This window comes from Hydractinia symbiolongicarpus, chromosome 8, assembly GCF_029227915.1.
Source record: "Hydractinia symbiolongicarpus strain clone_291-10 chromosome 8, HSymV2.1, whole genome shotgun sequence".
Taxonomy (NCBI): Eukaryota; Metazoa; Cnidaria; class Hydrozoa; order Anthoathecata; family Hydractiniidae; genus Hydractinia; species Hydractinia symbiolongicarpus.
The window spans coordinates 3,803,651-3,914,620 of record NC_079882.1 but is presented as its reverse complement, the minus strand read 5'-3'; the positions used below and the strand labels follow the sequence as shown (position 1 = coordinate 3,914,620).

Below are 110,970 nucleotides of genomic sequence, written 5' to 3'. Positions count from 1 at the left end.
ACACTACCATAGATCATTCCACAAAAAATATACAAGACCTTCACACAAGTTATGCCAAGCACAAATAAGAGATGCCATCATCGAGTCGCTGCTTCAGTATATCAAGGATTCAGTGGTTAGAGAGAAGTTATTGACACGGACAAAGTCATAAACTTTTATATAACACACGATAAAGAGCATTTAAAAAAGTCTGACAAAAGAATTGTGATAGAAATTGTTTTTAAAAAAATGGAAGACTCTATTGGTTATTGGGCACCAAAATTTGGAAAATCTTTTTTCTACAACAAAAATATTAAGAAGGGAGAAATTATTGACGTGTTATTCAAGAAAATGGAGAAAATGAAAGAAAATTGTAAACCACCATCGTTAGAGAAACAAATCAGAAAAATTGGTGACGCCGTTAGAGATGAAATTTTGTCGATGCTGCTTTCATTCGAACAATGGCCACCCGATGAGGACAACCTCATCACAACGAAAACTGTTATACCGCCATTTGCTAACATACATCTTATCTAGTTCGGAGAGTTTATCGCGGATAGGAAAAAGAAAGAAATGATAATAATTTCCATATGTCAAGATATCATTAATAACGTAACTAATGGACGGCATCGTTGTACAAAACATGTGTTGTTATCCTTACGTACTAAACGTAAAAGGGATTCCAAAGATATGATAAAATGGCTTAATCGTTTTGGCCACGAAATATCGTACCCAGAAGTCAACCACGTAGAAACGTCTCTGGCTAATATTGCAGTTGCGATGCAAACACTTGCATCGTATTGTCCAACATCACTTCAGCCATCACAATTTGTAACATTTGTTTGAGATAATAATGACATAATACCCGAGTCACTGTCAGGTATTTCTATGCATGTTACAAACGGCATAATAATCCAGCTTCAAACAGGAACCAATCATGTGAGCGAGTCTAAGCGTATTCCAAGAATAGATTACAGAGAAAGAAAAAGATCTTTCAAGCCTTTGCCAACTATCATGCCACGTTACACAGATACAAAAAGAGCCAAGCCGCTTTATCTGAGAAATATAAACCTTGATACAAGAACAAAAATCGACGGAGATCTTAGTATGTCAAAAGCTTATGACTTCCTTTGGGTATTACTACGGCAAAGTTGCAACTCCATACCCAATTGGACTTAACATTGATGTAAATTATGAAGAAAGTTCTGCTTCTTCTGACGAAGGATCCGATTCTTTCTAAATAAAATTAATTTTAGCCATGTAATTATTTCTTGTCTGTAGGTATAGTAGTGCTTTAGGTTTTTGTACGGCGTAACATTGTTAAGACATGTGACGTCATTTACTAAGCTTTATAGGGTGTTTGTTCGTTTTGTGTAGCGAATTACCACTCACTGTTTTTTTAACTTTTGCTTTCCGATACAAAATCTATCGTTTTATGTACATGAAAAATAAAATTGATGATTTTCATTTATTTTCCTATTGTGTGACGTCATCATTATAAATTAAAGTCTCAATAGGCCACAATAATTATAATTTTTAATGCGGTAACTTTTTTCCTAAAGTCCTAAAGTTTTCCAGTAAATCGATGCTCTCAGCTACCTGACTAAAAGTAGTGTAAAAAGTTTGTAAAATTTTTTTATTATTTGAATGATATTTGTCGAATGAAATAAACTTATTGTGTCCGGTAAGGATTTTTTTGTTTATTTTTATCTATAGTTTGATTTTATGTAGGTTAGAAATCGTCCTAAAGTATTGCATAGTTTTCCATTCATTTATGCTCTCACTTACCTGACTAATACATCTAATCGTGGAGGCAAGCAAAAATGGAAAAGGTGGGAAAATTAAAAGTTAAAACTGTTCAATATATTCCACACGGAGGAAAGTTTTTTTTTCTTTTTTACCTTCATTCTAATAGCGGTGACAAAATTTAGTCCAAATTTATCTGCAAAGTGAAAACTGCTGTTTTTACGAAAAATGAGACAATCTACAAAAAAAAAAAAGATTGCTGAACAAAAAAAAAACTTCAAGACATACGATTTCGTACGTAGCGAATATTTGAAATAATAATTATTCTCGATCAATACAACCGTGGTGGATAGGAATAAAGATGACGACAGAAAAAAAAAAAATATGCATTTTTTTGAATGATTACATATAATTACAAATAATTTCATAACGACGTTATTAGAAAGAAAATACCGGGAACCTTTTTGAATTTAATTTATGCTGAACATAATGGTGCAAATACGAGAAGTTTGCGACCACATGTTCGGAAAAAGAAGCCATTTTAAAACGTACAGTGAAAAAAAATGGTGTGTGTTTATTTCATTATATTTTCTTTTTGGAAAATTAACATCTCACGAAAATAACACCATCAAATAAGTCTTTCATCAAGCATTTAGAAACAAAAAAAAATAAATAAAAATAAAAATAAAAAGTATTGATAAATTATAAGGGTTTTTCTGAGACTACTCATCAAGTGAGTTTTTTCCTTTACAGTAACCTTAATTCAGTTTCTTGCCTCATTTGTATTTCTAAATGTAATTCTAAATGGAATTGATAAAAGTTTTATCGTTAATTCAGATAACGAATTTAACCATTAATATAAATATATATTGATTATTCAGCTCTTTATATTGAAGTTCTAAAGTTGCATTGCTTGGATACAACAGAGCGTAGCTATCACAACATATTCTAAATTTTTTCTTTTTTTCCAACATCTTCACAATATTTTGAAATGTTAATTTTTTTGTGGAAAACATTAGATCTTGTGGTATGATGGTAAATATGTTGATAAAGATCTTAATCTCTGTAAGTTCTTTGTAATATTATAAACAAATGTTTATGGGGCTGTCCGAAAGGAAAAGGAATATATTAAGAATATACGATATCACATTTTTGTAACTATTTTTTCACTTTAACATTTATTTCATTTCTATGTTCTGTAAAGTATTTACTAATAATTTTTTATTGCTTTTTTTCATTTTGTAATTATTTTTAAGTGCTATGTCCGTTTCTCAGATATTTTTTTGTTCCCTCTGTAATTGTTATAAAGGTGGAAACCCCCTCAGAAAATTCTAAATTTCCAAAAAAAATATTTTAGCCTGGCCTGCTGGTCGATAAAGCCCGTGGAGAAATCCACTTAGGCAAATGGACAATGGAAAAATAGGTTGTCTTAGATGTTTTGCTGACGTCAGCAGTGCAGATCCAAAAAAATTGTGAAACTTAGTTTATTCTTTGATTGTAATGTGTAGAGGTTACTGATCAAAATAATGTATTGGATCATATGTTATTGACGAACGCCTAAGGAGATATAAGGGGTTTCAAAATTTTGCTGACATCAGCAAAGACCTGCCAAAACACACAAAAAAATTTATTTAAAATTTTGATACCTGTTGCCTCCATCGTATAGATCTTGAAATGCTGCCAATTGATGGACTTTGTCCATTTTCGCGTAACAAGTCGTTCGATCCGAAGCAATATGTTCGAAAATTTAATTTGCGTTTTACTCAGAACTGCATTTCTACGTTCCTGGCCACGATAACAAAAAAACTTCACTTTGGTTCGGTATGGAATTTTATGGGATTGTTTAGGTAATGAAGTAGCTACCGTAATATGACTATATATAGAGAGAAAGTATATGAATATAGTAGTAGCACATATACTTTCCATTTGAGGGCGGTTTTTAGTTAAAAAATTGTAAATTCAAAATCCGCCATACTACCTTATGCAACTTTGGACTATTCTTCTTCGTCATATCACAATAAAGACGTGTTACTAATGATCTCAAGGTTGTTAGGACTTTCCGTCATCTAAAGGTGGATATTTTTGAAGGTGTGTCTACCCTTAGCGTTTCACCTATGTTTTAAGGAATTTGCTAAAACAAGGGTCTGTTCAGCAATAGAAGGTTTATATTTCACTTTTTTATTATTTAGACACAGATAAGAGGGATCCCTTTAAACATTATTACCTTTGAAAACAAGTTTCTGAATTTATATACGTGTATTTATTTTAATCTCGTTTTAGTTTTACCTCTTCACAAACGTGCAATGCAATCTGGGTAAGTGCATTTCACCCTTGCAAAGGATTGTCTTTTCTAAAATTATTTGGTGAGTGCATCACAGTACACAACAGCAAGCTAAAAACTAGTTCAAATTATTATCGATTGGATGAATATAGTCAAATTATGACTTTTGCCGTATGACGCCAACCAAATAACTAAAAAACGTGCGCGAATTTAACACTGTTAGCTCTGGAGGAGGGCATAAATTCCTAGTTGCCTTATACTTTGCGGGGGTATTGTATTTTTCGAACGGAGATAATCTTTTTTAATTTCAAAAAGTGTTGGCATGCCTGTATGAGTGTTGTAACATGTTGTACATGTTTTATATTATTTATTACATGTATGTTTTTTACCAAGTGGTTACTAAGGTGTTTTTAAGGAAATATATGATTTCTAGAGATAAAATACAGACCATATTTAAAGGAAATATCAATGTAACGGAATGACGCTATTTCTTATCCAAATGCCTTCATTATATTGTTCTGTTCAATATGTATATCTACTAACAATTAAAGCCTTGTGATGCTTAAAAAGTTTAAATTTATCACAAAATTAGAAAATGGCACATTTAAGGCATGTATGACGTCATTTTTAAGTTAATGACGCCACCAAATTAATTTACCCGGAGGATAATTGCATTAAGACTTTCTACAAGTATGTTAAGTTTTATCACGTAAGTAGTAGTTTCGGATTTATGGCCTGAGAGCACTTTTATGGATTTATGGCCTGAGAACACTCCACCCCCTCACCCTCTGTTCTAGAGAGACAAAAAGTCCGGTATTAATAAGGTTAAAGGGGTTACGGACTCGCTGTTGGTTTTCGAATTTAGTGACTTACATGAATGTCGAGCTAATGGCGGTAGAAAAGTTTATGATCACTGAGGACAAAAACAACAACTGAAATCATTTTTAATATCATACAAGGCATCCAAATTTAACTGAAAATGACCGGCATTCGTCCGACTTTCGTGTAAGCCACAAAAGTCAAAAATCAACAGGCCGTTTTGTAGCTCCTTTAGCTATGTTCCCCAAAGGTTACGTATGTGAATTAATCGAAAATTAAGGCTGGAATATCTTCCAGGCAGATGATACGAAATTTCGAGGACGAAAATAATCCAAAGGGAAAAATCTAATACAAAAATTTCTGGAGATTTTTTGTTGGGTGTGTTTTTCGAAGCTAAACAGCGATACAGGCGTTCAAATATTTAAAGATTTATAATGCTTGACTCGCGGATCGATGAAAAGTGTGTACTTTTTCGATCTGTAAGGCACATAACTACTAAGACCTTACGTGTAATTGTTGCTGGGTAAGTAATGGTGATTTCTTCGGAGGGTACATCGTCGAATCGAAAATATCTTCACCTTGTTTGACGCCTCAAAATTATTTTGCAATGAGTTTTTTCGCGATAACAAAATACTCGTATGCGCACACCTAGCTTTAGGCGCCTAGATTGGATAAAAACGCATCCTTTTAACATTTGATGGCCAGCTACAAATCTCTGCAAGGGAAATTATTTGAATTGGCAAAAAAATGCAAACGATCCATAGATACGTCTTCATTAGATTCGCAAGTATGTCAACTATTTTGTAATTGTGAAATAATTATGTTAACATTTTTTAGGTCCTGTCTTTGCCGTCTCCCGATCCAATAATGGATCCTTATACCCTGCCGAAGACATTGATTTTGGACTTATGATGACTATTAATATTGACCCCGAAGGGAAGGTTAATGTTGACATTGAGTCAAGCATCCATTCTGATAGAGTTGGTAAGAAAATCTGCCATAGTTCGTTCGTTTGTTCGTTCGTTCGTTCGTTCGTTCGTTCGTTATTAATTAATTTTTTACTTAGATATATTTATTTCTGACGTGAAGAAAACTTGTTTAATTTCATGCGCGAACGCGGACACCAGTCATTCTAATAAATGGACATATCATAAAGATATTAAGAATGGAATGAGAAACCTGGTATACTTTAAATCTGACGATTTTAACGAAAATGTAGAATCAAGAAACAGGACATGGAATTATGAAATAAAAGCTAAGGTATGTTTTACTTTTTTGATTAGAAACAAAATATATTTTTACATTACTCCAACTTGAACTGGAAAATCAATTGGATAGGTCAAAGCTCTTAAACTTTAAAATACTAAAAAACATATATCAAAACCAAGCGAGCCTTAGTTTTGACAAGCTGATCTGTAGCTTACAAACAAAACACCACAATGTTTGAGTTATAAAAGTAGCTTCCTTGTCAACAGATTGACAATTTTTACCGCTTAATGATTTTCCCTTCCTTCAATTCAATTTAGTAGCTCAAAAATTTCAATTTTTAGGTATGAAATTTCAGATTAAGGATAAAATTTATGAAAAAGAGCAATCTTTAGGTTTGTAGACAAATTGCTAAAATTGGTTTGTTTATGATTTTTCAAGGCTAGAAAACAAGATGAAAATTTAAAATAAAATAAAAATATTTATTTTAAAATTAACCCTTTTAACTATGGGCATCTTTTACCTTTTTTACCCTTGAATTTTTATTATAAAGTAGATATTTTACGATGTCAAGGAATAGATGCAGTAGAAAACGTTAAAAGCAGATTCCCCCATATATTCTATATTATAATGCCCGTATACGCCTGTCCGTCCGTCCGTCCGTCTGTTTGTCACGCAAAATGGTAGCTTAGCTGCGATGGGCGAACCCGTGGATTTTTCCACGGGCTAACGACTAGTTTTTAAAAAAGAACATAAAAAAGAACAATATTCTTCCTAACTTGTTTAAAACCGATTCCAATAATCTAAAGGTGCTAGTTTTTAAAATCTTTCCCTCAAACCAATCTTCCATCGGGTTAATCTTAGGGGGCTCTTCATCTAAGAACATACCATTCTTTTAACTTTAATTTAGATGGCAGATAATCCTGGTTTAAAGAACAGCGAAAACGGGACCTTGTTATTTACTGTAGATGTTGGCGAAAAATATTTATTTGTTCACGAAGAAATTCTTATTAAGGAAGAATCAGATATGGATGCTGCCGACCTTGATATTTATTTTGAACGAGAAAGTAGCACACCGATGGCTTTTATATTACCAGGGTAATGTGAAACACTTCATACTATTAATAAAACGGCTTCTTGACTTATTTTAGGAGTGGAGACGCAATACATGACAGCTCTTTCACTAGTTTTTTACTAATACCTGCGGTGTAAACTTTATAGACAAAAATTTTACGATAATCCATTTTTTAAAAGCCACATGGATTAGGGACTGAAATAAAATGGTTCAATACATAAATGCAATGAGGAAGAGGCAACAAGTTTAATTTGATAAAAATCTGAAGTTAATATGCGAATATATAAGCGAAGAGGGTCATGCTAATCTCAGAAAAAATGATCACTTACTAAAACAATTCTCATCGTAACAACATAATGACGAATAATTTAAAAATGGCGGCTTGGTGTAAACCACTAACGAGATAGAAAGGAGAGAATGAAATCGATAAAAACCTTTTGTCAGCCTTTACAAAAAAACAGAGATTTAACGCAGTATTAACGTCAAACTTTATGAAATATATTTATACTAGTCGGTGACCCGTGGATAAATCCACGGTTTTGCCCGTCTTTTATTTACCACATTTCGTGGGTCTCAGTACTGCGGTTACCATTTTGTGTGACAGACAGACGCACACGGGTATTTTAACATAGACTAGTCAACAAAGTGGACAGAAATATATCGCATTTGGTATTGATGCGCATTTTAAAAATTTCGTGTTTCCGTTACGGGACAGGGCTTTCGCGGACACACAGACAGACAGACGACGGCTATTATTAAAGAGACTAGTCGTTAACTCGTGGAAAAATCCACGGGGTCGCCCGTCGCGTTCGCTCGTTCTTTGAATTTAACCGTCGCAACAAAGTGGATAAAAATATATCACATTTGATATTCGTGCACATTTTAAAAATTTCGTGTTTCCATTACGGGACGCCGCTTTCGCAGACACACAGACAGACAGACGACAGCTATTATTAAAGAGATTTTAAATAAAGATGCCTTTTGATATAGGAAGTTATGTTACATAAAAATATAACTTACTGGATGTGGAAAAAAAAGGATTTTAAGTAGCCTTTATTTCTCTTGCAAACAAACAGGCCTACCGCGTGGTTAACCTACTGCCTACCATTCTGTTTTTTTAAAAGGAGAAATTCACCCAAAATTTCGTGGTAACACGTACTAAAGAGCGTGTGGACATTCTTTGGAAAAAAGAGCTCATTTTTAATATTGTAATATATATAATTGCAAAAAATATATATTTTAGAATAACTCAGACAATCAGGGCGAAGATACGAAATAATGGAAATAACTCAATCACGAATATGAAATTAACAGCTTTTCCACCATCCTATGTAATACCTGTGATCAATAATGGGGTAATAGGTGGGATTATAAGTGATAAATTTTGCAATATTATCATATCAAGCAACAATATCGTGGTGAAGGTAAGTATCAACAATACGTTATATATTCTTCGTCCAATTCTTATAAAAATTTAATGGCCGTGCATTTTATTGAGGTTCTGTAAGAAACAGGACATATGGTAATCACACGTTGTTGCAAAAGTTAGTAATTTGACTGTAATTACCCATTGCACAGAATTCTAGAAAGTCCGAAAGCAACCCTGAAATTTTAAGCCCCTGTTGCAGATCCTATAGAGGACGTGGCGCGGCGGCAACAATATTGACGCAGTATAGTTAGTAACAAAATATCTTTAACAGTTTTAACGATATATAACGTACACAGCAAAGCTTGTCGAACAGTATGTATAAGACGTGTTTACTTTCCTGACACTTGTTTGCGATCTTTAAACTGCCGATAAAAAAGACTTCTTGGTTGTTGAAAAATTTAACGATCGTAGTTATGTGTAAATATAAAACCCTTTAAAAAACTTCTTCTTTCGCTTGTTAAAAACGATCTCTCAACTTGCTTTTAATAATAGGTGACAAATTACGTAATATATATTTTTTATTGGTTTTTCTCATAAAATCTCTTCAAAATTTCTTCCTGTTTCTCTTTACAACTCTTTTAAGCTACAGGGACACGGCAACAATTTCCATGCGATTGCAACAAAACAAATATCCTTAATCTGCAACGTTTTTCGCTCAAAAAGCATGATAAAAAATTTCAAATTAATTTGAATTTTTTTGTTGTTGCTGCAACAAAATTTTCTTGTTGCAAATAAGGATCAGGAAAAATCACTCGTGTCCCCGCACTTTGAGGAGAATTTTTGCAACATTTTTTATTTTAACCAATCAAATTCGTTTAAAAATCCGCTCTGCAACTCTCCCCTGCTCGTTTTACGTCATTTTCCTTTGTTTTCTCCACTGCTTACGCATTCATCCTATTGTTGTACACCACTTGTGAAACTTCAAATTGTTAATAATTAATTATCTCCAACAACGTATAGCAGCACACCAATTCTTTCAGTAGCTATGAACCAAGATTAAAGTTACAAATCTGCACAATATCTTATGTTTTAAAACCACATTAGCGTTTTTTTCGGGTTACAAAACATAGCATCTAGTAAATTGTTTCGTTAAATTTAGATACCATATGTTGATGCAGCTATACGCACCATGTCAGTGGGTCTTGATTTTAAATTGCGCGAAGATGACGAATTCGTCGCTACACATCTCATAAATGAGCCGGTACCATTCATGGTATTTACTGAAATAAAATACTGCTCGTACGACAATTGTACTGATAGTTTATCGCTTATGAAAGTTAGAAAAGATTCCCATCCATTTTTGTTCAAAAGAAGGCCCCAACTCGGTAATAAAGTCATCCATATTAGACCTATTTCAAATATTGTCAAATGTTCATATGCTAAAATATTAACAGTCATTTCCACTTTACGATTTTCGCTAGATATCTCCGAGTAGCATACGTCTCTACGATTTTTAGTTTTCTTGATTTCTGCGCGATCTTTAACAAACGAAATATTATCCAAAAGTTATAGCTCTCTTAGGTAAACAAACATTTTTTAATATGGAAGACAAGAAAATTTATCTGGTAAACAACGTACGCAATGAGATGAGCTTATGATGTCACCATCACAAGCACTTATGTTTTTTGTTGAAAGGCCAGAAAATTGATATTAAATTTTTCTTAGGATTTTCGCACATTCTCCCTGTCTAACAATGTTGTACAGCTAGAAATGCGATAAACTTGCGTTCTTTTAAACAAAAACGTTAAAATTGAGAAGAAAAGTTTTTTCTGTTTAAATTGTTTTACGGCACCTTATTTTTCTCAATTTTTTTGATATAGAAGTTTCTCATGCGAATATCGAACATGGGTATAAACAATGAAATTTTTAGACAAATAGGAAAACCATATTTACGCCATTATGATTCTTTAAATGATTGAAAAGTGCCCTGTAACTTAGTGCAAAATATAAAAAAAGCTAATGAAAAGTATTTAAATAAGGTTGCAAGGTTACACTTTCTAGCATTTATTTATAATGATTGACTAAAGAGCTGATCCAAAAAAGCTGTGACGTACGTGCGTACGTACAGACACTAATTCATAAGTCACTTCGCTATTGCGTATGACAAAATACACTAAGGATACACAGGAAGCAGTTATTGACACTTTGTCACTTATTTGAGAATTGCAGCTTTAGATTTTGTGTCATATTTTAAACAGTTCATATTAGACCCAACAGAAATAAATAAATAAATAAATAATCTCAGCTATACATTAAAATAAATTTATATTCCAATATTCCAGGATTTAAAAGATTTCGATTGAAAGACGTTAAAAATGGCGTGTGCGGAAGATATCATGCTGATGACGAGAAACTACGGTTTCTGAGTGGAAATTGCTTTAACGTTTTTCGAAGAGATTGGGAGTCATCTGTTAAAGAGGTGGCTAGCGGGAAATACTTGAGAATCAATAAAGAAGAAGTAAAGATGGCGGACTTAAAACATAACGTTGTTTTCAAGTGTTCGAAGATCATGGAACTATCATCGTTTAACTACAAGGTATCGCAGCAGGTTATGAATAGTGTTGGCACAGCTTCCTCTGGAATCGAATACCGTGGCAATGATACGTCTCTTTGCCAGAACAAAACGGATATACAATACAAACTGCTGCCAGGTAAAACATATGACACCCAATACTCTCTTGCTAAATAAACGTTAGTTTGGCAAATTGCTTTTATTGATTCAACAAGTTTTTTTCTTTAGTGTGAAAAAAATCTTTGACGATTTGAACAGTTACACAAACTATTTTCAATTTTTTAGTTTGGGATAACATAGAAGAGTTGCAGTTGCGTAGTGTTTTATCATTCACTTTTGATTCTTATCAATACATTGTGGTGTGCAACCCAACTGGTGATTTGTAAGTTTTAGCAAGGATAAGATCATCTTGTTTATGTGCATGGCTGTTTCTGTTAAACTCATCTAATCACTGATTCATTTTTTAAAACAGCGACTACGATTGAAAATTCAAAGCTTTACAAACATGTTATGGCGCTATAGTATTTTTTATGAAAACATAGCTTACAAAAGTGGTCATAAAAATAGTAGTGTATAGGAATAAGACAAGATCATCAGGATCCTAGGACCTGTTATCATTTATATCTGACTACGAAGCAAACATTTTCGTTAGACCTGTTTATAGACTCAACACCAGCGTGAGAACAAAATTAATCTTTTTAGAGGGGCTTCAAAACAAGCTGATTTTTGATTTAAGTGAGGATAGAAATAAAGAAAATTGAGCCTATGGCGGGAAAAAAGTTTGTAAGCAATGGGGCATCTTAAACCTTGAATATAATATTGAAACACACATATAACAAAAAACAATAGAAAAGTACCTCATCCAATATCGATGCTTTTAAATTAAGTTTACTGGTAGAGGAACTTTAAGGTTTTTTTGGACTAGCTAGTTATTTTCTTTTAAATTCTGCAGAAACATACTTATTATTGCATATAAAGCTAGTCGAAGCAACAGCAATGAAGTTAAAATCTTTTCAGAGGTATTAAATATTTGCCCTACGCTATTTAGTGCATTATTTTTACCAAAAACAGCCTTTCGACGTGTGTCTTGCTTTCTTATCAAAATGAACGTTCTGTTGTGCATTTATTTTGCAGGGTTTTTTTTATTTTACCGCCAAAAAAATGCTGAAAGATGTATCTATTTTTCGAAAATACAATTAAAAAAAAATTATAAAAAAAGTTACCGTTTATTTACAGGCTATCTATATTCTTGCAATAACATGGATATATTTACTTGTACATTGGCCTTCTAATTTGTTTGGCTATTACACAAGGTTATTTGGAATTTGCGAGGATGGAGAGTAAAGGTGGATTTCCATGGAGCAGATTTTTGCGCATAAGCGCAAAATGTGACGGATATATTTGGGACGGCGATTTTGTCGCTTGAGTTCATATGTCAATTTATTTTTAAATGCTGCAAGGTTGATGCAATCATTTTATTTTTAAGTGATCTGATTGGCTATCGTTTAGAGCTTTATTTTATCGCTGGATCACAAAATTATTTGCGCATGCACAAATAAATTGACCGGGCGATTTATTTGTGCAGCGCATAATGGTGCTCTATAGAAATCCTCCTTAACTTCTATGACCTAGATCATCCTTTAGAAGATATTAAATTTGTAAAATTACATGCCACATGTTATGAGTCGGACAGTATTATAAATTTAAAAGACGTGAAAAATTATAGACTTGAATTTGTATGCGGGATTTACGGAAGTTGAGTAAAATTTTAGTAATTTTAAGAAAAAAATAACCCAGAAAATAACCCAGGTTAAGATTACCATATTTATGGTTTTTGATAAAAAAAACAAAAAGCTGTTTTTTATCAAAGTATTTCTTTTCTAAAAATTTTATCAAGAAACAATATATAAATTACAGCCTATAAGTGAGGTTTTACTGGTTCTTTATTTTTTATTCAGGGGAAACAAGTTCAACTGCTTTTACACAAGTGTTGTTGAAGGAGCGGTGAAATCGTGGACAGGTAATATTCTTATTTCTTGTTTCCAACAGCTTAACTCATTGAATATCACTTCTATCGTTTCCGTCTCTATATTAATAACACTCGTTGTCTTTTTGTAACGTCGTGCTAACCGCGCACGATATACGATTCACAACTACTGGGAAGACAAGACTTGTTTTTCTCCCGCTAATTTGAAATAAATGACCGATCAGATATTAAAGCTCTTTTGATTCCGTTGTTGATTTTCTTAACGTTTCTTCAAAAGACTTAACAGCCTGAAATTTGGCAAAATAGGAACAAAGCAGCTTATTCGTTTTGTAAGGAGTTTTGTTATAATTATTTACTTTATGTCTTGCTTCTTTTCAAAACTACTTTTCGACCTTTTTTTCTGTTTGTTTATATTCCTTATTACATTTGTTTTGTTAGCCTAGCCTACATGTTAAGATAAATATATTGTTACGTTTTTCAGCCACATAAATCTTAAACAAACCAATTTTGCTACAAATATAGATTTTTGATGGAGCATATAGCTATCTAGAGATTTTTATCTATTCCAATTTATATTTTGTTATATTTATTAGTGTGATTTTTACTCAATTACAACCAGGGTTGTGACTATCTAGCTAAATCTCCTATTAAAAAGTGAAAGTAGTCAAATACAGTTTTCTGTCACAAAACTTTCAAATAATCTTTCTATGCTAAATGCAGTTTCTGAGAATTCCTAAGTAATTGTTTTAGCTGGGCGGGTAATGACAGGATATTTACTGTCCGCACATCATCCTAGTGTCATCCTGGTGTCACTTTAAAGTTCTACGTGGACTTATTTTGCAAAATTAAAATATACCGACCGACTGTGTTTATTTCAGCTTGTAGGAAAGTTATTTTTTAAAAAAATTATTACGCCCAAAGCACTGTATTGCTTCATTCGATTTACAACACCTGGGTGTGCGGCACAGTTTACGGCTCTTATGAAGCGCTCAACCTGGTGTTTAACTCCGGGTTACATATTTCCTTACACTGGGGTTTCAAAGACCTGTCTCCCGGTTAGTCTATTTTAGAATGTTCGCTGTCTGTCTGTAAGTCAAAGATGCAAGTAGCTACAGGTTAATGTCTATATATTTTTCCATGGAGTTACAAGTAGTATTTAATAAATCACCTATCAAGTTAACTAAATTAAAAAATAATTATCCTCGTTGGAAAATTTTTATTTTTATTCCATATATTCTAGTCAATTTTGTACATGGTATAAGTCTCTTTGCTTTTATTAAATGATTTTTATGTCTAAGGATCACAAAACGCGTAGATACTATGAAAATTATCTTATGACAACGGTACATTTTCTAATATTTTAGCATTGAGTTCTTATATCACAAACGTACTGTTCATTGATACAGCCAAAAATATGTTATATGGAAAAGGCAACAGAGGAAGAAATTACTTTCAACTAAATTTACCCGACCTCACCCGAGTGTTTAACGTGCAAGAAAGTAATTATCTGGCTGCACATGGTAGTCCCACCGCAGTACCCGCCTATCGTTTGGATCAGGGTGGCTTGACACACGCCGTCCACAGCACTCCCTTTACCAACGTTGGAGGTATAAAGAAAGTTTGTTAACTTATCACGTGAAGAATTAAAATTCAAAATTTAAAAAATAGATCACAGTAACCCCTTTGTAACTCCCAGGTTACATGTAATAAATGCTTATATAGCAAATACAACATTTTACATCTTGACATTAATGTCAGCGCTTTTAAAAGTTTAAATATTTTCAAATTAAAGTTAAGAAAAGTCACAATATAGCAGGGTTAAATTATGTATTCATAAATACATGATATAAAGGATGCGAATTTTTTGTTGACAAAATTTATTATTTTTTAATTTAGTTTCAATGGGCGGTGTCCATTACTCTGATGGAGCTGGAGGGTGGAAAAAAGTCTTCGTTTTCGGAGATTAAAACTTCAGAAAGTATTATCAAGTTCAAATACAGCTGCAGTGAAAAAAGTAAAATGAACCTGGATATAAAACAAGAACAATTTATCATTTTTTTTCCATATTATTTTGCACGTGTAAATTGACAATATCAATTTAAGTTTCTACACTACAAGAAGGATAGCTAAACCTTTTAACTAAATTCTAGACATGATTTTTTTCTTTAATAGCCTTTAAAAAGCTCAAATTGTCAGTTTAAAAATCGTTGAAGAATGTGCTAAGAAAATTTTTAGCTTACCCAAATTCAAACCTTTTAGCAAAAAACCTGAATGCTAAAATTACCTTTTTTGACAAACCTGCAATCCATGTAAACGCTTTTTGGCAATCCTGTCTTCCCCAATGACGCTTCTTTGTAGTACCTAAAAAGTGACCGCTTGACGATCAGCCATGATTCTGATATATTTGAATTTAGGTAGTGAAAAAACGATGCCTATTATCGACGTATACCAAAGTCATTGTTCAAAATACTCCTCTTTATCTAATCGAGGCCTATTTTATATTTGTCACAGCATTTACGGTAAACGTATCTTTAATTAATTGCTATTCTGACATGGTTACTCAGCCAATAGTTACGTGGCTATTAACGAACAGACGAACAGAAAATCAAATATATTTGCTACGTATGCACCAGTATATTATGCACTTGTTTGTTAAAAGAAAAAAGGAAAGTGTTTACGCTTTTGTTTTCACGGTTTGCATGAAGCATATTGACCCGGTGTTTTCTCAATCAATTGTGTTAACCAACTAAAATGCTAGATCCGCTGTGTTGGGCCAACTGCAATTATGTGTCTAGTCAATACGAACTGATCCAAAACGTTCGTTTTTACAAAAACATAGTTAGCGAAGTGAAATGCTGTTGTGTCGGACATTGTGTAATAAACCTCAAAGTTTGCCCACTATTTAAAACACGCCTAAAAACTATTCATAAAATTGCTTTCATAACCAGTTATAAAGCCTTGTTTGCCTTTTACGACCTTCGGCTTTTCTGTACATGCCATGTCTCGGCAAGTCTACGTGAAGTAAACTGGCTATTTCCCCTAATTGATAGTTTTTTAAGAAAAACAAGAATCAAAGGGGAAATCATTTAGGTACACTTGGCTATCTTCCTCGCCAGTTGTTAAACTTTCTGCTCCACAATTTAAAAATTATGTCCGTTTGTTGCATGCCTATTTGTTGCACATCTTTGCCGCACATAATTGAATGTGGTTCTCCATTACGCCCCGAGAGCTCTTCTTAGTATCTGATGTACGTGCGGGCACGACAGGACTAGCTGGCCAAGTATTATTATTATTAAAAAGAATTAAATCTCATTTTTAAGATTGTGTTTTCTAACTACACTTCATGTAGTAGCAAACAAAAATTCGTTCTCGATTGTATTCACAGAAAAAGGACCTACCGTGCAAGCCTACCAGAATTACTTATTTGATTATTTGACAGTTATCAAATAACATTATTTGATAACTTTTTTGTACCGTTGAAGTATTTAGAAAATAAAGATATTGGAAGAACTAACAATTCATAAAACGTCACGAAGTTCACAAAAAAGTTGAATTCTTTTTTTTTCTCAGTGCTTTCTTATCAACAAAGCAAAATTTGTGTGCAGGCTTATAGACAACTTTTCAAGCTCTTTTATATAAGGCCAACTTGTTTTTTCGGTTCTAACACTTGTTTCATTGCGAAAGCATTTTCTACAAGAAAATATGGCTACTGAAATGTTAATGACAAGATGATATCTGAAAGTTTGGTTTGGTTTTTGTTTCACTGCATGCTCTACTACTTTAGGAGCAGAAACTTTCGCGTTTTTCGCGTTTTTAGGTTTTTTCGCGAAAGTTTATTCCTCAAAATTTATTTTATTGAAAAAACGCAAAAGTTTTTCCTACGAAATTAAAGAATTTTTACAAAACGCGAAAGTTTTTTCAGTTCAAAAAAATTTTTTTTTAACTGCAAAAAACAGATTTTAAGACAATCAAAATTAGTTGAAGCATATAAAATCTCTATAATGATCCGAAGTTAGTTAGAAGCTCCTTGAAATACCGTGATATTTTATTACTCATGAATTTTCCTTTGGTAAATGCCCTACATTTTCGGTCACTGTTTTTATGGCAAAACGATTAAGGGGATTATCAGGCTCATGGAAGCCAGAAGCTTCTCGTTTTCTTTCGGTTCCCAATATTTTCGATAGTAATGGTAACCTCTGACAGCAGCAACAAATTTGTAGCTTACCATGTTAAAACACTTGTGAGATAAAACTGAAATGTTTATCTTTCTCCTTCTTGATTATTCGAAATATCATTTGAAAACGTGCACTTCTTTTGACTTTTGACAAAAATTCTTGCACAGCTCGTTTTGTCTTTGCCTTACACAAAGAGAATTTTTAACGCAAGACTTGCAGTAATGTCTTTTCTTCGAAAAATGCAAAAAAGAAAAAATTATTCCAGAAAACACCCAACAGGATAATAACAGTCACTTACTGGCAGTCTGTGTGACTGTTGAAGAGTTTGAGTTGCTGTGTGGGGGTAAAATTCAAAGAAACGATGGAGAAACTGGCGAAGACATTGACTCTGAATGGGAGGTGGAATAACATTTTGCTTTTGTAACTATTATTTTGTTCTAGTTTCAAAAAGGAAAAAAATTTTTTTTGTCAATCTCTTTAATAATAGCCGTATTTTGTCTGTCTGTCCAGGAAAACCGCGTCCTGTTACAGAAGCACGAAATGCGATATATAAAGGACGGGCGACCCTGTGGATTTTTCCACGGGTTAACGGCTAGTCTATATTATAATACCTGTATACGTCTGTCTGTCTGTCTGTCTGTCTGTCAAGCAAAATGGTAGTTTAGCTGCGCAATGCGGTATAAAAAAGACGGACGAACCCGGTGATTTTCCACGGGCTAACGACTAGTATATGACAACTAGCGAAAGTTCTTCACCTAAAAAACTTATTTTGGTTTCCGCGAAAGTTTATGTCCTAAGACCACAACAAGTTTTTGTAAAAAAATTAGAACTTTCCGCCTGCGAAACTTTCTGCTCCTAAAGTAATGTTTCCATAATTCGAATTTTTTGATTTGGTTTACATTGCACTGTTTTGTTTGTCAAGCATATGCCAATGGTGCACAAAGCATCTTGGAAATGTTGTCAAGTTTTTCTTACATTTAGTGCCTTGAGTTCGTTTTTAAGAGGTTTTTAGAGTTCGGTGAACAAAATATTTGATTCGCTAAACCAAGATTTCGTTATATAGAAAGGATTTGTAAGAGCTTTTAGGCTAAATCCAACGGGAATGTACTTTCATTTGTTATATCAAGTTTCACTGTAAGCAAGAATGACATAAAAATATTAATCGCCGGGGGTATATTTTATTAAAAATTGATAATATATTCGATGTTCGGATTACAAGAATTGTGTGTATGAGTTTTTCTAACTTTACAACACATCAAGTCAAATATCAGTGAAATATCAGTGAAAAAAACATAGGTGGTTTTCCTGCTGCGGCGAGAGAGCACGATCATAAGGAAGCAGATACACTTCTCGTTCTTCATTGTTATGATGTTGCTAAACAAAACCCCGATTGCAGAATGTGTAGTCTTTTCACCTAATACAGAAGCCTTTCTAATTTGATCCGCCATTACCCTTTTCTCTTACAGTGCAATAAATTTCGAAGCGGCCGTGGAGAAAACATACGTGATATTGAAATCTGTTAATGTTACGAGGCAATTGGACCAAAAAGAGCATGCGCGTTACTTGGTTTTTACACATTAACTGGCTGCGATCAGACTGTAGGTTCTCTAGAAAGTCAAAAGCATTTTGGTGGAAGCAATTGTGCGAAGCAAATGAAAGTATCCTTAAAGCAATGTCAGAATTTGGTGAGTTTGTATTAAATGAAGATCATTTTTATGTATGCAAGTTTTTATCTCATTATTTCTAGGGAAAGTGGTAAAAAAAATTAAAATGAGATTGATAGCATTCCAAAGTTACGAATCTGTTTCAAAATTACAGTATGATCTATATTATAATGCCCGTATATGTCTGTCCGTCCGTCTGTCACGCAAAATGGTAGTTTAGCTGCGACGGGCGAACCCGTGGATTTTTCCACGGGCTAACAACTAGTATTTATATATTGCCACCAGTTGCAGCTGCTTTGAAAATGAAAATCTTTCATAGCCAATTTATCACCTTACAATCAAGCTTACAACCGATTGGAAATTATGGTTGGGAATTAATTAAAGCAAGGATTGTGGCAATAACGACTGAAGAACTTTCTGCTCTTTTAGCATTTGGTGAGCTCAGTGTTTGCAATTGGAACACGCACTTTGATACTAATCGCTGTAAATCTCGCATATTAACGTCGATTTCACATTATTACTGCCACTGCAACAATGAAACCATTTTCCGTTGAGCCGCATAACTCGCCAGCCGTCGAATTGATTTTACAAATGTTTAATATAAAAGGCGCAGTTGGCTAAGACGTCATTAAGTGAACCCAGAGGTCGTGGGTTAGTATCCCTCTGAAGACAGTTTTTCTAAAAAAAAAAATTGCATAAAAAAGCTCAGTGATGACGTAGAAATCACCAATTTCGGACGTAGTTAGTTAGATAGTTATGAGTTGGAAAGCAATACTAACCTCGCAAGCGAGATAGTTATTACAATGTACAGAGATGTGTAAGTGCATGGAATTTCTTAATGATGATAGCGTAGTGAGAACAATAGAACTAATGATAGTGACACTGATGACGACATTACGTGTTAAAAAGTTTAAGAAAAATATTTACATTTATCAGTTATATTTTCAATATTTTTGAGTTTCGCTTATGATCTAGTATATATAAATTTCAGACCTAAATGTTAAGTGTACTGAAAGGTAGGAGTGGTTTAGACAAACACCGTTGTACATTTATTTAGTGTCTCATCTATAATGGTAAACATTTATTCAGTGATTCGTCTACATTCATTTAGTGTCTCGTCCACACTGGTGTACATTCATTTAGTGTCTCGTCCAGACCTGTGTACATTCATTTAGTGTCTCGTCCACACTGGTGTACATTCATTTAGTGTCTCGTCCAGACCAGTGTACATTCATTTAGTGTCTCGTCCACACTGGTGTACATTCATTTAGTGACTTGTCTACACTGGTGTACATTCATTTAGTGACTTGTCTACACTGGTGTACATTCATTTAGTGACTTGTCTACACTGGTGTACATTCATTTAGTGACTTGTCTACACTGGTGTACATTCATTTAGTGACTTGTCTACACTGGTGTACATTTATTTAGTGACTTGTCTACGCTGGTGTACATTCATTTAGTGACTTGTCTACACTGGTGTACATTCATTTAGTGAGTTGTCTACACTGGTGTACATTTATTTAGTGACTTGTCTACACTAGTGTACATTCATTTAGTGACTTGTCTACACTGGTGTACATTCATTTAGTGACTTGTCTACACTGGTGTACATTTACTTAGTGACTTGTCTACGCTGGTGTACATTTACTTAGTGACTTGTCTACGCTGGTGTACATTTACTTAGTGACTTGTCTACGCTGGTGTACATTCATTTAGTGACTTGTCTAGACTGGTGTACATTTATTTAGTGACTTGTTTACACTGGTTTTCATTCATTTAGTGACTTGTCTACACTGGTGTACATTTATTTAGTGACTTGTCTACGCTGGTGTACATTCATTTAGTGACTTGTCTACACTGGTGTACATTCATTTAGTGAGTTGTCTACACTGGTGTACATTATTTAGTGATTTCTCTACAGTCGTCTGCATTCATTTAGTGTCTCGTCAACACCGGTGTACATTCATTTAGTTTCTCATCTACACGGTGAAAATTCATTTAGTGACTCGTCTACAGTCGTCTACATTCATTTAGTGTCCCGTCAAGACCGGTGTACATTCATTTAGTTTCCGATCTACATGGTGAACTAAATACTCGTACTTTACTTCGCACCAAACTGAATAAAAACACAAGTAATGTAAAATATTTCTGATGCATTTTCTATTTACATAAACACATAATGATGAATTTCAGAACTCACAAGTTTTAAATGATTATGATTATTATATTTCAACTTTTAGATTGGATACATACAACACGGCCAGTATGTTTTTTAAATCAACTGTTACCAACTTTTTGACATGCATATTACACTAACCAACAATTATAAAAAACGAGGTTTAGATCAATATCAAGGCGTAAGACAAAGAATTGCTAGATTAAACAAATAAATTGATTACCTATCAGAGCACTTTCGAGAGGGAAAAAATAAGAGGGTAAAATATCCGAAATAAATCGGCTGTTTAAAACACAATAAATTCGTAAACGCTCTTTTTAAAATTGACAATCGCAGTAAATGTAAGTACAGTTATATGCGCTACTGCGCTTGCGATAACTTCAACTTGCAGAAAAATTCCCGTAATTTACGTATCAATTTTCATGAGATTTTTGCTATAATCGTGTTGCATTGATTTTAAAGAATCATAAAATTAAAAATGATGTTGAACTGACATTTTTTTATATAACTTTGCGAACAATCCGTCTGCACATTGGTTTGCAATAAAATTTTCTAGTTAAGCTTTTATTTTTCCCCATACGTTTACTTACAAAATTTAAGAGGACTGAAACGAGGAAACAACTGCCATCTTGGTATAGTTTATAAGTTAATTAGTTTGGTTTTATAATATCTTTACATTGATAAAGTTTGCACATTCCTGAACAGCACTGAAATTTCTAAGGACAAAAAAGTTGAAGTTTGCCGTTCCCAAAATTTAAAATTATAATTTATGCAGTATAATTAAATCTGAAATTCTTAACCTGATAATATCTTGCAATAACTTTGTTTAAAAAAAATTCAAAAAGAATGGATATAGAAATTTAATCTCTGTACTATAAATTCAACATCATTTTTCATCCAGACATCCTTTTATATCTAAACAATTTCAGAATGATATAAATGAGAAATACGAAACTTGAAATCGTGTTTTTAATTGAGCAGGCAAAACTATAGTTGACAGAGGCAAATAAGCTTAGTCACAAAAATCAAGAGTGTTTTGGTATCTGATTGATTACAAATGGATTGAAAGCACGACTTTCCCACATACACATGTGTCATATGTTATGCTGTGAACAACGATGCTACCTACGAAATCTACTAGCTTTATACGTTGCCAATTGAAATTCTCTTTTCAAATTATCAGCGTCTAACTTGCGAAAGTAATCTGAGTCATCGTCGTTAGTTAATTGTTCTTGTATTTCACGAACATCTTTCTCCATTCTTTTCCGTATTTCCGAACGCATTTTACCGAGTACCTAAATAAATCAGTTGTTGTAACCTACAGCACAGAAACATATTCTATCGTACTGAACAAAATCAACATACATACTTTCTGCGTGAGGAACACCGAAGTTTTTTTTTTAGACCAGATATTTTAGCAACGAATTATTGATAAGGTTGTGAATAAACTGATGGATGGTGTACCTGTTTTTGTGCTTTTTGTCTAACTTCCACATCATATCGCTCCTGTGCTATTGTTCCTGCCAGCATTGAGAATTGGTCGCGATAACTAGTTTCTCAAGTTAAAGAAAACTAAAACACATGACCGTTTCAGCGGATTCCTCTTTAAAGCAACAACAAACCTTACAGTATTAACTTTTGTAGAGGTTGTTTTGAACGAAGACCTCACATTCACAAAATTATTAGATTCTTTCATAACTAGAACACAAAATACAACCTATTGGACGAAATTACGAATGAAAAGGATACTAGTTTTCCATAGATTCAATTTCATTTTGCTGCTTTCTTGCATTTTTTTCTTTTTGTTCTTTCGCATATTCTCGCATCTCACGAATTCTTTGTTTTTGAATATCAAGTCCATCCTCGAACAATTTTTTAAAGATCTAAAGTATATATTTAAAGTTAAATCAGATATAAATCTTTGTGAGAAAAATAATCTTTGCAAGTAGAAATAGAAACAATTTCCACGAATTAAATTTTAAACGAGTGCTAAACTTTTGCGAACAACAAGGATGACAAAGTTCGATTACGTAAGTTAATGGACATTTCTCCCTCTTCTTAAAAAATTTATTAAAATATTTATTTGTTACCTAGAAAGCAAAGTAAAAGTACAAAGTAACCTTTTCTTCCTTGCCACGTTTTTTCAGCATTCTAGCTTTGTTTCTAATAACAAATTCGTCGTAATATTTCCGCGCACAAGCGCTGCGATGTCGTCGTTCAGCAAGTTTTCGTTTGACTTCTGTTTCCCCTTCTTTGTGTTCCTTGTATTCTCTCTAAATATCAGTTTAAAAATTTAAGTCTTAAAAATGATACCTACGATTGAACTTGTTTAAACCTGAACTAAATTAGGGTTATATAACCCTATGATAGACTTATTTGTTGTGGTAATTTTTCGCAACTTTGCCTACTTTAACAAGGCTTATTTTTAGCAAATTAGTCCAAAAAGTGGAATTTTGCCAAACTTCACTTTGCGAAAAGGGTGAAAATTCTTCAACAACAAATTTGCATAAAGAAATAAGAGGACAAACCAGGTTAAAATTGAAACCACCTGCAATGAACCTTTACAATTGTTGTAAATAACACAAACATTAGTTACCAGTCTTTTGTTATGTTCAAGTTCTTTTTTCATAATTTGCGTCAAAGCTACTTGCTTCCTTTGTGCTTCCTCTAGTCTTCTCTGAGTTTTTATCGATTTATGAGGTCTACCGATTTTACTTAACGTATCTACTTGTCTCATCTGTTTCTGCCACATCAGTTTAGCAGTATGTGGAGAAAGATATATGAATGGGAATTCCTCTTCCATCACTGGTAAGATTTCATCTTCCCCTAGGATCACTAAAAATAACCAATTTCTACCATTAATTTTTCACTAAAATTGATAGTCACCAATATTTACAACAATGAAAAGGATCACTTCAAACAAGAAAGACTAAGAGTACTTACTTGGTGTTTTATGGCGCCTCCTTCCAATAGGACTGGCTGAAGCACTTCTTTTTCTAGCTTTGATTTTATCGGTGCGACCACGCTGTTTTCCATAGATATTTATAAGTTTTGCATCACTGCTTACTTTTACTTTCTTTTTAGACGACTTCTTATTGTCCGGAGGTGGTCTAAGAATCTAAAGCCGATAATGAAACTAACTTTACGTAACAGACCAAACAAACGAACAAATACATAGTAAAATATAGTTAAATAATTTTTTAAAACCTTTTTGTTCTTTTCGTCAATTTTAACGTTTTTTTGTTTTTTGGTATTATCATGAAGGTTCAACAAAACGCCACGCTGTTTAGAGTATTTTCGCTGTAGTGACTCCACGCCAACATGATTTTCCTTTTGCTCCAAAGCAAAGGCTTTTCTTAGGTCTAGCAGGCGTTCATCTCTTTTCAAAAAAGGTTCTTCGAATCTTGCCGTGATGGATGCATCGGTACTTTTCAGATGTAGTTCATCACTGCTGGACGTGCTCTCATCTGTAAACGTGGTAAAAAATAAGATAAGTAATACCCTGTAACACTTTCCAATTTAGTGCAATCAAAATTCTTAAGGTAAAAGGTCTCCTTTGATCTTTTAGCACGTCAGTTCAAGGCGCACACAAAGTGCTCAATATTACGCAACATAACTCTTTTTTCCGTGCTGTTTGTTTCCAAAGTCAAAATCATTTTTTATGCAGAAAATGACGTAATTTTATGATTTCGACCAGTGAGTTTGCTTGGGTCACCGCCATTTTGTAATTGTTTACGCACTTTCATTTTCAGTGGTCGTTGTACTGAATGGGACGCACGACCGCGTTGCGCTACGTACATCGTGATCGCAATCGAAGTGGATTTGAAATCCGTTATGTACCGCTTATGTGTTGTCAACGTTTGAAACTGTATCCTCTTACAGCTCAAAAGTTATTAGAAAATAATTTTAATGCAGCTATCATGACATTATTACATATAGACAAAGTAATTAATAAATGATAAATCCCTATATGAAATCAATGTGAAAAAACCGAACATTTAAACTTGTGTAGTTAATACAACATCAACTAGTTATGGAAACATTTTCTGAAGAACGATAAATATTAACGGTTCAAGGTCACATAGTCTAATAGCAAGAAATTTAAGGTCTTCAAGGTCAAGCAGACAACATGTAAATAAATAAAAAAGTTTTTTTTGACATTGAATAAAAATTGATCAACTTCCATCACTCATGAAGTAATGAGGGTAGAGACGTAAGAATCTCTGATTCATCTTAGCAAGAATACTACACCAAGCTTTACACCTAGCTATCAATCAAAAAAGAAAAACTAATCTCACCTGATAAAGTAGTTTTTCGCAAAATACCTTGTCTTGAACGCAATTTCATTGCATTTTTCTTATTATTGTGATTACGCGTATGATTACTTCTATACGGAGAGGAATAATCTATAAAAAAAAAGGCGGGTCTAAGTTTACTTCATAAATTTGACTGTTAAATGAAAAATGCACGTTTCTCACCAACTTCTGTATCACTTGAGTAAAATTCTCGTTCAATTAAACGATCTTCGTTAACAAAGGAAACTTTGCTTTTCGTCTTCTCTTTTCTATCCGGTCTGGTTAGTTCCGACTCGTCAGGAGTGAAAGATTGTTTGTTAGTCTCTGATTCCAATTGAGGGGTTTTAAACTCATTTCTAAGTTTCTAAAACAAGAATGGGACTACATAACGAATTTTAGCAACAATATCACTACCTTTAGAATTTTAATAGTCTCAGCGAAGTTCAATTTTTGATGACATTTAATTCTGAAGCAATAATACAGAACGTGATTTCGGGGGAAAAAGGAACTTACTTGCAAACGAAGACTTAAATCTGATAGCTGCTTTGAGCGCGTTTCTGTTGGTGCATCTAAAATGATTTATCGTTACAATTTGATTGATGCAAAACGCAAAGCATTATTTGCAATTTGGAACGAAGCAGAATGGAACGTATCATGCCGCATTTTCATTGGCCATTCAGCTACACAGCTATCTTTCCTAGCTGTCTTTAGAAAAATTTAAAAGTCAATTTTTTTCCGGTTTTAGAAATTACAGTTCTACTTGTCATGGGGAAAATAAGGCAAAACACAAGATAAACGTTGAAATTAGTAAAAAATACAAACTTCTTGACGCAGATTGTTTGACTCCTTTCAAGTACTCGATATGCAAGGGAAGGGATGTCTCGTGTACATTTGATTGAATTTTCTTCCCATTCATTTTTGATTCATTATCTTTCCCATCAGTTTGAACAGACGAATCGACTAACTTTGGAATTTGAGTTTGAATAGCGGTTGATTGAAAACTATTTGTTGTGTCTGTAAGATGCTCTATATTTTTCTCACAACTCTTATCCTGTTTTACTTCAAGATGCCTGTTTAAGCTGGAAGAGCTAGAGGTGATCGAGTTTGTTTCTGAGTCAGGAGAATCTAAAATATATTTAATAAAATAGACATCGACTTGGTATTGTGTGGTTCGCAAACTAATTCACACCAAAGTTTTTGAAAGTTCAAATATTTATGAAATAGTATATTTCATCCATTGCACAAAACAAAAGAAGAATCAAGGTGGTCATAAATTTGCAATTTAAAATTTTAGGAAAAATATACTAGTTTTGGGTCATAGTTTGGGATAAAACACAAAAAACATATGAAAACTATTCCACGATTTAGGAGAGCTTGGTCACATTTTGGACGGAAATGAGCAGTCACTCTAGCACTATCAAGCCTTTCCTAACATATAATAGTTAATCTATTTTAAAACGTGACGATAAACAAAATTGGAAAGAAAAATGTCTTATGATAAACATTTTAAGGAGATTCTTAGAGAAATCAACATTTTTGGTCAAAAGTTTTGTTATTTAGGATATTTTAGAAGGCCACTTGAAAACCTCGCAACTAAAGATGTTACATTTCCATACCAGTAATGTGATGATGAAAATGATGATGCATATGCTTGTGAAGGCGTGTCTTTTTAGTTTGTTCTTTCATTTCAACAGCTAGTTTGTCGCGTGGACGCTGTCCAATTTCTTTGATTCCGCCAATTGAATCAACTGCAGAAGACGTTTGCGTTAAAATAGATGACCATGGTCCGGATGAATTTGAAGAAAAATTCTAAAAAAAAAAAAACAAGGAAAAATACACTGCGCAGTGATAAACTCAATTTGTCATAGCCCTGCCAATAAACAAAAAACAGTGAGTGCTGGACTTACCTCAGTTTTCTCCTTTTGCATTTTACTTCGATCTCTCTTCTTCTCCATATCGAAAATATTTCTAAAATACATGGTACGATCATTCACGCACTGTATTCTTAGACCAAACCACATCGGTTATTACATTTTTTTATCTTACTTTTAACTAATACATACTTAATACATACAGAAGAAAAAGGATTTTATAACTTGCGTTGACCTCTAAGATTTTGAAAGAAATCACTTCTATGTAATGTATTACGTATTGTAAGACCCTGTCAACATTAAGAAAAAAGTTATGCAGTAAAAAAAAATGCAGCGAAAGATCCCTACACATCTTTGTTATTGAGATCAAAACAATAAAGTTAATGCTTTTTTAATAACTTTATGTGTAACAACAAGATATAAGCTAGCTAGGTGGTTAGCTAGTTAACAGTCTTTATCCAATCAAAAGCTTCTTTTAACTAAAATTAGTTGTGTCTGTTGCTCGAATAACAAAAATTCTCCATTTTGACCAAAAGAGCTCGTATTAAGAATTTCTACATTTAACATCAGTAAAGTAAATCACGCAGTTGGTCCAGCTCTAAGCTGGCTAATTGATAATACATACATTTTCATTACATCTCTTTGTTCAATCATTTCAGCTTCTCTAATCAATTCATTCGTAGAATCGCTTCCATGTTTTGACCAAGAATGACTTGAGTAAATTGAGTTTTGACCATCCGAAATTAGTTTTTCTTGATAAAAGGCTTTTGAAGGAGAATACTGACATGCTTGATCAACAAATTTGGTTTCCTAGCAACAATTAAATTATGACAATTAAAATGAAATTGTAAATGCAACACAACTTTTTCTATTGGACGATATGTTTGCAGGTGACAGCTAAAAACAAATTACCACATTTGGCTTCAAATTGTTTGTATACGAATGACCAAACTCCTCAATAAAAACATCTGATAAAACATCATGGTCACTAGGAAGTACATTAGAATCATCTTTTGTTGTTTCTTCTTCTGGCACTGAAAGTTAAGAGTGATAAAATAAAGTGATTATTAATGGTATCATATATGGATCCACAATTTATAATTTATTCTATATACGGAATTGTCAGTGTTAAGGGGGACTGTATGTTTATACAAAAGGTATCAGTAAACGATTCATTAGATGTGTTTAAAATTATAGTACATACTTAACGTTCTTAGCAGCAATTACGACTCGTATAAAGGAAAGCTATCAATATTATTGCTACAAACACGTAACGGATATACAACAATCACAGTTACCTTTAACTATTAATGATGATGAATATTTCAATACAAACCTTTTTCTAAATGCTTGACATCTTTTTCTACTCTCTCGTCATCTTTATCTAATTCCTCCAAAACAAAATCAAGCAGTCCATCAAATATTTCCAACAAATTTTGAATCTGCATATGATCCTTTTTTACAATATATTGTGCACTAATGTGGGATAAATCAATTCCAAGCACATCAGTTGCTAATGAATCAATGACCACCTGCACATTGTGAATTTCTTCTTCAGGTGATTCAGGTGATGCAGTTAATCCTAATATGGAAAAATGATTCATCGTTTAAACAAAAAAGGTTCAACAATGAAAAATGGTAAAGGGCTGATGCTGTCTAAATTTTTTCCCACGTTTGGGGACACCCAATGTCGTCACTATAAGAGATACACAATCTTAATATCTTTAAACTGTTTTATAAATTTTATTTTTAAACATTTGAAAAAACCTGGCCCGTCACTGTTGTAAATTAACTTACCAAGAAACAAAATATTTGTGCAATAAGCCTTATTTCATATCCGTTCTTGGTCTGCAAAATACACATGCAAATACACAGAAAAACATAAAAACGAGATAAATTATGAGAAAATCTTTAGTTTGCAGCGAAGTAGTATACATATGGTTTGTTTACTTGTATTAATATTTTAAAGAGATTTCCAATTTCAGTTGTTTTACATGAAAATGGGTGTGAATAACAATAGTGTAAATGCCTATATTATCTACAAAATAGAAAAATCATGTCATACGAACATTACCTGGAAGTTTCTCACCCAGCATTGCTTCATAAATATTAACAAAGTAGTTGTGGTCACATTGATCAATGGTGTTTATCTGGGATCGACAACCAAATTTTGATAAAAGATCATTTGCAATTGACAGGGAGTCTAAAATTAGGAACAGAAAAGAAATATTAATTTATGTGCATATATAGCATAAGAAGTTAGAGCATAACAAGTAACAAACAAAGTTTCCTTTACCAGATTTTAACAGGTGTAATTGACCTGGCTTTGCATTCCACAATTGTGTGTTGTGTGTGATTGCACAATGTATATAGGTTGAGGTGCATATGGAGTACAAAAGAAGTATTTACCGTTTTGCTACATGTTACTATTGCATATGTGCCGCAATCGTAATGAGTGCGGCATTGTATTGTGGCCCAATTGGTTTTCAAACTTATTTTCTATTTGAGAGTTAAATAAAAACAGAAGTCACCTAATTCTATTGCCTAATTCATGACACTTCAGACTTGCTAGTTTTCTCAGAAAAGTCATAAGCAGTGATTAAAAGTAAAGAGTTCCCTAATTCAAAAAGGAACTAAAGACTGAGAGAGTACGTAGCTAACTTGCGCTGGCTTCTAACTATAACTTGTCTCCAACGTATATAATGTCTTTTTTAACAAAACATACAGACTCACCATTTTTATTATGATTTTGTAATATTCTGATTTTGCATAAAGAAACGTTACAGGGATAAAAAAATTTTGTTATTGATCCAATTGTAGAATCAAACACAACATTCATTATTTGAATGCTATTTTGAAAAATTAAGAAGATTACCCACTTTTTTTATCAAATTTCACTGCTAAATCTTTTTCTTGGGGGCACAACCTGTGTATGCTTAAATTAAGAAAAATTGTACATTTAAAGATCTTTATCGCTGGAATATTTAGCTGAAGCAAATTATGGTGTATATTAAAGTCAATTGTACATCAATCTAATGAAGCCTATACTTTATTATATATACGTTTAGCATCATTTGTTGAAAGGTGGGAAAATCGAATTTCTCTATCATTTGCACATGGAAAAATCCATTTCCTATTATCACCCACAGCTACCTTCTTTGGGTTAAATGAACTATGTAAAACTGAAATGCCAATACAAAATACAATACTGTTTTTAGCCTTTGTATTAATTCATTTTCTATCAGGTATATCAAAAATTGCATGTGTTAGCAATTGTTGAGTACTGACGTGAATTAGAAAGGCTAGTCTTACTATATATATACTATTACCTTTGTGAACTTGAAGAGGATCCAATGGCCTTTCCATGTTTTTTCAGAAGATTTTTAAGTGTGTCTATTTAAATTTTATATAAAATACTATGAGGAAAAAATATATGATTTGTAATGGATTAGCGTTAGGATAACGTTTAAAAACAAAATGTGGGTAGAGCTGTAAACACAATTAAAAATTGAAATAAAAATATACATTGTCATTTAAGTTTTTTGTATTTGACACAGTGCTTAGTGGCAATACATACATAACACAAGGAAAATTTTTACTGCATATTCGTTTAAAAGTGTTTTCTGCCATCGACTCACAGATCAGTGATACTGATCAATTATTATCTTATGCTAAAAATGACTCTTTAGTGAGATATGACAGTAGTAAATAGATCAAAAACAGAGAGACAACAACTTTTTAACAAACTACTAAGCAAACACTGCTGTTATGACATACTGTTGCTAATTACCATGACACAATTGTGTAAGTGGCTAATTTATCTACACAAAAAACATATATAATCATTAATTAAACCAAGATAAAATTAATCTTTGACGATCGTACACTGGGTGTAATGGATGAGCAGCAATTTTTTTTAAAAGTGAAAATGATCTTTCACAGCTGACGTCGCCATTGACGTTACACCATTTCCTACCTAAAATTGGCTAAATTTTGTGACTTGGTTTTAACCTGCAAAGTTACACTAAAAAAATTGATTTGTCTCAAGTAGATGCTGCAAGAATTTTACTTAGTCTTCCATCTTAATTAATAAATAAAGAAAGTATAAATAGTATATATAGATAGAAATAGAAATTTCAATAGTATATATTTCCTATCAACTTCCAGAAATATGGTTACACGCACTTTAGAAAGCGAATATGTATTATATAGAAAAATTGCAAAATGGTTTGAGACAAACGTAAACAGAAAGTAAACTTTTAGAAAAAAAGGAAATATTTTAATTATTCTAATTTCTATTAAGGTCCATACAGAAACTTATACAATTACTTTAATTACTGTGATATGGTTGGTTAATTCTGGTTCTCTAATTATCTCCTGAACTAATAAATAGCCAAAAATAATTTCTATCATTGCCTGTTGATGAAAGCTGTTTCTGCAGAAGCGTAGCTTAAAATAAACTCGCTTGCTATAACATATAATATTTATATTATTTATTGACAAGGCAACCACTGAAAATATGTCTGCATCCTGATGTTTATGAAAAAATGGGTTGGTTGGTTAGCCAACTAGATTTTCATTGGGATTTTCTAATCCGCAGAAGTAAATTTGTTTTCAGAACCATAAAACAAGTCAGTGGTACTTATAAATCCTTTTCTCAGGTCTCTCATGCCTAAGTTATAATATGCTAACCCTCAGGAAAGAGCCTAGGGGACAGGTTTTATGCCACTGAATTGATTAGCAAAGATAAACTGATAGGACCAATCTAATGGCTGTGCTTGTCCAGATGTAAAATGATTACAATAACATTTTAAAACAGTACAAGAATGAGTTTGGAAGTTATGCCAATTCTCATTGTATATATTGAACTTTTCTTCTTCTTTCTTTTCTGACCTTTCATCCTGTAATTTTATTCTGTAAATGGGTTGATCGGAGATTACTAGTAGCATATTTTTGATAGTGGCCCAATGATTAAACAAAAATATAGCTAAGCTAAGTTTTAATATTGTAAGTATCAGTAATATTGTAAGTATTAATATTGTAAGTATCAGTAGCTGCACACTATAGTTAGCCAGCAGTTTTTCTTGACTAACCATTTTCCTTTAGAATTTGTAACATTTTCAATGTGATTTTGTCATTTTGATTGCATTTTGAGAATAATAGGTATGCACACACTTTGTGTAGGTAAAAAAGCGGGACTCACACAGGGCGAAATGGCTATTAATGAAGATTAAAGATTTTTTTGGTAGAATAAGATCCAAGGGAAACTGGAATTAAATTGTAACTATGTTATTCTATTTCTTCTTAAAAGATATCACTAATTTTAAGCAAATCTTTCTTTTTTCGGATGGATTTCTTTAATTACTATGGTCTGTTGTTTATATTTCCTACCTACAGAATGCTTGCGCATGTGCAAACAACCCATAAATTTTGTAAACATTTGCAAGTTAACTATATACACCAGTATATATATGTGACAGCAAAGCATTAACATTTAATTTAATGGTTCAATCTGAACCATAGCTAGCTAGCTATTTAGTTATAGGGTGATTTATCTTCAAAATTGTAACTTACAGCAGACATTGCATATTTCTATTATAAAGGAAAACTTGAAATTTGAAAATGTTATTTTTGGATCACATCATCAAATTTTAAAATGGGAAACAAAAAATTTTAAGCAAAAAAGTTACAGACATTGGGATTTACTGACAAAAATTATACAAGATTGAAAATTTGGAATACCAAATGGTTAATAGAACAGCATTTTTTGCATGTAATCGAAAGTTTTCAAAATTTAAAAGAGTTTAGTTGACCTTTATATATTCAATTCATTTGTGTGGTCATTATATGTACTAATAAAGACAGTTGCACTTAGTGAATAAACTGAAAAATTTCCATGTTTCCATAAATCTTGATCCTGAATTCATATATTTTAGTCATTTTTGCTAAAAATGATCAGAAAATTTAAGATGCAATAGCGCGGCTGTAGCAGCAGAGAATGGATGATATTACAACCAGTAAGAAAACAAAACCCAATCTACACGTTACTCAAACTTCATGAAAAAATATTTTAGATTGCTAGCTGGGAATACACAACACAAACTGCAAGGGCTGAGGGCAGTCAGTGCAGCAGAAGCTTTATGCTTCAAACCATCGCGCCATTTTTACTGATGTTTTGATTTGTTGTGAAACGAGTACGACATAACGTCCAGGTCAACCTTGTCCCCAGGACTCTTCTACGCACACATGGTATTTTGACGGGACGGATTAGCCCTCTGGTCCACCGCACCGAGGCTGATGAAAGGCGAGCGAAAAATAAAAAAGGATATTGGCGAGATAATCGCAGAACCAAGAGGAAGGTTGATGTCTGAAGAAGTTTAGCTGTTTTTTTCAGAATTTTTACACTTACTCCCCAAAAATAAACCATTATAAAAATTTATTAAGAAGTCAGTTGCATCATATCATGAATGTTTGTATGAAGTTTTTATGCTTAAAACAGTGGTTTTAGTATCAATTATACCCGATTGTTATTTTTACAAGGTCACTACGACCGCTTTCCCTTGACGTATTTTATTCTGCAAGAGCGCTAGGTAATTTTTAAACCCTGTGTGTACCTGGCTTATGTGTGCGCATAAGTAGCGACTTTGCAGTTTAACGGTAACAATTTGATTTTTCTGGCCATGTTTAAAAATGACAAAAGAAGTATTTCTGTTTTGTTACTTTTGCCCCTGATTGAAAATGGTACATTTTGAGAAATCTGTTTTACCGAGTGAGATACAACGAGGGTCCTCATATGTTATTCCTGTGTCTACGGTTATGTCGTATCCATAGAGAGATTGGTTCAGAGTACCACTAAGCCATTTGCATCTCCAATAATTCACGAAAGAGAATATGGATGAATGACACTTTTTTACTATTTTTTTGCTTGCTAACCAAAACTTGTTATTACAAGGAAGCGACAGTATACGAGCACTAGCCACTTTTTACCGCAGTGTTTTAAGCTGATCAAGGCTTATTAATTTAATGTTAAGATGAGTCATGTATGTGTTAAAGATAGGCCATGTTATAAGTTTAGTCAGGCTAACAGGTCATCTAAAATCCCTGCTCTACACAAAAATAGGTTTAGTACAATAAAAATACAAAACAAATTAAACAAACTTGCATTACCTGTAAAATTGTTCTCAATTTTTGGGCTATCCGGACAATTCAAATGTCAAATACCATGCGATGAATAGCACATAAAACAAAAAAAAATCTGAGTATGAAATCCTGTTTTTTACAGCTTTTTACAGCTTTTTTGAGCTTTTACGAGTTGCTCGCTATAGAAAGGTTTGACTGCAGTTTGGTACGTCTATTGATTTTACAACTAAGTATATTCTTCGACCAAATATTTACGAAGTTGTAATCGCGAATGTTGAAAAAAACCATTGTTGAAAAAATTTATTTTTGCATTTTTAACTACACCAGGCCAGGCGTGGCAATATGTTAACAATGTACGTAAACTATTTATTTGCAATCTGGCAAAATAAGGATTACACAAAATTTTGAAACAAAATGGCAATTGCTAATGCTGAAAAAAAAAATGTTCACCGATTTAAAAAATGACTTGCAGTGTATATTTCAATAATCGAGCACGAGACATCCAATCATATAAAGCTGGTTATAAAAAATCGTAAGTAAGCTAGATGCGATCTACCATTCTCGTCCCCCGAGCTCTGTGACTTTAAAACCTGGTTTATCTTAAAAGCTCTGGAGTCGAGAACAGCCATCACCTGCAGGATAAAACTACATGAATATGCAAAGAGTTTAAAGGATTTTATGAATATAAAAGAGATTTAGTAATAATTTTAATGTACTGTTTGACTCTTTCTGAACGTGTTCTCCAGGGTTTTTTGACTGCTTTTGGTGTATTTGAGAACAATGTGCGGTGCGCATTTAGGAAAACTCAAATAAAAAAAATAATGATATTCGTGCAGCAGAGCATGAATGTTATATTATCACATAAATGTCATGAAACTTCTTTCTCAATATGTCCGAATTTGCATTTATTTCTTCCATTCAAGTGGATAGTTTTGCATAACACATGATTTTACTGTCTTGAGTGAAACTGATATCTTTTCGTGCTTGTACGAAATTTCAGACTAACAAAAAATTTGTAGAATTTGAGAACCTTATACATTTTTCTGTAAAAACTTAGGGATTTAATTTCATAACAATAACAGCATTATTTGCAAGTGTCTGACTCTAATACGCAGACTGTAAAGTTACATCGTTTTGTTACGTCAGTCAAAGGATTAGCCAATGAACAATCAATCTAGTTTTGTAAGAAATAACCACCGTAATTTCTACAGAATTAGTTTCACTGGAATTTTCCTCTCAGGAGTGTGATCAGAATCCCCATGTTTATTTACCTATTATGCAAGATATTTCTGTTTATCCATAAGCCATGATTCAACACAAAAAAGGTTAACTTACTCACACATATTAGTAAGAAAAACAAAGATCTCTTATCTTCGTGCGTGTGACCAGACTATTGTCTGTGCGATTGTAACGTTACTCGGTGACATTATGCCAATGTCACTGAGTTATTATAAAAAGTTTAAACAAAAAAACATATATAAAGCAAATAAAAACCACAAATGCATTTATATATTTCAAATAATATTAAGTTTTAATTTCTAAACAGAATACTATTTGACATTGAAAGTTTTCTGTTGATTAAAATAGAAAACACAGTAAGCAGACATTGTCTGGGTTGCGGTGAGTAATTTTTATAGCGTAATTACTTTTTAAAAACGGCTTGATGGTAAAGCTGAACACGTTTTGAAATAACAATACTGAATTAGGAGGTTCATAGTGTTTGGACGTGCTTAATATTTTCCACTTAAAAGATTTTTTAAGTGGTTCTTAGACTGTGAACAAAACTTATTTATAACCACGTACTTCGTATGCAAATATTGAACGGCACGTTTTATTCTGTCTGACTGACTGAATCTCTGTCTGTCTATTTGTGTGCCAAAAATGGTAGCTTTTAGTAGCGTAAGTTTCTTAAAAACGATTTTTTATTTGATCAGTATGCTGTTTGCAGCATTAACCCTGTCAGTCTTAAATATTGGGTGTAACCTCAAAACCCAAGTAGATAAGGTAGTGTGCGTGTCGTTCTAGCTATTCTGCTTCGCATTGTTTTTAGATAATTTACATATTCTATTTTGTAAAATATGTTATTCCTCATGGATAATTGTTGTAGCCCCTCTGTTCATAAATATACCATTGTATTAAGGACGAAGATTAGTGGACGTTCTTGGCCCAAACTCGGTGACTCGTTTGTTAAGTCTCACACCGGTTGTTGGCTAATATTTTTTAATTGATTTCAATTTCAATAATTTGTGGCGAGAAGACCTTTGCTATTATAACAGGCAACAAATAATTCGACTGTAGAAAAATATTTTTTTTAGCATTGTAAGTAGCACAAGTTGTGGTTGCATATCATAAGGGCTGTTCTAGGTTTACCGAAAATATTTCATCTTAAAGACCCTTTTCGCCACAAGTACCCTTCTTTCTGAAAGATTACAAACAGATTTTTAATAATTCCTTATTTCAATGTCTAGCCATAATACTGTAACAGTAAAATTAGAGAAAATGGACGTTGTGTTTGCATTTTATGCCTTCTGCATATTATTTCTGTCTACATCTGATTGTTTTGCGATGCCACGCAACCCTGTTGGAACCAATAATGATGACTGTCATTACCGCCGCTGGACAAAATGTGAAGGTCTTCCTAAATATATAACAAGTATAAAACCAACGGTTAAAAAAACTGGTAAGTATTTATACACTTTTATTTTTATTTATAACAAAAATCCTAAGTAATACAACTTCTCTGATTTTACCGAAACTGGTGTTACCTTTGGGTGGAATTGTTGATGTTGATAGCCAGTGCAGTTTAAGACAATGTATAACTTGAGAAGAAAGACAACATGTTATTACAACTTAATGTATTGTTTCTGTTCTAAGGACTTTTCCCCTATCGCGCCATACTTGCAAAGGCATTTCAGTCAAATAATATTTCCAACATTAACGTTTTTTTTTTACATTTTCCATAGATCTTTTAAACCAATATATCGGCAGCGTTTATCAAAAGTTGACTGAAATATTAAAGAAAGGAATACACGAAAGAAGTGAAGAGGATCATAATTTATTGAAGAAATACAAGCAAGTGATGCAAAACAAATCTGGATAAACTTTTAAAATAATATATAAATTTATTATAGCTCAACTATTTGTTATTTATTTTCGTTAATTTTATTTGTAACAAGACGCAGAACGTAATTAACCTCGAAATAAATGCTATGAAAGCCTACCATTACAGGTTTTTATGTAACAAACTGTTCCCTTTATTGAGAGGGGCCTAATGGCGTTAAGTTTTTTAATTAAAACTTTAAAAATCACTTTGAACGCAAATTAATGTTATCAAGAACAGTCTTTCTTTATAAGACATAAAAGCTCAAGGGCCGTTTCCATTTCGGTTCCCTTGAAGGTTTAAAAAAAATTAATTGTGCAACCCAGCTGGGTGCTCCAATAAAAACACATTCTAAAGCCTCGTGTAGCTATAGTAGGTTAATTATCGCTAAAGTTTATATTACATTAAAAGTTGTAGGTACCTATAAGAATTAATAAGAATTTTGTAGTAGCCAATTGCATTTCCTTTTAAGCCAGAGGTTGCTGCATCAGCTCCAAAACCAGTTCAGTTGTAACTAGCTAGCTAAATAAAAAAATAAAAAGATTGGTGATAATAACACAAAAATAAAAATTGTTAGCTAGCCTTTGGTATAGCCTAAGAGCCCTTTATGCTAGCCAGGATTATTTATTTTTCTGATATTTTCACCGATCTGATTTTTACTAAGCTGCAACTGTGAGTTGTGGCTATTAACTCTCGCTTATAAGTGAAAGTAGCAAATAACAGCTTTAGGCTCAATTTAGTTTGGCAACTACACCTTTTACTTAATATAAACTTTGCCAAAAGCCTAAGTTTATTGATAAGACAACAATTTTTTTTTACCCACAATTACTTTTGCAACAACAGTCTACTTTTACTTATTTAACAAAATAAAATTGTTGAGTGATTGTTTCAGCTTAACCGGGTCTGTGATAATAACGGTTTCTAAACTGTTATTAGAAGTTGTTTTTTTCGAACGGTAAACATCACAGCACGATCTTGGGACTGTGTCTAATAATAACTTCATTAACGTCGAAGGTTTTTGTCAAAAGTTCAACTCGCTGTTCGTTGTTTATTTTTCGTCTCAGAAGATTAATTCGTTATTTTTTTTAATTCACTTTGCTCAATCAAAAATAACCTGAATTATTTGGTAAATTTTGAGACAAGGAAGACTCAGACTAGGTTTGCACGTTTAGATAGATGTCATTCCGAAAAGATACTAATCCAGAACATAATGTGTACAGGCACACTAAAAAAATGAAGAATTTGAGTATTTGTTTACCTTTTAATGTCGCCATTTTGGATGCTTTTGTTCACACGATGCCATTTCAGTATCGAAGCGGCATCATTTAACTTTTTGCATTAAAACGGAATCATTTCGTTTCACCTTCATCATTTTGGAAAGGCTCAGTATCGTGTGGACCTGTCGGGTACAAAATTGGATCTCTATCAACATGTTGGTCTTAAGAACTTTGATCAGTAGTGTGTCGACTTAGTTATGTACGAAAAAAGTTAGCGTATTCTTATCTTCCTATTTTCTTTCTTTATTTTGAGTTCGTATAGAAGTATACTTAAAAACTAATTTACCAATTATTGAAAAATAAAATTAATAAAATTGTAGAAGGTTCTAAATGCATATTTACTGACAAATCGACCATTGACAATAACTTCTCGTGTTTCGTGCACCAATGCTTGAAACATTTAATAAGGGCGCATTTTTTATGGATACTAACAAGTGATTTCATGCCTATGCTGCTCTGACGCGAAAAGCGCTTAGTTCATAATGATTGCGGAGCCTAGGAAGTCTAACACTGACTCCTCTCCTGAGCTTATAAGAATGGGACACTTTATCAAACGTAAACCTTATTAAAGTACCTCAGCGTGGGTAACTAGGGGCTATGTGGGACTAAATTGGGTAAATTCAAAGCTGGTTCTTACCAGTTTAGGAACAGATGGGTTGATGACCCCAATATCTCTGTAACTGTATGCCAAAAGTACACGATCCTATACATTTTCTTGATCAACGTTCCAACCTCTGCAAGAGAGGCAACGGGTATACAAATTTTCTTCGTCAGCATTTAAACCCCTATTTAAAAGAGACAACAGGTAAACAAGTTGCTTTTAATTCATTTTGTCTATGACGGACGTCATCAAAATTTCTGAAGCAACCTATGTATTTCCATTGTGGATTTTTCCTCGGGCTTTTTGACTAGTCTTATAGAATAATACGAAGATTCAGTGTTCCCCTTAAAATAAAGAAAAAACTATATATCTTTATTGTTAAACAAAAAGTTAGTTACTTTGACGTTACGTCACAATGTCCATATTAGATTACCGTCAATGTTTTTTAACATTAAATTTATGAAGCTAATACAGCTCACCTTTAGGTTTGAGGCATCGGTTAAACAAATTTAAGTAACTAGTCGTTAGCCCGTGGAAAATCCACGGGTTCGCCCATTTTTACACCGCATTGCGTGCTTCTCGCTATTGCGCAGCTAAGCTACCATTTTGCGTGACAGACAGACGGACGGACGGACAGACGTATACGGGCATTATAATATGGATAAAACTTTTGTGTATCGACGGGTTATTGCTGACGTCATCAAAATTCAAATGATGAATCTTTCTATTGTCCTTCTGCATGTCTGTGGATTTTTTACTGACTTATCGACTAGGAATAATACGTTTTGATCGTGTTATTCTATCTAGAGTTTATATGATATTCTTCTTTGAGGTCGTTTTCCACGGGGATTTTTAAAAAATCCTAAAGTTTTCAATCAAATTTTTAAAGTCTTTTTTTGGATTTGCCAATACAAAGATCAACTGTGTGATCGAAGTCTTGAAGATCTGTCTGTGATTTGCAGATGGAAGGTTAAATAGGTTAAAATTTTGATGCTGTGAAATACAAATATCGAGGGATATAGCCTGTCTGTTATTTCCAGGAGGGGCCATGGCTTAAATGGACAGTCCTAGTGTATTTAATGATCATTTTAAGCTACGCAGACACAATTAGGGCCCGCGCTCTACTAGACAACTCCCAGCAATATCCAACGGCCAACATTTCCCCAATTTCCCACACACGGCTTGGGTTAACCCGGGCTATGGCAACATTCACTCGCCCATGTTGAATCGCCGTCAAGAGGAATTGAAACTTTGGTCTCCCGCACAGAGTACGAGAGCTATAACCACTATGAGGACTGTTATGGTGGAAGACGTGAAACATATTTGAGGGTTGACTTTCTCTTGGTCGCCTTCTTTTCGTTTAGCGCACGATTGTCCGCAACCATTTTTTTTATTGTCAAATGAGTCGCTGGTAAGATCGTCGGACAAGTATTCATCAACAGCCTTCCATCCGGTTGAAGATTTGTCTTATAAAAAGATCCATTTATATCGTTTTTAAGTTTGTTCTATGCCTCAATCAATCTTTTAGGGAGATATTGTGATTGCTCTATCTTGTTAAAGCTGTTATATTATTTCGAGGGTATTAAACTCATGCTATATGTTATTGTTTCCAAACTTAAAATTCAATTCGACTTTCTTTTGCCACACATTAATTCTACTTCCCTCGCCTGCGTGTCCATCTTACTAAAAAGTTTCTGATGTTAGTGCTATATGTTAGGCATATGAATTCTTTTTTTCTATTGATTCCAAGTTATGTTTTAGTTATGTAAATTTTTGTTCTGAGCCCATCAGAATGGTTGAAAATACTTATGGTCTCACAAATAAAGAAGTTTATTTACAGACCTAGAATGACGGTAAACCTATTTTAGTGGCACATCCAAAAATATATGTAATTTACTGAATCACCATACATTGTAATTTATTTCAAAGATGTGCACAAAGCTGCAAAGTCCCGAAAATTTAATCCGTGTGAGAATTATCTGCTGCTGTTTAACCCTTTTAGCTCAAGGTAAAGTCAAGGTAACATAACAAAGAAAGTGCTAAACGTTTTATTAAAAAAGAACTACTTTGTTCATCACTAACATACTGCCTAGCAGTGAGCGGGATTCGATCCACCCCGCGGTCACCAGAACTGTGAGCCGCAGAGAATTCCACTACAATATGTTAGCGATAAACTTAGACGGATGGTGTGTAGATATAGGTATAAATAAGATCGGTACTAATGAAAGTCGATTTTTTCAAATTTTGTTGTCATTGGATTAAACAAATTAATTCGAAATTTTGAACTGGTCTAGTTTATAAATTTTTCCTTTGTGGTCTGTTCTGTGGTTTATTCCTAGTATACCTTCTTAGCAACACCTTGGTAACTAACTGTAAAATAATAGCTTGTGTAACCAATACGACATCTTACTCTCACATAAATAAATTCTGAGAGAATTACTCCTGTCGTAAAATTGCAATCCCCCGCAAAGTGAGAACATTTTTTATTCGTTATAAGTCCCAATAAAAGTCAGGTTGAATAAAGCGGCGATAAAGGAAGTTTTTTTTGACAAAATATTGTGATCGAATGGCGTGTATATCTCTGCTGCAAAGAGAATGTTGTTTATGACAATCTTGTCTTAAACAGTTCAAATCCACCATAGTTTAATGATAATTATTGACTTTTTATTTAATTTATTTCAAAGAAAGAAGCGAAAGGTGAAGAAAAATTAACTTTTATCTTTTTAAGTTCATGTTTGAAAGCTAGTCTATTTACAATTGTTAAGACTTTCTTCAATGATCTGTTTCACGTTGATACTGTTTTTGCCATGTAAGAACGCATGGAATAAGATTATATTTTGTTGGTCATTTTCCGCCTGTTTCCATAAAATAGTTTAAAAAATAAGTAACACTGAAAAACTCTACGCTGGGAAGGAGAAACATGAAAAAAAACCTAACAAAAAAGCCCTGGGGATGAGATTCTCGCAGAAAGGAATTCAGTTCAACTTAGTTGGCAAAGAGTGACTTTTTTTACCAATAAGGTATATCACAATTTTAACTAGAAATATAGACTGTAAACTTCCTAGCGTCAACAACGAGCACTGGAAAAGATTGGATTGTGTGTTCAAACTAATAGTTTTTCTTTGTTTATTGTTATATGGTTTTTTAAAATGCATTATAATGAAAAGAAGTAGAGTGAAGAAGAATTTAATACCTGCAGCTAGTTTTACATTACTTTAAAAAGGGAGACCTTTCATAGGACAAAAGTGAATTCCAACCGGGCTACTTGACACTTCTGTACGTGAAATATTGGGCGTAGATATTTCCATATTCTTAGTCGGTCTCTTTTGAAATCTCCATCAATACTTTTGGCACTTGACTACAGTCTTATAGCAGCTTTAAAAACTAAAAACTCTGTTTTTCTAGGTTTCTACTTTTGTAAACCTGAAATATGCGTGGTATTTCTCAGATTTAATTCATTTCCAGACCTATTTTAGGAGACCCTTCTTGGAATCAATTCGTCAAAAAATTTAAAAGACATTTAAAGACAAATGTGTGTATGAGGAATTCATGGCGCTGCTGCGCAATTGAGCTAACCACGTTACAGAAACGGCATAAAAAGAGAAGGAAATCTTTCCGGTTTTAGATCCTATTATCAAAATTAAGTTCCGCTAAAATTGCATTTTTTTTTTCGCCAAGTCGCAAGAATTTTTTCTAAAAAAGTGCCGAATACACCTTTCCCGAATTTCATAAAATAATAATAATTATGACGTCATTCAAAATTTGATAGAATATTAAATTATCATGACAAAAATGAAGTTTTTAGAGCAATATAATATTCTGGTTGAATTTTATTTAGATTTGAAGGAAATAATTGTTTTAAAAACGAGGCTATTCTTGGAAAGCTTGACTATATGAAGGCTTTTCAGTTCGCAATTAAAGCACTTAACGAACATAAATATTTACTAAATTAGGTTATTTGTTTTACCTTTTGCTAAGAAAGTTAGGGATAAAAATCATTTTTAGTATTGACCTCTTTAATTGAGTTTGACATAATTAGGGAATTCGGGAAATGTGAATAACAAGCTATTTTAAATCCTCGCGGAAGCAGATTTTGTTTAAAATGTGAATTACTTAATATTAGACCTTAACACCATGTTTGATTGTGATATCATCATTCATAAAAAATATTAAAAATTCAAAAAGATTTCATAAAAAGTCTTGCTATTTGTGTTGACGATCTCTAGTCTCTCCTTAATGGAGGAAAGAGTTTCTCATTCCTCTCTATTGAGATTGTTTAATTCTACAAGCTCGTCAAGCACTGTTAGCGTTGTAGCAACAGAACCTTTTTTATTTAGGATGGCTATGGTTTAGAGGTTCCTGTTATTTATCGCATTCATGGCTATGGCAAGCTAATAAAGTGATGGATAAACAAAACTGACGAGATTAAAAGCAACCTGGAAACAAAAGTTCTAAAATGTTTGAAATAAATGTTAAAAAAACTATTCATTTTTGTCTATTTTTCTTTGCTCGCTATTGATTTTTTGGACTGTCCGAAGAGGAAAAAAACGCCATATTTCATCTTGGATGCAAAAATATTGTTCGATATTTAGAGTGTCCGCTAATTAAGTGTACGCTTTTTGGAAAGCTCTTCTTTCTTAATGACCAAGATAACTTCCGGAAAATTTTCTCTCCGCAATAATGTCTTCTCTCAAGGTAGTAGCAGTATTTTTCTGTACTTTATATTATTACTTACATTTACATTACTTTTTTTACTTTACATTACTGTAAAGTAAAAGAGATGTACTCTTTTGCTAATGTGAGCCATATTTCTTAAAACATTATGGATCTTTCCCCTAAGTTAAGTACATGGATATGTATGCTAAATACATAAGAATGTTTCGACGCATGAAAACAAAAACAAAAAGATCTGCACTGACAAACTTACAATTAATGAGACTTTGGTTACATAACACAGACAGCTCCAAAGCGAAAGCACGTTAGAAATTTACGCTCGCATTAAATAAAAAATACATGTATTTTTGTTTTAAGGAAAAACCATCGAAAGGGTATAACTAGTATAGAAAGTGTTGCGGAGAGGTTGCCAAGGCAAAGGCATTAAGTACAACTCAAAAGATTACCTATTATACTCAATATAGCTAATATCATATACTTATGAATACCTGCTTGTTGTAGATGCAAGATAATTATATTTTTCCTAGCCCTGTCCAGGATTTGAACCTGGATCTCTCATTTGCATGAGTGTCATAGCCATTAGACCAACAGGGCATGAATATATATATATGAAAAACTTTACATGTGCATCTTATATATCCTAACTTCGGTTCAAACAAACAGACAGTTAACAAGCTGTTGTAATCCTACGCACCTAAAACAATTTTACTTTGTGGAAAATTTTGTAACATTTAAAAATAAAAATACAGTTTATAACCTGTTTTTACCCTCCTAAAGCAAAAAAAACTGCAATATTTTATGGGAAAAGTTTCTGTGAAAGATCAAAAATTAATTGTGACATCTGATAGGCGTAACACATTTTCCCAAAAAGCCTGTTGTTATCATGTCCAGCTAAAAATCAAACAGCAGTATATGTTTATTTTGCAAACAAGTTTTCATGACGGTAGGATAAAAAGCTCTTATCCAAAACTGAAAAAAACATATACATATTGTGAAAAAGAAATAATGAATACATTTGCAGGTTTTCAATACATGTCGACGATTGAACGAGAACCGCTATTCAGAATTTAAAAAGCCTCAGTAATAACAAATGTTGATGTTGTAAAAATTTCCCGATATATATATATATATTGAAATAATTTCCTTTCTGCAACTTAAGCCGCACTGATGTATGCTCAGCGGCAGGGTTAAAAAAGTTTATTTCCTGACGTTTGTACAATATATATAGCTAGCTACAACCGTCCACGAAAATATAGCTCTCTATTCCCCCTTAATATTAAGAACTGCCCATTTGTGGCTAAGCAACGTAAACAATTACACGTGACATACCTGTATATAAACATTTACTATCTGCAAAATATCTAGCTGGCTATGTTTGGCCATTTTGTGGACGATTGTAGCTAGAACAAGCTGTATGATGGGACATTCCTACAGAGTAGAATTATCTCACTCACTGTGTAGTATATAGCTATGTATAATAGCTAGCTAGATAGAGGATAGGTAGAAAATCAGTCTCAAACAATTTTTCTATGCTAGCTATGTTGCTGATTTTATACCAGCAAAAATAGCAATTTATTGCTAGCTACATGGGTAGTTCTATCCCAGCTAAGTAGTTAATTTTCCGCAAGCTTTGTAGCTAGTTTTATGCTAGCTATATTGCATTGTTTGTTTGTTTTTATACTAGCTAACTCTTACAGTAGCTAGGTAGCTAAATGCTATCTAAGTTCTATTATTATTCTATCTAAATCTGCAGTTTTAAGCTAGCTAGCTTTTGGTGTGAGTGAGAATAAGAATGGGTTCATTACATGTAAAAAATAGTGATATACAAGCGAGCTAAACATACCCTTTCTTCATTTTCTTGAACAAGCCCATCCTCCTTCGGCTGCGATATAGCTAGCTTAGATTAACGGAAGTTTGAGTTTGAGGCGCTATGTTATCCGAGAAAAAGTCACGTGATATTAGTCAAAGTGACTATATATCACGTGGCTAAAGGTACCTTAATCTCAACTGGAAATCCCCGTTAGGCCATCTTTAAAAGTAACAAAAGCACTCCATCACCGTGCCTTTGATGTTGTCTCGCTGAATCATAAATTTACGGGGAAAATGACCACAGTAAGCTACTGGGCAACCCAGTCAAAAAGTTGACGAAAATTGAAAATTTTGATGTATACGTGCGGAAATCCTATACACTCTCCTCCGTCCCTTATATTTGGCTTATTTAATGAGGAAATGGGCTCCGCTACGCTCCGGGCGCTGACGCGCCCTCCGCTTCTCTTCGCAATAATGTAATTTTTTTAGCAATTTTAGTACGGAAAGTTTCTTATTTGTTTGCGTGAATAAATAAAAAACAAAATGTTCAAAATTTTAAAGCAGAAGCTCTTTGGAAAATATATATCACCAGTAAAGTAATAAAGTAAAAAACATTTATTTACGTATACAGTGAAAAACATTTAGTGTTGATTGCGTCAATCACGCCATAAAAGCATCAATTGTTTCCACAGCATGTAATGTAATGAATGAGGCTTTTTCTGAAGCGGTTGTTTTTAAATACTGCAGACAATACTAGTATAGAAAGTGTTGCGGAGCGTGGGACTGAGTCCCCTAGGTTCGCAAGCCAAAAATTTTAGATACCCCTTTCGGTTGAATTGTATAACGAATCGTATAAAAAACAAAGTTCCCACATGCTCCATGGTAATCGATCAAACTGTTTCATCTTCGCCTTGATGAAACATTTCCTGGGGTTTCCGCATTAGCAGTATATACCGTAGTGTGTTCCGGACGCAATATTACTTGCACCAGGGACATATTTTCTTTAGAACCTGATGTATCGAAAATGCTAAAAAAGGTTAAACGGAACAAGAATGGCGTTCGGCTCAAGTTACAAAAACGGAAAATATTTCTTTATCGTGAAATTATTTTCTGGTTTAAAAAATTATGAGATTTCCCGAACAGGAAATTTTTTCATTTTTCTGAAATTTGTTTTGATTGAACCCAAAAAATGAATTATATATATATATATTTGAAGATTTTCAGTAGGCGTTGATGATTGCCATGAGAACCGCTTGTCAGAATTTAAAACGCCTCAGTAATAACAAATGTATATACATGTTGAAAAAGTTTCTCCGATACATATTTATTGAAATAATTTCCGTTTCTGTAACTTGAGCCGCACTGGTGTAAGCTCGAGCTAGCTAACTATTCTTAAAGTAGTTAGCTAGCTATAGCTATATATGCTATCTAAGTTTTAATATTATCCCAGCTAAGTCGGCAGTTTTATACTAGCTAGCTTTAGGTGCGAGTGAGGCTAGAAAGGGGCTCATTACATGTAAAAAATAGTGATATACTAGCTAACATACCCTTTCTTCGTTTTCTTGAAAATGCCCTTCCGTCCATTACGTCCAACAAGCCAATATGGCCATCAACGCAATTTTCATTTCAAGCGCTATGTATGTGAGACAATGTCACGTGATGTTAGTAAGAGTGACCGTGGCTAAAGCCGTATGCCGACCTGATCTCAACTGGAAACGGCATGGTCTCGACGAACCAGATTTTCACGGAAGAAATGACCATAAAAAATATTTGGGTAAGTGGGTCAAAAATCGGACGTTTTGAAATTTGATGTACTAGGAGAAAACGCGGAAATTCGATACGCTCTAATATATTTATGGGAACGAGGAAAATAGCTTCGCTGCGCTCGGCTCGCTGGCGCTCCCCTTCACTACGCTCCGCAATCAATATAGAAAGTGTTGCGGAGCGTGGAACTGAGTTGAAAATTTTGATGTATACGTGCGGAAATCCTATACACTCTCCTCCGTCCCTTATATTTGGCTTATTTAATGAGGAAATGGGCTCCGCTACGCTCCGGGCGCTGACGCGCCCTCCGCTTCTCTCCGCAATAATGTAATTTTTTTAGCAATTTTAGTACGGAAAGTTTCTTATTTGTTTGCGTGAATAAATAAAAAACAAAATGTTCAAAATTTTAAAGCAGAAGCTCTTTGGAAAATATCTATCACCAGTAAAGTAATAAAGTAACTAGTATAGAAAGTGTTGCGGAGCGTGGGACTGAGTCCCCTAGGTTCGCAAGCAAAAAATTTTAGATGCCCCTCTCAATTGAATCGTATAATGAATCGTATAAAAAACAAAGTTTCCACGTGCTTCATGGTAATCGATCAAACGGTTTCATCTTCGATTTGATGAAACATTTCCTGGACGTGCGTACAATATATATATAACTACAATCATCCACAAAAATATGGCTCTACATTCCCCTCATGTTTAACACTGACCTTTGTGGCTCAGCAAGGTAAACGATTACACGTGACATACCTTTATGAACAAACTATCTGCAAAATATCTAGCTAGCTAGCTATGTTCTTTTTTTGCTGACTTTCTAAACTTTTTAGTTCTTGGTTTTTGGAATAAAATTGCCAGCAGAGACAAGAAATTTTGTGGATGATTGTAGCTAGAACAAGCTATGTGATGGGACATTCCTACAGAGTAGAATTATCTCACTTACTGTGTAGTATATGTATAGTTAGAAAATCTGTCCAAAAGAATTTTTCTATGCTGCTATTATGTAGCTAGCTGATTTTATGCTAGCAAAAATAGCTAATTTTATGTTAGCTATATACATTGGTAGATTTATCCCAGTTAAGTAGTTAATTCTATGCTAGCTTTGTAGCTAGTGTATTATGGTAGCTATATGGCACTGTTTGCTCTTTTTTATGCTAGCTAGTAAGCATAAAAATGAGCAAACAAGAAGTAGCTAGGTAGCTATAGCTATATGCTATCTAAGTTCTATTATTCCAGCTAAGTCGGCAGTTTTATGTTAGCTAGCTTTAGGTGTGAGAAAGGCGAAGAAGGGATCATTACATGTAAAAAAATAGTGATATATTAGCTAGCTAAACATACCCTTTCTTCATTTCTTGGAAATGCCCTTCCGTCCATTACGACCAACAAGCCAATATGGCCATATCAACGTAATTTTCATTTCAAGCGCTATGTATCTGGAGAAATGTCACGTGATATTAGTAAGAGTGACCGTGGCTAAAGCTCTGTGCCGACCTAATCTCAACCGAAAACGGCGTGTCTCGATCATTCAGATTTTCACGGAAGAAATGACCAAAAAAATATTTGGGTAAGTGGGTCAAAAATCGGACATTTTCAAAATTTGATGTACTAGGGGACTAGTATAGAAAGTGTTGCGGAGCGTGGGACTGAGTCCCCTAGGTTCGCAAGCGAAAAATTTTAGATGCCCCTTTCGGTTGAATTGTATAACGAATCGTATAAAAAACAAAGTTCCCACGTGCTCCATGGTAATCGATCAAACTGTTTCATCTTCGCCTTGATGAAACATTTCCTGGGGTTTCCGCAATATTACTTGCACCAGGGACATATTTTCTTTAGAACCTGATGTATCCAAAATGCTAAAAAAGGTTAAACGGAACAAGAATGGTGTTCGGGTCAAGTTACAAAAACGGAAAATATTTCTTTATTGTGAAATTATATTCTGGTTTAAAAAATTATGAGATTTCCCGAACAGGAAATTTTTTCATTTTTCTGAAATTTGTTCTGATTGAACCCAAAAAATGAATTATATATATATATATATATTTGAAGATTTTCAGTAGGCGTTGATGATTGCATGAGAACCGCTTGTCAGAATTTAAAACGCCTCAGTAATAACAAATGTATATACATGTTGAAAAAGTTTCCCCAATACATATTTATTGAAATAATTTCCGTTTCTGTAACTTGAGCCGCACTGGTGTAAGCTCGAGCTAGCTAACTATTCTTAAAGTAGTTAGCTAGCTATAGCTATATATGCTATCTAAGTTTTAATATTATCCCAGCTAAGTCGGCAGTTTTATACTAGCTAGCTTTAGGTGTGAGTGAGGCTAGAAAAGGGCTCATTACATGTAAAAAATAGTGATATACTAGCTAACATACCCTTTCTTCGTTTTCTTGAAAATGCCCTTCCGTCCATTACGTCCAACAAGCCAATATGGCCATCAACGCAATTTTCATTTCAAGCGCTATGTATGTGAGACAATGTCACGTGATATTAGTAAGAGTGACCGTGGCTAAAGCCGTATGCCGACCTGATCTCAACTGGAAACGGCATGGTCTCGACGAACCAGATTTTCACGGAAGAAATGACCATAAAAAATATTTGGGTAAGTGGGTCAAAAGTCGGACGTTTTGAAATTTGGTGTACTAGGAGAAAACGCGGAAATTCGATACGCTCTAATATATTTATGGGAACGAGGAAAATAGCTTCGCTGCGCTCGGCTCGCTGGCGCTCCCCTTCACTCCGCTCCGCAATCAATATAGAAAGTGTTGCGGAGAGGTTGCCAAGGCAAAGGCATTAAGCACGGCAAGGAAAGGGCAAAGGCAGGCAAGGAAATAGGAAGAGGAATCAGGAAGGCAGGGGTAGGAAAGGCATGATGGGAGCCAAGGACATAGTAGGCAGGCACCAGAAAAGGCATAGGAAGGGTAGGCAAAGAAAGGCACGGTCAGTGCTAGCAAGGCAATGGAACGGCAAGGCAGGGGTGCATGACTTTAATAGAAAATCTCCACCTTGCAACTCAAAGATTGCGTATACTCAATATGTCTAAGTTAAGTATCATATTAGTCCAGGAGTATAGAAAATATTGAGGTGCAAATATTTCAAGTTCAATATCTCAAAAAAAAGTCTCAAATTTATCTCAGGTCAATACACAGTGAATCATAGCAGAATTATGTGCCATTACAAGTATTTAAACAATCGGTCATAACGACATATCATTTTTTGATAAATCTGAGATTAACTTGGTTCCAATGACAACAACATTAAAAAGTCAAGATATAGAAATAATCAGAGAAGTCTTACTCAAAGATTACCTATTATATGAAAACCTGGTTGTTGTAGGTGCAAGATAATTATGTTTTTCCTAGCCCTGTCCAGGATTTGAACCTGGATCTCTCATTTGCATGAGTGTCATAGCCATTAGACCAGCAGGGCATAAACATAAATATATATGCAAAACTTTACAGGTGAGTATTATATACACTTAGGAATTTACGCTGGTTAAGCCACAAGCAACTGTGTTACCTGGCGTTAAATGCTTGATGGAACAATTAATACAAATTTTAAACTGTACCACACATTCAGGTGGCTTGCTTTAGTACAGGTGTGCAGTATATCATAAATCGAGTGAAACACACAACATTAAAGGTGTGTCGGGTGTGTAATTATATTTTTCAGATTCACAAAATATATATTTCCTTCAACTTTAGCTTGAATAGAAACACAATTTACATATTGTGCCATGTCATAGCGAAAACTGTTTCACAAAATGTTCCCGGTAAAAGTTAAAATATATATGTACTTTAATCTGTGGTGCGCCGTTAGTATAGGTAAACAAACCCTTTCAAAAAAACTTTAGCACAACTTCTGTTAAATAGAAACACAGGTATTAGCTTGTCGTTAACACTAGGCTGAGTGATTAGTACAAATATACTGTGGCGCACATCCGAAAAAACTTTGGTTCAAATAAACAGACAGTAAACACCCTGTTGTTATCCAACACAGCTAAAACAATCATTCAGCAATTTTATTTTGCGGAAAAGTTTTTGTAACATTTAAAAATAAAAACACTGTTCAAAACCTGTTTCTACGCTCCTAAAGAATCCTGCAATATTTTATAGGAAAAGTTTCTGTGCTAGATCAAAAATATCATAAAATCGGACAGCCGTAATACATTTTTAAAAAAACCTTTACTGCAACTTCGGTTTACAAAAACACAGCAGAAACAGCCTGTTGTTAGCCTGTGCAGCTAAAAATCAAATAGCACTATATGTTTTGTTTGCAAACAAGTCTTCATGACAATAGGATAAAAATATCTTATTTCAGACTGAACAAAAACATCATTAGAGCCACATGTGTAAGGATCGGGTCAAGTTACAAAAACAGAAATTATTGGGACATTATTTGTATACATATCGTGAAATTAGGTAAGAAAGAATGAATACACTTGGAGATTTTTAATACATGTTGACGATTGAACGAGTATTGAAATAATTTTCCCTTCTGTAACTTCAGCCGCACTGGTGTATGCTCAGCGGCAGGGTTAAAAAAGTTTATTTCCTGACGTGTGTACAATATATATAGCTAGCTACAATCGACCATGAAAATATGGCTCTCTATTCCCCCTTAATGTAGTTTTATCCCAGTTATGTAGTTAATTTTATGCTAGCTTTGTAGCTAGTTTTATGCTATAGCCCTTTTTTTATAGCTAGCTAAACGGTTAAAGTAAACTAGCTATATGTTCTGTTATTATGCCAGCTAAGTGGGCAGTTTTATACTAGCTAGCTTTAGGTGGCAGTAAGGATAAGAAGGGGTTCATCAATGTAAAGAAATAGTGATCTACTAGCTGTACATACCCTTTCTTCGTTTTCCTCAAAATACCCTTCTACCCTATCATCAAGCTATCATCAACTAAATTTTCGTTTCAAGCGCTATGTATCTGAGAAAATGTCATGTGATATTAGTAAGAGTAACTTATGAATCACGTGGCTAATGCTGTATGCCGACCTGATCTTAACTGAAAATGGCGTGTCTCGACCAACCGGATTTTCACGGAAGAAATGACCATAAAAAATATTTGGGTAAGTGGGTCAAAAGTCGGACGTTTTAAAATTTGATGTACTAGGAGAAAACGCGGAAATTCGTTACGCTCTAATATATTTATGGGAACGAGGAAAATAGCTCCGTTCGAGCAATGGCTCTCTCTCCGCAATCAATATAGAAAGTGTTGCGGAGCGTGGAACTGAGTTCCCTAGGTTCGCAAGCGAAAAATTTTAGATGCCACTTTCGGTTGAATTGTACAATGAATCGTATAAAAAACAAAGTTCCCACGTGCCTCATGGTAATCGATCAAACGGTTTCATCTTCGATTTGATGAAACATTTCCTGGACGTGCGTACAATATATATATAACTACAATCGTCCAATATGGCTCTCCATTCCCCCTCATGTTAAACACTGACCTTTGTGGCTCAGCAAGGTAAACGATTACACGTGACATACCTTCATGAACATACTATCTGCAAAATATCTAGCTAGCTACGTTCTTCTTTCTACGTTCGACTTTCTAAACTTTTTAGTTCTTAGTTTTTGGAATAAAATTGCCAGTAGAGACGAGAAATTTTGTGGATGATTGTAGCTAGAACAATCTATGTGATGGGACATTTCTAAAGAGTAGAATTATCTCACTCACTGTGTAGTATATATATAGCTAGCTAGTTAGCTAGCTAGTTAGAAAATATGTTTAAAACAACTTTTCTATGGTGATATGTAGCTGATTTTATGCTAGCAAAAATAGCTAATTTTATGTTAGCTACATTGGTAGTTTTAACCCATGTAAGTAGTTAATTTTATGCTAGCTGTGTAGCTAGTGTATTATGATAGCTATATGGCACTGTTTGCTCTTTTTTTATGCTAGCTAGTTAGCATAAAAAGAGCAAACAAGAAGTAGCTATAGGTAGTATATAGTTTGCTATCTAAGTTCTATTATTATTGCAGCTAAGTCTGCAGTTTTATGCTAGCTAGCTTTAGGTGTGAGAAATGCTAAGAAGGGGATCATTACATGTAAAAATATAGTGATATATCAGCTAGCTAAACATACCTTTTCTTCGTTTCTTGAAAATGAACTTCTGTCCATTGCGACCAACAAGCCAATATGGCTATCAACGCAATTTCCGTTTGAAGCGCTAAGTATCTTAGAAAAGGTCACGTGATATTAGTAAAAGTGACCATGGCAAAAGCTCTATGCCGACCTGATCTCAACTGGAAACGGCGTGGTCTCGATTAGCCAGATTTTCACGGAACCTTTTAAAGAAATGACCATAAAAAAAGTGGGGTAAGTGGGTCAAAAGTCGGACGTTTTCATCAAAATTTCACGTACTAGGGGAAAACGCGGAAATTTGTCACGCTCTAATATATTTATGGGAACGAGGAAAATAGCTCCGTTCGAGCAATGGCTCTCTCTCCGCAAAAAACATTTATTTACGTATACAGTGAAAAACATTTAGTGTTGATTGCGTCAATCACGCCATAAAAGCATCAATTGTTTCCACAGCATGTAATGTAATGAATGAGGCTTTTTCTGAAGCGGTTGTTTTTAAATACTGCAGACAATATAATCCATTCGAATGTGCGGTCAGGATTTTTTTTTAGATGTTTGTTCGACTCTGAGTCTCTTTTGGGGTTCTCGAGCTCATTTTTGCGGACTAAGGTTTCATTTATCTTTCAAGATAAATTTTACATACAGACAGATTAATGTACAAATGGAGGAGGCCAATCGTCTGTGAAATTGTCATTTAACTTATGGCGCATTTTACTAACATATTTCTTGTTTGGTTTCTTTGGTTTCAATCACACAAGCGTATGTAAATAAAAAAAATATTTCATGGAAAAGTATTATTATTTGAAAATTACTCAATAAATGCAGGTTGTGGCAAAGAATGTGCTAAATCATAAAATTGCACAAACTTCATTATGCAAACAAGACCCTTGTGCAACAAAATATAAAAAAGACTGTCGTACGGCTTTTTTATTATAAAAACTAAAAATGTTAAAAAAAAACTTCTTCTAACACCAAAATTGTGCTGTTTAATACTTATCTAGCTAAGATCTGGCTAACAACCATTTTATGGGGGTTACAATTTATTTTTTATTTTTTAATACCAAAATTTTTCTAGGTTTTCGTGACTTGGTTGTGCCACCAACTCAACACATCCCACAGACAACAATGCGAAATAAAAAGGACTAGTCGGTGGCCCGTGCATAAATCCACGGGTTCGCCCGTCCTTTTATGTACCGCATTTTGTGTGTCCTGCCACTTGTAGTACCATTTTGTGTAGAGACAGACAGAATATGGCTATTATTATAAAAAACCCTTCTGGAGTTTTAATCAGGATGTAATAATAACGGGCAGCTAACGGTCTATCGTGATCGCCATATTTAGTTATTTTCCAATGTACCGCCGGCTCTGCACTCTTCACATACAAAAAAAACTAAAAGTAACTCTCTTTGTGAACTTATTATATTTCTAAAGTAGCAATCTACATTACGTCAAACTTAAATATAAACAAATCAACATAAATAAAACTTTAAATACAAAAATATTATGTTTTAAAAAAGCGAAAAGGAATAAAACGCTCCTATTGCCAGTGTTTACGTTATTGTTAGCCACCTTCTTAAACTGTATCCTTCAAATCAATTAAGAATGCATTTTGATAAACATGTTAAATACACTCTGTTTCGGCAAGTTTGTCTTTCAGGTACTTTCTTTTTATCAGAACAGACATTAGAAGGCAGTTTACACTTCGCCCAACATTTATTGATTTTTTTGTTTAAAGTTTGTGAAGCCATTGCATTGGCATCTCGTGCATGTCTCCTAATAGTGCTGCCACATTTTTGGTAACAAACTGTTTTCAACTTGTTGCATTCACCGATTTCCTCAGGTGGTACAATTGCAATGCACTGCGAAAAATCACTTTGGCATTTTAATTGACACGTGTTAATGGACGCTCCGCATTGAACAAGAGCAAAGGTGATAATTAGAATGCTGATGAAAGTGGATACCATTCTCAAATTTTCCTTCAGAGAAAATAAAATAAAACATGGTCAATTTTATACCAAAACTTTAAGTGAATAAATAGTGTCTAAGAAAATTGATTTATTAAAGCTTGACTACCAGTAGCGATTGTGTAAAGCGGACCAAACTCAATTAACAGAAAAATATTTGCAAAGGTTAGGTCCGGTATTAGTGGCGATCAATATTTCCGACTTTGATTTATTTTACAAACAATACAGTATTAAAAACAAGCGTATCTTACCTGTAAGATTAAGTTGCTGTGTTTCTTGTTGTCCTTCTTTTGCTTGTGTATATTTTGATTTAAAAAATCATCTCGACTTCCTTTTATTTATATCGGATGCGATTGTGTCAATTGTGCACGCGATTTCATTTTAATTGTCAGAATTAAGGCGTGATTTTAAGCTGTTATTGCGACACTTTCAGATCATATCACAAGAGCTTTTAACATTGTCATGTTTTCCATCATTGTGACAAGATAAATAAACTACAAAATATTTAAAAAAACGCAAGCTTCCACTCAAGACTTTCCTCTTTCTTTGTACGTCTATTGTTTCTCATATAATGAAGCTGTTTTTTCATTCATTCACTACGTGGTATAAATAACGTAAATCCTCTCAAGGCAATGACTACTTTAATCTGCCAAATCGTTACTTTAGCCGGAAGACCGTCATCTGTTCAAATTACCACGATTTGTTGTGGGAAAAATTGTCATGGAAATCTCGATCAATGACGAATTCATTTTTAGTACTGACGTAAAAAGAGCATGTTCTATTTTATCATTCATTTCAGAAAGGAGATAATCCCAGTATGCTTTGCTTTTTTAAAAAAATCAAAATTATGAAGTGGAAACAAAGGCAACAAGAAGGTGAAAGTTGACTGATTGATAACGTTCCTTCATGCACACAATAAATTTAAGGAAATGTTTAACACGAGCAAAATGTCGCTATCTGCGACTCAGCAATGGAAGTAGTTACAAAAAAGCATTAATTTACAATGTTCTGTTAAGGTCTTCTGAAAAAAACATAGTATAGTTTAATTGTTATTAACCTTTCCTAAAAGTGGTTTTCCAGCCTTTTGAACTATCCAGACAATCAGCCTCGTCTGCAGGACCACTTTATAATTATCAGAATGAGGTTGTCAGGAATTAGTCTTCTTATTTGTTTTTTTAATGTCGCTCTCTACGAAAGCTAGCTTCATAAAAAGAATGAGGTTTTTAAAATTCGTGCAGTCATAATAATTACATATATTTTTTGACAAAGAAAAGGTTAAAACTATCAAATTTGGAAAGTTTCTTTAAAATTGCTAATATCTTCTTTGCTTTCGTATGTCAAACTACTTTATGTGACCGTCGCTCTAATCACCCACGCCTGTCAAAATTTCCGGATATATTTTTGTTTTTAAAATGCTTGGCAGGGATGTGCTCCTTCAAAAGCGGAAAAAGAGACAGGAAAAAGACATAGGTTTATGTTGACAGATGACACAAAATGTCTTTCTATGTGTGCAGCTTCAAGGGTGGAAAATGCAAAAAAACGTTATTTATATTGGTACAATCTTGTTTTGGCTTGGCAATAAAACGACACAAAAATCAGTTTTATCAGTAGCTAAGCAACGGGCTTTATCGGCTAAAAAACAAGTTTAATATAAAACCGTTCGATATTTGGTCAATACATACTGAGTTTAGTTACTTTTAACCGTCAAATATTTTTATTCTTTGTAATCACCGGTGCCTAGTTCATCTTCTCCACTTTTTAGTTAGCTAATTCATATTTTGCTAGAAAAGCAAAAGTACGGATGCATATATAGTGTGCACGGAACTTAATTTACGCTTTTATGTATGGACATACGATACGCCCAGAAACTTCAAAATTTTTTAAGGTATTTAATCGAGTTTAAGGAAAACATTGTTACAAAAAGGTGATATTTTTAGCAATTATAAATTATAGGATTGTTAATGAGAATAAGAGAAAAATACGTCTTTTGGTATCCTAATTCATTAAAGTACACTTTTCTTAGTTTATTCTTCTATCTGAAAAAAAATCAATGCAATTACCTTAAGCAAAAGATTTTGGCGGGAATGTATATTGGCGGGTGTTAAAAGTGTAATTTGGCGGGAATATAATTTAATGGATTTTTTTCAAATCGGAGAAACTTTCTTTTCTCCAAAGTTTTTTCTCTTAAGTTACATCAACGCCTGTCTATCGATGTAATATATTTTTTTATGATCAATTTAAATATTATGAATTGTGGAAGTAAACTTCCTGAATATTAGTGGATTTTCCTAAGGGAAGAAGACTCAAATTCAAATTGTTGATAGCGTATGTGTAGATTGTATGACAACCTCATTCACAAATTTAATTAGGTATAGAGTATCCCATGTTTTCCCATATATAATACAAAAAGGTTTTGAGAGCAATCGCAGAAATATACGAGAGGAATATTCCATAGCAAAAATATCGGGGATTATTTATAGTTATTATAATTATAATTAAGTGTGACAAGGTGTGATTACAAAGTGCGTCATGAAAGGATTACAAATGGCGATAGGTTTTGTATTACAAAATGCTACAAAATTGTATCACAAAGTGCGATGGACTTACAAAGTGCGATGGGATTACAAAGTGCGCCGGGATTACAAAGCGCGATGGGATTACAAAGCGCGATGGGATTACAAAGTGCGATGGGATTACAAAGTGCGATGGGATTACAAAGCGCGATGGGATTACAAAGCGCGATGGGATTACAAAGTGCGATGGGATTACAAAGTGCGATGGGATTACAAAGCGCGATGGGATTACAAAGCGCGATGGGATTACAAAGTGCGCCAGGATTACAAAGTGCGATGGACTTACAAAGTGCGACGGGATTACAAAGTGCGATGGGATTACAAAGTGCGATGGGATTACAAAGTGCGATGGGATTACAAAGTGCGATGGGATTACAAAGTGCGATGGGATTACAAAATGATACTCTACATGCCTGACCATAGGTTCTAGATTACAGAAAAAAATAGAATTTTAATGTTTTGAGTTGTCAATTTCATTGAACTAACAGTGAATTCACACCTTTAAAAAGTTGTATTTTTATTGACGTCAGCTTGAAGTATTTTTTAACAGACGGAAACAAATACGATTTTAAATTAAAAATTAGTTTATTTAAGAATTTTTGCTTGCCGTGAACTATTAAAACGCTATACTTTTAAACATTGTTTTTATAAGGTGAAAACTATGAAATGTATAAATTGTCCTTCCACTCTTTTTTATTTGCTTTATAACCAAAAAGCTTTATAACCAAAAAGTGACTTTTGTCCTTTTTTTAAACCGCTACAGTATTGCGCTTAGTTACTTAGTTTCCAATTATAAGAAGTAAAAATGGCGGTCGTTACGATTATACTTTTGTTGGTCAGTAAAGATGTTTTGGTTAGTCCAGTTTCTAGTTTTAAATCTATTTTTTTTGACAGGTACTCAAGCAGAAGATATAAGATACTATTAACAGTTGCGCAACATATTTGTTTGATTGTGTTGGTTTCCTCTTGAAACTCAATTTAATACTTGGATTAAGTCGAGTAAATAAATAAATAAAGTTGAATACGAGACAACGCAATTGATGATGTTACATGTTTCCGTTTCATCATCTGAAAGTCATTGTTTTTACGTACGCGTCATTCCACTTGTCCAACATTTTGGACAGCTAAAATAATATTTGAATATATCACATTTGTAGAAGTGGAAATCAGAGAGGCTCTGTTCATTAGGGAGCAGGCACATCTTAGGAGAATGGAGTAGTTTTTTCAGATTTTGATTAAAGTATCTTCACAAGTTTAGGGAACCTTTAAAACTTTCTGATATGGATAGTTAAAGCCTCCTTTGTTCCTATGGTTAAAAGGACAAGGTTTTTTTTATCATAAGGTACATTGTTTTTTTTTTTGGATCCCCACTTGTCAGTTGTGTCTTTTTTTTCGATAATAACCCATTCAGTATTAAGCCAGTTGAGAATGACGATGTTGTTGTCGAAGCTTTACCAAGCTTAAAAATGCATTGTAGAAATTGGATACGGTGTTTTTTTTTAGTTTTTTTTATTATTATCATTAATTTGTTATCATTTTTGTTACTACATTTTCCCAGAAGTCCCCAGTTACCAAATATGCGGCAAATGCGAATAAGCGCTCAGTAAAATAGTTCTTAGTAAAAATAATAAAATAGTAACAAACTCGCTGCTTTTGCTCACACATAGGCCAGGCAGACAGCGTTGAAAAGTTGCTGATCATATTTTCTAGCACGCTTGCACACCGAAATAATCCCCGTTGGGGGCCACAAGACCCTCCAATTCGTGAAAATAGCCACGCTGACGCCAGCAAAAATTAGCACATTTTAAGAGTTTGTGTTTAACCAAATCATTAAACCTATATCCTAGGTCCGTTTTGCACACTGACAAATAACCTTTGCCAAATTCAAAATGCGTGAATCTAATATAGAAGAAGCCTACGCAATTACTTGTGTCGGCGCCCTTCGAAATCACCTGTCTTGTCTTAACATACTTTAACCAAGATTTTAGTTTTCCACTCGGATATCTTAGTATATTTTATATACATCGAATAGATTAGAATAAATTAGATAAAATAGATTATTTACGAATGTTATCTCCCCTGATTGGGCAATTTATTTTTAAAGTTTTTAAGAACACTTTTGGATCAAAAATAAGCTCGCTATCCTGTTAGAAAAACTGTTGCAATTGAGCAATGTTTTAGGATGCAATTTATATAGGATGGTTGCTAGGTTATGTGTAATACAACCAATTTTTTATAGCTATAAAGATTTGACTGTACCAGTCTGGCGTGGTGAAACTCTTACACAGTTAAAGCCTCGTTTCCGTGATTTTTGGGCATTGAAAAGAGAACATCATAACAAGAAGATTTGCTGTAATAGGAAGATGCTTTATCCAAAATGCAATTCTGTGGTTTAAAATTAACTCTTATTTAAAATACTTCGGCATTAAATATGGCTTCCTTTAGTCGCACTTATTACCCAGATCCCCGATTTACCCAGATTTTATTGCGGAAGTAGATATTTGGGTAAAACAGGAAAGAAATGTTGAATGATGATGTGTTTTTTTGGAAGAAATTTATTTACATTTTTTACAAAACCATTTCCTTCGTGACAAAGCTTGGACATTCGCAATGTTTGCACATTTATCGTGAAACCACTCCATGCACTTTGAACATTCCACCATTAAATTGAACTATCTGATACAAAAACGTAGCCATAGACACAAATCATTGTGCTTACATGCCAGACTACATGATTTCTGTGATCATCTTTTTCAGGAAATCTAACATACAAACATCTTCTCATTTTCACAGCTGCTTTGTTAATATCCCATTGCGTTTTCAACTTTTGAGTGACAGTTCGTTTTTTTATTTTCTGTGTTTCCACTAGCCTGTAATAAAAATTAGATAGATGAGCAGAAAATGGTCAGACTAAAACGGCAAAACGAGTAATGGAAAAATAAATGCGCTTACTTTGAAGTCTGGGAAAAAGGCGATGTCACGAATTATGATTTTTGCTGGACAACCAAATTTTTTTGAATTTTGAACCATAAGCCGAGCCTTACTGTATACCTTGCGATGTGTTTGAGAATCCTATAGATAAGAAAAGGTTATTATTTTTCCTTTCTTTTTCCTATTCAGATTTTAAAGCAAAGGTAAAACATTTTTTTTTTGATATGCCAGGATCTACGCCGTGCGTGCAATCTAGCGACTTTTTTCCAACAAGGTGACTCCTTGTTCCTGATATCTTCGAAGAGAATCTTGTGATTTTTAAATTAATATCTAAAAAATTAAGTTGGTAACACACACAAAGATTTTCTTTTTTAAAGAAGACTACTGCTTTTTGTTTCTCTTGGTCAAAAGATCAATTTTTTTTGTTATAACTTAAAACTCACCAGCAACTCCGAATGATATATTTTTTTGATAAACAGAGAAATGGGATAATGATTTTATCTCGAGAATTCTAACTGCTACATCGACATCTTCCATGGATTCGAATATATATTTCTGTTTTTCTTTACAATCTACAAAGTATCCGGTGGAAAAAATTTTCGATTTTAATATATTTCTACCTTTTATTTTTCTAAAGGACACCAACGCTGTGTAACTAACCTTGAGAACTGTCGCTGCTAAACACGAGAGAAGAAACGTACCTGTGCATCGAAATATTTGTTTACATCACGAGTGTTTTTGATATTGACATGCTTAACCCTACTTCAGAAAGGGATACAAAAGCATCTATCTCTTTAATAATAGCTGTATTCCGTCTGTCTGTTTGTGTGTAAAAAATCATTGTGCTACAGAAACACGAAGTATGCAGTATGTAAAGGACGGGCGGCTCCGTGTTCTTTCTTTTCGTTTGCACGCGAACAAACATTGTGCTACGAAAACACGAAATATGCGATATATAAAGGACGGGCGACCCCGACCCCGTGTATTTTTTCACGGGTCGAAAACTAGTTTTATAAGTCACTGTCAGTCACTGTGAAAAGATTCTAACACGGTTTCCTCTTAAAAAATTTTAACTCGACTTTTTGTTGGATTGGATACTTGTGTATAAGTTTAAATGAAAAATGAAATTTGAAGCTGCCACTTAACCTTTTCAAAATTCGAAAATCGTGATGTCGTGACGATCTTAAAATTTTTAAAACGATATCTTTATAATTTTCAGCATTTCACAATATTGTTCTCACGATCGACTAGAGCCTACATACGTTAAGGAAAAGTTTGTAACAAGTAGAAAAAATAACCTAGGAACCTGGTTAAACAAGACACATAAAGGCAACCACGACACTGACCTGTATTTTCATAAAAATACATATTATTTATATACAATTTGTTTGTTGTTGCTATTGTTGCTACTAGTCTGCGTGTGCGCAACAGTAGGAAATGATTCATAATCCACTTTGCTGTGCCAAACCCATCATCTACTGTAACGTGATAGAAGAAAATATAACCAAGAAAACTGATACAATAACATTCTATTTGTAGCATACATAAACACATTCTGCAATCAGTGATTTATCTTGTCAAAACAAAAATTGTAAGATGACGTTTGTTCCGCTTTTAGTCGTATTATGTTCATCATCATGTTCAAGCATTAGTATCCCAAAATCTTCGAAATATGTTTTTATGAAAAACAGCTCAACTTCGTGGTTGTCTTCACGTGACCTTGTGGTTATGGAGTTCGCTTCGTAATTACAAAGTCCGTGGTTTGGTCCACAGCGTGGAGATGTTTAGCAAGTGTTTTTAGCACAGCTACAGGTCAACCCATGCTATGTGAAGGAAATTGGGTAGGTAATGCAGGTGTGTACTTAATGTATGCATTCCGAAAACAGGACCAACATTGATAACAGTGTTTCTAGCACTGAAGTGGCTCTATCCTGTATAAATATTCGTAATAATAATGATAATAATCATGTTCATCATTACGTTTATCAGATTATCTTTATAGCTACCTTCTGCTTGTTTAAAATAGGTGCACTCACATTACTGCTAGCTACTGTAATGATCAGTCACAAGCAAACAATTCTTTACAAACGGCTTACAAATTCACACTACCACATGACGAAAGATAACTTTAGTGAGTTTTTTGTAACATTTTCAGGCCAACATCCATCCCAAATCACAGAGCACAGAGCTAGCTAGCAATACCTTAACAACCTTTACGACTTTTAACTCTTTAGATTGGGGAGCAAGAGACAAAATGTTCTACCGTTAGGTGTTCGGTCTGTAATACGGGTTTCTCGTATTCTCTGACTCGTTTTCAAGTCACCTTAGAACCGAGGCTTGGAATGGTAGAATATGGTCAAAATGCCTACGGAAAGTGGAAGAAGCAGTGCTGTGAGTAAACAAGAGTTGTTGGAACTGTTATTAAGAGATACTGATTTACCAATTGCAATTATTAACAAGTCAAAAAAACAAGTTGGTAAATTAGATACTTGGGGAAAGTCTTTGTCTCTTCTTCCTGCGATCACAATAAAAGAAATTGAAGAATATCGTTTAAGGAGTGGAAAAACGCCAGAAAGTTCTATAATAAAAACTCTTGATCGTGGGAAAAAGTTTAAAAATAAAAGATATTTAACTTCAGATTCAGTGAGTACAAAATGGGATGAACAATGCTTTTATTTAAAATGCCAGTGTAAGGCAAATATGAAGAAAGAAAAACGAGATGTGTCTTTTAGCACTGTGTAGAGATAAAGATACACCGCAAGATAGCTTGAATTTAATGCAAGCTAAGTTGCAGGAGAGGGACAAAAAAAAATGGATTTGCTTGTTGTGTACCGCCTGTTGGATTGAACCAAGAACAATATATACAAAATTTGGTCAATTTGTTGTTAGTTCACCTCTTTCTTTTCACCTGAATCCAGTTAATTTTACAACGAAAGTTGAAGCAAACATAAATAAAATAAAAAATCCGTTATATAGCGAGCATGATTACACTGAACTACCCTTATTGTTTATAAAAAATGAAAATGAGCTAGCATCAAAAGATTGGGTCAATACTCCTACAGAACAGAACTATTTAAATTCCATTAAAATATCAGGAGAAAAGTGCAGATTGTTAGAAGCATACAGTTTCACAAAGTAAAGATGAGCTGTGGAATACTTAAATCTTTCAAATTTTAAATACAATATTAATATTTTCTTATTGTTAAATTGCTGTATAGTTTAACAGAAGGGAATGCTGTTTTCAAAACGCGCTAATTTTCTCAGCAATCAAAATATTTTAAACGCTAATATGGTTGTTTGTAAATTTCAAACCAAATATTTGTTCACGTTCTTTGGCCACATGTAAAGTATAATAAACATATTATAAGATTTTGAGCAACGTATACCAAGCATACACAGGAGCATCACAAAAGATGCAAGCTTATACTGTTTTGTGAATCCAGCATCTGAAATATAGAAGTATTTTATGGTCAAAACATAACCGACATTAAACAACGTCGCGTCGGCGTTGGCGTAATAAAAACAAGATTAGAATACGGTCGTAGACGTCATGTGCCTGTTAAACACTTTTTTAAAATTTTAATATTTAGTTTATTGCATGGAAATTTAGTTTTGTGCGTATTATCGTAGCCAAAACTCCTTTTTTGCTTTTTTTCAGAATGGTAACCATAGCAGCATACTTGTTCCAAATTCTCTTGCTTATGGCTGTCGTCATGAGGCAGCCTCCATCAACTTAACATAAAAGCAAAGTTCTCTGGTAAAGAACGTATCGCCTGACCAGAAAGTGAGGGAAAAAATGGCGGGCAATTGTTTCTCAGCGTATTATTGAAATTGCCTAGCTACTCGTCCTGATACCCGTCACTATAATATTAAGGCGACGACAATTTCATGGCTATTATTTAAAGCTGTGTAAAACATCATCTCGATAATACCCTGCAGTTATTAGATTATGACAGTGTTACTTTTGTAGTTGCGTAGGAAAAAAAAGCATTTAAAAAGTACCAATCGAACTTCCTAGCATGACAAAGCGATTTTTTTGAGAAAAAGATCTTATTGGTGTCAGCAACAATTATCACATTATAAGAATTTAGATTGAAACAAATTTGTATTGAACAAGGTTTTTAGATGGTTCTTTGGTTCCAATTTTTACCTCTATATGGTTAGAATAATAAGAAAAATTAATGAAATAAGAAAATATTTCGTTATTTTCAAACAGGACCAAAAGGGTCAACTGGCCAATACCCTGCACCCACTGGTTGCAATGTTGCTACTATTGCACACACATAGACCAGAAGACAGGCTGTGGCTTGTGTTTTAAAGCATATATACTATATCGTGTATCCATGCTTAAAGGAACCTGAAGGGAACAATAAGTTGTATTTTGATGAAGATCTAAGGTGGGCGTTATATACACGATCCATTTTGTCAAATCCAATTTGTTAAATTGGAGATTCCAAAGTTGGACATGTTTAAATTTTTTTCTTTTGTTCAAAAAGATTGGATTCGGCAAGTTGAATTAAAAGTCATTCAAAAGCACTAATCACATTTTTTTTTAAATATTTTGATGGATGAAATTTTTAATCCCAAAATGTGTCTTTAATAAACCCAGGATACCGAATTAAATAAATACAGTAACCAATCAAAACAGATATATTAATCTTCTGGTAAGACGGAACAGTTAGTTTGTAACCATAACCAGGTATTTCATTTTTGCAACAGGGGGATGATTAATTGATCAGTAACAGGTCGCGGAATACTTGTTAGGAAAAGCTTAACGTATAACTTAAAATCGTAACCGGTTCCTTTGGTCTAATATAATTTGTGCATAAACGTCCATATATGCCCAAAAAAAGAGTTCCTTGTCCAAAAAGTTGTAACTGTTGTCATTATTCTGTAAAGCAGGTAGTGAAGCTCCAGCTAATGATGGGCAAACTGAAGAAAATCACTAACAAACTGTTTATATATATTTCTAAAGTAGCAAAATACATTACGTCAAACACAAATATAAACAAAATCGCATAAATAAAACATTTTAATAAGAGTCTGATGTCGAAAAAAGTAACAAGGAAGAAAAAGTTTCTGTTACTCAAGTTTTTATTGAGTCCGTGAATGTTTGTCACCATCCTAAAACATTTTTTATTTGAGAATGCATTTTGATAAACATGTTAAATACACTCTGTTTCGGCAAGTTTGTCTTTCAGGTACTTTCTTTTTATCAGAACAGACATTAGAAGGCAGTTTACACTTCGCCCAACATTTTTTGTTTTTTTTGTTCGAACTTTGTGAAGCCATTGCATTGGCATCTGGTCCACGTCTCTTGAGAGCACTGCTACATTTCTGATAACAAACTGTTTTTAACTTGTTACATTCACTGATATCCTCACCTTGTACAATTGCAATACATTGCGAGAAATCACTTTGGCATTTTGATGGGCAGTTGTCAAGGTGTGCTTCGCAGTGGACAAAAGCAAGGGTGATAATTAGAATGCTGATGAAAGCCGATACCATTGTTAGATTTTCCTTAAGAAGAAAAGAAATAAAGCATGGTTAATTTTTGACCAAGTGTCAAGTAAATAAATGCAGCTTTAATGACAAAATAAAGCCGTATTTTGATTGCCTAGGACAGATGAAGAAATCGATTTCTTCTGCTTTTTAAAAATTTAACAAATTAATTCCTGCATAATTTTTTAATGCTATTTTTTGTTTTGAGATACCGTATTGGCAGTACTTTAGTAGATTTCTAATTTTGATTTCTCATACCAAATGCAGCCAATTTTATTAAAATATTTTACCTGTAAGATTAAGTTGCTGTGTTTCTTGTTATACTTCTTTTGCTTGTGTATATTTTGATTTAAAAATCATCTAGACTTGTTTTTATTTATATCAGATGCGATTGTGTCAATTGTGCACGCGATTTCATTTTATTTGTCAAAATTAAGGCGTGACTTTAAGCTGTTATTGCGACACTTTTAAACCATATCTTAAGAGCTTTTAATATTGTCATCTTTTAAAATTATTATTACAAGACAAGCATATTATGCAAAAAGTTAAGAAACGCAAGCTTCCACTTTACAACTTCTAAGTCCATTGGTCGTGATGTAAGAAAGTTAAATATTCATTCATTGCGTAGTATAACTAACGCCAAGCATCTCATTGCAATGGCTACTTTAATCTACCATGAATAAAACCGCTAAAAAATAATAATAATATTAGGCGTGACCAGGGTAAAAATTCGTGAACTGATCCTGCCGCGGATTTGTTTTCCGCATTAGCCTTTTTCTTAATTAAATTTGCGGCAGAATCATTTCACGAATTCTGATCCTAATACAACCTTATAAAATAAGCACCATTTGTTGCTGGGAAAATTTGTCTCGGACTTTCCGTTGAACTGATTGAATATCTGACTTAAAAGGTCAGGAAATATTCGTGGCATAACTTTAATTAATTGCAGATATGTTGTAAATTATGCGATGGTTTCTGCTTATAATTTATTTTTAGAGATTAATTTAATAGATGATGGACAAATGTCTTTCTTAAACCAGTTTAATAAACATCTAATCAAATAGTCTTATTAAAAACTGCAATCCCTTGACAACAGAGATGAAATGTAAATGATTTTCGTGTTTTCTTTTACTATTTGTGTGCAGCTTAATGTTACAAAACAAAATTCTTGTTGAAAGCTCATTTCTTTTTAATATCGTTTATTTTTATGCATCGTCGTTTAGAAATATCGTCTAAAGGGAACTAAACAATATTGTTCTCACGATCGACTAGAGCCTACATACGTTAAGGAAAAGTTTGTAACAAGTAGAAAAAATAACCTAGGAACCTGGTTAAACAAGACACATAAAGGCAACCACGACACTGACCTGTATTTTCATAAAAATACATATTATTTATATACAATTTGTTTGTTGTTGCTATTGTTGCTACTAGTCTGCGTGTGCGCAACAGTAGGAAATGATTCATAATCCACTTTGCTGTGCCAAACCCATCATCTACTGTAACGTGATAGAAGAAAATATAACCAAGAAAACTGATACAATAACATTCTATTTGTAGCATACATAAACACATTCTGCAATCAGTGATTTATCTTGTCAAAACAAAAATTGTAAGATGACGTTTGTTCCGCTTTTAGTCGTATTATGTTCATCATCATGTTCAAGCATTAGTATCCCAAAATCTTCGAAATATGTTTTTATGAAAAACAGCTCAACTTCGTGGTTGTCTTCACGTGACCTTGTGGTTATGGAGTTCGCTTCGTAATTACAAAGTCCGTGGTTTGGTCCACAGCGTGGAGATGTTTAGCAAGTGTTTTTAGCACAGCTACAGGTCAACCCATGCTATGTGAAGGAAATTGGGTAGGTAATGCAGGTGTGTACTTAATGTATGCATTCCGAAAACAGGACCAACATTGATAACAGTGTTTCTAGCACTGAAGTGGCTCTATCCTGTATAAATATTCGTAATAATAATGATAATAATCATGTTCATCATTACGTTTATCAGATTATCTTTATAGCTACCTTCTGCTTGTTTAAAATAGGTGCACTCACATTACTGCTAGCTACTGTAATGATCAGTCACAAGCAAACAATTCTTTACAAACGGCTTACAAATTCACACTACCACATGACGAAAGATAACTTTAGTGAGTTTTTTGTAACATTTTCAGGCCAACATCCATCCCAAATCACAGAGCACAGAGCTAGCTAGCAATACCTTAACAACCTTTACGACTTTTAACTCTTTAGATTGGGGAGCAAGAGACAAAATGTTCTACCGTTAGGTGTTCGGTCTGTAATACGGGTTTCTCGTATTCTCTGACTCGTTTTCAAGTCACCTTAGAACCGAGGCTTGGAATGGTAGAATATGGTCAAAATGCCTACGGAAAGTGGAAGAAGCAGTGCTGTGAGTAAACAAGAGTTGTTGGAACTGTTATTAAGAGATACTGATTTACCAATTGCAATTATTAACAAGTCAAAAAAACAAGTTGGTAAATTAGATACTTGGGGAAAGTCTTTGTCTCTTCTTCCTGCGATCACAATAAAAGAAATTGAAGAATATCGTTTAAGGAGTGGAAAAACGCCAGAAAGTTCTATAATAAAAACTCTTGATCGTGGGAAAAAGTTTAAAAATAAAAGATATTTAACTTCAGATTCAGTGAGTACAAAATGGGATGAACAATGCTTTTATTTAAAATGCCAGTGTAAGGCAAATATGAAGAAAGAAAAACGAGATGTGTCTTTTAGCACTGTGTAGAGATAAAGATACACCGCAAGATAGCTTGAATTTAATGCAAGCTAAGTTGCAGGAGAGGGACAAAAAAAAATGGATTTGCTTGTTGTGTACCGCCTGTTGGATTGAACCAAGAACAATATATACAAAATTTGGTCAATTTGTTGTTAGTTCACCTCTTTCTTTTCACCTGAATCCAGTTAATTTTACAACGAAAGTTGAAGCAAACATAAATAAAATAAAAAATCCGTTATATAGCGAGCATGATTACACTGAACTACCCTTATTGTTTATAAAAAATGAAAATGAGCTAGCATCAAAAGATTGGGTCAATACTCCTACAGAACAGAACTATTTAAATTCCATTAAAATATCAGGAGAAAAGTGCAGATTGTTAGAAGCATACAGTTTCACAAAGTAAAGATGAGCTGTGGAATACTTAAATCTTTCAAATTTTAAATACAATATTAATATTTTCTTATTGTTAAATTGCTGTATAGTTTAACAGAAGGGAATGCTGTTTTCAAAACGCGCTAATTTTCTCAGCAATCAAAATATTTTAAACGCTAATATGGTTGTTTGTAAATTTCAAACCAAATATTTGTTCACGTTCTTTGGCCACATGTAAAGTATAATAAACATATTATAAGATTTTGAGCAACGTATACCAAGCATACACAGGAGCATCACAAAAGATGCAAGCTTATACTGTTTTGTGAATCCAGCATCTGAAATATAGAAGTATTTTATGGTCAAAACATAACCGACATTAAACAACGTCGCGTCGGCGTTGGCGTAATAAAAACAAGATTAGAATACGGTCGTAGACGTCATGTGCCTGTTAAACACTTTTTTAAAATTTTAATATTTAGTTTATTGCATGGAAATTTAGTTTTGTGCGTATTATCGTAGCCAAAACTCCTTTTTTGCTTTTTTTCAGAATGGTAACCATAGCAGCATACTTGTTCCAAATTCTCTTGCTTATGGCTGTCGTCATGAGGCAGCCTCCATCAACTTAACATAAAAGCAAAGTTCTCTGGTAAAGAACGTATCGCCTGACCAGAAAGTGAGGGAAAAAATGGCGGGCAATTGTTTCTCAGCGTATTATTGAAATTGCCTAGCTACTCGTCCTGATACCCGTCACTATAATATTAAGGCGACGACAATTTCATGGCTATTATTTAAAGCTGTGTAAAACATCATCTCGATAATACCCTGCAGTTATTAGATTATGACAGTGTTACTTTTGTAGTTGCGTAGGAAAAAAAAGCATTTAAAAAGTACCAATCGAACTTCCTAGCATGACAAAGCGATTTTTTTGAGAAAAAGATCTTATTGGTGTCAGCAACAATTATCACATTATAAGAATTTAGATTGAAACAAATTTGTATTGAACAAGGTTTTTAGATGGTTCTTTGGTTCCAATTTTTACCTCTATATGGTTAGAATAATAAGAAAAATTAATGAAATAAGAAAATATTTCGTTATTTTCAAACAGGACCAAAAGGGTCAACTGGCCAATACCCTGCACCCACTGGTTGCAATGTTGCTACTATTGCACACACATAGACCAGAAGACAGGCTGTGGCTTGTGTTTTAAAGCATATATACTATATCGTGTATCCATGCTTAAAGGAACCTGAAGGGAACAATAAGTTGTATTTTGATGAAGATCTAAGGTGGGCGTTATATACACGATCCATTTTGTCAAATCCAATTTGTTAAATTGGAGATTCCAAAGTTGGACATGTTTAAATTTTTTTCTTTTGTTCAAAAAGATTGGATTCGGCAAGTTGAATTAAAAGTCATTCAAAAGCACTAATCACATTTTTTTTTAAATATTTTGATGGATGAAATTTTTAATCCCAAAATGTGTCTTTAATAAACCCAGGATACCGAATTAAATAAATACAGTAACCAATCAAAACAGATATATTAATCTTCCGGTAAGACGGAACAGTTAGTTTGTAACCATAACCAGGTATTTCATTTTTGCAACAGGGGGATGATTAATTGATCAGTAACAGGTCGCGGAATACTTGTTAGGAAAAGCTTAACGTATAACTTAAAATCGTAACCGGTTCCTTTGGTCTAATATAATTTGTGCATAAACGTCCATATATGCCCAAAAAAAGAGTTCCTTGTCCAAAAAGTTGTAACTGTTGTCATTATTCTGTAAAGCAGGTAGTGAAGCTCCAGCTAATGATGGGCAAACTGAAGAAAATCACTAACAAACTGTTTATATATATTTCTAAAGTAGCAAAATACATTACGTCAAACACAAATATAAACAAAATCGCATAAATAAAACATTTTAATAAGAGTCTGATGTCGAAAAAAGTAACAAGGAAGAAAAAGTTTCTGTTACTCAAGTTTTTATTGAGTCCGTGAATGTTTGTCACCATCCTAAAACATTTTTTATTTGAGAATGCATTTTGATAAACATGTTAAATACACTCTGTTTCGGCAAGTTTGTCTTTCAGGTACTTTCTTTTTATCAGAACAGACATTAGAAGGCAGTTTACACTTCGCCCAACATTTTTTGTTTTTTTTGTTCGAACTTTGTGAAGCCATTGCATTGGCATCTGGTCCACGTCTCTTGAGAGCACTGCTACATTTCTGATAACAAACTGTTTTTAACTTGTTACATTCACTGATATCCTCACCTTGTACAATTGCAATACATTGCGAGAAATCACTTTGGCATTTTGATGGGCAGTTGTCAAGGTGTGCTTCGCAGTGGACAAAAGCAAGGGTGATAATTAGAATGCTGATGAAAGCCGATACCATTGTTAGATTTTCCTTAAGAAGAAAAGAAATAAAGCATGGTTAATTTTTGACCAAGTGTCAAGTAAATAAATGCAGCTTTAATGACAAAATAAAGCCGTATTTTGATTGCCTAGGACAGATGAAGAAATCGATTTCTTCTGCTTTTTAAAAATTTAACAAATTAATTCCTGCATAATTTTTTAATGCTATTTTTTGTTTTGAGATACCGTATTGGCAGTACTTTAGTAGATTTCTAATTTTGATTTCTCATACCAAATGCAGCCAATTTTATTAAAATATTTTACCTGTAAGATTAAGTTGCTGTGTTTCTTGTTATACTTCTTTTGCTTGTGTATATTTTGATTTAAAAATCATCTAGACTTGTTTTTATTTATATCAGATGCGATTGTGTCAATTGTGCACGCGATTTCATTTTATTTGTCAAAATTAAGGCGTGACTTTAAGCTGTTATTGCGACACTTTTAAACCATATCTTAAGAGCTTTTAATATTGTCATCTTTTAAAATTATTATTACAAGACAAGCATATTATGCAAAAAGTTAAGAAACGCAAGCTTCCACTTTACAACTTCTAAGTCCATTGGTCGTGATGTAAGAAAGTTAAATATTCATTCATTGCGTAGTATAACTAACGCCAAGCATCTCATTGCAATGGCTACTTTAATCTACCATGAATAAAACCGCTAAAAAATAATAATAATATTAGGCGTGACCAGGGTAAAAATTCGTGAACTGATCCTGCCGCGGATTTGTTTTCCGCATTAGCCTTTTTCTTAATTAAATTTGCGGCAGAATCATTTCACGAATTCTGATCCTAATACAACCTTATAAAATAAGCACCATTTGTTGCTGGGAAAATTTGTCTCGGACTTTCCGTTGAACTGATTGAATATCTGACTTAAAAGGTCAGGAAATATTCGTGGCATAACTTTAATTAATTGCAGATATGTTGTAAATTATGCGATGGTTTCTGCTTATAATTTATTTTTAGAGATTAATTTAATAGATGATGGACAAATGTCTTTCTTAAACCAGTTTAATAAACATCTAATCAAATAGTCTTATTAAAAACTGCAATCCCTTGACAACAGAGATGAAATGTAAATGATTTTCGTGTTTTCTTTTACTATTTGTGTGCAGCTTAATGTTACAAAACAAAATTCTTGTTGAAAGCTCATTTCTTTTTAATATCGTTTATTTTTATGCATCGTCGTTTAGAAATATCGTCTAAAGGGAACTAAACAGACCCAATCAGGTGTGGTGCTTGTTGGAATCTTGGAGAAAGAAAAACAGAACTGTTTTTTTTCCTCCAAGCTGAAATGACCTCTTTTTGTAAACATCTTTCGCAATTTTTTATTGCAATTAGTTTTGTTGTGGAAAAAGCAGATTGACGTGTCACAATGTCGATCAATAAAGATGATTCGTTATCCCTGTGTTTTCTTTCAGATCTATTTTTATTTCTCTTTTTCCAGATTTCAAAAAGTACTTACGCAAGAAATATGGACAATGTTAAGTATTGCTCAATGCAACCGCCGTATCCTCTTGAACCTCAATTTAATACTTGGATTAAATCGAGTAAACAATAAATATTTTTGAATGAAATACAATGAAATTGTTAATGTAACTCGTTTCCGTTTGGTTCATCGTCTAAAAGTCATTGTCTGCACATATGCAACATTCCACTTGTCCAATATTTTGGACAGAAAGAAAATATTTGAAAACAGCACATGGGTAGAAGTGGAAAGATATGTGTGCTCTCCTTGATTTCGTCGAAATTTTTGATCTAACTGCGTTTGTTTTGTCTTCTGCAAGTTAGTGCCGTGAATAACGAAAACCAAGGAACAATTCAACAGCCGCCTTATATTTCATCCTAGATCAGAGGTTTTGATTTCATAAGCCGGTTTATCAAAAAGTAAAATAGAGTGGCTGAGAAAAACTTGAAACTTTCTCCTGAACTCTCTTTTATTATTTTTTGTACTCTTTCGGTTTGTAAGAAAAGCAATATATTTTTATTGATTTGTTTACACATTTGAATTACACTTTTCATTGTGTACGATGCATCTGCATTTATGTTATAACCTGTGAAAGAAAGATAAAATATTTCTGATCCCTTCTAAGGTTTTTCTTCGATGTTTTTTTTTCTAAATCTTTGTAAAAAACGAAAAACAAATAGAAAAGAAAAAAGAGAAAAAAAAAATTTGAGCCTGTATCCACTGTTTAATTCTCTTTTTAAACATATATTTTATGTTACCTTCAACATGAAGTTTACATTATCAATCAACTATCAATCATCAAAGTATATCGTTGTAAAATTTTTCATTTGCCGTAAACTCTAAATCTCATGTATTTTTGGTTAATAAAAAAAAGCGGCACCGAGATTTTAAACGTCAGGGTTGTTCACCAAACTGATGTGTATTGATGAAATGAACAGACATTTTTGTTGCTCATGCACAGTTCGCTTTTGTTTTTACTTTTTTTTGCCGTTTTCACCTAAAAAGGTGGCTAACACACATTGTATAAAGATCTGCATTATAAAATTTTATAAGGAATCAAAATTAACAAAAAAAACGGACAATAAAATAGTTAACAGATTAAAAAAATACTTTACCATGGTTTATCTTGAAAAGATTTCAGATTTAGAAAAAAAAACACATCTTCAATTCTGAATTATTTAGTAAGTAATTATCTCTTTTTTGTTCTGAGAATAGTGCCGCGAAAGTTTCCAACACACATATTCGTTGGTTTTTATTAAAAAAATCAGTTTTATACTGCATTTCGTGTTTCAGTAACACGACTCTTTTCTCGCGTGAGCAAACTAATCACAAAGCATAATATTTATAAATAACCAATACTAGTTCTTCGTTCCTTGACAATTTAACCTTTATTATTAAGGCAACTAACTTGCATTAAGTGTCCTAGACATTATGAAATCTTTTAAATCCTATTAAAATCGGGCCTTTGTATGTTAATTTTCATATCAATATAAAATGATGTTATAACAGTATTTGTGGTCTATTTTATTAATGTACATTTTTATCGGTCTTCTTGACCACCAGCGTACAATAAAAGTTATGCGACGAGCTTTCTGTGCTCAAGCTGTATAAATTAAGTAAAATTCGAAATTTTGAGGTTTTTCATGGTTATTCTTAATTTTTTTTAATTCTTAACCTTTTTTTGTTAGTTATTGTTTTAATAGTGGAAAACTACTATATATGAAAACATAGAGTTTTTTTATTAATAACATTTATTTTCTGCAACACTCTGGCATCAGAGGAAGTGGGTTTTTAAAATTTCTGAAGATTTTGGTTAGCGATTTTATGGCCGTTTGAATAATTGCCATATTGGGAACTTTTTGGGACATTTTTTACAAATCTCTGAGCCCTTTCTTTGAAATTATATAAACAATGGAGTTAGTGTTACATCAACTCCCATTTCATATAGGTTCCGTTGTAGCACAAATATAGCTAGTGTTGTATATAGTGTTGAATTTGTCAATTGTAAATAGCTATACTTGAAAATGGCCGTCGTACGGCCGAAACGTCGTTAAAGAGTTGTGTTCGTTTTTAGTTCCAAAAGTCTGAACATACACACCAATTCAATCAAGTTAGATTAGATATTAATACGTTAATAATACAATTAAAATACGATTAATTAGGAATATATACGATACAAAATTGATCAAATAGAAATGATTTTCAGTTGTGGTATGCCTTTATATTTTTGTTTTGATTTGTTAAAATACTGCCAAAACCCAAAGCAAACAAATAAAAAATATTCATAAATTAAAATAATAAAACAAAAAACACAAAACAAAATAAATAATTGACCAAGTGTCTACTTCAACATGATATGGTACTTACTCAAATAATGTGTCTAATCGATCTGCACTACTTTATGAAATAAAATTACACGCTTTTAATAAGAAACAGTAAAAAATGTCTATTTTAGCCTTTATGTTCTTCTATTGTGTCAATTAAATTCTTAAATTTTCTAAGATTTGTGAATTTATTCCTTTTTTGTTACTGATGCAGTTATTGTGGATGGGAGAGAGTTCCTGAATTGTTCTTATTCTCCTGCAAAATTCTGATTCTTTTTTCATTCGCATTTATGCACGTTCGCATTGTCATCTTCATCTTTTGGGAAAGCCTCATTGTGCTAAGAATTAGAATTATTATAATAAATTCTATAGCTACATAAACCCAGTTCATGCCCAAAACATGTGCAGACGCGAAAGAAGGCTAAAATACACGGTAAGTTTAAACGAACCGTTTAGTTGTAAGAAAAAAACTTATAAGTTTCATTGCAGGTAATATACCTGTCTACACGTTAAGATAAATTGTATAAGTTTTTTAAAAAAACTCTCTTTTTACAATGAATACCAAAGGAAAAACACGTAAATATTCTGTGGCGGGTATTGTTATAGCAGCAGCATGGTAAATGTTTGAAGAAAAAAAGCGGTTATGATTAGAAATTAAAAAAATATACTCAAATCCTTAGTTTAAACAATAGCTCATTAATCATTCTGTTAATTTCAATAGAAAAAACTTAGCAAAAGTTGAACATGTCCAACTTTTAAAAAAACTTATAAAACCGAGAAAAGTTGTACATCTTTGCTGTTTACACGGTAAGTTTTTTTATCTTACATTTAAACGGTCCGTTTAAACTTACCGTGTATTTTAGCCTTTAGATATACCTCTGATCCCAGATACTTTTCACGCCTTATGGATAAAATGATAAGTTACTTTGGAATTCCAAGCTTTATTATTTTAGGCAGAGAATGCACTTTGTTGTTATTGTATGCAGCGAATATATCATATACAAAAGGAATTGATCTAAATGTTTTTATTTTTTTAATTTTTTAAACTCATAAAAGGTCTAGACAATGCAATTAAATTACTGAACACGATAGCTTTCAGTACAGTGGCACCTCCCTGAATCGAATAGACGCCTCCATAAGACGGAAACCTTGGCTTGTCTTAGGCAGATTCTTTAGAAAAAACTCTTGCAGCGTAACCTCTTCCGCGCAGAAATCTCTATAAAGGAGTCGCATTAACCATTCTGAACTCTCGTGAATATTCTGCCTAAAATTAATCCCAAATAGCAAACATATGCAGATTAATTAGATTATGTATTTAATAAACATGTTTTAATTTCACCTAATGTTCTTTTTCAACCTTTCATTAGTCTTCCCAAAACCCTCTCAAAAAATAAATGCAAGTGATCTTTCTACATCTTATCCTCTGTAACAAGTCTTTTATAATAACTAATAAAAAGTTTTAGGTCAAAACTTCCAAAGCGGATAAATCTTCAAGGGAGATCAAAATATTGTTCTTCGATTGTTTGTTCTAGAGAGAAACCACTGTATTTCTTTATTGCCCTGGTCAAGATAAAAAAGATTGTGACATTTAGTTACATTCAAAATATTTTTGATTATATTCACAGGGTAAAAACATATTGCCATTTCTCTGCCATAATCAGTGCTGCACTCGTTGTTTCTGGAGCCTGTTGGTACTTGTTTGTCCTATAAGCATAAAGGGAATTTATAACGCAGTATTATATAAATCTTATTTAACCAATGATTGAGTATGTGAATACAAACCTTGGGTGGTGCAGGATTTCTACATATTTTGAAAATCACAACAATAATGAGTAGGAACAGAATAAAACTCAAAGCTGAGGCTGATCCAATGATTATCCATTTATTGCTGTTTTCATTGGCTTCTTTGTTGTGTAGTTTTTCGGGCTTTTCTATTCTTTTACAAAAATATCTTCCATGTGCAAGCACACTTGTACCATTATTTTCTACATTAGGATCGAAGGTGTTTGATTTACCACATCGGTTTAACGTAACATTACCATTGTTGTTATCAAAAAATAAAGTTTCATGAGCCATTGATTGGATTGGAACTGACACATCCACTGATTATGACACTTTCTGTTTACAAATTCAGCAAATTTGCAATCACAGCTTAATTGATTGCATCGTATATCAAATTTCTGAACACTCTGAAGATAATCTGCAATGTCAGGATCCAGCGATTGAATAGAATTATTAGCCAACAACAGCTCCTTGATTGTGATTGTTTTTTCAAAAGCTCTTTTCTCGATATTCGTAACCAGATTGTCGGATATATCAATGATTCTCAATGATTTGCAGAAAGATTTTTTTGTAATATGGGTAATACTATTTACCCGGATTGATACTTGGTGCAAGTTGTGCAAATACTTTAATCCTATAGAATCAACTTTCTCAATTTTGTTGTTGTCCAAATTTAGTTTTTTTAGGCTGGAATTTGAAGCTATGACATTTCTAAATTCTTTTAATTTATTATTGGACACATCCAAAGAATTAAACCTAACAATTTCCTTAAACACGTCAGGGTGTATTCTTATGATTCGATTGTGTTTTAGATCGAGCTTTAATAATACTTTTATTCCTGTAATTTTTTTTATTTCAGTCAATCTGTTGCTACTGCGATTTAAATCATTCAAAGAAGCGTTTTTATTCACTAAATCTACTGGTAACGTTTCAATAATGTTACTTGCTAAATTAAGATACATTAATTCAGTTGATCCGTCTAATACACCAGATTCCAGTACACGCAATGAATTATGACTTAACCCTATTCGGTCCGGGGTTTTTCGAACATACTATGACCGGGGGGGGGGGGCGGATTCCGCCCCCCCTCAATAACTTTTCATAGGGTTGTTCAAATTGAATCAAACTTGGCACACTTATAGTACGTCATAAAAGGAACAAAATGGCGCCAAAAAAAATTTGCTTGCGTCAGCACATTTTCTGTGACGTCATCAAAAGCTTTAAATTTGTAAAAATGCCACTATCTGCTTAAAATACAATTACATTTGTTCTAGAGCGAATTTTTACATTCTGTTTGAAGTTTCTTAAAGCTAAATAAAAGTTATTTAACATATCTTCCGGTTTTTACATGGATCGGATAAAAAATTGCCAAAAATTGCCCAAAAATACGTTTTTTTCCGATTTTCGGGTAAAATCCGACAAAATCGGGAAATCGGATTAGTCACGTGTTCAAATTATTCAAAATGATTATTCTTGATGAAACAAAGATGTGTTGCAAGTTTCAAGTTCTAAGGATAATCCTAACAGGAGTTATTATATTTTCCACATTATAAGGATTTCATAGAGATTTTTAAGGGTAGTTTCGAGTAATGGCCAATATCAAAGCCTCTGAAAGGTATGGGACCTAAAAAATTAGCATACAGGTGTCTAATAGATAAATGTTGAAACTCAGTAAGTATCATAGCCATATAACAAAGCAATCAGGAGTTATTAAAAAAAAACCGTCAGGGGGGGGCGGAATCCGCCCCCCCCCCGGACCGAATAGGGTTAAATCCAGATATTCCAAATTATTTAAACTTTTAATAGGCAACGGTAACTTTAAGAGTTGATTATGATTTAGATGTAACTTCGTCACGTATTTGGCACTGTCAAAGAATCCGATTGGAAGTCCATTAAGCTTGTTTTGACTTAAATCCAAAGTTTTCAACTTTGTCAAGCCAGTAAATGACATTTTACTCAAGGTATTAATCTGGTTTCCACCGAGATCCAAACTCATTAGATTATTTAACTGACTAAACGTTCTTCGTATATTTGAGTGAGCATGTTTTTATCCAGTTTTATGGACTTTAAATCCTGACTATATTTGAAGTGATCAGCCGACAAATTGTTTATATGGTTGTTGCTGAGGTACAGGTGTTTTAAGAATTTTAAATCAGTAAACGAGTTCTTGTTAATATCTTTTATTTGATTGTGGCTGTCATCTAAAATTTCCAGACGATTTAAGCCATTAAACATTTCGGAGGAAATTTTCAAAACTCTATTATGTCCAATATACAACTTTTTAAGATTCTTAAATTTTTGAAAAAAACCATTAGCGAATGTCTTGATCATATTGTTGCCAAAGTTTATTTCTGTCACATTTGGAAGATGTGGAAAGACTGTGCTTTCTACTTCAGAAATTTTATTGTCATGTAAATACAATGTCTTTAGCAACTCTGCACCATAAAATGCTTGGAAAGACAATGTTTGTATTTTGTTACTGCTTAAATTGACATAGGTTACTTTTGGTAGTTGAAGAAAAACATTTGATGGTAGTTCAGCAATTCTATTCATATGCAAATCCAAATAGGATAGGGATGGGAATGTCAGTAAATGTGGAAAATATTTGATTTTATTGTTTTGCAACAGTAGCGAATTTTTAACATTTTCTATGTTGTTACTGCTTAGTCGTATATCTAAAATTCTAGTGCACTTACTAAAAATTTTGAAGTTAAGTCCAGTTACTTGGTTGCCGGAAATGTCTACATTTCTTAAAAGGTGTAAATTTTGGAACATTTCTAAAGGTAGGCTAGATATTAGATTTTGTTGAAGATAAATTTTAACTTTTAACTTTTTTGAATCTTCAAATATATTTTTCGGGATATTTGAGATAATATTATTTTGCATGGAGAACGTGTAAGCTTTCAGCGCCTTTAAACGCGGTGAACGATAATTTTCCAATTTTTTTGTTCTCTAAATGAATACTAAGAACTTTAGGTAAATTGAAAGTATTTGGTTTGATACTTCGAAGGTTATTGTTCTGTAGGTAAATGTTTTTTAAACTCTTTGCCGGTGCAATGACATTTCCTTCAATCTTTGAAATGTTATTTTTGTTTAAGTGTATAGTTTCAAGTATTGTACATCCCTCGAATGTTCCATTTTCTATTTTTTCAATAATGTTACACGAGACTTCAAGTGTCTTCATGTTGCATATTCCTGAAAATGTACCACGGTAAATAAATTTAATGAAATTTTTTTCAAGAAATAATTCCCATTGTTACTCTCGCCCCTTTTAAATGCATTCTTTTGTATAATGGAGATTGTGTTATTACTTAATGTTAGGCTTTCTAATTCATACAAACTGTAAAAAGTATAACATTCGAGATTTCTAAGTTTGTTATCATCTAAGAACAAATTATCAACCTTGATGTTTTTGAATGTCATTGGTTCGACCTTGGAGGAAAGAATACGGAAGGAGAAACAACTCTTTTAATTCTATTGAAACACTGCGTGAGGTTCTAGCAGGTGTCTGTATAGAAACTTAATTTGAAATTTTGGCGGTTGTGTGACTAAATTATTCGTGAATAACAATTCGCAACTATGATTGGTTATAAAAACAATTAGATAATTTGATGATGAATTTGATGATAATACCAAAACAAGAAGCCACATTGAAATTGGTAAAATTTCTTTTGTTCTTATGTTAACATAATTAGCGAAGAAGCACGTGCTCGACACTTTTGTAAACAAAAAGAAAAAGTTTATATCTCGTTTTAAAACGACGTTCAGTTATAAGAAGTTATTTCTTTAGTTAGAATAAACATTATTCCAGCACACATTTTGTCGGCACTCGTCCGGCGCATATCTATCTATATTGTTTTTCATGATCAAAGTGGTATACTCAAGCCTGCAAAAATAGGTTTATATCATGGTTAAACGCTTATTTCCAAATGTATTGTTGAAGTTTTTAACAGCAATGTTTACCGACTTATATTAGGCACACTTTCCATACAAATATCACGTGCCTGCAGCGTGTTACAGTCAGATTTTAATAGAAAAAAGTTAGCCCCTATTAAAGGAGAGTATGGAATTTGATCATTTTTTTGCGAAAAAGACTCGGTCGAGCACCTCACGCACTGATTCTTTTGAAATTAAAAACAATAGAAAATTCAATATATTTAAAGCATACAGAAATGAAGTTGTTTCTCCTTCCGTATTCTTTCCTCCAAGGTTCGACACTTTCAATCTAGTTTTGACGCAAGTTCAGTGTGCTTAAACCTCTTCAAATGCTTGCCTTCCCAACGTCCTAATTTTATTACAAGAAATATCTAAACTACTGATTCGAGTTTTTTTCAATGATTTAGTTGCTATCACGTCTATCATGTTGTTGGAAAGACGAAGTTCGCCCAAATATGTTAAACCCTCTAAATAAATGTTTGACATATTTCGAAATTTGTTGTTCCATAAGATAAGATAAGTGAGGTAAGTCTGTACGGGAAATAAGAGGTGGATACTGTGAAAAAAATTGTTCTGTAATCTATCACATAGTGAATTGAAAATACTTCTCGTGGTATGCTTTTAAGTTTGTTTCTTTCAAGATGTAGATATCTCATTCTTTTTAAATCGTCAAACGCAGGAAGATGAATAAGCTCCAAATGAGAATCTGTTATAGACAAATATTCCAGGCGTGACAGTCCTGATAAATTATGACGTGACAAATACACGAGTTTTGCACCATAAATCCCAAGAATTTTTAACTTGCTAAATCGTTGGAAATAATACTGCGGTATGAATCCTACATTGTCATAACCTATATACAAGCTCTCAACGTGAAGATTAGTTATGTTGGGCAATGTTTCAGCTGATCGACTGTAACAAGACATTGCGCTATCACTTCCACAGTTACAAGTTGGAACTGGGACACATTTTTCTCCATATCCACATTTTATGAGTAATAATAAGATGAATAACAACATCATAACTTGGTTGCAATCGATTCTTGATGGCGCAAGCCGGAAAATCTATAATTTTTAACTTTAAAACGTAAAACACTATAGTAAAGACTTTGTATATCAAACTTCCAGCATAATAAAGTTAAGTAACTATTTCCTCTGTAATGCGTGGTCATCGTTACTTAAAGGTTTTATGCTGTTTACAAACTATTCATAGTATTAATTTTATTCTTGATCAGTGTATTCAGAGGGATAAAAAATTAAATTCCTTTTAGAATGTTTCATAAAAACACAATTAGCTAGCTGTCTATACTTCTTGTTTGGTTGTCTTTGTCTTACGTAGCCATTCTCTCCGTGGGTATGTCACGTGGTACCACTTTCAGTTGAGGGAAGACAAGGACTTTTCACGGTCAAAATCTCACAGAAGCAGCTTTGATTAAACAAGATCTACTAAAGTAAAGCTAAATTCGCAAAAACTCACCTTAAACTACATAATATGTTTGGTTTAAAGATTTTATGAGAAATGTACACCTAATTTATGAAAAGCTTACCACGCGAACGGCGTGTTTTTTTCTCACACCATAATAGCTGTCCTAAAAAATGTGGACGAATTGGTTAAAAAGTATCACGTTATATTTGACGACCGAGAGAATAGCCAAACATACATTTGGTGGTCATCCATCTAGCTACATTTGATTCATACCATGAAGGTTGGTCATAAGGAAAAATGTACTAATATGTAGTAGTTATCTATTTTATAACAAGTTCAAGCTCACTACCTCCGCAGTCACAGAGCTAAATACCCTTTTATCATCATCCAAATTTGAACATATTAAAAGTTATTACCTGCAATTTGTTCTCACTTGAAGCGTTTTAATAAAGTTAATATACCACAGAGAGGACTAGCAGCACATTTCATCCCGCTATTTAGACGTAAAAAGCTTAGAATTAGGAAAGAAACAACAGAAGTTTACACATTTCTGCCTTTTTTCCGTATCCACAAATAATTCTTTGTGAGAAAGTGACCGGGAACTGGACTGGACTATCAAGTCAAACAAAAACAAGCTAAAATTTTTCCCTATATGCGCTTTACTCGTGCCCAGACTGCGCTGTATGAAAGTCAGTAATGTCTTCTCTTTTTTTTTATTCCGTCCAAGACGTGTCTTCATCTATATCATACTAAATTTTGATAGAATTTTTTATATTTGCGAATTATTTCATTGTGCTGTTTCTAAACATTTTTTATTCCTAATAGACATTTCTCCATATATTCTTTAGATCTGCCGCAAATTATTTGAAATCATGATATCTGTGAAACCAACAGTTTGCAAGTACGGGTCGTAACAGAACTTAAATAAAGAAGCGCTTGACTGCAACAATTATGCCACAAAAACAGACATCCTGAAGCTCAATCAAGTTAAACATTTACACGCATGCTAATTGAACTATAATAAAATTCAAATAAAAAAAAATATGAAGCGAAAAAAGAAATGGATTTTTGAAAGTGTCCTTAGTAAAGTAAATTGGCCCACGTTAGATGTTTCAGCATTTTTTAATAAAAATTATTGCATTAATAGGAGATTAAATTGGGTTTTGTGTTAATATATTATTTAGTTTATGTTTTTGTCTATTTTTAACAAAGCAATTACAGATTACAGACAGAAAAGGTTTTATTGCATTGAAACAGTGTAAATTGTTGAGTTTTTTTTAGGATTCTGATTGTTAAATAAAACTCGTTTTCTCAATTGCGTAAATTTCTGAGCCTAAATGTAATAATAATTAATAAATAATAATCCATAAGATGCATTTAAAATCGGTAAACCTTTAAGAAAGAGAACAATATAGTTACAAAATTAATTCCAGCGTCATTTGAATCTTGCGTTTCTAAAAAATCTTTCTAAAAAAGTTTGATAAACATTTGCCAGCCGTCTATTGTTTGATTTACAAAGGGTTTGGTTAATCAAGTAAAATAGGCCTGTATCAAGTGTAAAGTGGAGTAAACATTTCTATGAGCTTTAAGTGGGTCGAAAATCCTAGTGATTTCGTTAATAAAGAGATTGATTTGAACAAAACAATATGTCTGACAGATAGATCATCGACTTTCTTTGTTTTTTATTGATCTGCCAATAGGAATTTAATTAGACTGTGAGAAAAAAATCTGCTTACCTTTTATTTTTGTCTTCCCATTTCATTTTGAAAAGCACTTTGGAAAATGTTTTAAGCCAAAGAAATGTAATATAGTTAGCTGCCAGCTTTGACATCAGTACTCCTGAGATAGAGAAGGCTTGGAGGAGCGGAAAATATAACTTGTAAAGCTATCATATAAATTTCATTCAATTTCCTATGACAGCGGAGTCAGGCCCGATGTCAAGTAGTTAAGTAAAAAACTATTTATACGTAGATATGTTTCCATATTTCACGAAAACGATTCAAGCAAGTTCCGTAAAGGCTGGGTCTAAACATTAAGGGTATGATAAATTTTATCGTTTTTTTGAAAAAACAGGAAAGAAAACAAAAATATTTGTTATAAAAACTAGACAAATATGCAACGTCAGTTATAATAACGGCTTTTATACCATTTTGTTTTTGAAACCTAGTCAGGCAAGTGGCAGTCAGGAGTAAGGGATAAACCTCAGATAACAATTAAAATTTATTTTTTACAACTATGAGGGTAATTTAAAAGCTGTAAAATTTTGGAATTGTTTTTACCCCTGAGATGAAACCAATGTGTTATAAAAAAATATAGATATTTTAAATATCATATTAAAGATTTAATACGCGATTTCTTTAAGTACTAGTCGTTAGCCCGTCCTTTTTATACCGCATTGCGTGCGCATCGCTACTCGCACAGCTAAGCTACCATTTTGCGTGTCAGACAGACAGACAAACAGAGGTATACGGGTATTTTAATATAGATTAAAGATTAACAAAAAATTGGCATCACAAGTTGTTTTAAAGCATCGTCACTTATAAGTATTACTACGCAATACGCGCTTTTTTTATAACAACCAGTTAATTAGGGATGTATTTAGCTATGGTGTACTGGTGTGAATACACTAGTAAAAATTTCTTTCCAAAACGTTAAGGTGTATCTCTGTAGGCCTGTTTTTTTTTAATTTTAAGTCCGAAGTGTCAACGAATCAGGATTAAGTATAAAACTAGTTTCGTAGTCCCCCGTCTCTCCGCGTCCGGGTTCGATGGTCTTTCTTCTGTCAAAAAATACAAATCGCCGCTCTTTTGTCCTGCTAAATATCTGATTTTTCGTGTCAGTGCCGGCTTCACTATTTACACCAGTTCTGCTTGTGTATGGTGGCCATGGCTGCTATGCAAAAGATAAAAAAAATCATTTCAATTTCAAATCGAACTTATCTTAATTTAAAATTAAAATTGAAATCGAATCAAAATAATTCACTTCGTTTAAATTCAATTTGAAATTAAAGGTTACATTAATTTGAATTGAGTTTGTTTTTAACATCACTGCCAAAATTTAATTAAATTTGATAAATAAAGATAGCGGCTTCTTCTGCGTGGGAAAATGATATCAATCTTAAAAAGCATTGAAACTATGAACTGCATGCGGAGGAACTTTGGTCATAATAATTGCATAAGAACAATTGATAGAAGATTGCGCCACTTTAGCACATAATATTCGGATACAACGGTAATTGTTGAAAACGAAGGGCCTGAAAGAATATTAAGCCACGCAACAAAAGGTTCGACAAAAACATCTTTTTAATGTACCAAAAGCATTAGTATGTGACATGTTGTACAATTTTTCACCAGAGTACCTTGCAAATAGGCAACAATGTCATAAAGAAAAAAAAGAAAAAGGGTAACTTTTTTACAAAAGGCATAAATTGGGTATGGCCATTAGACGGTCACGATAAACTGATAGGGTATCAGAATTGGACATTATTTAACTATCAAAAACTTCAAACAAAATATGAAAATTCACTCTAGAACTAAAGCAATTTATTTTAAGCGTTATTTCGGATAAATTTTAAACTTCCGATGACATCACAGAAAAAGAGCGTTAAGGCAAAAATAAGCTGTTAAGCCAAGTTAAACTCACTTAAACTCCAAGCGTAAACTTGCAAATATATGATAATAAGGTTTACAAATAAAAGGACGATCAATATCCAAGATATAACACAAAACAGAAAATAGCATAATAGATACAATATATTGTATAAGACATAATAATTGCTAAGAAAAAATAATTATTTGTTATTCTATTAGAGTAATATAATAGCGACCTTACGAAACAAGGGCATCTACGACCGAGAATTTTAATTGGCAGATGAGACAGAAAAAACAAAGTTTTCGTTCTTCCTTTGACTCAAATATTGTCGCTTTCAGGTTGTGGGTAACTTTGAATATTTGACGAAAAGCAACAAGAAATACTAAAAAGCAAATACAAGACATATTATTAGTTTATTTGTCAGTTTGTCATATATTTTGTTATTTCGACAGTAACCATATTTGTATTGATTTTTTTTTGTACTTTGCTTTCGACTGACTTTTTGTAATCAATTTTCGGCGCGTTTTTCATATGACGGGATTTCATGAAATGGTATTGACAACGTCGTTGCAGACAGTCCCCGTTTGTGTTTTGTAAAGTCTCTATTACCAAGTTTCTGTAACGTTAACAATTCTTTATGATATTTTAGTTTTTTCATTATTTTTCTAGAAGTTTTGTTTTAAAAATTTCATTCTTGTGGTGATCACCGAACTACTTGTTATCACTACTTGTTTTCTTTTCGTCTGTTTTTTTACATGTACGTTTCTTTTTCGCTAAAATGAAAATTTCCATTTTTTCTGCGAGGTGATGAATGCAATGAAGCTTCAGATAACTTTTGACTCAACTTTCTGCTTCGCCTTTCTAACCCTTTTATTGTTGCTTGTCTTTGGATTTCATCCGTTCTTGCTTCAACAGGAGATCTAGTTGCAGATCTTACAGAACCATTTCTTTGCATATCTCCATGTAACAATGGTGAACCTTTACTCTCTGGATATAATATTAAATCGCTATTATTTTTTATGGAATCTGCATCTCCTAAGTATTCCAAATGCATCTTTTTCGTTCGTTCTCGGTTGTAAAAGTAATCGAAATTGGACACAATGACTGGTACTGGAAGGGCTATAGAAAGTACGCCACAGACAGCACACGCGCTTCCAACAGCTTTCCCGTAAAATGTTTTGGGAACCTAAATAGGAAAGATTTTTTTACTAAAGATCAAATAGACCTTTTTCCACATCCACTTTCGTTCCGCGAAGTGTACATACCACTACTGAATAACATGAAAACGAGATTAGTTATGAGCAAGTTTTTAGTTTGCTTTTTGATCCAGTTGGGTTTGTGACGTAAACTCAAGCAGGATAAACAAGTTGTGTAATATAAAATATTTTGAAATTAAAAATAATATTGATAAACATTTCGACACAACTAAAAAGCAAACAAAAATAAAATACTTTTTATTGATTAAAGATTTTCTTTTTTTTTTGTATTCTTTTATTAGTCGATAACCGATATCGGATTTTGACATTTGTTTTGTTAAACAAAGATTCTGGTCTCTTAAGCGATTGAAATAAGAAGTATCTATTGTATCCAGTCTGATATTTACTAACATAATGCACTGTATTTAATTCAATTTCATACTTCTACCAGTGCTTATAACCAGAGGCGACTATTGTTTATAACTCAAAACTTGCAATTAGAATATGAAGCATACGATTCTGCATCAAAAATAGACTAGTTAAAGTTCTAACAATAATACGATACAATATAGATATATTAAACGCACTTTTCCCTGCCTTCCCTTTTTTACACATTTGAGATAAGATATCTTCTCACAAATAATAATTACACGCATACTTTAACACTGACAAGTATGAATTGAAAGGCCGTGTTTTTTAAACCCAGCTTGCTCCTAAAGTGATGAATTTCTGTTACTTACTACTAAGATGCGTTAAATTAAAATAACGCGATATTCGCGCATGTAAAAAAGCCACAAAATAAATAAATTAAGTGGAATAAATCTCTGGAACGAAGAAAATAATTTAAAAGAGTTTTTCACAAGAGTGAAGACCCAAATTTTCCCGAATAAGTAAATATAAGTTTTGGTTGGTTCGAAGAAAACTTTGTAAGACAACACCTCCCTAAGTTCAAGTTAGACATTCTCACCTTATCTCCATAACCCACTGTACACATTGTTATTATCGCCCACCAAAATGCATCTGGAATACTGGAGAAGTTATCAGCCTCAAGATAGTATACGGCACTTGAAAACAATATAACACCTATTGCTAGAAAAAAAATCATTAGTCCAAGCTCCCTCATGCTGGCTTTTAAGGTCTGTCCAAGTATTTGCAACCCCTTTGAATGTCTGGATAATTTGAAAATACGAAAAACGCGTACAAGGCGAATAACTCTAAAGTTCTCAAAACCTAAGCCATTATGAATATCCAGTGCCGAAGTGATATAAAATGGTAAGATTGAAACAACGTCTATTATGTTGAGAAGTCCTTTTAAAAATTGGATTTTGTTTGGCGATGATGAAAAACGAATAATAAACTCAAACGTAAACCATGCAACAAAGATAGCTTCAAAGGTATTAAAAAGTCCGTGCCAGTTAAATGTCTCCAATTCTTCCCCGATTGATGGTGATGTTCGATTATCAGCAAAAGCAGGTGCAGATACGCATAAACATTCATATTTAACAAGTTCACTTGATTGTGGAATTGTGTGATGTGATATAGTATTGTTCTGAATTGACAATCTTAAGGTAACATTTTTTGATTTTGGTGAAGCATGTTCCATATCTATCTTCTTTCTAGCGAAGGGCAATGTTTCAATGCATAGAATTGCCACCGAAAACACAACCATTAATATTGAAAATATAGTTATAAAATGCGCTGCAAGGCTTGTCTCAGGATGTTCAAATAAACACCAGATTAATTTCTGCCATTTATTCTTTGGCATTTCCTTCTCATTTTGTTCTTGCTGTAAATCTAAAACCTGTTTCAAAGCAGCTTTACCTAACTCAAAGAAATTAGCTTCTGTTACCAATATCGTCATAGGGACTGTTAGTGGGCAGTAAAGCTGACCATTGGATTGATAGTAGTATAATATCGCATTAAAAGCACTCCTATCACGATCAAAAAAATACTCGTCTTCGACGTCATCATAAAATTCTTCACGCTTATGAAAATTTCCAAGGAGAGTATCGGGAAATCGATCTAACGTCTCTACATAAGTTTGATAGCGTTCACCAGAAACATTGATGGTAATTTTTTGACGCTTGTCTTGTTCACAGGGTGGATGATGATATCTGTGTTGTAAGTATCCACTACGCGCTGGTTTTATTTGAGATGTCATATAGCTCACACTGCTGTCCGAATTGCTAGTACCTATACATTGTGGTTTGAAAGTGCAACCGTCAGCAAAATGACGCAGAGTATCTAACCTATTTGGTCGAGATTGAAATGTTTGAAAGCTCATTTAGCTGTTTATTTCTATATCTTTAAGTTTTGAACTGCTTGTCGCCCCTTTCCCTTGCTATTCAATAAAGTCGGTCTTTCCAATGTTAAGTAATCATTGATCCATATATCCTTTTATTTTTTTTATTAAAAGTTTCCCCCCATGTAATAGAGAAGTTCAATTATGAAAACTTACGTAGCTAATATTATTGAACTTTTCTTTTGATCAAGAATATCAACTTCTAGGCTAAATGTTAGTTTTTTGTGTCGCTCCTTCTTCTTTATACATGTGTTAACCCACTTAATTGATCGCATGTGCTTTATCGTTTACTTTTTCTCGCAATAATTTTTATTCGTATCTAATAAACGAAAAAAAGAAAATCATTTATATGATATTGGTGTTACTTAATTCTATTTTGCTTTCTCTTCTTTTTTAATAATAAATAAAATATGAATTTTATCCTAAAAAATGTCTGTACGTCGCAAAATGAAGTTTGTTCCAATCTATCTAAAGAGAGATCAGAATATATATATTTTTTTAGTTATTTGTGAAAGGACGGCGTATTAATGTATAAGTTTTGCAACAATAATATAGCTAATTTAAAGGATCTGTTCGCATCATAGAATTGTGAAGTAGAGAATGTATGTTCCAATCTGTTTAAAATTACTACGCACTAAAATATTTGAACTTTTTAAAAACTTACTGTTCAGATATTCCTTAGTTAATAAAGATGTGATCATATTTTGTTAAAAACTTAATTGTCTGAATACTTGGCTGGTCAATTTTTTTAACGGGGCTGGTCTTGTATAGTAAACAGACTCTGCAAATTTAAGGAACTGTTAAAGTTTCTTATAAGGTAAAACCTGCTTTTTTACTACTTTAGGAGGAACTAAAGAACCACCAGTCTGAGACGCTTACTTTTATTTGTTAGTGCAAGGACAGATATAAATATATACTCCGCAAAAACCTTCATCATTAAATAAGGCTTGTAATATTAAACAAAGAGCAGTAACTTGAATATAAACTAAGCAAGCCTATATTATTTCGATGTCCTATTTAACCGTGCCAAATATCTGTTACATCATACATCTCTAAATTTAGGTAAATTTAGCTCGATAAAACGTTTTGGATAGAATTTACTCATTAACAATACCTTGAAATATAAATCTAGCAAATTAACCACAATGAATCCTTTCTTTAGGAGCCTGCTCTGGGGTATTAAGGCAAAAAACCTTTGAAGTGTGTCACATGACTGGTTTTGGAAAAATGCGTTGTAATTATCTTTTATTCAATAAGATAAAAAAAAACACTTTTTGATAACTTATTGTCTAGGGTAAAATGTACAACAAAGCTCTGAAAAAAATATTGTATATGAACCATTGTTTGGCGTGTCCGCTATAAAGAGGACATTTTTAAGGGTTAGAGCAAATTAGGACCTTGTATTATCAATTATAGAGAGGTGTCTGCTATAACTTGCTCTCTAAATAAAATTTTTGTTAAGACGCCGTCATTTTATTAATTTTTGAAACGAGTGTCCGATGTAGAGAGGGTGTCCGTTATAAAGGATGTCCCTTATAAAGAGGTTTTACTGCAGATTACTGTAAGACAAATGGCTAAAAAGTATTCCAATTACGGGAATTTAACTCTGGCTTGACTCTTTAAACTTTTCTCCAAAAATTTAAGACAAATATTTCGTATTAGTTGGATTTGACAATGTGAAAGGGGTGTGTGAAAATGTAAAAATAAAAAATACTTATCACAGATAGATGTTATATGGCTAAGAGAGGTTGAAAAAGATTTTTCATTATTAAAGCAAAACTAAAAGAAGCTCTATATGGAATGAACAAAAAACGATGAGCTAATTCTAATAAAACAGTTTTAATTTAATAAATCTTTATTTATTTCACACATAACCTTTCCAGACTTATACTAAATGTTTTACGTATCAATGATTGGCTCATTTTAACACACAGTTAATTCTGATACGATTTTGTTTTTTAATAAGGCTTTTTTTTTATCTCATTTTGTTATTTATAATTATTACATCATAGACTTAATAAATAAAATTTATAGCAACTGTTAAAGTGAATAGTCATAGTCTGAAAATTCAATTCGAAAAAATAAAATCTTAAACTTTTATGGCCTTTACAAAAAAACATTTTTGACCCAAAATATTTTTTTAGCACAGTCTTTAGCTTACACGAGCCGACTGCGCAAGCTGTATTAAAGCTGTCGAACGTTCAAGAATCAGTTTTGAAGGGAAACCATAGCGGAATGACTGGTACCGTTCGTACTACTCTAGACTCAATAGTATAAACAGCTACAAAAAGGACCCCATTATAAAATTCTATTGACTTGAATGCTGAAGAACAATTGAGTAAAGTAATTATACAAGGATGTGCGTGAACAAATAATTATGTCTTACAATTTTGTTCATAATTTTTTGTTTCTAGCATGGAAAGGCCGTAAATCATTGCTTGTGTGATCTCAACAAGAACATTTGATAAAGTAATCTAACTTTCTGACTGGGTACACTGCACGTTGGCTTTAAGTACTGCTAAAATAATTGATAAAGTATAGGATCAAATCAAAAACTTTTCATTTGGCGGGAGAATGTTCAACTCACTGTGCTATCGATCTGATGATATCTCTCGATGTCGTGAGTTTAAGCTCCACTCTATCTTTAGCAACGATGTATAGCGAAAATTAAAAAGTAAAAAGCGTTTGACAGTAAAAATAACGCCACAAAAACTTCTTCTGAAGCACAAACGAGTTAAAGTTTTGCACATGCTAATTTAGCTATACTGAAATTCAGAAAGTGTCTATCAACTACACAATATATCGACCACAATAAAATATATCGTTTAAAACTAATCAATTTTCCCAAAGTTATGACTGATATTTTCAAAATGGCAGGTTTATTTACAAATTCAGTCGTTATTTATTTTTTAACTTCTTGCGTCAAACTTCTCCCGAGTATGGCGTTTTTCAATTCTAAGTTGTTATGTTAATGGCACTTACAAAAACTTCAATCAATGTGTACAGCTCGTTTATATTTGAGAAGTTTTTAATTGTATACATATATGTATGTGCATTCCACAAAACTCCGGGCCATATGTTTGTGCACTTATTTTCATTTTCTCGCTAAAAACCTAGATTCCTAAAGTTTCTGTTTAAATTATATTTTCTATATGTGTTGCACACGAAAGTAACACCAAATTTTTATTTTTTTTGTTTGAAGGATATTACAAAGTTTTCTGATCCTGGTTTCTGCCTAAAAGTCATCGCAGTGAAGTTATAGTCAAAAGTGACACCTACCCTTCAATTCTGTGGAATGTACTGGAAGAAATGTTCTTTGATGAAGTGATAAAGTTTTATTTCAGCTCTGATAAAAGTGTGACAATTTTTTTCCAATAAAATAACAAAAAATAATTCAGGGGAAATAGTACATTAATGGTTTCGTTATGGCGTTCTAATTTTAAAACAATTGTAAGAGTTTGTAACATATGATGTACATATGGTTGTGTGTTTTATCTTAATGATAAAAGAATATAGATTGAAGAAGAATTTTGACAGTGTTAATTGGAATTCATAATAAGTTTCCTTTATTTATTGTTTCCAAGATGGCACTCTTTGGTTAACTATTAATGTGAAATAATAAATGGGACAGACAATTTTCTTTCGGATGGCTTTTTGTGGTTTTGTTATTTGAATTTACAAATTTTTGGGATAAAAATTATAACATTCTTGTTTTAAAAGTTTTGTTTAAAATTTCATAGATAGTGCTAACGCTTTCATTACAACTTAAAGGACCAGAAAATGGTCTGATTTGATCACTGCAATTTTATCGATATTTTTTTTTTTAATTTTCACACAGAAGATTTTATCAATACAATTTGTGTTTTTTGAAATAAATCAAGGAGAGGAACGTGACTATCTCTTTTTTCTTTCTTTCATTTTTATATCAGCAGATGGGTTACCCTTAAAAATGAATATGGACTATAAAAAGATTTTCACCACGTGACACATGCTTTGATGAAGCGAAGTGTACTGATAAGATCAGATTATTGTTGTAAATATATTAAAGTTAGAAAAAAACATTTTAAGTAAATTTAAATGCTAATAGAAAATTAAAAATATATAAGTCTCTAAGATTATATTATTGCATTAAATCAGCATAAGCGTTCTAAAAGGTGAGATGCAGACAAGTCAATAAAACAACAGCCAGCGAAAAGACATGAAAAGTAAAAAAAGTGTTCTTGACTACACTGGATGCAATAGACACGCCTTGAGCTCGCTTTCTTTACTAGAGTTTTCAAAAAAGGATCCTGCCATAAAAATCTAATAGAGTCTGGATTTTTTTAAAATCAAACAGTAAATGAATAATCTGTTTCAACTTTTATACTTTTGTTTAAAACTAAAGATCAAAAGAAAAGCCGAAAATTAAAAAGGGTTTGATCGTGACACGACAAACACCGGATTTTTTAATCAAATTTGGTTAAAAACTTAAAAGTTCACTCATTCAACGATGCTAAATCAAAACATAAAAGTTTCAAACAACATAAAATTCGGTTTGTTTTGGTTTCACCATCGTCCAGTAAGTCATGTCCATTTTTTATTTGCAGACATTCAAGCAAACATTGCAATAGGAAAATAGGTCAACTAATTCCCTTGTTTCGTGATTAATATTACTTGTACGAGTAACTTTGAAGACAGCATTTCAAAAGAGACAGAGAAAAGGCATTTTGGTTACTCAAGCCATCTCCTAAGTATGACGAAGAAACTGAGAAGTAACGAAAGTATACACTGAATGGAAATAAGTGAATTAAAGAATCTAACAACTTAGACAAAACTTCACCTTCGCAGAATTAAAAATTACAATACATTAACACGTTAATTGTAAACCTACCTTACATCAAAAAGTTTAATGAAAAATGTTCTAACACAAATCTATTCGTTTTTTAACTCAAACATATGATATATAAAATATTCATTACTAAAATTGGTTATTATTTTTCTAGAAAGAATCGCCAGCAATTATGGCTTGAAGTTTTGTTCAATAACATAATTTAAACCTATTGTTGGTTTTTTGTTCATCCAACAAACGAAAAATAATATAAAATTTTCAAGGATATTATGAACGTGTTTTCCTTCATATTGCATTCTTTAATTTATACGGGCATTTTTATAAAGGTTTGGCTATAGTTCAACCGTCGATGGACGCAGGTTTGGAGTCGCGGCCTTGGCGTTATTTAGCTTAGTGTACAAAAAAATATTAAGAAAAAAACCTTTGCAGTTTTAATACTCGTCTGCAAAAAAAAAACAAAGATATCTTAAAAAAGATAAATACAAGGAAATTTTGTTGGAGATTCTATATATGGAATTCGCAAATCCATACTCACTTTGTTTAATTCCCATGAAAATCTGCCAATATTTCAGTCCTAAGGATCTTCAGGAAAGGCTCTGTTCAGTAAATCACAAATCACAACCTCGTTCCCAGCCCTGCTGTCTCCCTTTCTTATATTAGAAGGGCAATCTCAGTCCTGATGTCAGAGAAGATACGGCATACCCTGGAGCGATCTTGCTTTTGCTTCATTCTTGCCTCCAGAGCACTTAAAGATCTTACAAAAGCTCTGGAGAGGAGGATAATTTTCCTTTGCTTATTTTGTAGTTAGTAACACACCCTGAAAATTTGAACTCAAATGGATAACCTAATCCATAGTATTTCAAAAAACCAAATTCGCAAAAAAGGCCATTTAAAGAGTTGAATTTGACGTTTCAGAGTTTTGGGAAGAGGTTTGACGCCGCTAATTTGACTTTCATAGCACCCTAGTTAAGTCTGTTAAGTCGTTTATTTTCACGGCACAAACACTGCGTCCAAAATTCTCGAATTTTTCGAGAGTTGTTGCCGCTAAAGCTTCGATACAATACTCTACTTTGTGACTTTGTTTAGACAACGCTACAGCGAGAAATACAATGAAGGTAAATCTAAACAGAATTTCAACACTCATCTGAAATGGTTTTGTTATTCTTCATTTCCGCTACAAATACTTACTGAAGATATCACACTGATTGTAGGTGCTTAACAGATCTATATAAAGTAATTCTCTTACATAGCTTAAGATCCAATCCACGAATATTTCCACAAAAGCATCATATTCTTGATGTCTGATATGTTAGCTTTTTTTGTAACTTATGTATTTTAGATAAGCGTTTTTTCTTAAAGACGTGACAGAATTATTATAGACCGCCTTGTTGAGTTCAAAGATAAAATTTTATTAAACTCAGTTTTACCATATGGACTTGTTGACACAATAATTAAACCATTAGTTTCAAAGTCATTGCATATATTCTCATTTTGGAAAAGTTATTTTGATGTGCAAATGCCAACTATTACTAACATTAAAACCTTTAATAAAACTTGCAACTAAAAGTACAAAACAAAATCATTTTGAGCTACAAAGATTGTTTTATTATGCCACTCAAATTGCCTAAACTTTACCAAAAACCTGGAAATAAATATTTTCTTATCAGCAGTAGTCGTAGATGAATGAAAGCAAGCACAAACAAAAGACTAGACTTGCGATAATAAATCACCATTTCGTCTGAACAGTAAGTCGGACGTAGATTAAACTCGTGTTCTAAAAACGAATGTGTTTTGACATTTTTTCATTCACACCTGGCTATAAAAAGATTGTTTAATAAGAAATACAACATTTAAAAGTTTTATCGACATCAAGTATAGCCAACTGGTAGCCTTATGGTAGAGCGCTCGCTGCCAGTGCGGAAGGTCTTGGGTTCAAACCCCGCCCGAGTCATGCCAGAGAGTATAAAAGTGTGTATCTATCTTTTCTGCTAAGCGCTCAGCATGAGAATAGGATTGATATCTTAGGCGGTTGTCTAGTTGAGCGATTGCTGTGCTTGCACGACTTTCGTAGCTCAGATGGGAGCTTTAAATGCAATAGGCCCCCTTTGCTGGACTCTCTTGGAAAGCAGTGCCAATGGGAACTAAAGAGCCTATGCTGGGTGAATAATAATAATAATAATAATAATAATAATAATAATAATAATAATAATAAAAATAATAGCTTTGGATGTTTTGAGAGGGTGAAGGAAATTCAGTTTTTAGTTAGACAGAACAGAAAAGGATGGGTTTAGAATATCATTTAAATTGTCAAAACCTTACAACTTTTTTACTAATCGATTCTAGCCTCCTTTTCATACTGAGGTCGTATTTAATAAATTCAAGTAAAAAAGCTGGTTGTCTACTTAGTATATTATTTTGAATTAAACAGAATCTATTAAATTTTGCTATAAATTTTTTATGACTTGTTAACAAAAGAAAGAAAAACATGTTAAAAAAAGGAAGAACAAACACCGTACGACGGCACATCAAATGAAATAGAAAATCAGTTCCGGGAATATGTTCTCTTTCACTACAGCAATTTTAAATAAGTACCGCCGGGTTTTTTTTAAAGGGTTTTCGACAAGGATGATTTTATGCGGGTCCTTTTTTGAGTTTAACGTCAAAAGCTTGTAATATAAACATTTAAAGATAATCATCATAAAACATCTTGAAACTAATAAACTAGCTTTTTTATAAGTTTATAAATTTATAATATATTCGGTTTTATTACTATTTTTTACTGCTAAAAAAAGCTCTTGTTATTATGTCCTATTCTGTTGTTGTGTTCAGCAGTTATTGCGCGTGATAGCACGCACGCTTCCTCACCTTTTCAAATTTTGCGCAGCGAGAATTTTATTGTGTTTCCATCACTGCGCCTGTTTTTAAGATAACGCAGGTCGGGTAAACAAGACCGAGCAGGAGCGAGACCGGGCGGGAGACAATTTGATGGGGCAGATTAAGGCGGTTTCCATGCACCAACTTTTTGGGCGCAGTCTTAAAGAGCGCTGTGACTTTTAAACTACGCATACGCATTATTGAAATATTTACCCTGAGCTAGAGCTTTTGTATGAAAGCTCTGCTGCCTTCACGCTACATTTTGCGTTTCAACAGCCAATTAAAACTAACCTCGTCCCCAGGGCATCTTTTTTTTGGGAGATCAATACGGCGATACCCACATGGCCGAGGTTGGTTCGATATGAAACCTGATTGGCGCGGATATGTCGCATAATTATTGCGTCGCACAAAGCATTTTAGAGGGACGGCGAGTCTTTGACGAACAAAAGAAAGCTGTTCGTATTAAAATGGCGGAGGAGCTGTGGCATATTTCTTTTTTCAAACTAAAACATTTAATAAAAAGCATTACTAAGACACTTTATAGCAGCCTCGTTCCCAGGGCATTTTGCGTTGTTGATAAGTTCAATAACGACTCAGGGGCCACAAGACCCTGGGGACGAGGTTGACTATATAGTGATCCAGTAGGTTAATAGTAGTTAACTAGGATAGTTAGGTTAACCTTCATAGCCATTTTATTATTAAACACATTTATCCGCCCTAATTCCAAAACATTTATAGTGAATATATAAAGTTATATATTCGACTGATAGCCTTGTGGTAGAGCGTTCGCTTTCAGTGCGGGAGGTCTTGGGTTCAAACCCCGGCCGAGTCATGCCAGAGACTATAAAAGTGTGAATCTATCCTTTCTGCTTAGCGCTCAGCATGAGCATAGGATTGATATCTTAGGCGGTTGTCTAGTTGAGCGATTGATGTGCTTGCACGACTTTCGTAGCTCAAATGGGAGCTTTAAATGCGCTAGGACCCCCTTCGCAGGACCCTCGTTGATAGCAGTACCAATAGGAACTGAAGAGGCTATCCTGGGTAAATAAAAAAAAAATAATAATAATAATAATAATTGTCTTGAAACTTGTTTGGAGTTCTTTAAGACCAATCTGATAAATATTAATTATAAATGTTTTATATAGGCATTTTGAGGAAGAGTAAAAGCATTGAGCAAATAATAAAAAAGAAATTTTTGGTAAATTTTTCTTGCTAGGCCTATAGATGGATTCCAACGTGACGTCATTTGTTTACTTTTTCCACGGTAATCTTTACAGTTTTGTTTAGAATGACATTTTAAAAGCATCAGGAAAAGAAAAAGCAGAATTTATCGATGTAAACAAAAAACAGCCAAATGGAAATGGTTTCGGCACTGGGCGCAAAATATTGTTGTATGGAAACCGACCTTTATTAGATTGAAAGTGTACAAGGACGGTACGAATTTTGCAGGAATCGAGCCAACTGTCAGTCCCATGTAACTTGTGATTCTTGTTTTAATTTTCTTCTACTTCTATTTTTCAACAGAATTATTTCCGTCGGCATTGTCTCCTCCGGTAACTCCCTACTAGATAAAGCTCGAATAATAAAACTTAGAAATGCTGGCAGTACTAGCTAAAAAGCAATCAATTGCCACAAATATTTTGTTTATTTTTGGGTAATGATGTAAAATTACCTTTCTATACCTTATCTAGAGCGAAAATTATTAAATATAGACTGATGAGGTTGAAAATGTTTGCACTCTTTTGTTTTCGTTCCAATTTTTTTTGCGTGTCCATTTTTTGTGCGCCTATTTATTGTGTGCTCCCGTCATTATTTTAATGTACTTTGCATTGATACAAACGCCAAAGATACACTTTAAATTTTGATTTTTACAAGGCTACTAACGCAACTATGATTTTGATGCAAACAACCTCAAGTTTTGAATAATTTTTTACAATGTGAATGCCATGATAGCAGCGGAAATCCCTCACGAAACAATAAGCATGGATACGTGATCTGACAGCAAGAAGTAAAAACTCGGCGGTGTCATGTAAACAAAAAATACATGCCAAAACAGTGAGAAAAAAATTTACGTCATACAAAAAAACTTTGCATATTAAATATACGAATGGGTAAATAAAGATTTTTATGGAGGTTTTTTATTTTCGTTGTCAATAAAACTAGTCTCTCGCCACGTGACCACACTCGCGCCTTTTGTTGTTCTCGTGGGTAACGCGTATTGTTTAGGTTCTGTAGATAAGACAGTCGTATACAGAGAAATTATAAGCTTCGGGCGACTTGAATAGCTGTTGTTTGAGTTTGTTTCTTTCTCGCAAATGAGTCTCTTATGAAATCTGTTCATCACGCACGCTGTGAAGAGTTATCTTCATGACACGTGCAAGTCATTCTCAGGAGCCTAATTTCGCACCCTCTGTTGCTTCGATGCTTTTTTAAACAATTTTCTAAAAGAGAGTATCTCTTACAGCTACGTAAAAGAGTTACCCGGGCGGAAATAATGTTTAGTAATAAAGTCACTTCAAAATCGTATTTAAACCCGTGTTGCAACAACGTATGTTATAAACGACACAATCATGCGGACAGCAAGTAAGTTCTGTTATTGTTGTGAGTATGTTACCGATTGAAAATAGCTTCTGGTTCACTCTTCGTCGACTTTATATTAATAAAAACATTTCTGTAAGAGCCAAAAAATTTATTTTACCTCAAAAATATGTTTCGCAAGATCAAAGCAATTTGTTGTGGTTGATCTTATTTTACCACTATTATTACAATGTTTTTTCGTGTTTAGGCATAACTTGTGTTCTGGTTGTTGCGTTGTCGCTTGTTCATTGTAACAGAATATATCGCGACCCTGCTCTGATTCAACGCATACCAAAACATGTTAGGGACTCCATCGACGCGGTTGTAGAGGAAAGAGTAAGACGCGCCGTTTCCACACATTTTGGCGATGAAGATGATGATTATTTTGTGAAAAACAGACAAAAAGCTTTAAATGACGTGCTGGAACGAGAAAGACGGGACGGTATCGTAGTTTTTACAAGAAATGCTTTTTTTTTACACTTCCTGCATTCATCAGATAAGGTTAAAGACATGCAGAAAAAATAATTATGCGGCTCTGATTAACATAAAGGGTGTAATGTAACATTTCGCGGTCAAGCAACGGATAAACAAAGGAAAATTATATTTTAACTTTGTAGGTTATTATTTTTTAGTTGACAATTCCACAAGTAATTCCACAGCAGAAGCCATCTATTCACCATGGACTGACTTTGGATCATGCACGGCTAAATGTGGTGGCGGTGTGCAAGTTCGCAGTCGCACCTGTCTCTATGGTAACTGTACTTCTTCAAATTCAGAAGTCCGAGAGTGTGGCACACTACCATGTGTATCAGGTATGTTCATTCTCCTATAGCAGATGTTAAAAATTATTCTCGTAGAAGGTCAGTTTTCTCGCATGTTTTGTTCTACACTGTTTTGCAGGTACGTACGTCCTGACCAGCATAACTGCACTATCGCGTATTCCAATGGAAGGAGCAAAATCGTTCAAGATATTTCGTATTAAAGGTTTAAGATTCTTTGGTTACATAACTGCAAGCCTATTAACAATTTCAAAATGGAACCCATTAACAAACGTATTTGAATTCCATCAAAGTATTCCTGTCACTCAAGGAATTTCCTTCGACCTTATGTCAACATATCCTCGTTTCTATCTTGTTGTTATTGAAAAAGCAATTTCCATATTTCCTGGTCGATTTTCCAAAATGTATTACTATAATCCCATACTAACGAAATTTGATGCGACTCAAGCTATTTCATTTGATGTCTGGAATCCATCCGCTGTAAAAACATTCGATGTGTTTGGAAAACCTTTCATGGCATTGGTTAACTACGAAACAAAAGGTGCGTAGTCTTTTAATCTATCTACTCTAGACATCGCATCAAGGCAAAATTTGTTGCCTGGCAATTATCTACTTTTTTAGTGTCCACAGATTATGGATTCGATAAAGAGGCGTTGATTTGCGATGGACAATCAAGAACGGTCTCTTGTCCAACTGGAACCATCATTTCGATAAAGAAAACCTTTTATGGTCGTGTGTCTGCATGGGAATGTGCTGCCAACATGGACTTTCTACTAGTAGCTAACCAATACTATAACTGGTGTGTCATTCCGGGGGTAAAAGAAAGAATCTCGCAGCTATGTGATAACAAAGAATCATGTTTATTAACTGCACAATCCAGCCTCCTCACCAATTTGGATTCTTGTTTACAAACGAACAAATATTTAAAAATCAGTTATTCGTGCGGACGTAAGTTACTCTCGAAACTGTTCCGCGCGTGTTTGTTTATATTTATTTTTCAATCCTTAGGCATTTATCTGTTCTAGGCGTTTCGTACATGGGTGCTCCAATCTTCTATCGCTGGGATGGTATTGGTTTATCACTAGTATCTGGAGAGAAATTAGTGACGTATGGAGCAAAGGATGTTGAAGCCTTCTCTATCCACAATCAAAATTATGTGGCAGTAGCTAACTATATAAACGATCAGAAAAGTCATCATTTGGATTCTGAAGTGTATGTTTACAACTTGCATAGTGGAAGGTACGTAAAAATAACACTTTTTTACGTCGCAATTTCAGATAAGCTGCATGAAAAACTAATCACCTATTTGCAGGTTTCAGAGTCTTCAAAGGATTCGCACTGATGGTGCTGTGGATTGGGAATTCTTCAAAGTAGGTGAAGGTTTGGCACAGGAATACTTTTTAGCTGTGGCAAACCACGTGAAAGTCCTACCCAATGGTATTACTACTTTCGAAGTCGAATCTGTTATCTATAAATGGAACTGGAATTTATTCGTACCTTTCCAATGCTTTAAAACATACGGTGCAGTAAAGTGGACAGCTATCACAGGTTAGCAACTTGTAATTTGAATTTTACGATACATCGAATTGATTTTATTCTCAGCCAAAACAACCGGGTTTCATTTTTAGGTATAAACGGAGAGTTTATTTTGACCATTGTCAACAAGTATGGCAACACAACATTCTATGCCTACGACGGCTGGAGATTCTACCAAACTAAGATTCAGCCGATGGACCCGATTTTCAAGAACGCTCAATCTCTTCAAAGCTTTCTACAACACGATCAAACCATGTTAATAGTTCAAAACGAAGCTGTCAACGCATCTAATACTTACCAAATAAGTTTCATGCAAACCTTTCCAAAATACGAATTACTGGAAGAAACATTGCTGGCAGTTGAAAAATTAAATCGCACTGTATACGAAGAACTTATACCACAAGTAAAAGCTTTCAATGTTACTTATGAAGCTGTGAAAGAGGATATTGTTTTTGTTGACCAAGATTTTAACATTACAGGTAAATTGCCATGGTTTTAAACTATTTTTTTTTGTGTGCAAGTGTAACATTTTTCTTCACAAACTTTTTAGATCATAAGCTCTTCCGTACACTCAGCGTGGACAACACCACATACGTTCAAACAGCCACAGTCGAGGAAGTAAATCTGTCGCCTGCAGAGCTGGATTTAAAAAGGCGTCAGGATATAGTCGCATTCTTGATAGAAAAGCATAGAACTGATGTCGTGGTTGCCAATTCGCTTTTAAATCGCACAGTTACGATTTCGACTGACCAGGTTATCAGTTCTGTTAAAACCTTTGTTAACGTTTCTGCATCGACCCTCAATCTTTCTGGTGCTATTAATATAAATGGTACACTCAATGATGTTAATCTCTCTGAACTTAATGACAATGCATTGTACATTAACGAAAATGCGACTATTACAGCAAAGTTTACCTTTAACGAAAGCACAGTTCTAAAGAGGGATTTGATGGTCACTGGTTTACTAAACGACATTAACCCTAATGAAGTCATCACTATTGATCGTGATGAACTTATTGTTGGCTATAAAACCTTTCAAGGAGCTAATTTTATCAGTCGCACAAAAGTGCCAGATCTCACCGTGGATGGATTTGTGAATGGGATGCAGCTAGATCAATTCTTCACTGTTACAGGAAACCAAACTATAGATGTTCCGTTCACCTTCAACAATACAGTGATAGTTCGTGGTAACGCTGAAGTGACGACCACTGTCAATAAGATGGATCTATCAACTGTGGCTTCAGATGCAGTATTAATTAACGAAGAAAACGCTACCATATCTGCAGAAAAGTACTTTAAACATGCAGATTTTACTGGCAATCTGGACATGAAACCATTAGCAACCATCAATGCCATAGATGTGTCAGAAATTAATAAGCATGGCATTCATCTTGGTGCCGATGATATCATTAACTCATCTCTTGTGTTTATGTCGAATGTCAGCTTTTTGGGACCAGTCACAGTTCAAGGCAGTGTCAACAACGATAGCGTGCATGATGTCGTTTATTTAAATGTTCCTGGTATCATCACTGGTAAGAAGCATTTTGAAAATGATTTGAAGTTAAAAGCCCCACTTACTGTTGATGGTACGGTGAACAACGTCAACATTTCAGGTAGAGTTGCAATTTTACCATACTTGTTCAACAAAAATTATTTTACTCCTTTTGTATCTGTAAAATATGCATTAGTATACATGTCTTTTAGGAGACGTATTGGATCGAATTAATAGCCAGACAATAACAGGCGTAAAGACTTTCACCTCTGACGTAACAATCAAGGGTGATTTGCAAACAACAGGTTTAGTGGATAATGTGGATGTTTCTGAAGCATACGCTGACTCAATCTTGATGAACACAACACAAAATATTACAGGTTATAAACAAATCAACAACTTAACAGTATCAACATTAGATATCAAGATGTGTGACTATGATTGCGCCTTACTGGACGTACTAACTAAACTGAAATATCAAACTGCTCGAAACGGAAGTGTTGTGGTTATTAACGGAACAAAAACTTTTGTCAATGGGATGACGGTAAATGCTGATATTAATGTAGATGGTATGGTCAATGGTATTAAACTTCCTGCAGATTTGCTCCTCCAAGGAGGTAACAAGACTCTGTCTGGCTACAACGTGTTTCAAGAAAATGTCACCATCTATGGTCACATAAACCTTACTACGATAAACAACGTTAGTATATCAGACTTGTACGAAACAGCATGGCGAAAAACTGAAAACATCACTTTGACTGGCAACAAAACATTTACTGATGACGTTTATTTTGGCGGAAATTTGGACGTGTACGAAAATATTGACAGTATCAAGTTTGAAGATGTTGTTTTGTCGTCGACCAATCAAACAGTCACTGGTAATAAGACGTTCAAAGCAGACACGTATGTATACGACCTTTCTGTTCACAATATGACAACCTATGGTTTTATCGATGGCGTAAACTTGACCGATTTGAATGAAGAACTAGTTAAGCTGTCGGGCGACGTAATCATAAAAGGAACCAAGGTATTCACAAATGAAGTTTCTTTTGCTGGCAATTGGACCATAGCAGGCTTAATTGACGGTGTCAACATAACAGAATTGGACCAAACCGCTATGCGTTTAGAGGGAGATCAAGTTGTGACTGGATTAAAGGTAAGTTTGGGAACTGGATAATAAGTTGTAAAAGAAATGTAGTTATAGTGTTAGCACTAAATTTTTTTAGACGTTTACATCAAGCGTAGAAGTGGGTGATGAACTGACAGTCTCAGAGTTGGTCGATGGGGTCAATTTAACTGAGCTTTCCCTCTTTGCAATATTGAGAGACGGAGACGAGTACAATGTTACTGGAAATATAACTTTTGATCATGTGACGGTAACAGATAGCATAAAGGTCGATGGTTTGATCAACCAACAAAATCTATCAGAAATTGTAAATGATACTCTTAAAAATTATGGTGACCAGGTTGTTACTGGTAGTCACACTGTTTCTCATCTTCACACGACTCAGAATTTCGATGTTGAAGAAACAGTAAACGACATTGAGTTTGCCGAACAAGTGATCCCACTGAATGAAAGTATCGTTGTTACAGGAACCAAGACATTCACAGAGGATATACGTACAAACAACATAGATGTGGATTACATAAATGGCATTAATCTGCAAAATTTTTCCAGGCGTGTTTTAAAAGTAAATGAAGATGCAAACATAACAGGTTACTTCACTTTTAACTCGGAATTATCACTCGATAATAACCTTACCGTCAATGGCCTTATTAATACCGTCAACATCACCGACATCGTTTCGACGACGCTTACAAAACACGGCGATCAAACAGTTTTCGTCCCCACAGTGTTTACCAACGTCATATTTGCGAACGACATCGTCAACAGCGATTCATTCAACGGTATCAATCTAACAGAGTTCAGCAAAAACGTATTTTACAAATGTTACGGTAAGAACGGAAACATCTCTGCTAATTACACCTTCCATGATGTTGTTCTTGAAGGTGGACTTGACACTGAAGACTTAACTGTGAGTGGCCTCATAAACAACCTGGATCTGCATCAGCTGCAGCAGGAGATTGTAACAATTTATGGAAGACACAATATTACTGGCAAGAAACGCGTCTTAGGCTTTCTATCAACTGTTAACCTGGACGCTGACACTATAAATGGCTACAAAGTTCCAGATGATTTTATCTTGCTTACTCGAAACGAAACCATCACTGGCAAGAAAATATTTTCGGATGACTTATCGGTATTGAATGACGTGACTATAGCAGATGGGAAAACCGTCAATGGATACGATCTATCTGAGTTTAAACACAATATTGTTCTGCTCAACGATAGTGATACGGTGGTTTCGCCAGTTGAGTTTTTGAACACAACCGTTGTGGCTAAAAATTTGATCGTTTCAACAATCAACTCAGTTAACATCTCAGCAAGTAAACTGCTTCTGTCAAACGGAAATCAGACTGTAGTTGGTAGCAAAACCTTCCTCGCTGTTCATTCTGAGAAAGATATAATCAGCGCAAACGACGTGCAGGGTTTTGACTTGCACAAGATGGAAACCGAAACTGTACTTTCTGGACGTCAAAATACAATTTCTGGCAAGAAAACGATAGTGGGTAATGTCACTGTTACAGGTAAGAAACTGGATCCTTAAATGCAAAAATATCAAATTACAAAATATGGCAATATCAGTTTTACATTTCAGGTAATGTGGAAACCAACTTCGTGGATGACGCTAATGTAACAACGTTATTTTCTGGTTTCAACAAAATATCTAACTTCTTAGACCGAGATTTAGTGCATTTAAACAAAACAATTGCTTTGCACAAGAAGATTATTTCGCAACTCTCTGACTCCATTGACAACATTCATCAAAATATCGAATACTTCACTGAGGAACAACGAATTTTTTTACCATATATTTCAATTTCCATGGACGTGTTGGTTGATCAAAACAAAACGTGGCTTGCAATTCCAGCACTGAGTGACGTTGATGGTCGTTCTTGCACAAATTCAAGCGTTTACACCAAAGCATATGATGGCAATTTCACTATCCACACGGTTGTAAGTACCTCTCCGTATATTTACACACCACACGTCTTCAATCAGAAATTAACAACGTATTCCTTCTTCAGGTCTTAGGCAATGCTGTCACAAATGTCAAGCTTATCAAGAAGAATGGCTTGTATCTGGTGTCTTCTTCCAATAAAATCAACGACGGTTGCTTTCCAACACTCCCCGTAGCAAACGAACTTAGCATGACATATCAATACAACAACAACACGAATACATTCGATCAATTGACACAAGTCAATACGAGTAAAGCTGCGTTCGTGAATACTTTCATGAAAGGAGACGACACCCTGATGCTGTACACTAACACGTACAACAAGAAAAATCATTCGACATGCGTCAACCAATCGTTATATTTATTTGAAACGAATACTTACACTTGGTCAGCATCAGTACCTGCTTGTGACGTCATCAAATCCATTGTTATTGACAACAGCGCTGAAGTTACCACTATTGCCATATTGCGAAGGAGTTTTGTAGTGGAAATTTATAACATCTACACTAATTCTACACAGCATCTGAAACAAACCATACCTACATTTTCTGCTTCTGACGTGACACTGTTTTCTACGTCTTTCGGAACATTCCTCGCCATAGCCAACACGTACCAAACGAGCACAGAAGCCTTGGCTACATCCTATTCTGTCCCTGTTTCTGTATACAGGTAAATGTTTTTACCAAGAAAGCACAACTCGTTAAAAGCTGTTTATTTGTATCCGCGTTTTTATTTCTAGTAAAACATCGGACGGCATGTTCACACACTATCAAGATATTGACGTAGCATCAGCCATTCGTGTAAAATCTTTCGAATTAGGTGTATACAGTTATTTAGCTATTGCGAAGTACAACCAGGAAATTTTGATATTAAAGGTATTTCAACCCAGTACTTTTCAACCAAATGTATCACGCAATTGCTACTAATTATCCATTTCTTTTTATTTAGCACAAAGGTATCGGAAAATGGGTAACAGAATTGACCATACCAATTCAAGGTTTAGGCGGCATCAAAGATTTTAAATTATGGAAGGCATTTGATGACGTGTATTTAGCTGTCTTGTCCAACGACCAGTGGATTGAAAAATTTCCATCCAAAGTACGAGTTATGAAGGCTGTCCTTTCGACTGCTGTTGAAGGAAGTGTCGTGAAAGAGAAATTACAACAATAAATATAAAATTATTTATAATTATACGAAAATTATTAAATGTGATGTAGATAGAATATGTAAAAAAATATATACATAAAAAATTTTTCAAAAAAATACACCAATTTGATTGATTTGAGTTCGTAATTTAGAAGAAAAGTAAGAAATTTGGCCAGGCTTACGTCCAGCTTGCAGAAGATTGTGCTTCATTTTACCATTCCTATTTCTGTCCACCCTCGCTCCAGCTTTTAACTTTGCGCTCAGAATTCTTATTTTCACACGATTCTTATTTTTCGGCTATTTTTAGCTATGAGTCAGCATCAATGCAACCCTGTTTTTTTTGTTACCTGAGCGAAGCGAATACGTTAATATTGCTATTGTGCGAAATATACGCGAAAAGTACGAATAAGGTATGTATGCTGTTTAACGAACAAATACAAAAGTTCAGTTTTAAAATACATGCGAGTCTTTGTAATATCAGCTATACAGAATAACCATAGTTTTCAGCATTACATTTGTCTTTAGACATTTTTAGCTTACAAGGGTCGAATCGCTTACACAATTACCTTTCCCATGTCTTTTCCACCTTGTGTACATAGCTACTACAGAGCCTAGCCTTTCAGTCTTATATTTACGAAGGTAAAATAATACGGCCTAAAGATTGCTTATTTACGAAGGTAAAATAATACGGCCTAAAGATTGCTTAGTCTTAGTCTTAATTTAACGCCCGATTAGCAGCGCCTGCTTAGTTACCAGTTCCCCTGATGGCGTATCAAATAAGTGTGGGTAACATCACAATAAAGATCCTTCATCGATATTCTTGTTGCTGTCGTTGTACATGGCAAGCAATTTTAAAATTCTTCTCGCATACTCAAATATTTTTTCCTAAGAGTTTATTAGCCAGTGCCTAATGGGATGATTTGCCTTGGCCTTTATAGATTAAAACAATGTAAACATTCTTGGTACAGGGAATGTAATGCACTTTATTCCACTTAATTGTGAAAAACTAAATTCCTAGCTAGCAATCGAACAGAGGTAGGTAATGAAAACAATTCTTTACGCTAGGAAAGAAGTGTATCACCGAAGCTGGATTTCAAAACTGTGTACCTACAAATTAGCATTAAAACGTGTTTTATTTTTGTTTGATGTTGGAAATATTGATGACATCGGTTCACCCATTAGCTCACTCTGTTTCAGTGTTCACCATCTGAAAAAAACTAAATTCTTTGTTTGCACAAAACTAAAATACAAAACTATGTTCTATGAGTTTTGAAAAAAGGTATCATGAGTGAAAGAGGATGAAAAATTTATAAATAGAAAAATAGAAAAGGAGAACAAAATAAATTATGCAATGGCATTAATTTGATGACCAGTGAATATATGCAAGTATAAAGAAAACGAACTTTGTCTTACCATCAGACGAACTTTGTCTTACCATCATATACCTTTGGAAACAATCGTCAGTAAGATGTTACGAGCAGATGTAAAACCGAGAATCTTTTGGTAAGGTTTTTCTAATCGCATGTAACCATTTTTACGAAGTACGCTGTTCTTTTTTGTTGTTATGTTATTGAACTGAGCCCTTGTATATAATATACAAACTTGTTTATAGCTAAGTACGGAATAAAAATATAGCTATATATACACATGTATGGTTCCGTTACTTCTAAATTCAGCTAAAAGTCAGCAGGATTCTCTGGTGTTATTTCAACTTCACATTATACTTTTAAATGTATCAAAAGACAATCAATACACATTGCAGCATTTTTTTATTGTTCATCGTGTTTTACACAAGAAATTTCAAAGCTTTTTAATTGGTTAAAAAGGAATTAAACACAAAATTATTTTTTGATACGTTGTTACTTTTACCATAAAAAGACGAATTTAAGTAGTTTTACTGTTCCATAACTCTAAAGTAACATAAATACATACTTTATCGCCTCAAAATATGATTATTAATCCCGACCCCTAATGCCGTAAAGAAAGACTGGGACGAACGTGGTTTGTGGCGTTGCAAAATGCAGAAAAGTTCAATTTTATGTAGCGACTGGCTTCTTTGAGCTACGAATTTTTGTTACCGTTGATAATTTTAATAAAATATATCTTATGGTAAATAAGCCAAGTTGTTCATCTTTCAGTTGTACAAGTCGCTCCCTTGTGTGAGCTCTAATCGTCTAGTGTGTTTTTAATGTTATACATCTTGGTTGTTAACAATTCAGTTTTGAGAAAATCCTAGTGAGAAATTGAAAAATGAGCGGTGATGAATTTTACTGTGTTTATTTTATAATTTTAATTTTTTATAAATTTTGCGGAAAAAGGTTTACGCGAATACTATATTTCGTGAAATAAGCCTTTTTTGCGCAAATCCACCAAAATTAGTACGGAGAATGAGGTATCTAGCTATTAATAAAAATTCGTGATAATATTTAAA

The 110,970-nt window shown here is 33.5% G+C and overlaps 8 protein-coding genes and 2 long non-coding RNA genes across 11 annotated transcripts; 4 read left to right on the top strand and 6 right to left on the bottom strand.

The window, feature by feature from the left end:
- The first annotated feature begins 2,652 nt into the window (after nt 1–2,652).
- LOC130654696 (uncharacterized) lies at nt 2,653–15,754 on the top strand. The gene is made up of 12 exons (XM_057457312.1): nt 2,653–2,790; nt 4,006–4,039; nt 5,663–5,809; nt 5,892–6,085; nt 6,942–7,129; nt 8,350–8,530; nt 9,635–9,860; nt 10,818–11,186; nt 11,333–11,429; nt 13,006–13,067; nt 14,399–14,641; nt 14,931–15,754. Exons 1-12 carry the CDS (start codon nt 2,755–2,757, stop codon nt 14,999–15,001), a joined length of 1,848 nt encoding a protein of 615 aa, XP_057313295.1. The 5' UTR covers nt 2,653–2,754; the 3' UTR covers nt 15,002–15,754.
- A 5,325-nt stretch (nt 15,755–21,079) lies between these two features.
- LOC130654913 (golgin subfamily A member 6-like protein 6) lies at nt 21,080–30,654 on the bottom strand. Of its 2 annotated transcripts, none has more exons than XM_057457565.1 (18): nt 30,548–30,654; nt 29,293–29,421; nt 28,555–28,800; nt 28,131–28,252; nt 27,844–28,028; nt 27,255–27,315; nt 26,964–27,156; nt 26,170–26,472; nt 25,861–25,916; nt 25,531–25,711; nt 25,351–25,458; nt 24,260–24,519; nt 23,996–24,170; nt 23,649–23,887; nt 23,173–23,325; nt 22,802–22,935; nt 22,517–22,601; nt 21,080–22,347 (listed from the first exon to the last, which is right to left on the bottom strand). In XM_057457565.1, the coding sequence occupies exons 1-18, from the start codon at nt 30,582–30,584 to the stop codon at nt 22,174–22,176; spliced, it is 2,841 nt and encodes a 946-aa protein (XP_057313548.1). In that variant the 5' UTR covers nt 30,585–30,654; the 3' UTR covers nt 21,080–22,173. The 2 variants fall into 2 exon arrangements, with proteins under 2 accessions (XP_057313548.1, XP_057313549.1); XM_057457566.1 differs by having other exon boundaries at nt 28,134–28,252.
- A 5,227-nt stretch (nt 30,655–35,881) lies between these two features.
- LOC130654983 (uncharacterized) lies at nt 35,882–37,578 on the top strand. The gene is made up of 3 exons (XM_057457684.1): nt 35,882–35,978; nt 36,827–37,038; nt 37,322–37,578. The coding sequence occupies exons 2-3, from the start codon at nt 36,858–36,860 to the stop codon at nt 37,456–37,458; spliced, it is 318 nt and encodes a 105-aa protein (XP_057313667.1). The 5' UTR covers nt 35,882–35,978; nt 36,827–36,857; the 3' UTR covers nt 37,459–37,578.
- A 17,501-nt stretch (nt 37,579–55,079) lies between these two features.
- LOC130655002 (uncharacterized) lies at nt 55,080–56,250 on the bottom strand. Its single transcript, XR_008984539.1, has 2 exons — nt 55,894–56,250; nt 55,080–55,654 (listed from the first exon to the last, which is right to left on the bottom strand). It is a non-coding gene; the product is annotated as an uncharacterized LOC130655002 (long non-coding RNA).
- A 2,031-nt stretch (nt 56,251–58,281) lies between these two features.
- On the top strand, nt 58,282–64,607 carry LOC130655581 (uncharacterized). Its single transcript, XR_008984694.1, has 3 exons — nt 58,282–59,557; nt 60,455–63,277; nt 63,381–64,607. It is a non-coding gene; the product is annotated as an uncharacterized LOC130655581 (long non-coding RNA).
- Nucleotides 64,608–66,094: 1,487 nt separating this feature from the next.
- LOC130655182 (uncharacterized) lies at nt 66,095–67,038 on the bottom strand. The gene is made up of 2 exons (XM_057457903.1): nt 66,939–67,038; nt 66,095–66,666 (listed from the first exon to the last, which is right to left on the bottom strand). Exon 2 carries the CDS (start codon nt 66,652–66,654, stop codon nt 66,283–66,285), a length of 372 nt encoding a protein of 123 aa, XP_057313886.1. The 5' UTR covers nt 66,655–66,666; nt 66,939–67,038; the 3' UTR covers nt 66,095–66,282.
- A 4,579-nt stretch (nt 67,039–71,617) lies between these two features.
- On the bottom strand, nt 71,618–72,561 carry LOC130655129 (uncharacterized). Its single transcript, XM_057457829.1, has 2 exons — nt 72,462–72,561; nt 71,618–72,189 (listed from the first exon to the last, which is right to left on the bottom strand). Exon 2 carries the CDS (start codon nt 72,175–72,177, stop codon nt 71,806–71,808), a length of 372 nt encoding a protein of 123 aa, XP_057313812.1. The 5' UTR covers nt 72,178–72,189; nt 72,462–72,561; the 3' UTR covers nt 71,618–71,805.
- A 6,462-nt stretch (nt 72,562–79,023) lies between these two features.
- LOC130653633 (insulin-like growth factor-binding protein complex acid labile subunit) lies at nt 79,024–84,898 on the bottom strand. The gene is made up of 11 exons (XM_057456159.1): nt 84,873–84,898; nt 83,570–83,629; nt 83,486–83,510; nt 83,258–83,299; nt 83,188–83,193; nt 82,317–82,775; nt 81,036–81,207; nt 80,740–80,970; nt 79,789–80,450; nt 79,593–79,744; nt 79,024–79,045 (listed from the first exon to the last, which is right to left on the bottom strand). Exons 1-11 carry the CDS (start codon nt 84,896–84,898, stop codon nt 79,024–79,026), a joined length of 1,857 nt encoding a protein of 618 aa, XP_057312142.1.
- A 1,522-nt stretch (nt 84,899–86,420) lies between these two features.
- On the bottom strand, nt 86,421–92,748 carry LOC130655136 (potassium voltage-gated channel subfamily A member 2-like). The gene is made up of 2 exons (XM_057457836.1): nt 88,891–92,748; nt 86,421–87,913 (listed from the first exon to the last, which is right to left on the bottom strand). The coding sequence occupies exons 1-2, from the start codon at nt 90,205–90,207 to the stop codon at nt 87,479–87,481; spliced, it is 1,752 nt and encodes a 583-aa protein (XP_057313819.1). The 5' UTR covers nt 90,208–92,748; the 3' UTR covers nt 86,421–87,478.
- A 7,664-nt stretch (nt 92,749–100,412) lies between these two features.
- On the top strand, nt 100,413–108,664 carry LOC130654575 (uncharacterized). The gene is made up of 15 exons (XM_057457185.1): nt 100,413–100,510; nt 100,713–100,946; nt 101,137–101,316; nt 101,405–101,824; nt 101,905–102,231; nt 102,309–102,522; nt 102,596–102,831; nt 102,912–103,298; nt 103,370–104,431; nt 104,523–105,466; nt 105,537–106,959; nt 107,031–107,389; nt 107,461–108,062; nt 108,133–108,268; nt 108,342–108,664. Exons 1-15 carry the CDS (start codon nt 100,498–100,500, stop codon nt 108,561–108,563), a joined length of 6,759 nt encoding a protein of 2,252 aa, XP_057313168.1. The 5' UTR covers nt 100,413–100,497; the 3' UTR covers nt 108,564–108,664.
- The last annotated feature ends 2,306 nt before the right edge of the window (nt 108,665–110,970 follow it).

What these genes read in the sequence shown, in the direction of transcription:
- LOC130655129 (XM_057457829.1), bottom strand. Translation starts at nt 72,177, where the DNA reads ATGGTATCGGCTTTCATCAGCATTCTAATTATCACCCTTGCTTTTGTC.
- LOC130653633 (XM_057456159.1), bottom strand. Translation starts at nt 84,898, where the DNA reads ATGAAATGGGAAGACAAAAATAAAAG. An exon ending in TTAGCTCTGTGACTGCGGAG is followed by an intron (nt 83,300 to 83,485) that starts GTAGTGAGCTTG and finishes CACATTTTTTAG; the next exon opens with GACAGCTATTATGGTGTGAG. An exon ending in AATCATAATCAACTCTTAAA is followed by an intron (nt 79,046 to 79,592) that starts GTTACCGTTGCC and finishes AATTCGCTCTAG; the next exon opens with AACAAATGTAATTGTATTTT.
- LOC130654696 (XM_057457312.1), top strand. Translation starts at nt 2,755, where the DNA reads ATGATGGTAAATATGTTGATAAAGATCTTAATCTCT. An exon ending in ATGGCTTTTATATTACCAGG is followed by an intron (nt 7,130 to 8,349) that starts GTAATGTGAAAC and finishes TATATATTTTAG; the next exon opens with AATAACTCAGACAATCAGGG. An exon ending in TCCCTTTACCAACGTTGGAG is followed by an intron (nt 14,642 to 14,930) that starts GTATAAAGAAAG and finishes TTTTTAATTTAG; the next exon opens with TTTCAATGGGCGGTGTCCAT.
- LOC130654575 (XM_057457185.1), top strand. An exon ending in CCAAGATTTTAACATTACAG is followed by an intron (nt 103,299 to 103,369) that starts GTAAATTGCCAT and finishes CAAACTTTTTAG; the next exon opens with ATCATAAGCTCTTCCGTACA. An exon ending in ATTTCACTATCCACACGGTT is followed by an intron (nt 107,390 to 107,460) that starts GTAAGTACCTCT and finishes TTCCTTCTTCAG; the next exon opens with GTCTTAGGCAATGCTGTCAC.
- LOC130655182 (XM_057457903.1), bottom strand. Translation starts at nt 66,654, where the DNA reads ATGGTATCGGCTTTCATCAGCATTCTAATTATCACCCTTGCTTTTGTC.
- LOC130655136 (XM_057457836.1), bottom strand. Translation starts at nt 90,207, where the DNA reads ATGAGCTTTCAAACATTTCAATCTCGACCAAATAGGTTAGATACTCTG. An exon ending in CAGTGGGTTATGGAGATAAG is followed by an intron (nt 87,914 to 88,890) that starts GTGAGAATGTCT and finishes TTTCCTATTTAG; the next exon opens with GTTCCCAAAACATTTTACGG.
- LOC130654983 (XM_057457684.1), top strand. Translation starts at nt 36,858, where the DNA reads ATGGACGTTGTGTTTGCATTTTATGCCTTCTGCATATTATTTCTGTCT. An exon ending in ACCAACGGTTAAAAAAACTG is followed by an intron (nt 37,039 to 37,321) that starts GTAAGTATTTAT and finishes CATTTTCCATAG; the next exon opens with ATCTTTTAAACCAATATATC.
- LOC130654913 (XM_057457565.1), bottom strand. Translation starts at nt 30,584, where the DNA reads ATGGAAAGGCCATTGGATCCTCTTCAAGTTCACAAAG. An exon ending in CAAACAATCTGCGTCAAGAA is followed by an intron (nt 25,917 to 26,169) that starts GTTTGTATTTTT and finishes AAATCATTTTAG; the next exon opens with ATGCACCAACAGAAACGCGC. An exon ending in AACGTGGCAAGGAAGAAAAG is followed by an intron (nt 22,936 to 23,172) that starts GTTACTTTGTAC and finishes TATATACTTTAG; the next exon opens with ATCTTTAAAAAATTGTTCGA.